The sequence below is a fragment of the Gossypium hirsutum genome, chromosome D05 (assembly GCF_007990345.1).
Source record: "Gossypium hirsutum isolate 1008001.06 chromosome D05, Gossypium_hirsutum_v2.1, whole genome shotgun sequence".
Classification (NCBI taxonomy): Eukaryota; Viridiplantae; Streptophyta; class Magnoliopsida; order Malvales; family Malvaceae; genus Gossypium; species Gossypium hirsutum.
Genome location: NC_053441.1, coordinates 4,346,834 through 4,485,827, shown reverse-complemented (window position 1 = coordinate 4,485,827; position 138,994 = coordinate 4,346,834). Strand labels below are relative to the sequence as shown.

The 138,994-nt window shown below is 33.9% G+C and overlaps 16 protein-coding genes, 1 non-coding gene and 2 pseudogenes across 25 annotated transcripts in view; 9 read left to right on the top strand and 10 right to left on the bottom strand.

Annotated features, from left to right (window-relative positions):
- Positions 1-2,511, bottom strand: part of LOC107906900 (probable LRR receptor-like serine/threonine-protein kinase At2g24230) — a 3,855-nt gene extending 1,344 nt beyond the window's left edge. Inside the window, exons 1-3 of one of the 2 annotated variants that reach the window (XM_041093209.1) lie at positions 2,373-2,511; positions 1,901-2,009; positions 1-1,790 (exon numbers count right to left, since the gene is read on the bottom strand). The exon at positions 1-1,790 is cut by the window's left edge and continues 1,344 nt beyond it. In XM_041093209.1, the coding sequence (XP_040949143.1) occupies positions 1-1,480 (1,480 nt within the window). In that variant the 5' untranslated portion in view covers positions 1,481-1,790; positions 1,901-2,009; positions 2,373-2,511. Of the gene's footprint in view, positions 1,791-1,900; positions 2,343-2,372 lie in introns of those variants that run through there. The other variant, XM_041093210.1, reaches the window with a different exon arrangement.
- Positions 2,512-4,132: 1,621 nt separating this feature from the next.
- On the bottom strand, positions 4,133-9,653 carry LOC107906901 (ubiquitin carboxyl-terminal hydrolase 23). 2 transcript variants are annotated; one of them, XM_016834050.2, is made up of 11 exons: positions 9,132-9,653; positions 8,595-8,709; positions 8,316-8,426; positions 7,966-8,138; positions 7,445-7,771; positions 6,999-7,124; positions 5,922-6,539; positions 5,681-5,827; positions 4,954-5,563; positions 4,717-4,813; positions 4,133-4,527 (listed from the first exon to the last, which is right to left on the bottom strand). In XM_016834050.2, the coding sequence occupies exons 1-11, from the start codon at positions 9,471-9,473 to the stop codon at positions 4,368-4,370; spliced, it is 2,826 nt and encodes a 941-aa protein (XP_016689539.2). In that variant the 5' UTR covers positions 9,474-9,653; the 3' UTR covers positions 4,133-4,367. The 2 variants fall into 2 exon arrangements, with proteins under 2 accessions (XP_016689539.2, XP_016689540.2); XM_016834051.2 differs by having other exon boundaries at positions 5,005-5,563.
- A 7,499-nt stretch (positions 9,654-17,152) lies between these two features.
- On the top strand, positions 17,153-19,294 carry LOC107906904 (BTB/POZ domain-containing protein At2g24240). Its single transcript, XM_016834053.2, has one exon. The coding sequence runs from the start codon at positions 17,766-17,768 to the stop codon at positions 19,095-19,097; it is 1,332 nt and encodes a 443-aa protein (XP_016689542.1). The 5' UTR covers positions 17,153-17,765; the 3' UTR covers positions 19,098-19,294.
- A 6,304-nt stretch (positions 19,295-25,598) lies between these two features.
- On the top strand, positions 25,599-29,605 carry LOC107906905 (reticulon-like protein B21). 3 transcript variants are annotated; one of them, XM_016834054.2, is made up of 8 exons: positions 25,603-27,588; positions 27,673-27,775; positions 27,866-27,940; positions 28,016-28,160; positions 28,242-28,311; positions 28,527-28,592; positions 28,995-29,117; positions 29,215-29,605. In XM_016834054.2, the coding sequence occupies exons 1-8, from the start codon at positions 26,397-26,399 to the stop codon at positions 29,352-29,354; spliced, it is 1,914 nt and encodes a 637-aa protein (XP_016689543.2). In that variant the 5' UTR covers positions 25,603-26,396; the 3' UTR covers positions 29,355-29,605. The 3 variants fall into 3 exon arrangements, with proteins under 3 accessions (XP_040949142.1, XP_040949141.1, XP_016689543.2); XM_041093208.1 differs by lacking the exon at positions 29,215-29,605 and having other exon boundaries at positions 25,599-27,588; positions 28,704-29,003; XM_041093207.1 differs by lacking the exons at positions 28,995-29,117; positions 29,215-29,605 and adding an exon at positions 28,686-28,988 and having other exon boundaries at positions 25,599-27,588.
- An 8,429-nt stretch (positions 29,606-38,034) lies between these two features.
- On the top strand, positions 38,035-39,914 carry LOC107906906 (CBL-interacting serine/threonine-protein kinase 6). Its single transcript, XM_016834055.2, has one exon. The coding sequence runs from the start codon at positions 38,451-38,453 to the stop codon at positions 39,744-39,746; it is 1,296 nt and encodes a 431-aa protein (XP_016689544.1). The 5' UTR covers positions 38,035-38,450; the 3' UTR covers positions 39,747-39,914.
- A 5,247-nt stretch (positions 39,915-45,161) lies between these two features.
- LOC107906908 (cytochrome c oxidase assembly factor 6) lies at positions 45,162-46,468 on the top strand. Of its 2 annotated transcripts, XM_016834059.2 has the most exons (4): positions 45,180-45,428; positions 45,550-45,687; positions 45,769-45,844; positions 46,180-46,468. In XM_016834059.2, exons 1-4 carry the CDS (start codon positions 45,345-45,347, stop codon positions 46,185-46,187), a joined length of 306 nt encoding a protein of 101 aa, XP_016689548.2. In that variant the 5' UTR covers positions 45,180-45,344; the 3' UTR covers positions 46,188-46,468. The 2 variants fall into 2 exon arrangements, with proteins under 2 accessions (XP_016689547.2, XP_016689548.2); XM_016834058.2 differs by having other exon boundaries at positions 45,162-45,428; positions 45,769-46,468.
- Positions 46,469-48,405: 1,937 nt separating this feature from the next.
- On the bottom strand, positions 48,406-51,712 carry LOC107906907 (bHLH transcription factor RHL1). The gene is made up of 7 exons (XM_016834057.2): positions 50,959-51,712; positions 50,728-50,835; positions 50,460-50,621; positions 50,251-50,316; positions 49,862-49,927; positions 49,600-49,668; positions 48,406-49,153 (listed from the first exon to the last, which is right to left on the bottom strand). The coding sequence occupies exons 1-7, from the start codon at positions 51,439-51,441 to the stop codon at positions 48,755-48,757; spliced, it is 1,353 nt and encodes a 450-aa protein (XP_016689546.1). The 5' UTR covers positions 51,442-51,712; the 3' UTR covers positions 48,406-48,754.
- Positions 51,713-67,583: 15,871 nt separating this feature from the next.
- On the bottom strand, positions 67,584-70,386 carry LOC107906909 (NADP-dependent glyceraldehyde-3-phosphate dehydrogenase). The gene is made up of 8 exons (XM_016834060.2): positions 70,013-70,386; positions 69,517-69,710; positions 69,285-69,413; positions 69,062-69,181; positions 68,826-68,962; positions 68,595-68,750; positions 68,009-68,504; positions 67,584-67,915 (listed from the first exon to the last, which is right to left on the bottom strand). The coding sequence occupies exons 1-8, from the start codon at positions 70,155-70,157 to the stop codon at positions 67,802-67,804; spliced, it is 1,491 nt and encodes a 496-aa protein (XP_016689549.1). The 5' UTR covers positions 70,158-70,386; the 3' UTR covers positions 67,584-67,801.
- A 1,639-nt stretch (positions 70,387-72,025) lies between these two features.
- LOC107906911 (40S ribosomal protein S12) lies at positions 72,026-73,932 on the bottom strand. 2 transcript variants are annotated; one of them, XM_016834063.2, is made up of 5 exons: positions 73,772-73,932; positions 73,575-73,611; positions 72,778-73,066; positions 72,383-72,448; positions 72,026-72,255 (listed from the first exon to the last, which is right to left on the bottom strand). In XM_016834063.2, exons 2-5 carry the CDS (start codon positions 73,580-73,582, stop codon positions 72,202-72,204), a joined length of 417 nt encoding a protein of 138 aa, XP_016689552.2. In that variant the 5' UTR covers positions 73,583-73,611; positions 73,772-73,932; the 3' UTR covers positions 72,026-72,201. The 2 variants fall into 2 exon arrangements, with proteins under 2 accessions (XP_016689552.2, XP_040949140.1); XM_041093206.1 differs by having other exon boundaries at positions 73,575-73,614; positions 73,772-73,909.
- A 51-nt stretch (positions 73,933-73,983) lies between these two features.
- On the bottom strand, positions 73,984-74,057 carry TRNAT-AGU (transfer RNA threonine (anticodon AGU)). The gene has a single exon. It is a non-coding gene; the product is annotated as a tRNA-Thr (tRNA).
- A 129-nt stretch (positions 74,058-74,186) lies between these two features.
- Positions 74,187-78,697, bottom strand: LOC107906910 (trafficking protein particle complex subunit 5). Of its 2 annotated transcripts, none has more exons than XM_016834061.2 (9): positions 78,552-78,697; positions 77,132-77,206; positions 76,575-76,663; positions 76,345-76,408; positions 75,933-76,010; positions 75,684-75,760; positions 75,517-75,583; positions 75,327-75,434; positions 74,187-74,475 (listed from the first exon to the last, which is right to left on the bottom strand). In XM_016834061.2, the coding sequence occupies exons 2-9, from the start codon at positions 77,201-77,203 to the stop codon at positions 74,446-74,448; spliced, it is 585 nt and encodes a 194-aa protein (XP_016689550.1). In that variant the 5' UTR covers positions 77,204-77,206; positions 78,552-78,697; the 3' UTR covers positions 74,187-74,445. The 2 variants fall into 2 exon arrangements, with proteins under 2 accessions (XP_016689550.1, XP_016689551.1); XM_016834062.2 differs by having other exon boundaries at positions 77,132-77,250; positions 78,552-78,688.
- Positions 78,698-92,217: 13,520 nt separating this feature from the next.
- Positions 92,218-99,121, top strand: LOC107906912 (FIP1[V]-like protein). Its single transcript, XM_041093205.1, has 8 exons — positions 92,218-93,077; positions 94,411-94,652; positions 94,925-95,051; positions 95,128-95,196; positions 95,312-95,449; positions 95,738-95,839; positions 95,934-96,277; positions 96,849-99,121. Exons 1-8 carry the CDS (start codon positions 92,367-92,369, stop codon positions 98,515-98,517), a joined length of 3,402 nt encoding a protein of 1,133 aa, XP_040949139.1. The 5' UTR covers positions 92,218-92,366; the 3' UTR covers positions 98,518-99,121.
- LOC107902812 (FIP1[V]-like protein) lies at positions 98,545-100,195 on the top strand (annotated as a pseudogene).
- Positions 100,196-106,856: 6,661 nt separating this feature from the next.
- LOC107906914 (glycerophosphodiester phosphodiesterase GDPDL7) lies at positions 106,857-110,391 on the bottom strand. The gene is made up of 10 exons (XM_016834064.2): positions 110,229-110,391; positions 109,830-110,002; positions 109,451-109,747; positions 109,250-109,359; positions 108,671-109,169; positions 108,545-108,577; positions 108,180-108,461; positions 107,947-108,086; positions 107,395-107,866; positions 106,857-107,322 (listed from the first exon to the last, which is right to left on the bottom strand). Exons 2-10 carry the CDS (start codon positions 109,999-110,001, stop codon positions 107,015-107,017), a joined length of 2,313 nt encoding a protein of 770 aa, XP_016689553.1. The 5' UTR covers position 110,002; positions 110,229-110,391; the 3' UTR covers positions 106,857-107,014.
- Positions 110,392-116,926: 6,535 nt separating this feature from the next.
- Positions 116,927-121,486, top strand: LOC107906915 (VAMP-like protein YKT61). Its single transcript, XM_016834066.2, has 6 exons — positions 116,927-117,321; positions 118,868-118,965; positions 119,499-119,603; positions 119,731-119,796; positions 120,743-120,829; positions 121,215-121,486. Exons 1-6 carry the CDS (start codon positions 117,129-117,131, stop codon positions 121,263-121,265), a joined length of 600 nt encoding a protein of 199 aa, XP_016689555.1. The 5' UTR covers positions 116,927-117,128; the 3' UTR covers positions 121,266-121,486.
- Positions 121,487-121,874: 388 nt separating this feature from the next.
- Positions 121,875-122,866, bottom strand: LOC107906916 (temperature-induced lipocalin-1). The gene is made up of 3 exons (XM_041093204.1): positions 122,390-122,866; positions 122,267-122,305; positions 121,875-122,145 (listed from the first exon to the last, which is right to left on the bottom strand). Exons 1-3 carry the CDS (start codon positions 122,636-122,638, stop codon positions 121,969-121,971), a joined length of 465 nt encoding a protein of 154 aa, XP_040949138.1. The 5' UTR covers positions 122,639-122,866; the 3' UTR covers positions 121,875-121,968.
- Positions 122,867-129,336: 6,470 nt separating this feature from the next.
- On the top strand, positions 129,337-132,610 carry LOC107906917 (lysosomal Pro-X carboxypeptidase). Its single transcript, XM_016834067.2, has 10 exons — positions 129,337-129,788; positions 130,047-130,227; positions 130,455-130,588; positions 130,687-130,799; positions 131,136-131,259; positions 131,370-131,525; positions 131,699-131,851; positions 131,976-132,055; positions 132,171-132,220; positions 132,297-132,610. The coding sequence occupies exons 1-10, from the start codon at positions 129,405-129,407 to the stop codon at positions 132,425-132,427; spliced, it is 1,506 nt and encodes a 501-aa protein (XP_016689556.2). The 5' UTR covers positions 129,337-129,404; the 3' UTR covers positions 132,428-132,610.
- Positions 132,611-132,761: 151 nt separating this feature from the next.
- Positions 132,762-134,356, top strand: LOC107906919 (uncharacterized; annotated as a pseudogene).
- Positions 134,357-134,402: 46 nt separating this feature from the next.
- On the bottom strand, positions 134,403-138,437 carry LOC107906918 (two-component response regulator ORR24). 2 transcript variants are annotated; one of them, XM_016834068.2, is made up of 7 exons: positions 137,780-138,437; positions 137,313-137,465; positions 136,720-137,103; positions 136,537-136,613; positions 135,052-136,311; positions 134,857-134,963; positions 134,403-134,660 (listed from the first exon to the last, which is right to left on the bottom strand). In XM_016834068.2, the coding sequence occupies exons 1-6, from the start codon at positions 137,925-137,927 to the stop codon at positions 134,889-134,891; spliced, it is 2,097 nt and encodes a 698-aa protein (XP_016689557.1). In that variant the 5' UTR covers positions 137,928-138,437; the 3' UTR covers positions 134,403-134,660; positions 134,857-134,888. The 2 variants fall into 2 exon arrangements, with proteins under 2 accessions (XP_016689557.1, XP_040949137.1); XM_041093203.1 differs by having other exon boundaries at positions 134,403-134,963; positions 137,780-138,436.
- Between the last annotated feature and the right edge of the window lie 557 nt (positions 138,438-138,994).

The window sequence follows — 138,994 nt, the reverse complement described above, 5'->3', positions numbered from 1 at the left end:
TATATGAGGGTTGCTTAACTACCCATGTCCTGGACTTCCTTTTGCAACCGAAGGCTAGGAACAGCAAGCCAGCGAGCAAGAACACCATGGAGAAGGTTAAAGCTAAGGCAAGTGTATACCCCCTATGTCTATTGGCTTTTCTTTTGAAAAAGATTGGATTTGCAGCTATGGGACAGCTGTTTAATGAGCCATAAAATGCTGTTTCCAAGGTCTCAGGAGAAAGCCCTGAATCACAAAGGGTCAAGTTGTTGTAAGAGAAGTTGTACCTTTCAATCCCTGTGAGTTTTTCTAAGAGAGAAATGGGAATTTCTCCACTCAAATTGTTGTGTGAAACATCAATTATTTTGAGGCTTTTGTGAGACAATGATGGAATATGGCCAGTGAGATGGTTTGATGAAACATCAAGTGCTTGTAAATTACTCAGTCGTAAAATTTCATCAGGAATATGACCAATGAGGCTGGTTTTAGACAAATTGAGATGCTCTAATCCCAAAAGCATTTTAATTCCGGGAAATTTCTGTCTAGCAAATCTATTGCATGCAAGACTAAGATGTTTAAGGTTTCTAGCTTGACTCAGATTTAGGAAAATTTCTCCACTAAGCTGGTTTTCAGACAAGTCCAGATAAACCAAATGAGACCACTTGCAAGTAGAAGTGAATTGTACCTGAGAAATGTGACCTTGAAACTGGTTCTTGCTAAGGTCAATCACCTCCAGTTGCCCTTGAAAGACACCCATAACTGAACCCTTAAACAAGTTCCCTGAAATGTTAAGGCTAGTAAGAGACTTCATTTCTGCAAAATCCATGACATGGCCGTTAATTTCATTTCTGGCAAGGTTTAAAGTTCTGAGCATAGGAAAAGCTGCACCAAAACCATCTGGCAAGGAACCATTTAGACGATTTAACGAGAGGTCGAGCGAAACCAAAGACCGGCAACTTAGAATCCCTGTTGGAATTCTCCATTCAAATCCATTTCCAGCAAGCTTAAGCACTCGTAAACTAGCTAGGGAGCTTATAGCAGTGGGAATTTCCCCAGTGAAGTTATTGCCAGAAAGATCAATGACTTCAAGCTGACCAAAGTTGCCAATATTGTTAGGCAGAAACCCAGAAATCTGATTAGAGGAGAGATTAAGACTCTTAAGTGAGCCTAAACTCCATAAGTCTGAAGGCAAAGCAGTGATTTTGTTATTGCTAAGATCCAAAGACTGAAGCTGGATCAGCTTACCGATGGTGGTATCAGGAATTAAACCAGAAAGGCCTAAACCTGAAGCCTTTAAACCAAGAACACTCTCCTTCTTGGTATCACAGTGCACCCCTTTCCATGAACAACCAGAATCAGAGAAGTAGGATAAAGAAGAGTTTGAGCTCATCTTCTTCAAGAAATCAGAGACATAATACTCATCTGTATTGGGCAGTTGGCAGGTAAAATGCTTGAAGAAGAGTGATAGGATTAGTATAGAACCCAAGAAACCAAAACCCATTTGAGCCAAAATCTTCAAAAACAATTTTAAGAAACAATAAGAAAGAAACGCACCAACTTCAAGCTTCAACCAACTCAAGCCTCTATTGTTGAACTTCAACTCACTAGCTCCATACAATAACGAGTTCTGAGTCAACCCAAAGACAACACTTTCCAACTTCTGTGAATGTCCAGTGAAGCCAATACCGCCAATAAGAACCAAGTTGTGAGCAGTGTTATGGGGTTTCAAATACGAGGTGATTATTTGGCTAGAAATGGTGCAGACTTGCAAGGGGTTCTCGTGATGACCAAAAAATCCCAAAAAAAAGTGCCTATAAGAAACCAACAAAGTTAATAGTGGTCTTGAAAGAATAAATGATAATTTTCATAAATAAATTACATTATGAAGATTTGGGTGTCTCAAGAGAGAATGTAAGCTTACCTTGTCTGGTTTTGCAAGTCTACCAAACCCAACAAAACAACCAAAGTGAAGCAGTTTGGTCTCAGTTATTACAAAGTTTGGTCTCAGTTATTACGAACTTCCTTTTTCCCTGAAAATAATATTAATACTAATAAGTGTAAATACGACAAACTCAGGAGGAAACCAATAACAGGGTTTTGAATTTTGAAAGGAGAGAGAAGGATTTGAGAAAGGGAGAGATGGCGGTTTAGAACTGTCAAAAGCTCAAAACTTGAGCTTCATAAATGAAAAAAGAAGAATTTAATGCAAATATATTTACAGAAAAATATAGGTGGTTGAATTTATCAAAGGATTATTGTTGGTGGGTATTCAATAATTCCTCATTGAGTGTTAAATCATCTTTTCTCTTTTTTTCTTGCTACCATTTATAAAAAGACCAATGGACTTTTTTTCTGGGACATGTTTTCTTTTCATAAGAAAAAAAAAATCAAACCTCTTTACAAATTTGCTTTCTTTTTTTCTTTCTGATATGGATTTGGATAGATGATACGTTTACTGCCGATACAGTAATATTAAATATTATAGGGATGACTACACCACCCATTTAAAGAAGCAATTGGTCAGGTTCTCCAGTAGTTTGATGGTGAGTTGTGAAAATCAATGATCAGCCATGCGTTATGCCATACTCATGGGAGGGAAATTAACAGTAAAACGACAGTCTTCAAAATCTTCTTTTTATCTTCAAAAGTTAGGTAACTGTAGACTTTATTCAAACATGTATTCAAAAGAAAAGGCTAAACTAATAAAAAAGTAAAACTTTTGTTATTTTGTATGGTCTTATATTTGTAGTATCTAATTTGATTTAAATATGCATTTAATTTTTTTATTTGTGTCCCTATAATTATGTTTAACAAAATCGATATTTCATTTTAAAATAAAGATTAATATAAAATATTGTTTTTCTTTTTATAATTGAGTCCACCAAAAGTTGTTCTTATGATTTCAATTTAGGGGCTCCTCCAATATGGGTTTTCATCAATTTTGACCCCACTTTCACTCTCCTAATTTTTTTCCAACTTGCTCTGTGTACTTTTTGAGTGCTTGTGGATGGATCATTATGGTTACTACCATTATAATCACAATCATTATCCCCTATTACTAGTTGATAGTAAAATAAAAAAAAATTATCTCCAACCTAGATTTTATAGATAAAAATTGCAATTAAATTGATATTTATATGTGATTTACAAAAATAGTATTTTTTTTAATGAGCTCTCGGTTCGATTTATTCTTAAACTTAAGATATTAAATTATTTTAGGATTTACAAATTGATGGATGGTAATAAAGGAAAATAATCAAGTTGCAAAGAGTTAGTAATAGTTGATGCACATGCCCAACTTTTAAACGAAATTGAAAATGAGGGGAAATGGAGAAAAAAAAGGCTAAAGGGGAAACAAAGGAAGCTGCTGCAATCTTGATGAGTTGCATTGATTGAGGAAGTTGAGTAATAAAACATCAACCGACATGTTTTTAATAATTTTATGGGAAATAATAATAATAACAACATTAGTGGTGGAAACACATGATACCAAACTTATTCTTCAAACTATGTTCATCCAAAATAAATATTATAATTTTTCTAGTTTAAATTTTTGTTTATGTTGCCATATTTTAGTTCAATTAGGAAAATTTAGGAGTCAAGACCATCAAATATCCTATACAAAGGCAATGCTTTTTAGAAATAAGTATTTTAAGAACACTTTTTAAGGTTAATGAAAAGTAACCTTCCCTCTACATTCATATAGGATTTTGTTTTCTTATATTTTCTTACAAGGATGAAACAATTTCCCTTTTTATGTTATACGAAAATAAATACCAAAAGTGAAATAACGGGTTGAAGAGGCATGATGGATTGTCACCAAAAATTTATGTAGGAAAGAAGCAAAGTGAAGCTTTTGGGGGCACTGTCACTGCCACCGCCACTGCTAACAATGATGGCAACAAGAATGAGAAACAACTCGTGATAATTTATACTACATAATAATCATCACCGCCACGCATCAAAAAGTAAAGTTGTTGATGACCCTCTTCTCTTCCGTATGGACTATATTGAAGATCAAACTCAAAACCCCGCGGTTATAGAAAAACAGTTGGTCCACCTTGCTCACTTACCACTTACCAGGTACATGTACATTAAAGAGATGCCCTAATCTTTTGTTAACTGGAGATTAACCTCCCCGATTGCAATACCCTTCAATAAAAATGGCATGTTTCTTTATCCCTACTGAAGAAATTCCAAGAAAGGAAAACATAAAAGCTTAATTGTTTGAATGTTCTTTCTTTGTTCTCCACTCTCAACACTCTCCAGATTTACATGATACAATTTAGCTCCTGCTAACAAGACAGCAACAATTACAATATATAATATTAAATAACAGCATACAGACAGGTCAAAAATTGTTCCAATTTCGATATGGTTTTAGTCCTTCATATCCTGAATGGTCGGTTTCCAGAGCTAGAACGGTCCCATTTGTCCTTCTTTAACTGTGTTTTCTTGGTGGCAATTTGTTGGAAAGGATTTGGACCACCAAACTGATGCTTATTTTGTCTTATCTTCTTCCTCTTACCACGGTCATACTCCTCATCCCTGTTAAAATATTAAACCAAGCATTATCAGAGATTTAAAATCTTCAAAACCAGTCAAAGCTATATCTTCATTCACAAGCATCCTATGAGGAAAATCATAAGCAAATATTTTTTCCAGGTATTACAAAAGCAGCAGCTAAAGATGTGGCAACCCAAGGACAAGAAAGAATGCATCTATCTTTTGACTCACCATTCATCCGGTACATATCCAATTTCAAGACCATCCATACCATTTGATTCTGCAGTCTGCATGGGTGAGGTTAAGCCTATATCATCCCATCTAGGAACTGCACCAAGCAAAACAGGCCAAAGAAATACACGGCAAGTCAAAGGAAAATTCATCAGTTAATGTACATATAAATGAGAAATAATTCATAAACAAGATGCAAACTAGGAAATGAAATAGATATTTAAGATAAATACGCACCAACTGCCTCCCCTAGACATTGGGTAAGCACATGCCTATGAGGAGATGCACCTGTTTTGTGATGTTTCAAAGAATCAGTTTCTCTTGAGTTATGCCGGTTTGCTTCTGAGACTGAGCCAGAACTGCTGCCTACATGTTGATTAGTAGCAAGAACAGTACCATTCTCACAAATCCTCTCTTTAGATGCTACATCTACGGTATTCATCAAGGAACTGGCACTATTGTCACCATTTTTCTGAGTAGTATCATCAGCTGTCCTTTTCCTCCCATGAACCGAACCTAATGTGATTGTGCTGAATTTCTCACATGTAGATGGCCCCAGGTCTAATGAACAACAATCCTTATCCTTGCTCCTTTTACGTTTCTTCTTGCCATGCATGAGTAGAGAAGCCATGAAAAATTTTGATTTTAAGCCAAGAGGCATATTTTTAGGCTTACGCTTCAGATGCTTCTTCTTTGATTTTCTACAGGGTGCATATTCAGGATCTTCAGTCTCCAGTGATCCATTTGGCATGCTCGAAGGTGATCTGGAAATGGTTTTTTGGCTGTTATCATCACCTTTCTCATTCAATGACTTATCCCTACTACTTTGGTAGGAAACATCTCCAATCTGGAAATGCAATGATAAAGAAATCATTTTTTTTTGGCCAAAGAAATCATAATTCATTGTACACATACTAAAATAGCATTACTGGTGTTAGATATGGAAGATGATATATATAATCACCTTATTACTGTCACAATGTGGCTTATTTGGAGACCTAATCGCATGAACATTCTTAGATGCTTCACCAGGAGCTGTCTTTACTGCTTTATCGATTGAATCATCCAATGTGACAGTGTTTGAAACCTCAATGTTTGAAGCAAGATTAATCTGGAGGCATAGACAGATTTAAAATTAGAAATAGGAGTAAATAAAGCCCATGAAGGGAGACAAAGCTTCAGTAGGGAAAGAAACATGCATATACCTTCTGCAATGTCTCTTTAGTTACAATCTTATCAGTGCACGACTTCAGAAGACCACCACAATTCAGTGGTACCATCTCTGGGACTCCAAATTCCCTTTTGCAGTTTCCACTCTCATTGCAGTAACTATCTTTGGCACCAGTACTAACAGTAGGATTTTCAATCTTAGAACTTGCAACATTGCCAACCACAGAACCTGCTGATGGTTGCAAGTTTTCACCATGAATCAGGTTTGAAGCAGATGCTTTTGATGGGTCCTTCAATAATGGCACATCAAAAGAGGGCAAAATGGCCTCCTTTTTCAGCACTAACCCTTCTTCCATTAGTTGCACATTGTTTTGCTGAGATGGCACTTCCTTCATGATTGTCCCCTTTGATAAGCCACCATTAATGATATCCTTCTGAGGCACAGCAGCAGATAACTTGTTCTGAATTGGAACAGTTTGCACATGTTCCCCAGGATTCTGATTAAAAATAGACTTCCCATCCACACTTGCTTTTACATTATCTCTCTGAAGAATATCAACAGAATTTTTTGTAGCAGTATTTCTTCTGTCACGGACGTAAAACAACATGTAAGCCTTCTGCTCCAAAACAGTCTTCTCACTGACCTGGAAAACCTGTTGCATGCAAACAGAAGGAAGGTTCATTTCCAGGATCCATAACGAAGCATCAAATAAGAAACTTCTAAATAATAGGATAAGAAACAAAAACAGTTTCACATCCCCCACCCTTGATTTCTCTTCATTCCTTAAAATGTGATGGAATGAATATATCATAGGAGCCATGTTTGCATAAATTATATGTGGTCCTCAAGTTCCAATAATGAACATCTCTTGCGGCTTGCAAACAGCATAGTAAGCCACAAGTTTCAATGATAACAATGTGCTTCTAAATCTTGCAAAAACAACAGGGTTAAAATAGGTTCAGCATCTTGATCCTTTCCCCAGTTTTAGTGGATATTGAAGAAAGAGAAGGATGCCCTTCCAAATAAGTGGGGAATAATGTCCTCTCGCTGATGATCCCTACCAAAATTCAAATAGATAAGAAAAATCTAAGGACAAAGTTGTTTCAAGTACCCTGTTGTCATCAAGGGTGTACCACATGCCACTTGATGTGCGGACAAAACAGTAATAGTGGCCAGAATGTGTGCTCCATCCGCGATGAACCAGAACGCCATAAAGAGTGTACTTCAAATATCCTTCCTGCAAAGCCAACAAACTTAACTTTTCAACTAGTCATAATATCAAGCATGATGTAAAAGTTTTTAACAAGATGATTACAAGTATAGTTTCTCACAGCAGAATGCTGGACATATTCATGATTATAAATAAATAAATAACCGAACAAAAAGTAAATGAAAAATATACTTCTTCCTAGTACCACTGCCCCTTAAAAGTCATATGAGAAAAGATACTTCAATGATATTGCCTTATTTTTGTGCGAACATATTTTGTGTTACTACGTGAATGGCTTAATAAACTCACTTCAGAAAAGTTACATCATGTAAAAGAAGTGTACTCACATTGGAACCACTGACAAAAGGCTTCATGTCTATGGTCGGACCAAATTCAACTTTCCTGTCAATCTTTTGCCCCAAATTATGTGCTTGAAATCTCTTTAGATGGATTGTAAGTACATGCGGTGCATTGTAAACTGTGAGCTGTTTGATAGCCCTAACTTTCTGCTTGCAGCGCAGGCATTGATATTGCCTCTCCCCTCCATCTAAGAGCTCCGCAGTAGTGAAGTTTTTAAGTGCTTTAAGCAAGGAATCTGCCTTAACTATTTCAAGACTTAAATCAAGGAAGGGATCAAACGTGTTGGAGCAGTAAGAACATTGCAAGCATTTCACCTGATGATGTAACAAGAAACCACTGAATACCATAGAGGATCGCCATTTATAAGAAGTTTAAACAACAACTTGAATGAGTACATGCATATTCAATGATTAGTTGCAACACATTCAGAAATCGTTAACTGTCGAAATCTAGCAAAGCTGTTTAACATTCAGTTGGTCATATCATAATCCAGAAAGAAAAACTATACCTGACTGCGAAGGCGACCACCAAAGATCTTGTGCACCAAACTCTTCTCATAAGCCCTAGGAGATTCACTTGGTACTCCTGAAGGTAAGCAGCACTTGTGCATGGATTCCAGCAGGTTTACCATGTACTCATGTGCATCTTCCTGTCTAGAATTTCGGAAGTTTCTAGATATGCCTAAGCATGAAGTCAAGAATCACAAGTCCAGGAAACTAAAGAAAGAAATAATTCCCTCAGATGATCTTTAGAAATATATAGCTAACAGCATTGCACTGACTAACATCAATTTGCTTAAGACTAATACAGAAATATGTAACCCGCATCAAACAAATAACAAGTTATTTAAAAGGATACATCGCAGGTTTGAGACAAGATCATTTGGCGCCAATATCCTCCCAGTTGATTTTAGAGCACGGCTAACATGTTTCTGAATAGCACATAAGGCACAAAATCCAGCAATGTGGCCTTCACAAACCAATTCAAATAAGGCCATCAGAGATGAAACATAAGAAGATAACATGTGAAGCTGAGCTTGTACTTATAGCAAAACATCATAGGTAACTTAATGCACACAATAGAATAAAATATCTATCAAATGTAGTACTAGACAGAAAAGAGGACAGTTTCACTCACAAGAATTTTGATGTTTGCCACTTTGTAGGTAAGCTACTAAAGGCTCTGTGTACGTCAGGCATTGCAATACTGAATTAAGAAAACAAGTGTTCCCAAGATTCTCCAAACCAGCACCCTGTATATATTTCATGCCATGATAGTTTCTGGTTAATTGTAGAATCCACTTTAATTACCATTGCCAGTGATAACAAATAAAACAATTGCGACATTAGGACAAATTCCAATAGAAACAACCAGGAAACTTTGATTCAAGACACTTCATATTATTGTGGAAAGAAACCAACAAAGCTCAAACTTAGGAAATACCATATCAATTTCCACGTAAGTGAAAAAAGTATAAAAGCAAGCTCAATGAAGTGACGCAATTTAACCATTCATGGAGACATCCAACAGAAATTTGACCTTAGATCCTAAAGATTAAGCGAACAATAAACAAAACTAACCTAAAACTAAACAGAACACAAAGTTTGAGAAAGTTTAAATATAAGGGAGAAATCCCATAAAAAAATACCGAGATACATTAAAGGAAATGCTTACAATTTTGCGAAAAGTAGTCCTCAAACTGAGAACTGGATCCAACCCGTTCTCCCAAATATCAGATGCGTCAACCTTCCATCCTGTAGCACCCACTTGAGCCGACCGCACCCCATTTACCCGCATCGGATCCCGCCCAGGGTTTAGAGTCTCGATTTTAAAATCCTCATCCGCACAATCATTAAACCCATTAAGGGGCTTCCTCGCTGGATGGAATACGATCCTTCTCTTAGACAGGCCAACACTAGTAGAACCTGAAGCCGATGAAAAGTTCCCAAGATCCGAACACTCCTCAGTCTCAGCTTCGATTCTCAATTCCGAGCAACTAATCACCGTTGCTTCCATAATTATAAAAGAAAATCGAGTCAGTCTATAATTCAGTGCCGGTTCTAATATGTCGAGAGGTTCTTCGCTTAAAACAAATTATAAAGCAGAGAGCTTTTTCCGGCGGCTGTAAAAGAGGAAGAGAAACAAAAAAAGGAGAGACGAAGCTCACCATTAAACCCTATTACAGACCCCCAAGAAATGATAATTATATAGTAGTATTTCATTTTCATATTAAGTGTACGTTGATTTGACTATCGTGGGGTGTGATGCACCTGATTATTTCTTAATTTAAGTAAAGCGTTGCAAATTACCAATTGGGAAGCTCCACGATGTGGGAAATATCCTTCCTTACAAAATTTTTGCCATACTGTTGGAGTTTGTAATCCGCTACTCTTACCCTTAAAATAAACGTTACACGTGGTCTATAAAACTCCAGAGTGATATATATTATTAATTACCCGAATTTAATTAATAAGAATATTAAATGATATTAAAATCATTTTTTATTTTTTATTTTAATAAAATTAATAATAAAGAAACATATCCATCTTTTGAAAAACTTTTGAATTAACGATAATATCTTTTAAAAGTTGTGGTAATATTTCATTTATGTTGAATAATAATTATAATATTTAATTTAAAAATATTAATTAAGAAAAATTGAACTGAAATAGAAGTTATGATAATTATAATATATTTAAAATATATACAATTTAATAGAAATTGTGATAATTATATATTTAAATACTTATGATTTAATTTATAATTATTAATTTAAAATTTGTATTAATTTTAAAATAGAATTATCATTTAAATAGAATTTTAACTATTACTTAATTAACATCATTAAATTTTGTTTTGAATAATGTCAATTTGTATCAATTACATAAAATAAAGCTATATTATACGTTGAATATGGTAAAAATATTTTAATTATATGTTAAAAATTATTATAATATTTAAATTAATAAATTAATAAATTTTAATTGCAGTCAATAATTAAAAAATATTATTTTATGTTAATTATTACAATTAATGATTTAAAAATAATTAAATACAAAACACATAAATTACATACAAATAATTTACAGTAGAAACTAGTACTTATTATGCAGTAAAGATAAATTTTATTTATACAAATCCTATCATTAACAATATCCGAAACTCTTAAATAATAAATTGTTGGTATAAACGGAAATTTTTGAATTCTGTTATTTTATTAAATAATAAATTGTAAATCCGACCGAATAGTGCAGGGGAATCGGTCAACGCGGCGCCGCGGCCACGGAGAACCGACTCACACAATCCCACGGGTTTCGCACGTTTCTTTCATTTTAGAGGTTTCGAACGTTTCATTACTACGGTTCAGCGCAGACATTTAAGAATGGACCAAACTGTAAAAACAAAACTTGTTTTGGGGCCCAAAATCATAAAACTGGGAATATTTAGGCCCATATCCCGTGCCGTGTTTGGGCTTTTTATAAGGAGAAATGAAACTATATTAGCCTAAATAAAACATTAGGCCGATATCCCATGCTATTGCTGTTGGCAAATCAACTGATTTCCATTCTACTTCCAAAACTTTTTATTTTTTTCGTACAATAACAGAGACCTCTTCATTTAAGGAAATATGAACATCTTTCTCTAGTAGCCTTAAATTACATTGTGGTGATTCCATGAGAATAACTAGTTGATTTATCTTCTTTATTGATGTTTTTGTCAAACAATCAACTATTTTATTACTTTCTCTCTTGAAACTTCAGTTTTCAATTCTAAATACTACATTCATAAATTAATCAAACTTTTGCAACATTACTAATTGATGTGAAACCATTACGAATAGTGTCGATAAGCATATTTTTTATATTAATACTTTATAACCAAAGTCAACTACAATTATTAATTCTGTTATTAAAAATTTAATTGTCCCCATGGATTTGATTCACATAATGTAATATTTATTTCTGGTAATATGATTTTATAAATGTAAGATTATTTAGCTTCTTTTTTTTTCTAACGAATATGCTAAAAAGAAATTGAAAAAAGGATTCCGGAAAAATAAAAGCCACATTGTTTTTATTTTTAATTCCTCCGTGTAAAATTCACGTCATTTGTGGGTTTTTTATTAAACCGGATACGTGTCCTTACACTATTGCTTACCCTCACCATGCCATCATTTTGTAAGGGAATGGGGAGACAGCGAGATAGTAGAGGTGTCATTACACTATTGATAAAAAAGAATTGAGGTATAATTTAAGGGATAAATTGGTATTTAACCCTTCATTTTTAATAACTTTTATCAAATTTTCCTTAAACCATAACAAGTAGTAACATGTTTTAATAAAGGGTAAATTACACCCATGGTCACTTTTGTTTACTTTAGGTTACGTTTTAGTCACTTATGTTTGAAATGTTACGTTTTAGTCACTTATGTTATCGTGTTGTAACATTTTAGTCATTGAGCCATTAATTATCGTTAACGGTATAACGGTAAGCTAATGTGGCGCATTAAATCATCATTTCAAACAAAAAAAATAGGTTAAATTATACAATTGGTCCCTATATTTTTTTCATTTTGAGCAATTTAATTTTTTCTTTTATGTTCTTTTAACTTTCTTTTTTTTCATTATTTTCCATTCTCTTTTGCTTCTCCCTCTGTTTTCCTACCTTCTCCGTTTCTTTCAACATATCAGGAAGTCGAATTGGCAGTGAAGAAAAAAGTATGGTATGGGTTTATGGGTTTTGGTTATAGGCAATGATAGTTTTCGACTTCCTACTTATTTCTTCACTGCCAATTCGACTTCTTGATATGTTAAAAGAAATGGAGAAGGTAAGAAAATAGAGGGAGAAACATAAGATAATGGAAAATAAAGAAAAAAAATTAAAGAACATAAAAAAAATTAAATTGCTCAAAATGAAAAAATATGGGGATCGATTGTATAATTTACCCTAAAATTTTTGTTTGAAATGATGATTTAACGTGCCACGTCAACTTACCGTTACACCGTTAGCGACAATTAATAGCTCAGTGACTAAAATGTTAGAACACGATAACATAAGTGACAAAAACGTAATATTTCAAACATAAGTGACTAAAATATAACCTAAAGTAAACAAAAGTGACCATGGGTGTAGTTTACCCTTTAATAAAATAGAATCCCTAGCTAGTTTATTTATTGGAAAAATAATACATGAAATTATTTTATTAGTAAAATAAAATACTATAAGAAGAAAACAAAATGAAAGCAAAATTTAGATGGACAATTTAATAAAAATGTATTTTTAAGTAATTTTATTTTCTGTTAATCAAATAATAAAAGCTTATGTTCCAATCAAACGAACCTACATGATAATGTACTAAATAATCTTTTAATCCATTAACCACAAACCCCTAAATTGTTTTTTTTATAGATTTCTTTAAATCAAGCAATAATTTTGGAACAAGTGTAAACATCATTAGCATATAAATTGTTTTTCCACCACTGATTAATTTTTAAAGTTAATGATAAAATTAGCAAAAATAGTTATAACTCACAAAATATTTTTAAAGTTTAAATTATTTGTACTTATGAAATTAAAATATTATGATAAGTATGCGTACTCTTAATTCAAATATTAAAAGTAAAATTCGAGTAAAGATTCGTAATTGAAATGAAACCAATCCAAATACATAAATAATAACTAAATTAACATAAGGATCTTGGTTTTGTTCAAAGTTGCAAGAAATAAACAAAGAAAAAGAGTTTATTTTTCATTGTATAATTATTTTTTATATATTTCATTTGGTTTAAATTTATCAAAATTATAAAATACGATAAAAGTTTTTTCGCAAGAAAAAATGGTATCACTATTACTTTTATATTGGAAAATCTTGACTCAATTAAAAATATAATATTATTGGCTCAAGATGATGTTCGAAATCAAAATGAAAAATCTTACATTGCTCTTGAAATTACGAGTTTATTCAAACCAAGCATTTTTTAAATCGTTTCAAATTAACATTTTGATTTAAATCTAATGTTACCTAAAAAAGAAAAAAAGAAAATTTCAAAATCGAATGTAAAATTACTCTAATCCAGCATGTTCAAAACTTTAAATTATTATTGGAGATGTGAGATTACTCGAATGGGATGAAGAAGAAATTTTGAGTTATGAAGTGATGGTGGTGGTTGAGACATAGTAGTTAGATTGATGCTGTAAATGTTGTATCCAAATCCAGGGCAGGGTGACCCTTCTCCAACACAGGCCACAGTTTTGAGAGCTGCACTTCACTGAATGGGTTACTGACTTTGCATGTGAACAAATGCTTTTCTTTACCCACCAAATTCGACCCTACACCATTATTATTCACCACAAAATCTGAAGTCAGAAACATTCATGCAGCTCACTTATTCAAGAATAATGGATCAGTCCATTTGATTTACATAAATACATGTGATCATATTCATTTTTAGGTCTGATTGGAATTTTTCTTTTATTCGTAAAATCTAATTAGATTATCAAACGGATTTAAACTCAAATTTCAGAAGAAAAAAACGCATCTCTTCTATTATTTGGATGAATTATGGATGGTTCGGTACAAGATCCGTCCGAAAAGTGAAAGGATTTGAGTAAAAATATAAGTTTAAAAAATGAGTTTAGGTAATAAAAAAAAAGCTTGTGCAAAAAATAGGCCGAGTCTTGGGTAAGACTTTTTTGCTTGAACCCGACCCGACTTGACTCGAATTTACAAAAATGTTATTCTTTTTTTACTGTTTTTTATTATTTTCTCACTATTTTGTTACCATTTTACTATAATGTTGCTACTATTTTGTTGTTATTGTTTGAATATTGTATAAATTATGTTTTATTATTAAATTTATTACTATTCTAGAGGTATTTGCTTGTTAAGTTACACCTATCTTAATGTTATTTAATTATACTTTTTTAAAAATTATTTAAATATTATATAAATTATGTTTTGATGTATCATATTTTAAAAATATATAAAAAATTAATATGGGGACTGAAATTTGGCAAAATTTTAAACTCATTTTTTTAATAAACCAACCTAAAATTTTAATTCCAGATAATAATTATTGCAAGTAAATGAAAAAGCAAGTTGATTAGTTAAGGACAGTGTAACAGAAATCCGGGAACATAGCTTGACAAATAAACAATGATGGAATCTTTTCCTTCATATTTGTCAAGGATTTCCCATTTAACTGTCTATATTTGTAACTAACCATCTTCCATTATTCAACGACGTGTCAATTGTCTTCTTTTTCTTTTAAATACGTTAGTTTGGATTTTTTTATAAAATGTTTAATATCATTTATTTTTATAGACGGATAAGATAATAAATGTTAATTTTATTTAATTTTTTTAATAGCCATGAATTAAATTGACCCATTTAATAATAGAGAGACTAATTTAATACAATCCTTATAATATAAAAAAATTTTAAACACTCTCACCAATGTTTTTATATAGGAGTGGAATGTTTTATCTTCAGATTCGAGTTTGAAAATTTTAATTATATTATAATTATTTATTACATATTTATTAAAATTTTAGTATATATTTACAAACATCATTATAATGATTGAAATTATTTTTTTTGCCAAAATAATTAAATTATTTATTTTATAATTAAAAAATTCAATTAAAAATAAATTCAAAAAATCATTATTTATTAAATCAAATGATTATTGATAGTATTATGTATAGATTATTGTAGGTTAAATTGTGGTTAATGGTTCCTCTACTTTAAAATTTAGTATTTATACTTTAATTTAACATAATTTAATTTCTCTATTTTTATAATATCATTCCAATTTATCATATCGTGATAGATTTTATATGTGTGTGTTAAAGAGGTATTTTAAAGAAAAATTCACTTCAACAATTTAAAGAAATAATTAAGAATATTATTCTTTTTTTACTTACTGATGTTATTGTAAAAATAGAGATCAAATTATATCAAATTAAAATATAAAAATAAAAATTCAAATGTAAGCATAACAAATGGATGAAAACTAAAATTTCACCATTTTCTGAGAGTTGGTGTTAGAGTAACATAAATATACCTTGTGGGCTTGGCATCAATGAAATTGGAACCAAATGGGGACCAGCCAGCTGAGTGAAGCTGCCACCTGTAAGTAATTTTAGTGTCGTGTTTTTGGGCAATCCACGACAGTACAACACTATCAAAAACTAATTTCCAGATTGTACTTTGCGATTCAAAGTTCCTGAAACAAAGGAAGATACAGAATTGAAGTAAGTTTCAGAGCAGGAAAAATGGCACAAACATTTGTACTTTTGCGTATTTTCAACGTAAAATAATGGTATAACATGATTTTTTCACAGTGCTGGTTGTAGTTTCCAGCAATTAAAAGAAGAGAAAAACCAGAAACATGAATGAGACAGTGAAACTATTGAACACAAGTTAGAAAAGACAAAAGTAAAACTGATGAACCCAAGTCTCTTTGAGTTAAAGATAAAGATAGCTTCTTCTAGTACTGTAATAGTGATTATGTAATGTCAATAAAGCTTGAAGTAAAGTTTGATTATCTTTTGACAGAAGCTCCAACAATCTTCCTAAGCAATTACTTTACTTTAAGTGTTTGTTATGGTGTCATTCCCCCCAACCCCCCCCATAATTATACTTAACAATCAAAACCCAGAAAGAAACAAGAAAAATCATTAGCCATTAAAGGTTGCTTAATATGGACTTATGGGTTAATAAAGTTTATTTCATTCAACAATTCAAATCTTTTTAACTTGTTCTTTCTCATTTGCATAAAATGACAAGGAAAAAATCCAGGTTTTTGGTGTATCTATCTGTATTTATTTCATCCATCCATCAATCAAAAGCTATGTGCTATAAATGTTTAACAGTGACTAGTAATGAGTTGGGGAGACTTAAAGAATAAGGGATTCAACTGATAAAGATAATCCTAATCCCTAACCAAATTGAATTGAGAGAATCTTCTAAATCTTATCAAATACTGCACAAATTTTTGGCCCACATTGTTTGATGGATTAAACAAATACAAAACTTGAGGGCTTTTAGACAATGCTTACAACTTTCAAGAGAGTGCCTTGAAAGCATGAAAAAAAATGAAGCAGTAATTTATGGAATGCGACCTATTAGATTTCTAGTAAGTGCAGCAAACCCTATCTGTCATGATGTGCCGTCCATGAACCGCACACAAAGCAATCTCACACAAAAACAGAGTGAATAAAGCAGGGGAACATAAAAAAAAAAAGAAAAAGAAAAAAAGAAGAGTTTTAAATTGGAGATATGTTAAATATTTTTTATTATTTTTTTGTGTAAAAGATTTAAATACTTATCCCATTAACAAGACCATAAGCTTATCTTTACCTACTGAGTTGATGTTACAAATGCTAAACGACAAGAGGCCTTACTAATATTGTATGATTTGGAGGGTTGAATTAAGCTCCAAAGTCTCAATTTGCGTGTCTAATTGGATTGTTAGTTCATATTCCAATATGAGGCTCAAAATAAAGAGGGAATTTAAGAAAAATAAAGTTACAACCCAAAAGAGTTTTAAGCACCCCCACAAGACACGGCCTCTTTTGGCTAAAGACTTCAATATAGCTGACTTCATTGACCAAAGAGGCCTTTTTTAAATAAACCCCAAAACTGAATTTAACTATGAAGATCTTTATCGTCATGTATCCACCGTTTGATTAACAAAAATTCCATATGATTTTTATATTTTTAGCCATCAACGGTGAAAACATGAGGAGAAACTGGACCCCATTAGGGACTACTTCATCTGCATAAAGTTCAACCATTGTCCGGACCAAAGAAGAGAGAAAAAAACATGTAGAGATCAATGTCAGAGAGGGAACTCAAAGAAAAAAAAAAGGAGAGAGAGAGAGAGGAAGAGTCAGTTTATTTGAAATTTAGACGCTCCAATTCTTTAATTCTGCTTCACCAAATTCCACGAAATTCAAAACCCAGCTTTAAAAACCTAGCCTTTCCAATACCCAGATCTCAATTTCCTTCAGTTTGATTAAATTTGCCTCGTTTAATTCATTTCCCCTGTTTCTCGTTCAACCAGAGCATCTTCTCTTATAGTTCAAAAAAACTGAGCTTTTCATTCATCTTTCTTTGTTATTAGTTTCGCAGCTAGCTATCTTTGATTCCTCTTTTGTTCTTAAATTATCTCTAAATTCTCTAGAATTTATATATCCTCTGCCTTGTATTTTTTTCCCAAACGCTCAATTCCCAGACCAAAACCAAATTTTACCTCTGTGTTTCGATCCAGGATTCTTGAAACTTTGACAAAGAGTCGAGCCATGGGAGTCCAAAAAGATGTAGTGAAATTCAACGTAGGGGGCAGAATCTTTCAAACGACGGCGACAACACTCGCAAACGCAGGCAGGGATTCTTTTTTCGGTGCATTGTTTGACGACAATTGGGACTTACAACAACCACCAAACAACCGCCAAGAATTCTTTATCGACAGAAACCCCGACTGTTTCGCTGTCCTCCTCGATCTCCTCCGAACAGGCGATCTCTACATTCCTTCCAATGTCCCAGAAAGGCTTCTTTACAGAGAAGCCATGTTTTACGGCTTAATTGACCATGTCCGTTCGGCCAAATGGGGTCCATTTGATGGTAACAGGTTAAAGCTATCCAGGTCAGTAACGGGACGAGCTCCAGGGGATGGAACCGCCATCCGAGCTGGTCCAGATGGCGGCTGCTGCGTAGCTCATGGTAGCATGGTTCATATCTTTGATTGGATGTTAGAGGAACACCCGCCAATCAATCTTGACTACCAGAGAGTCAACGACATAGGTTGGGTCAACTCGGAGCATGTTTTGATAAGTGCTTGCGAAAGGTTAGGGAAAGGAGATGGTGGGATGGGCTTGTTCAGTTCATCAACTGGAGATTTGAGATACAAGTTCAACGTTGTTCATGATAATCAAATTAAGAGTTACACCGCTGGGGCTTTGAGTTTCAGTCCAGATTATAAGATTTTTGCAAGTTGTAAAGGAAGAAGCAATGAATATGGGATTGGGGTTTGGGACCAAGTTACTGGTAAACAAATGGATTTCTTTTATGAGAGTCCTGGCTGGTCCCTTGGTGATGCTGATAAGCTCCAATGGTTGAATGAGAGCAACTGTTTATTAGTTGCCACGTTGTTTCCCAGGAAAGATAACTGTTACATCAGTTTACTTGATTTTAGGGAGAAGAGAATGGTTTGGTCTTGGTCTGATATTGGTGCTCCATTTACTGTTGATGAGAAGAGAGTGAGAGATGCTATTGCAATGGAGGAATGTAATTCTGTCTGTGTAGTGAATGAGTATGATGATTTGGGGTTCATAGATTTAAGAATCAATGGAGGAAGTGTGAGATGGAGTTCCAGAAGTAGGTTGCTCAAGGGGAAAATGCCTGATGAGCCTTGCTACCCCAAATTGGCATTGCATAATGGGCAGTTGTTTTCATCAATGAATGACTCCATCTCAGTGTTCTGTGGTCCTGATTGGGTCCTAACATCAAGGCTTCGAAGAAGTTACGGAGGTTCCATCTGCGATTTCTCCATCGGGGGTGATCGTCTCTTCGCGCTTCAGAGCGAGGAAAATGTGTTTGATGTATGGGAAACTCCACCGCCACCGGTTATATGATTCAACTCACGGTTGTAGCAGTCTTTTCTTTTTCGTTTTTTGTTAGTAAAAGAACATAGTGGATGAACTTACAATTAAGACAAAAAATCATATAGGTTAGGCAAAGATTACAGCCTTAAAAGGCTCATATTTGAAGTCTTGTACTGTACAGAGTTTGCTTGCATGCTGTTTCAAAGAAATGAAAATTGATTGCTCAACGATTATACTTCACAAATTTTCACTTGCATATACGGTACTCTGCAGCAAAAATTGGGTATATTGTTGTTTACTTTTTCCTCTTTTTCAACAGACATGTCACAAAGGCAAGGTCACTAAGATTTTTCTTGCCCTTCTTTTTTTTTTCTCTTTAGGACAGACCACTTTATCTTTTCCACTTTTGACCTAGTCTTCATCAATGTTCCATTGCAATTGAGTTCCAGTTTGAATAAAAAAAATGCTGATTACACGTGAGCAGTTGCAACTGCTTTACCATCTTATTCTGAATCAGAAGAACATATGACAGAATGATGAAGTGGTTCTTTGCATAAAGTTGGGCAAAGTGGGTAACAGCTTTAGGTGCAGATACGTTATGGATTGGATAGAATCCTAAAATCTACTTTGAATCTATTCTCAAGGGATTTTTTTTTCTGATGCACCAAATCTACTAAAGGTAACCCTCCTACCACAACAAACTCAGCCTGCATTTAGTAGGTTTGTTCACCATTGATGAATGTTTGATCACCAATTCAAAGAGGCCCAAAGGGGGGGGGATATAGTATCTCTTCTCTCTCTCTCTCTCTTACATGAATGAATAAAAATGTGGGTAACTAAGATTAGGTTTGCAATTAGTTAACAGTTAAAAGCTCATATGTTACCCATAACAACTATCTGGTGCCAACCAATGTCACCACCCTGTAGATCATTGATGTTTTTAATCAAAGTACTGACAGATTTGGTCAATCTAACAAAAAAAAAAAAGAGTTGCGAGAGGAGGATTTACAGAATCATTGCTTGTAATCCTTGAAGAAATATGATGGGGAATGTCAACATCTATATTGTTGGAAGTTAAGCTTTCATGGTATCTGAGTTTGAATCACATTGTACTGTTCCATTCAGCTGAGCCTGAGCTGCAATCCAATTTATGAAGATTTGGAAAAGGGCACACGAGGGTAGCAGAGTGATGCACCAGTATGAAAGCACTCATTTGCCAAAACTTGTACACTGATAAATTGCCTGATAAGTGATAACTATATGAGACTAGGAAAGTAGCATTACAGAAAAGGGATAGCTCAACCATGGTATTAGCCAAAAACTTAATCCATCCCAGGGTTCATGTCTTCTAGGTTGATCAATCGCCATCCGGTTGCCATAAACTCGAAAATGCAGGCCAAACTGATGTTCACCCTTGTGACTTTGTTTGATCTGAATTAAATAGGGGAAGTGAGACGTGTTAACTTACTAATGATAACTGTGGACACAGCTGTAGGACACAGCTGTTCTAAAATAAATATGGCATACCTGCGAGGTATGAACATCGAAGGACACCATTGGAAATAAAATATATATTTTCTGTCTTTCTATTTTTCTCTCCCTCAAATTTTCTTTGTTCAATTCCAAGTATCACAATAAAGGCATAAGTTAACCCATCCTTAAACACCCTGATCCACTTTCCTATGAATGCAAATGAAAAAATTAGATTACTAAACAGTCTTGTTCATATAGGCAACCATATGGCCCAAACATTAACCCAGAAGCGGGTCCAAGAATGGCAAAATACTATACTTCGGACCAAAATCAAGGAAAATGAAAGGAACAAGTTGGATGCATGATGAGGCAAAGGCAACCATTAAAAACAACCTGTTTTAGAAGGGTGTCTATATAACATATCCTTTGATGTAACAATATCTGGAACTGGTTCTCCAATTTGCCTGAAGCCATATGTTTCTGCTAACTGTTTTCTGTATTCAGCAGTCATCAACTGTCTGCCGAAGATGGTGTCACCGGAACCACCATAGCTTCTATGACTTTAGTCCTTTTCATGGGATTTAGACCCTTTTTTTTTTTTGATTAATTCCCTTGGGGTGTAAGGCAAGGCTGTGCCAGTCCCTCTTCAAATGACAGATACTTGCTATTAAAAAAAAGGCTAACACCTTTGAGGCTGTTTTGGGCATAAAAACTGAAAAGACACATCGACTATGAAAGCAGTGAGCTTAATGGGAATTAACTGCAGAAGCATATGCCATATCTGGGATAAATAATAACAATTCTGATAGTATGCTTTTGTTAGCAGGATACTTCAAATGGTGGGATATGATGAACTACTCTCTCCACTCCAAGTTCTTTAAAATGAGCATTGCAATCCAGTGTTTCAAGTATTTGGTGAGTTCTAAGCAATTAGAGAAAAAAATGGTTTTTGCTTGCAATTGAGAGCACTCACGTGGTGGTTTAATACCTTAATTATTGGTAATTTGCTTCAAAATATGCGTACCGTCTCTTGAGACTTGTTCTAAGCCATAGGTAGCTTGAAACCCAAAAACACACATTTTAATGTCACTACAATTTTATACTAAAGTTATTCCATATACCTACATTAAATGTTGAATTAGACATTTTGAGATATCTCTTCTTCCCACCTAATACATACCTGCTATAATTTTGGGTATTTGTTTTTAATGAATAATAAATCGATATCAAACCACTTCAGTAGTATATAAGAGGCAGTATATAATAGACAAGTTACGGCGATGCTTAAGGCAAAATTTTAAATCTGTCATTAAATGAAGTAGAATTTAAAAAAAAGAAAATGGATGCATGGTGAGATGAGTAGATTTCTTTTAAACATAAGGTAACAAGTAGTCGCAGTAATTACTTGTCTCGTCTAATCTCGAAATTACTCTTTTATTCATTTATATTATAAAATGTAAAAATGTGTTCTATAAAAATTCATATGTTTTATGTTTAATATTTACTTGCTTTTAAAAAAAATAAAAATATTAAAAATAATAACTAGTAAAAATTAAATTAAAACACGGTGTGGAGCGGGAATAAATATATCCAAAATGGAGTGAGATGATGGGGGAGAGCATGCCATTTGTGGAGTGGTAATGGATTTTGTCCATCACCATCCCTACACATAACTATTCTTAATTTTTAAATTGTAAGAAAAAATACGCTTAAACACGTTCAAATTCAAATATTTTTAATTGCTACAATCGTAAAAATGTCAATTGAGATAGTAATTAGGGGATTAACAAAATTAATAATGAACAAAAATATATTAATAAAATTAGGGGATTAATTTTAAAAATAAATTATTTGTTAATATATTTCTCCTTTTACTTGTAATTTATTGTTTCATTGATCATATTAATTTAATTTTTTTAAAAATAAAGTGTTCATGATAAAAATTTTAAAATTTCAGATAAATTCTTTCATGTTTTTTTGAGAGTATAATTTTTTTCATCATTAATATTTTCTTTCAAGTGATATTTAATTTTATTTTTTCAAAATCACTTCTTTTCATTCATAGCAATAAGCATAAAGTATGAAATATATTCTTTGTAAAATTAGTTCTCTATAACAATATCTTATCTTAAGTTTTAGTGTAACACCCCTTACCCGATACCGTTTCTGAAATCGAGCACGAGGCATTACTTAGTTTATCTTACAAATTCGGAGCATAAAAACTTGGTTTGAAAATTTATTTCACTATTTACAGCAAATCTGTCCAATCGCGCAGCAGTTACTAAATTAAGTATAACTCGAGCTACGGAACTAGAAATTTAATTCCGTAAATTTTCCCTAAAACTAGACTCATATTTATACTTACCATGAAATTTTTGGAATTTTTGGTTCAGCCAATTAGTACATTTTATTAGTTAAAGTCTCCCCTGTTTCACCACCTGACTGTTCTGACCTCTTGCCACTAAAAATAATTTTTCTCACTGTAGGATTTTCATATAAAGTTCTTACTTGATTCTACAGAAAATAGACTCAATAATGAATCTAGACATATAAACTAGAACTCTTAACCATTTTTGTACAATTTTTAATGATTTTCTAAACTCAGAACAGGGGAGTCAAAAAAATAGATCTGACCCTTTCTCACTAAAATACACATATCTCAAAATATAAAATTCATTTTGTTAAACCGTTGTTTTTCTATGAAAATAGACTCAACAAGATTTAATTCCACATATCATTCACCCTCTAATTCATTTTATACTATACTATACTATGTGATTTTTCAAATTCTCGTCACTATTGCTGCCTGAATTCTGTTTCTTTGCAAAATTTTACCCTTTCATGATTTCCATACATAATTTATCACCTAGACTTTTATAACAACAAACATCTTCATCCTTGGCCATTTAAACAACCATTCATCATCAAATACTTACACATCATTCTATAGCAAAATCATAATTACAAACATACAAAATAACTAAATCCCTATACATGCCATAACTCAAACGTGTTTCATCATAAAATACCGAGCAGTTGTGGTTGATAGTGTAGACGATCTCCGACTTCTTTAGGATCCTTGAAGTAGCTTGGCAATACTATAAGAGAAAGAGAAATAAAAGAAGTAAGCATAAAGCTTAGTAAGCTTACTAGCAAATAAATAACAACATTAAACACAAATAATTAAACTCAAGTGTTTATATCTCTAGTTTACTCTTTAGTTAATCTTATTCTAGTTCTCTTGCTTATTTACTTAGAATACTTGTGTGCATAACTTACTCTTCTCTTGTTGCATCGTTGAATATCAATTGATAATATAATAAGTTCTTAACTCTTATAACTTATCTGAGCTTGTCATTCATGCTTTTAACTGAATTTTCATGAACATGATTCGTTTACTAGCCCGTTGAGCTACATTGGAATAATAAGGATACTCGGGTCTCCTCTGATAATAACATGCCAAAGCCATGTCCCAGACATGGTCTTACATGGAATGTTCTCATGTTGGTGCCCATGCCATGTCCCAGACATGGTCTTACGGGAGACCTCTCATCTCGCCCATGCCATGTCCCAGACATGGTCTTACGGGAGACCTCTCATCTCGGTGCCAACGCCATGTCCCAGACATGGTCTTACATGGGACCTCTCATCTCGGTGCCAACGCCATGTCCCAGACATGGTCTTACATGGGACCTTATGGAGCTTGAAAGCTTGAAAACCCTAACTATGGCTTCCCCCTTTGCTGATTTTGTCCACATGAAGAAGATGATGATTTTGTCATCTTTTTCCCTTTTTATTCTTTTTATTAATCTTTTACTAAAACACCATTCATTAAAAACTTCAATTATTTCTATCTATGCATGCCTATTTTTGTCCATGGAAATTTTATGGTTTAATTACTATATAAGAACCTCTTATTTAAAGTTTCATAACAATTTGACACCTCTAACATGTAGAACTCAACTTTTGCACTTTTTATAATTTAGTTCTTTTGACTAAATTGAGTGTCCAAGCGTCGAAATTTTCGAACGAAATTTTCACGAAATCATTTTGTAAAATAGTAGGCCATAAAAATATAAGAAAAAAAAATTTTTCTCATCAGATTTGTGGTCTCGAAACCACTATTCCGATAACCTAGAATTTAGGCCATTACATTTAGCTTCCTTCGGATCATTGGTGAGATTACTTTCGGTGAAATTAAAAACAATGATGAGCGTGAAATTAATTATTGTAGTGGTGATATTGAATATGGTAGCAGTGAGATTAGAATCAGTGATGAGGTATGTTTTTGGATTCAATTGCAGCGATGGTATTGAGATGAAAGTATAAAATGACCATCGGAGATCTTATACTAGAAATGTGTATATTTAAATAAAAATTAAGAAATATTGAAATTATATATAAATAAAAACAAAAATTATAACTATATTGTATATTAATTAATAAAATATATTAAAAATATATTAATGTAGATTTGTAAAACATGTTAAAAGATGGTATAGTATAATTGGTTAGAGAAAAATGGAGTAGAGTTGTTTCTCAAATATTATTTGTAATTGAGTTCCACTAATTATTTGTTCATATAAATATTATTATAATAAGCCTGTAATAATGACATTAAAATAGGATAGGCATAGAAAGAATAATTTAGTATTTAAAGCAACGATTAAGAAATGGCATTGACGACACTAATTGCAATCCCAATATCAGAAATTGATGAAATTCAGAGTCGTTTTTTGTGTTGCAATACCAAGAAGGTGGAGGATTGTGGGTCAACCCTAAAACTACTACTTAATTTAGACGTATAATAAACTAAGCTCAGCTGAATACAGTAGGCCATTGCTGTGCTACTCTCAAAATTCTTAACTTTGTCTCAGAGTCACGTGCCTTCAACGCCATACCCACACAAAGATTGGGTTAGGTATCCCATTAAACTAGACTCAATACAAGGAATCACACTTTATTGCTGCTTAAATTATTATTGTTAATAATAATGGTGGACAATGCCAAAACCCACATATTGGAATCCCAAGAAATTGACTCTATATTTTAGTTAGCTTTGGATCTTCTCAGTGTGACTCCGTCACTTGCTTTGATTTCAATAATTACTATGTTTACATTTTCTTTTACTCTCTAAGACTCCTCCACATGTTGATTAAACTCTTTGGATTACTTTTTTTTCAGTGATTAAGTGCTTTAATTAGGTGGCCTTTATGACGACTCATCATTGCAATTCATCATCTTGTCAAATCCTGCTTTACATGAAATAATATCACCTTCCGATATTACTGTTAGTGACCGGGCATGATGTCCTAAAAAGCCAGTTGTTACGGAACGTGCCACCAACACTAATCAAACTCAACGGTCCAAACCAAAACATGGCCTAACAGTGACAATCCTCACCGACCGAACCGTAAGGGATTTTCCGTTGAATTTGCTTTACAATTTGAACATGAACATTAAGTTTTATTGGTGGTTGCATACAGTGAATTCTGAGTCTCATATATTATATTTTTTTTTTTTGAAAAGGAAAGATCCTTAACAACAACAACAACAGCCCCTAATCATATAATCCCACTATCTCAGACTTCCCATGAGTAGCCACACTCAACATTAAATAAAAAGGGAAGAAATTAGAACAAAGAGAGGGAGAGAGAGAGAGAGAAAGGAAAAGGATAAAGAAACCCCAATCCCCCTTTTGTTTACAAAGGGGAAGATTTTAATGTTCCAAGCCACCAACCTCCATTTCTTCATCTTAAAGTCTCCTGTTGTCCAATTATTTACATCCATCTCGCATTAGCACTCGATTACCGTGAGAAAGGGTAAAACGGGGCAACATAAATAGGAGAGAAAGAGATGGATTTGAGTTTCAGAAGAGGTGAAGCTAAGGGCAGTGTTGTTGCAGGCTCTGTCTGGGAAACTAGAATGAAGAGTGATGAAGTTAAAGGTGGAATTAAGGTTTTCAATGCTGGCAGCATTACTGAAGAAAACAGTAATGGTGTTGGTGGTACTAAAAGATTGAGCTTGAAGAAAGGCCAACCTGTTGTCGGCGGTGTCGGGATGAGAAAAACTTGGAAAAATGAGAGTTTTGAAGGGTTAGAGAAGAACCCAATTCAGATTGCTAAAGGCAAAGCCGAGGAACAATGCAAGGAGTTGAGTGTGTCTGTTGGTGGAATTAGTAAGAGAAACCACCAAATTCGGGTGGCTAAAGGAAGATCCTTGGAGCATTGCAAAGACTTGAGCTTGTCTGTTGATGGAATCAAGAGTCCAGTACAGGTTAAGAAAGGAAGATCTGAAGGAATGAGGGAGCTTAGTAAGTCAGTTGATGGAATTGAGAGAAGCCCAATTCATATGAAGAAGCCAAGATCTGAAGTTCCCAAAAGGAGTAAAGATGTTAATGAAGGTGGTGAGAGAATGGAGGGGAATTCAGTTCAATTAATGAAGTCCAAATCAGATCAGTCTGCAGGTAATGGAAATGGAAATGAAGGGAATCAAAAAGTTTTGGTTTTGGATGATCAAAACAAGGGAAATAATGTTCCCATTGATGAAGATGAGGAGAAGAATGGATCTGAGTCTGAGGAGAAGTGTAAAGAGTTTGGTGTGTGCCAAGAAACGTCCATTTCAAGCAATGGAGATATAGTTGATGATGGTGATGGTGTTGGAGATGATGAAGAAATTTCTGAAGAAGAAGAAGAGGAGGAGGAAATTGAGGAGGTTGAGAATGAAAAGAAGAGTTTTGACATCAAGGAAATGACTATACCAGAAAAGAAGCTTGCTGATGAAAGGAAGAAATTACCAGAAGAAAAACCTGGCAAAGCTGAAGTGAACAAGTTACAAGAAGATAAGCCTAACAAAGTTGTTAATGAAGTGAAGAAAATTAGCCAATTCCATAATAAAACCTCACCATTTTCTTCAACCCTGAATAAACAGGTTCCACCAGTTGTAAAACGTGCTGCTTCAGTTTACACAACTCCTACAAAACCTACAATCTCAGATGATTATCATTACCAGAGTTTCCCACAATCTCAGAACAAATTGCAGAATCTAGGTAGGAAGATCAATGAGTTTTGATGTAGAATATAATTGCAACTTACATAATTCTTTCTTATTTTGTGTTTGTTTGTGTTTCCAGTTGATTTAGTAATGTGGAGAGATGTATCAAAATCAGCACTGGTGTTTGGGATGGGAACATTCATCATTATCTCATCCTCTTACACCCAAGACCTCAACATCAGGTCTCTAAATCGTCACTCGGACACTAGTCTCCTTTTTTTCAATGTTGTCTAAAATTACTGAAACTGTGTTCGATCAATGCCTTTCTGCAGCTTTATTTCTGCAACGTCCTATGTGTGTCTTGTCTACCTTGCTGCCATATTCCTCTACAGATCAATAATCTGCAGGTAGACCCTTGCACCAGATGCTATTAATTATGAAATTTGATCTATTTATTGTGATACGTTTGGGTAACATTCCAGGGGAGTTGTGGACGTGGATGAATTAAGCTCTGTGGTTGGAGAAGAAGAAGCATTTTGGTTACTTAAATTGGTTCTTCCTTACTTGAATGAGTTCCTAATAAAACTCAGGGCACTTTTTTCTGGTGATCCTGCAACAACAATGAAGGTGGAGTAATAATTAAATTCCCAAATTTCAACCATTTGTTTTCATTTTCATTTTTTTTAATAAAGTTGATGCATTGTGCAGCTGGCAGTACTACTGTTTGTTTTGGCCAGGTGTGGCAGCTCTATAACCATCTGGAAAATGACTAAATTGGGTAAGTTATATTGAGTTAAAACCATATAACAAAGGGTTTTCCTGGTTATTACTTTTTACCCAAACAACACTGCTTGGCTTTACAGTAAAAGTCCCCACTTTTTTCACAAATTACAGAGAAACAGAAACTGCAAAATTCTCACAGTGAAATGAAATCTAAAAGCCAGTTTTGTTTTTTCACTTTTTACTGACGCTTGGTTGTGCTCGCTGTCTCAGGTTTTTTTGGCGTTTTCATTGTCCCAAAAGTCTGCTCTGCTTATTCCCACCAGTTAACTGCGTACGGTAAAATCCCATCCCTCCCTTGCGATAATAATAATTATATTTTGTCTCTATGCTATATTCATTTCATTTTTTATTTACAATTAATTTCTACAGTAGTTTCTACCGTTGCAGAATAGATGAATTCGGCTGCGCCCACGTTGCCCCTCACATCTGACATTATCATTTAATCTTTGTTCGTCTGATTGATTTTAACGGCTCTTTCTGTTTCCTTGATTCATCTGATAAATGTTCCCCCTATGGGTTAGATTTCATGGGTCCTAAAGTAGGCCTCCATCATTACATCATTATCTTCGCTATAGGATTCTTATTCGACCCACCACCTTTATCCTCCCCTTTTAATAAAGTTTTAAAATCATTTATTTATTTTGTACATGATTATTTTAAATATAAATGAAAATGAAGGAAAATTTTGGATTCGACGGTTTCGAGATGCATGGGAATCGTGCACCCATAAAAATGCCGTGGCAATGGCCATCTTCACTCTGGTTTGGAACCTATGTTCCTTTGTAGGACGAGTTTGGGCAGGTAATAAAAAAAAAAGCTGCTTGAGTTCTTTTTTTTTTTCTTTCTTTGATTTTAACATTTTTGGTTGTTCCTTTTTCAATGATGTAAAATGGTGTAGCGTTCATGCTATTTGTGGCACTGCGATATTATCAGCAAAAAATGGTGACAAATGATTGGGTGGAGGATGAAGACGGGCCTAGTTGTCAACAAACATGGGAAGGACCCATTGGAAAACAAACACATGGGCTTGCTCCATGATCCATCTACAGTTGAACCAAGTAAAGGATCCTAAGATTATGCTTTGCCCCATACCTACAATACATATGTTTTTTCAAGATATAGTTTTATAGTAGTATATATATATGGACTGTAAATATGCATGTTGGGTTTATGTGACTTTACTAGATAACAACGTTAAGCAGAGCAGCATGAAAATAAACAATTGATAAGCCATGTTGATTACAATATATGGAAATGGAAGATGGTGGGCTAGCCTATTGTTGTTATTATATTCTTCTTCTTCTAAAAATGTTATATCATCCATTCTCTGAGTAAAGTTTAGATATCCCTAGTGAAATTAGGTAAGATACCACCTATATTTTTAAAGTATATTAAAGATTAAATTTAAAAAACACCATATTCATAACCATTCTAAACTTAGACTCCGTTTGTTTCACTAAAAATGGTTTTCAGAAAATAACTTAATTTTTTAGAAAAGTTAATATATTATAGTGTTTTGATGTATATGTGTAAAATGTTTTTTGTTATGTTTGACAAATTTACTAAAAATATTTTATAAAGTTGTTTTCAATGAAACAAACATACAGTTTAGATTTACGATAAAGAGTTGAAATGAAGAAGTGAATTGATTACAAAGTGATGTTAAGGTGAAATTATAGTAAATAATGAATCTTCATGATATTAATGCGTGAAATTTGTTATTTGAAATAAGATATTATAATGAATTATTTGATTAAGCTTATATGGTGAAAAATAAATTACATGGCAATATGGCCTAAATTTAAAAAATGTACAAAAGTTTAAGTGTGAAACAATATTTAATATGTGAATAAGGAAATTATGATAAAATTTTAATGAATGTGTTATGAGATAATGAGATATGCATAAAGTATTGTAAAACTGAAATTGTTGAAAAATATAGAATTTTTATGATGACAAGGACTAAATTGTTAAACTTAAAAAATATGTGGGTGAAATAATATAAGTGAAATACATAGAAATTTGATATGTGGAACAAGATATTGAGATAAGTTATGTGATTAAAGTGTAACAAGAAATAAAATTGATTTAATATGATTAATTAGTGAATATTGAACTTTTATGACAGAAAGGGACTAAACTGAAAAATTATGAAGTTTATAAGAAAATATTTGATGAGTGAAGAATTTAGCAGTGAATGTAACAAACATCCCGGTGCTTTGACCCAATGTTCGGGTCGGGTACAGGGGTTTTACAGTGAATAGAGTTTCATCAGTTTGGAAAATGTCTTACGGAAAAACATTTGGTAAGACATTTTATAGGAATAATGGGGTAATTTTACGTTGACCATCTTATTATTTTACATGAAATAAACATCGGAAAAGGTTGAAAATATTTTCCGTAAAAACTTTCACGTCTTTGTTAGAAGAAATAAGATGATGAGCAAAAACAAGGAGTTTGAATTTGTGATTAATTAAAAGCATTTTCAAACTAGTGTTGAAAACATTCTCACACTTGAAATGAATGGATTGTGTGGATCCATGTCCTTCCAACATATATCAGTACAGAGTAGAGACAATGTTATGACCCAAATCTTTGGTTGATTGCGTGCTTGGCACAAAAATTAGAAGCCATGGATAAAAACGTTTTAGTGGGTTCTACGCACCCTAATCAGTGTGATCAACCCAAGACGATGGACTAGACCTGCATTAGCATCTGCATTATTCATAGCTTATGTTTGCAGGAAACAGCGTTGTGATGAAAGATTCCTTCAACTTTCTTCCATTTCAAAGATGGAAGATGAGCAATGGCGTTTTCCAGTTTTCAGAACAAGTACTCATGATTTGATTTGTCTTTAACAAAAAGATAAGGTAACTATGAAAATGAGTCGTCATGAAAATCCAACCTATCATTTTCCTCTTGTGATTCAAAGATCAGAAGACTAATATTTTTTTAATGTAGTTTTGTCACATTTCACATAATTATTTTTTTAATATATTTATCTTTAATTATTCCTTTTCTTAGTAAATTAATATATCTAATTTGTTTTCTGAAACATTGGGAAACACCAGGCTGCCAAAACAACTGGAATTCATTTCTTTACAAAAATTTAAACTTATCTTTGTGGAATAGTAGGGAATCTCTCCTCTTATTTATTTTCCCTGTTCAAAGGAATCTCCCATTCTAACTAACGGGTTGATTCTTGTCCCCCAATCAAAACATCTTATATATCCTGTCTCTACAAACTCTCATGTAATTTCTCTGCGATTTTATCTTATACCCTTGAAAAGGATGCAGTAGCTCCGCTTGAATTTCTCAGCACACTAAATCAAGGTATAACCAAAAGGTGATTCTCAAACCGAAATCTTACGACGCAATTCTATAATTCATTCCAATATTAAAACTTCAATCCATTCGTACAAGTTTTAGTCATAATTTTAAAAAATGACTTTTAAGTTTTACAAATCATCTTAATTTAATCCTCAAATTTTACTGCCACCATTATTACGATCGTTGCCTCCACCTCCTCCTCCACTTTATATCTTTGACTCAAAATTTTACGACGATTAAAAGATTTAATTGAATCAAAAATTAAAAGTTCAATTTATATCATTTAATCGAAAATAATAACAACAATTTTAAATCAATAAAAACCAAAAATTAAGAATCAAATTTCAAATAGGTAAAAGATGAAAGTTGATTTTTTTTAAGCAAAAAATTAAGATTTCTTTTATTATAACTATAGAGTGTAGTAAAAAATAAAAAATATATATAAATAAATGTAATGTTTGTCACACTCTTAACTTATTTGTGGAGTCTAAAAAATTCCACTGATTGTATATCAAATAATTACTCATAGTTTTTAAATATAATTTTTAATATATTTTTAAGTATTACTTTTTAAATTTTTTGAATTATTATTAGTTTTTCTTCTTTAAAATGATTAAACCATGGGATTGAATAAAAAAATTTAACTTAGATTTTATACAACAACACATGATCACAGTTCGGGTTATCTGCTCAAACCCACCTGAAAAGTGGGAGGATTTGAACAAAAATATAAGTATGAGAAATGGGCTTAGACAAAAAAATCCTCGTTTAGAAAACGGGCCAAGTATTGGGCAAAACTTTTTTGCCTGGCCCGAATTTGACAAAAAAATTTCTGCTAGCTATTATATTATTATTTTGTTGTTATTGTTTGGATATTATATAATTATTATTTTATTTTTAATTTTACTACTATTTTAGAGTCAATCACTTGTTAAGTTGCAATTATATTACTGTTTTTTAAGTACAAAGACTTTTTTTTATATGTATTTTCAACTTGTTAGGAAACATTTATTTTAATGCTTTTAGTCTATTTCATGTATTATATTTTTTAAATTTATCTTTATATAAAAAATAATTTTAAAAAATTAATATGAAACGGACTTGAGTTTTATATTTTTATCCGAACTGAACTTTGACATAATTTTAGACTCATTTTTCAGGCTACATCAAGACACAAAAAACAAGGTTGATTTTTTGCATGGAACTCTATATACAACTTGTGGTAATATATTTGGAGTTGGCGAGATATATTATCCATCGTATCTTTGATTCCGTTACGACAATTAATTGATTGCACTTCCCCCATTTCACCATCATCTTTTTCCTCTTCGCAAAATGCTCAAGACTCTGAACTTCAACCCATGTTGATGCAATTGGATTTGATATGGATGAAACTGAAATTTAGTTATAATTAATATTATCTCAATAATCATGTATATCCTGTGAATTTAGTTTGTAAGATATAGATGAAATTGAAATTTGCAAGCCTTTTTTATTATTTTTCGTCAAAGCTTATCCACATGCGTAAGGGAGAGTACTATTTCTTGACGTGGGGCTGCATGTGGAAGGAGGTCTGTTTTACCGCTCTTATTGGATCTTTTGATAAAGTTAGCGGAAAAACAAAATTTGTATCCAACTCCATTCAATGTATGTGTTTATCCTGCTTTGCATCTTCTCTAAACTTTTGACTTATATTATATTACATTATTCAAAGAAGTAAGAAAAGTTTGTTCATGTTTATCCCAATGTTATTTGAATTAGATCAATTGGTAAGGGTATCGGTAATTTTAAATAGATTAAGTTTAGAATCGGTTGAATCAATTAAAAATTAATTAAATTTTAAAAAATTAATAATTTTTAATTGGAATGATTAGACCGGTTCGACCACCTAATTTAAAAAATATTAATTTATTTTATTGTGTTTATCTTAGAGGTGTTCATGGGTCGGGCGGCCCGGCCTAATGGCCTGCTCGAAATATGGGAAGGTTCAGGTAAAAATATAGGCCCGAAATATGGGTTTGGGCAAAAAAAGAGGCCGTTTAGAAAACGGGCCGGGCCTCGGGCACCACTTTTTTGGCCCGGGCCCGGCTCGAATATATAATAACTATTTATTTTTTAATTTTTTAAATTTTAAAATATTTTTAAAATACTTTTTTATTTTTAAAATAATTTTTTGGTGTTTATTAAAAAATAGGCCGGGCCAGGCTCAGACTTAAAAACTTTTTCCCGAGCCGGGCCTGGACAAAATTTTAGGCCCATATTTTAGGCCAGGCTGAGCTCGGGCCTAGTATGCAGGCTGAAATTTTTTCTGGGCCCAGCCCAGCCCGACCCATGAACACCTCTAATTTATCCTAAGTTTTCTTTTATATAAATAAATGAATAGGAAAATTTTGAGTTCAATATCGACTTATCTTTTAACAAGTAAGATTATTATCCATTTTCCTAAATTTTTTATAGTACACACCTCTGTTTAGAGAGAAATATTAAGAATAAAATAATTATATATAGACTAGCTAAATTTTAGATTATGCGAGAAACTCCTTTTTCGAAAATGACAAAATTACGATGATTTTCTTTTATCTTTTTATGCTAACCAAATACTTAATTATTGATATGTTATTTTTTAATGATAAATTCATTAATTCACTTTATTAATGAGAATATTTATTGCAAAGTGATCAAGGATAATCTCTATAATAATAAAAGCATTAGTTTATTACATTATCACAACTTGAATATAATAATTTAAAACGATAAAAGAATCGAGCATCCACTAAATTGAAGAAGACAACAGCAAAACCATCTCTAAAACTACTTGTAAAAGCAAAACATGTATAAGTAAGACTAAAAAATATGCTACAAGAGTTAATAACTTTTAAAAGTGAAGACTTATTAAACAATAAAAAGAACATGCAAAATTTTTGAAGACAATACGAATTTAAATTAACTCCTAAAATTAATATGTAATCAAACATTATCAAGTTTGGCTTTTACTCCTAATTGTATTTCCTTTCCAACGACCAACTTTTATTTATTGGCTTTAATGTTGGAAAATTTCAACTATACTGCTTGAAGAATGACGCTATTTCCTGTAATGATTAAACAAAATTGAAGAATCTAAAACGGTTTTTTTTAATATATGTTTTGGCTTGTTGGTAGATTTGCAAGAGAAACAAGAAAACAAACTTTTTCTTAAAAAATTTAATGCTTTTAATAACAGACAAAACAAAAGCATGGTGGCAATTAATAAAATGTGTTTAAATACTAATTGAGATTAGTTTTAGCGACATTAATGAATGAGGAATATTAAAGAGTAGGAAGTCATTCCAAGTTTGAGGCGAGCGTGGCGGCCATTCACCAAAATTAGCCGCTAAATTTGACTAATCTCACGCACGATGCACCCATCTTCCAACCTTCACGTTCCTCAAACAACAACTACACTTGAGTTTGAATGGGCGGTGTGTTTACTTGCAGTTAGTATAAAAACAGCGGTAACGGTAAGATTAGATACTGTAGCAATACTGTAACGTGACATAAAATGTAAACTAAACGCACCACACCGCAACTAATCACCTATTCAAACCAACCCTAACACAAGAAAAAAATATATTCATTTTAAAGAAAGAAAAAGAAGATATAATTAAATAATTAAATAATTTATTTAAAAACAAAGGATAATTATTCTGTTATAGATACAAAAAAAAAAGGTCCTGAAATACATCATTGTACATTGGAAAAATAAGAGATGACGTAGTTTTTGTAATACAATTCCCAAAGGTTATGACTGAAAACGAGATCCACCAATTCCACCGGTCATTAGCCATCTAAAATTTGTTGGTTCTATACTCTTACATGGACTTCAAATGCAGTTATCAAGTCGTAATACTCATCTTCTTATGTCGTAATACTATATATTTGGTTTATTATCCACATGCTAAACTGACAAAAAAAAAAGGATTGGATTCAAAGCATGAACAATACATTAAATTAAAAAAAATAATATCAATGCCTGCTAAGAAATCCGTTTCTCTTTCTTCTTCTTCTTTTTTTTCATCATAAAAATATGCCAATTTTGCATGTGGAAAATTTTTGATGAGTGATTAATTTTTTTGTTATAAAACTAAAGAATAATACAATGATTATGAGAGAAAGAAAGACAAAAATAAAAATAAAAATAAAAATAAAAAGAATAATTCAACTTTCACTTAAAATACAATAAGTTTATACGTGCCCTCTATTTATAGAATTTCGAGTACTCATAAGTTACAAAGCATTAAGAATCACCATTACAGTACCTTATAAATAATTATAAACATTCATTTATCAATGGATTTACAACAGTTTTTTAATTAGAACGTTGTTATAATTCAATTTTTTTTAGTATTTTGTTAATCATTACATTTGAATATACGGGTAAGTCAAAAAAAATTTGGAAGTATTTGATTAAGAAATGCAAAGTCCTATTAGTATTCTATGACAAATTGAATTTATGTGAGATTTAGATCTACATATGCCTCAAACAAAACCAATTTTATATCTACTTATACGTCGTTGAAGAAAATTAAATGAAAGAGAATTGGATAATTACAATATACAACAGTATTGTACATTTGTTATAATAACATTTCATTATAATAGCCAAGTTTTAGTAACAACAATATTTATAGTTCTAATTCTTTATTAAACTAACTATCTATAACAACATGTTTAATATTTTAAATAAAATTATAGCTGTTTCATATAAATAAGCGGATTAACTATAATCTATTAAATAAAAATGATCTTAGTTAAAATATTATATTAATAAAATATTTAATTTTCACAATAATATTCAATAAATGGAATTATATATATAAATATATTAATAATATTTTAATAAATAAAATAACATTTGTAAAATTTATGAAAGATATAGTCTAAATCTCACCAATTAATAATATTATTGACATATAAATGTTTTTTAATTTGAAATTAAAAAACATCAAATATAATATTAATCTCAAATGTTGTTATAGGTATCTCAGATGCTATTATATGTGTATAAGTATAACAACCACCTGTTTATATGTCCAAATATTGGTGGACAATTTGTGTGGTTAATTATATAGAAAGTTGATTGTAATATGTATTCATGTAGTCATTTGACATCGTTATTATAATAACAACTAGGAAGATGATTAATATGAAGGGGAAGAAACTTTTTTAGTTTTTTATCGAATGAAAGGAATCTCACTGTTTGGTGAACTAAAAGAACAAAATAATGATTGGGCAGTTAATTAGTTCAAGTTTATTTTAGAAAAAAAAAATAGTAATTTTCTAAGTATACGTTGAAACCACATGCCACATTATTATTATATTTATCTATGTGATATGTTGCATATCACTTATTATGACATTCATTAATTATATCAGTATTTGTTAATGATCAAATCGGTCAATGAAATAATTTAATTAGTTTTTTAATCTTTAAACACATTTGTCTATATTTTTTAGGTTACTAAATATATTTTTTAAGCAAGGAAACGTTGAGAGCGGTGATATAAATATTAAACCCACTTTTTGTGTGTTAGGTTGATTTTTATTTTACACATATAATGAATTATTTTTATCATTCTAGAACTTTTTAACTGCAAATAGATTTTTTTTAAAAATATTTTGTTTATAAATTTAATAAAAAAAGAATAGCAGAAGAAACTTACCACTTAATCTCGCTTATAATTAAAATGATTTCACCATATTTATTTTGTTTTAGAAAAACAAAACAACTTTTACAGTCGCCGTATCAGTAATCGAACGGCGTAATAAGTTATCATATGATTCATCATCCTTAATAATCACACTTTTCTACCATGCGTGGACCCTACAGAATGATTGGGACACGGATTATGAATATTTATCGTAATTTTTTCTAATTTTTCTATCTATTTACTTAACCGAGTTTAATCATCAATTATTGGCATGGTCTTGGTTTGTTACGGATAAATACTGATTTACGAATTTTAAAACTGTTTCATAATTAAAATAAAAATAAATGTTTGTGGTTAAAGTTTTTCTCATCACATTTAGCCTCAATTTAAAAAATAAATAAATTTATATATTGGCATACATTTTTTTTAAAGTTGGTATGGGGTAATCATGAGACAGGCACGAACCAAGAAGCAAGTTGGAAGGAACAAACGAGGAGGAAACTATATTATTATTTCATAAGCTGACGTCGGCGCTCTCCACGTGTAACTATCCAATTATTTCACTAACCCAGCTCTTCGTATAGATCATGCCACGTAGGTTTCACTCACTGGATTTAAATCGGAACCGTCGGATGAACTAAAGGATAAAATGGGAATTCTCTGGTTAGATAAACTTGTATAAAATGGAACCTTAATGAATTAAACCCAGAAAAAAAGAAAAAGGGTGAAGCCAAAGCATCTGTTTACTCATACCTCCGAGCAAAGCTTTCGCGTTCAAAAAGCCCCCCCCCCCCAAAAAAAAAACCCCACTAAAAAGGGCAAAAATATCCCTGCGGGGAATGCAGAGAGATGAGGAGGACATCGCTGACAAGGCCTGAGCTGTTTGGACACGGTAAGCGGTCCATCGGCGGCAGGAATTGCCACCGTAAACACGTTGAAGACGGGTGATTCATTCGTATCCTGTACACTCTTACAAAGAAAAAGAAAAAAAATCTCTGTTCTTAATGTTCTACTTCTTTATGTTATCTCTTGCGTTGTATATGCTAGAATTCTGATCGAAAAAAAAAAGATTCAAAGCTTTTCTTGTAGTGTATTTTTCTCGAGATTGTAACGAAAAATGGCAGAGAAAACTAGAAGTGAAAACCCAGCTTTGCTACATGGAAAATACGAGCTTGGTCGTATGTTGGGCCATGGAACTTTCGCTAAAGTCTACCATGCTCGGAATCTTCAGACAGGGAAAAGTGTTGCCATGAAAGTTGTTGGCAAGGAGAAAGTGATTAGAGTTGGGATGATGGAGCAGATCAAGCGAGAGATTTCCGTCATGAAGATGGTGAAACACCCCAATATTGTTGAGTTGCATGAAGTCATGGCGAGTAAGTCCAAGATTTACTTTGCCATGGAACTTGTTCGAGGCGGTGAACTCTTCTCGAAAATCGCCAAGGGTCGGCTCAAGGAAGACTTGGCAAGAGTCTATTTCCAACAGTTGGTTTCCGTTATCGATTTCTGTCATAGCCGTGGGGTTTACCACCGTGATTTGAAGCCGGAGAATTTGCTCTTGGATGAAGATGGCTGCTTGAAGGTTACAGATTTTGGTCTCAGCGCTTTCTCTGAGCACTTGAAACAAGACGGGTTATTGCACACAACATGTGGAACACCGGCTTATGTGGCTCCTGAAGTTATTGGTAAAAACGGATACGACGGAGCTAAAGCAGATCTTTGGTCTTGTGGGGTAATCCTTTACGTGCTTCTCGCTGGGTTCTTACCATTTCAAGATGATAATATGGTAGCCATGTACAGGAAGATTTACAGAGGAGATTTCAAGTGCCCACCTTGGTTTTCCCCTGAAGCTCGTAGATTAATTACTAAGCTTTTAGATCCCAACCCAAATACCCGAATCACCACTTCAAAGGTGATGGACTCGTCTTGGTTCAAGAAATCAATACCCAAGACTATTAGAACCAAGGAGGAGCTAGAATTTGAAGCCTTCAATGGCGAGAAATCATCCAAGCCTGAGACTCTGAACGCTTTCCATATCATTTCCTTATCCGAGGGCTTCGATTTGTCACCGTTGTTTGAAGAGAAGAAGAGAGAAGAGAAAGAGGAGCTAAGATTCGCTACAACAAGGCCAGCGAGCAGTGTAATATCGAGACTGGAAGAGGTGGCCAAGTCGATGAAGTTCAGCGTCAAGAAGAGCGAGTCAAGTGTAAGACTGCAGGGTCAAGAATGTGGAAGGAAAGGGAAATTAGCCATTGCTGCTGACATTTTCGCATTAACACCGTCGTTTCTGGTGGTGGAAGTTAAAAAAGACCATGGTGATACCCTTGAATACAACCAGTTTTGCAGTAAAGAGCTCCGACCGGCGCTTAAGGACATCGTCTGGACGTCGCCCTCCGATAACTCGACTGTCGCTTGACTTTTATTTTGTTCTAGACCATTGTTTCATAATGTTGTTATTATTGTTTAGAAAGAAAACCAGAAACAGAGGATGTTCTGGGTTTGGTCGTTTGTGATTATGTTAAAGATGGAATCATATGCGCATCATTCGATTAAATTTATTGATGATGTTCCATTTTTACGCCAATATTTTCATGTTTGTGTTGTTTTTCTGCAAGTGGACGGCTTCAGTTTATGATTTAACTCGTCTGCAACCTTTTTTCCTTTTTCTTCCCGTCTTTTCAATTAAAGTTATCTTACCATATTACCATTCTTTTAAGCACTAATTCTTGTTTTTTTCCCCAGATTTAGCATGATTTTCCATTTAAGCACTCATTAAGCAAGCAGACCTTGTCCATTATTTGAAGCTAATCAAATCAATGTGACCATCGACTGCTGGAGTTGATAAGGGGTTTGACACATATTTAGATGCGAATTTCATTATAGTGGACAATTATTGTCCCGCTACCGAGCCAGTTGCCCGTATTGTTGTCACTGCATCTCTATAATAGTCTGGTTTTTCTTTGGATTCAGTGTCCAATTTGTAATGGTCTGGATTTCCGTATCTATTACAGGTAATAAAATATGGGTCCCCTCTCCTCCCCTGAAATCGAATGGTGTTCAAAGATAGATCATCACCTCGAAAAAAGATAAAGTTATCAATACCCCCGTTGCTGATGTGTTTTCAGTCTGGGTACGTACTCATGGGTCTTTTTCGCTGTCTTAAAGACGCTTAACCTTCAGCAGCAGCCAATAGATACCCTAAAATTTGCACCATTCATTGTTTTAATGCTTCCCTGCAGCCCTGCCCGTGACTGAACTTGCCATGAGAACCGCTGGCAGACCAAAAACCCAGTGTTCTGCTTGACTTTTAGGTTTTGTTTAGCAATGTGCTTTGAGAGCAATATCTAATTTATCTATCTCCCATGATTTTATTCAGAAAAGGAAAAGAACCCAAATCTGGATTTGACAATGCAGAAACTGTATTATTTTAATGGGAAAAAGGGAATGGTATTCAGGGGTGGTTTTGTATGGGGGTGGTGAATAAGTGCAAATGAAAAGATCTGCACCATCGTATTTGTTGCAAGTGGACGTAAAACTGTGACAGCAGCAACTAGGGTAGACAAGAGGCGCTGTCAGGTTGGAATAAGACAGTGGAGGCTATATAACCAAGTTTGGATTCATGTGATGGGAGAGCACGCATCAGCCACAATTTGGTTGGTGACTACAACCTGCTCCTAATCCACCTTCAGGGCACATGGGTTTTGCAAATTGGCATTCCCCCTTTGATGCTTTTTTCACCACTTCACGCTGCCAATCTGGATTTAAGACACAGGGATTTCATACTTTTATGCAACAAGATCGAAAACTCATTAACCCAAAGCCAGTTGTAACTTTTTTTGCTTCTTCATAACCAAGATTGCCTTCATTCCCTTACTTCTCTAGTACAACATAACATTTTGATTCTCCATGATTTAACTATATATTATCCTCTCTTCTTTTTAAGAAAAAAAGCTCAACATCAAAGCATATTGTAACAACAAGCATTTCCTCGTACTAACACGTTTATATTATATATAACCTAATCTCTAATAATATAGTTCAAGTTTTTGCCAATAAGTGTGTTAATTGTATTATTTGAAAACTATTATTATTTTTTACTACATATTCACATAACCAGTGGTATCTCTTGAAGGTTTGCTAGAAATTTGATAGGGCCGGAATTTTATTAAAAATAGGATTATATGGATTAGTTCGGATCAATATGAATTTATTACCCCATGTGCATTCTATATTTTTTCCCTTGTTGATAATAGTGGGTACAATACAAATGATTTATGCAACTTCAACATCTCTTGGTCAATGGAATTAAAAAAACAAACAAACTATTCCTCCGTATCTCATATGGGTTTCATAATTATAGGAATTGGTTCGATAATTGATACGGAACTCAGTGGAGCTATTTTACAAATAATATCTCATGGCTTTATCGGTGCTGCACTTTTTTTCTTGGTAGGAACGAGTTATGATAGAATGCGTCTTGTTTATCTTGACGAAATGGGCGGAATGACCGTTTCGATTTCAAAAATATTTACAATGTTCAGCATCTTATCCATGGCTTCTCTTGCATACTGGGCATGAGTGGTTTTGTTGCAGAGTTGATAGTCTTTTTTGGAATAATTACCAGCCAAAAATATTTTTTTAATGCCAAAAATACTAATTACTTTCATAATGGCAATTCGAATGATATTAACTCCTATTTATTCATTATCTATGTCACGTCAAATGTTCTATGGATTCAAGCTATTTAATGCTCCAAGTTCTTTTTTTTTTTTAATTCTAGACCACGAGAGTTCAAACAAAAACATTAAACTCAAAAAATAGGTTTAAACAAAAAAAATTAGGTTCGCTTAAAATATGGATTAGGTTCGGGCGGACTTGAACATCTAAGGCCCAACTAGCCTAGCCCAACCCGCTTTTAAGTTAGTAATGTTACATTATTTTTATATATATTGTGTAATTTATAACACATAAAAACTAAACCTATAGTAGTATATAATACTACCACTATGTTGTAAACATTAAATATTAGCGGCGGTTAGTCATATGCAAATATGGACTAGATAGGGAAAAAATTTAGACCCATATTTCGGACCGGACTGGATTTAAACAAACATAAAATGTGTTAATATCATAAATAGGCACCACTCGAACCTAACCCGACTTGACTCATAAAAACCTATATCACCAACTCATCAAGTGACCATTTGAAAGTTATTATACATATAGTAGTATTTTTTTTCCTAAAAACATTAAAAATTAATGAATAAAATTTGAACTTAATCAAATCTTAACTATTTATAAAAGCACTAAATATTTTTAAATTGACAAAAGTACATTTTATTACTATTATATTATTAATCGGTAATAAAAAATTATTTTAGTATATTGAAAAAGTAATATTAATTAAAATTTTTAATTAGAACAAAAATATTAATATAGACTTTATATTCACATTTATTTACACTTATTGTTTAAAATAAATTATCATTTTATTAATTAATGATATTATCATATACCAATTAAAAATATGATTTAGCACTATAAATAGAAAAAAAAAGCATCAAATGCTTACACATATATTATTATATATCAAGTTTTATACTTATTAAATGAATTAAATAATTTTTATTTTATTTTATATATATTTTTAATTTTTAATTTTTAAAAAATAACTAAATACTAATGTGTCATCCTCAATGGTCATTCACGTCCATGCCATGTCAATAATGTTAAAAACCACTAACTTGTCCAACTATTTTGAGATCATTTAACAAAAAAACACAAGTTTAAAGATTAAAAAAAGGCGAAAAACTAAATGAAAGACTAAAATGAATTTTTTTATAAAATTGGAGGGTCAAATAAAACATTTTACCTTTAATTTACTATTAAGACTTTGGATTATCAGCATGGGCCATGTATTTGACTGAATTCACAAACAAAGCATTTTCGAAAGGTGTTATCATAATTGAAATAGTTAATATATCATTTGGTACTTGAATTTAGCTTTTATGTTTAATTTGGTGTCTAATTAATTTGTCTCAATTTGATACATGAGTGGGGCTTTAATATTCAATTTGGCACCCAAACGAAATAACATTAGGTGGCCTAATGAAAGTTTGGCACGTAAAACAGAAGCATGAACACTTAGTTGAGATACAAAAATAATTCAAGTATCAAATTGAACATCGAAGTCAAACTCAAATACTTAAACGAGACAGAAAACTCAAGCATCAAATTGAAGAAAAAAATAAGTTTCAAAGTGAACATTAAAGCTAAAGTTAAGTTGTAGATGAAGAAAAAAAAAACTTATGTACCAAATTAAATATTAACACCAAATTAAAGTAGTAAATAATATATTAACCCTGATTAAAACTAAAAACCAATTGAGAATCTTAATTATTAAACATGATATGATGATGAGAAAGGACCTAAATGTTCCCAAGTGTGTGTTACAGTCATGGTTATGACGACAAAAGATTTTCCTTATTCCTTTTAAAGAAAATGGTTTACTCAACAACAAAGTCGGTGGGCGCCGATGTTTTGTTTTTATTTACTTAGTGGATGACGAAATAATTGAACTTCTTTTTAGAAATGGGGCCTGTTGTGCGGATTTGGGCCCATATTAAATAATAATTTCATTAATCACCCCACCGTTTAGGTACACTTTGATGGCCCCTTACACTTGGGTTTGAGATAATGAGTTAAATGGTTTTTTTTTAAGGTTGATAAATAGATAATATATATTTTATTCTGCGAACGGTACTAATTTTAGTTCAATTGACGTGTTTGTAGATAAATTATGGGTGGTTCTAGACATGGCGTTAAAAAGAGTGAATATAATCAAAACTTATAATGAAATTATTTAAAAAATTATATATTAGCGGCTTCTGAATTCTAGCATGATCGTCGAGTCGACGTATGTTTTCCCTCTTTTAAAGTTTATAATACCTATCCATGTTTTAATGATTTAAAATCTCTAGCTGAACATGTTAACAATTGACAAGTAGTAATAAATCCGACACCTTATCTAAGCTTCATTCAAGACTAAGATATTACATCGATTTGGGTTAATGATGACTTCAGCCTCCTACACCATCAAGTCTACAAGCCTTTTATCCCTTTTTGCTTTTGATAGCAAGCTTTCCCCTCCTGCTTTTAAATCACCTTTATATGCCACTCGCTTATTGTCTTTCTTTGCGCTTATATGCAATTCCATAACCTGGAATTTCAGAAACCATATTTGAACACAAACTCAACAGTTACTACTATGGTAGAACAAAGTAAACAAAGAACGGAAAAACATCAATTAAAGACAGGTACAGAAATATAAATCAAGAAACAAAAACATACCCATCGTGTTTTAAGTTACGAGCCCCCACTACTGATTGGTTGTAAAGACAATAAGTTCTCGTGAAGTGAAGTGTGTTATAAATGGATTAGGGTTAGGCGGACCTTTGATTTTATTTGATTAGATGAGTCATTTTAAGTGTACATAATCGCTTCATTAGTGTTGGTAAATTTTTTTGTTCAAGGGATTCGGATTTTTTTTTTAATTTCATTAGTGGCTAGTGATATTAAGTAGTCATATTTTTTATTTGTTTATTTTTTATATATGATTTAGGAATACGGTAATTTTTTTTAAAATTTCATATTAAAATTAAAAACAATAAAACTGATTCAAACCATGGCCATGAAATGAGCTCAAGCTCGAGCAAATTCAGTGAAAAATTGGATCATCGTTGGCAATGAGTTCCATGCAAGTAATGTTTTTTATTCAATTAAATAAAAAATAAATTATAATAATGTCTATAATTATAAGAAGAATCACAAAATGTTAAAGCTGCATGATGGGCCCTTCAAATAAACAAAATTACCAGATTGAAGCCAAAATGGAGGAATGGAGCCCTCTTGCATTTGCCTCCACAACAAGTAACGAAACCAGAAAAAGCTCGGTAAAGGAAACAGGCGCTTTCTACCTTTTTTTCTTGTTTTCTTGGGTAAAAGCCAGTAAGCCATGTCGCTGGAAGCTTATGCTTCTGCTAAACGAGACGAAATCCACACTGACGTGCTTTTGCAAGCCAGGCAAGCTTGCTACAAGGTCCTACTCCTTCTTCTTCATTTCCATTTTTTTAATCTCTGTAATTTATTGCAAAATAAACCCTTAACAATCTAATCTAAATGTTGTTTTTTTCAATTGATTTGGGGTTGGGTTAAAAAAGGCTCGTGATGCATTTTACTCTTGCTTGGAAAAACATTCGGACAAGAAACCCACTGAAATCGGATCAGTGGGGCTCTTATATCCCACTGAATGCAAACCCTCCAGGGAGGATTACGTTAAGAATTGTCGAGTTTCTTGGGTAACTGATTACTCTCTAATCTTAGCTATTTAACCATAAATTTTGTTCCATCTTTCACTTTTTTTCTTTTTTTTTTTGTAGGTGAAGCATTTTGATAGGCAGTACTGTAAGACCAAGCGAACGCAGAGGCTGCTTGATGATAAGGAAACGAGGAGAGGTCCGTTGTCACTTCCACAACCTTACACTTTCAGGCCCCCAACCTCTGCTTAAATGCCTATTGAAGCTTTTAGACTTTTAGGGGCTTCCTTAGTTACATGACATTGCTATCTCTGTAGTCTTTAGGATATACAATCACATTAATGATTACACATTTAGATGGGAAACTGGATATTCGGTAAAGAATTGACATTGGTTTTTGAATTTGGCAATCATGTTTCTTGTATGAATCAGCGCTTCCTAAATATGCTCATAACTTTGGGTGCTAAGAGTGGTATTGTTGTTGAATTTGAAGTGAATAGTACTCATTAGGTTAAGTCTATTTATTTTTGGCAGGGGTGTAAGGCTTGTGTTCGGCCTCTGCTGAAGATTGGACCATCCTGGTCTATCATTGGCTGAATCTTGCATCCTTTAATCAAATTGCTGAGGTGTCTCCAATGACCTGGAGTTAAGATTTTGCTGAGCCATTGTGGGGTTTTGTTGGTTACTTATATTCTATCTGTTGTTGATTCAGGCATACCTATGAAGATATGTCTGAGTAAGGTTTTAATTATGAATGAACATCTTATGCCAGCTGTTGACTTTCCATATTATCCCAATTAAACTTGCACTTGTACCGAGTAAATGTTAAGCTAACTTCTTCCTCTTACTGCATATGTGTGTATGTCGAGATGTGTTTCTTACTTCTTTTTCATTCCTTTTAACTTCCTGTTCTAAATCTAGACTATCTATGGTTCTATGCATAAGAGTTGCATTGCTTTGTTCGTCTCATTGTCATGACTTGGTACTCTTAAATATGTGTCTCTGCTTGCTCTATGCGCATCTATCCTTTGTTTCTCCTAAAACGTTGACTGGAACTACAACCTACCAAGTTTATTTCACGCATGGAGGAAGAACTCTTTTATTCTTATCTTCTGCTTGTGTATTCATACAATCTTATTGGTTCTCCGTTTCTTATATGGAACTACAATCTGCCAAGCTTGTGGTCTGTTTTTCACTATGCAACTAGTGAAGCTGTAATTTGGATTCAACAGGGATTTGATTCAATGCTCAAATATAGTTTTTATATAGGTTTAATACGAGTTTGAACACATGGCATCTGTCTGTCATGTAATACTCTCTGTAGACATGCACAGATAGCATTAAATTCATGGTAAGAGGTGTTCTTAGAAAAGGAATGAGAGTGTGAACTGTGAATACAGCTAATAAATATTTTAAGCTATTGAATGTACCTGTAGAAGAATACATATGATTTTGAAATTTTAACTACCAGCTTGTTTAATGGTGTTTAATTTAATTTAATTTTCCTTTTCCTGTTTAGACTGAAATAGTATCTGACTTGTTGGAGCAGATGGGCTAAAATATTCTTTTACTTGCTTTTATATCATTTGATACTTGATATAATATGTCATTGACACAAAGTAGTGGACTTCATGTCTCTTAATACTCCCATGTGCCTGTAGTGGATGTATAAATTTATTAGATGTGAACAAGATCTGTTGAAATTGAGCTTCAAGATTAGTCGCAGCATCTCTCTCTTCTGTCTCTATCTCATGCAGGCAAGAAGTATTATGAAGGGATATTTGCAGGTGTTGTTGGGTGTCAAGTCAATGTGAAGAAGATGCTGTAGGTAACCAGTGTACTCTCAACTCTACCTACCATTAATCCTACCAGTTGAGAATGGTGAAGGAAACATTGGGTGACCTACCATCTTGTTTAATGTTTAAAAGATGCGCTCCCAGTGCTGTTCTAATTGGTTGCGAACCTATGATGCTTGAAATTTGCTGGCAATGTTGTGTTGCCAAGGTCGTCTTTCTTGGTTAAGTGGGTTATATATTTCTTGGTATGCTGTTTTGAGATCCGGATTGTTACGTTGAGCATAGGTTAAAGAACTGATATGGTGTTCCTCTGCTAGGATGGTGAAATCTACGCGTTTTGACTCGGCTACAGAACTCATATATGCAGCCTGTTGTTCGCCTTAGTTGCTACCCACTTTCGTTTTCCTTTTTATATATATATTTTTTTTGTTGTTGGTCAGACTTTAACTTAATTACTAGCTTGTGGTCCCGATGTTTCTTGACCTAACAACCCCTTATTTTTATTGATATAATAAATGATCTTGTTACTACTACTATATACTAAGAACAACACAGTAAGCATACGATATCACCTAAATTAATTTATAAATAACGAGTGACGAGGCTAAATTTCCATGCATGATCTTATAAGATGACAAGCTTAAGTACAATGCCAAATAGAGTCAACGCTCCTTGACTCTATCGATGACACCAATGCCATTGACTTAAGTTACCAGTTTTTAGGGGGGTTTTCTCTATTTGTATAAAATCACCTACGAGATTTAAAAATAAAGGCATTATTGGTGTAAAGATTGTACAACCAAAATTAATCATCTCTATTCTGTCAAATAATAAACTGAAGAGGAGGAAAAGCTGCTCGCCCGTTGACTTGTAAGCTAATTTCTCACAAAATACACCCCACTGGCTTAGAAAGTAATCAAAGCTGGCTGCTCCTTTTCAGATAAAACTAGCAAAGTCATCCACATATAATAATTGCGTAATTATTTAATCCATACTTTGTTCTAAAAACACCCTTCATTTTGATTTTACATTTAAATCCATGCAAATAACATATATAATAACAAGAACAAACCAAAAACAATTCAAAATATTAATAATAAGTTGTTCCAAGGATTGGATTGGGTTAATCCTCTTCTTTTATATTTGTTATTGTTTTAGTTGGGGTTTGGTCAGATTAGCAGCAAGGCTTTGCCAAAAGTCCAAGTAAATACGGTTTCCTTTCTTCACCACCTTATTCTCCTAGACTTAAAGCTGGCCTTTGAATTCCCTCCACAAATCCTTTTTTTTGAGCTTTGAGTCAGTCAACGCCGTCATCACGGCTTGGAAACGGAAGCAGCATCTTTAGCGGAACCATCAAGACCGCCGTTACCCATTGTAGCTGACTGGACAGTCAAGACGGACATGCTAGGCGAGGAAGGCCCATCGCCATTGGATTGAAGCAAAGGGTGGTTGCTGCTGCTGCCCTTGTTCATCATGGGATTCCTGGAATGACACGTTGCGGTTGAGATAGCGGTGGCCAGGGAAATGGGCATGAGGCAAAGTCCCTTCCCTTGCAGGTACTGCATGGCGGACCCCATGTCTTCCTCCATTAGCTTAGCCACTTGGTGCTCCGTCACCGTTAAGCTGTCGTTATTCGCAGACGGTTGGTTACCGTTAGAATTTCTCTGAAGGGACCCACCACCGCCAGCGGTCGTTTGAACACAATCACCTCCCTGCAATGACAAAAAAAAAAACGTAGTATTCTTTTATCATTTTCTCTTTTCTCGCCCTCCAAAAGAGATGCTTGGACAAAAAAATAAACGACTAAAAACTCAAAAAAAAAGAAAAGAAAAATAAATAAATAAATAAAGTTCTAGAGAGGGAAAGGAGGAATCTATGACAGTGGGGGCAAGCGTGCTACTTTTGTTTCGTCGTTTAGTGGTGTGATTTGAGAGAAACAGAATGATTTAAACAAGACAAGAAAGAAGCCTATTTTTTTTTTTGTTTACATTTCCATTTGCTTTTCCTTAAAAAAGGAAAATACACAACATATTTATGGCGGTCTTTTTCTCTTCTTTTTGAGAGGGGGATAGAAAATTACCATGAATGTAAATTTTTACAAGACTAGAAAACTGTAGTGAAAAATGAAAAAGGGGATGATTTTGGAATTAGGGTTTACCTCAGGTGGCATATCAGCAACAAGGGGAGCAACAGCAGCGGCACCGCCCAACCTACTCATACTCAGAACCTGTATAATTTCCAGGAAACAGCAAAAAAAGAAAAAAAAGCAAAAGAATTTTAGTGTCAGAAAGGCCCATACATATAATTACAACTGGATTAAGTATAAAATAAATAATTAAATGTCAACCAGGTCGGGGAATCCTTCATAATTTATTCAGAATAAAAAATAAAAAAAAAATTAAGAGACAAAGTGTGGACACCTTGACTTGGAGCTGGAGGAATTTGACATAGTCGATTATCTCATCAAGCATTGAAGCTTTATCTGTCTGTCATTCCACACCCACACAATCAAAAACAAATATAATTATCTGCTAACATGCATTAATTAACTTCCCTAATTAATGTATATAACAGTTTGTTTTAATTGTTAAAGATGATATGATATGATTGAAAAAAAAATTCAGTTACTATCTCAACTCTTTTTCTAGGCGTAAGGTTCGGGATAGGGACCAAATAACATCAAAGTTACATGACTGTGACGATTAATTAATCCTACTAACTGACACCTGCCCTTATCTTCTGATACCTAACGTTTGACCGTCGAGACTTGTCAAAGAATTTGAAGCCGGAGGGCCGGCGCGAAGTGTACCTTATTGGCATTGGGAACCAGTTCTTGAAGAGCTTTCATTCTCTCTGCAATTCTCTCTCTGCGTAACTGCCAACACATGTCATTTCAGAATACGGATCGAATCAAATCATCTTTTCAGCTTCCTAATGTATTTTACGATAAAAACAAACAAATCTTCATGAACAAGAAGGGAAAAACCAAGTACTGATTAAAAGAAAGGGATTGCTTACTCTTTCAGCGATGCTGTGGGGATCAGTAGCTTGACCCCTTCTAGCCCTAACTCTTTGTTTGGGTTGAGCCGGTGTACCTCCCGTTGTCGATCCGCTTGCCTGACTTTGGTTCATAACTGTTCCTGCTGTTGCTCCAAAGCTTTGTGTCTGCATATTGCCTCCCTGAACAATAAATAAAATACTTGTGAATAACTGGATATGTATCATTAGCCCATTTAGGGTCTTCGTGATTCTTTGGGGAAAATGTAAAAGAGAAAAGAAGGTATGCCTGAGGATGGTGAAAATGCTGAGGCTGGTTCGGTGACTGATTATTAGTCCCATGCAAAGGTCCAGCACCGAAACCGTTATACAAAGCTTGCACGGAACCCTCCCCACCCTGCACAAAAGCAACTCAGAAACATCCTCACTCATTCATTGATGTTATGTCTATATTTCTGTTATAGTGGATACTGTATAGTCACATAGGAAACAAATTAAGATGGTGAGTAGTGACGTCAACCTGTTGATTGGGGGACTTAAACGAAGACCCATCAACGATATCGTTATGCAACGGCATAGTCAACCCTCCTCCACCTGCGGCGGCGATGGGTCTTCCCGGTAACAACATCTGCTGTTGCATCATCATCTTCATAGCTGCAGTAGTCCCTCCGCCGCCGCCGTTGATTTGATGTTGTCTAAGCTTGGAGGCTAGAATCTCATCGTAGTGAAACCCAGCATTATTGTCAGGATTAGAAGGCGGCGTTTCATCAGATTTAGGCGGGTCCCAAGGTGACTTGAGGTCGGACCAGGAGCAAGAAGGGAGAGTGGAGAGCATCTGGTCTAAGAAGTCATCGTGGGAGGAGGTGGGATCGAACTGTGGGTTGTGGATCTGCGCCTGGTGAGTGCCGCTGTTTCCGTTGGGTTGAAGGTCTTGGAGAGGGATTGGTTGCGTTGGGCTTAAGAGAGAGTCCATTGCTTGCATTTCACGACTACAAGGCTGCATAATTCAACTGTTGCAAATAAAAAGGGGATTTTAGGATCAGGAATGATTTTTGGTTTTGTGTCAATGGGTTGGCGAAGAGTGAAGATGAAGGGAGGAGGAGCCTTCTTTCACTTGGGTATTCTAAGGGCTGGGATTATTAAATATAGAAAGAGGAGAGAGAGGGAGGGGCGTTGTTAAGAGTTTAATTACTTAAATGCTTCTTCATCATATCATCATCATCATCCCTGAGCAATGGTAATTAGCAAAATCTCCACTCCTATTGTTCAACGACCCATTGAATGCCAGCGCCTCATCTTACTTATTATATAACTTGCATTAGTTTTTCTAGGGTTTGGTTTAACATTATTTAATTTCTATTCAGGATTTTTCCCTTTTAACATTTAACACATTATTAGATTTTTATTTAATAATTTCTCAAACATATTTTTTAAACATTATATGAATTTTTATACTGGCGGTGGCAAAATCTGAATTGTTAGAAGGATTTTGAATAGTTATATTCTGAATAGAGTGAATTTGCTTTGAAAAATGGAATTGAGTGATTATGATAATTGCTTATTTAAAAAAATTATATGTTTTACATTTAAATATTTTCTTAAAAAATTATATTTAAATATTTATTTGAGTTTAAAAAGTTTTAAAATATTGAAAATAATAGATAAAAATTAAATTAAAATTGAACGGTATAGAGAAAAATGAATATATCCAGATATGATAATAATTTTTAATATCGCATATTTGTAACAAAACCGAATAGATAAAAGGGTAAATTATAAAAATAGTAATAAATTTGACAATATTTGTCGGTCCTCCCTACTCCATTGCAGAAATAATTTTTAAAGTGTGTTTTCTAAGTGATGTCGAGATTAGTTTGAAATTTAAAGCACAAACACAAAATGAGGTCAATTAACTGAGTTTTCACACCCTGAAAAAATTTTGGACTTTCCAACTACTTTAATTAACGTCTTTGACTCACATCGACATCCCATTTATTTTTCAAGTCAAATCCTAAGTTGTTCCTTGTTTGATAAATTTAACTTTCTTAAAATTATAAAGTTAACCAAAAAAGAAAATAAAAGGCCAACTAAAATAAAACTATATGCTTTGAAAACCATTAAAATCGATAGTATTCTAGGGACCCCAAAATTAACCTTTTGATTTGACCCTAAAAAACCTCATCTCTTCATCTCTATCATTTCCATTTCAATTTCTCGAAGAATTGATTGTCGTTGTCCCTAAGGTACCCTTTAAACCGTATCTTTGCCCCAATGCTTCACCGACTGATTAAGATTCTCTCCTGCTCCATTTTCCTCCTTGCAAACGACAACACTTCTCTTAACAAATAGATTTGCTCTTTCCTCTCCAAACCCTCCGTTGCTAGGATGTGAGCCAACCCATTTCTTTCTCTTGCAGTGTATGAGAAACAATAGGTATGGAAAGCTTCCTTCAATTTGTTGATATCTTCAATGCAGTTACTAATCACTGATTCATCTCTCTTGTTCATATTTGTCTTTTTTATTATTGTGAGAGCATCTCCCTCAATCTCAACCCTTTGGAGTCCCAAATCTACTCCCATCTGTGTCACCTGGAGACATGCATGCAACCGCCTTTGTCGCAAACGCCGATGAAATATGTTTGTTGATTATTATATTCAAGCCTACCACTGTCCCATCAGGCCTTCGCACTACCAGTCTCGTACACAACTCTTTTGTGCTCCTTTAGAGAGCTCCGTCAAAGTTTATTTTGATCAGATTTGACACTCGTGGTCTCCATCCTTCTAGTACAGAAATTCTAACAGATAAGCGTTGTCTAACCTCTCCCCATTCTTTTGTATGTTTTTTCACCATTTCAACTGTTTCTTAAGTTGATTATGTTTTTCATCCAGGACTCGATTCCTAGATGTCCAGATTGCCCAAATAGCCGCGATTATTAAGCTCCTCTACCCACCTGTTTGATTCTCTAGTAGGTATGTCATTCATTCCTTATATTCGACTACTGAAAGATTTTGCAGTCACCCAATCTGTAACTTACCCCATACTTTCTTCGTAGTTACACAATCCCGGAACACATGTTCAAAAGTTTCGCAACCATTTTCACATTTAGGGTATGTCGTTTCATTCCCTAGTCTCTTGAAGGCTAGGTTATTGAGGATTGGGATAAAATTATTAAACACCCTTCAAATTGTAATTTTAAAAACTTCACTAGATGCTTCTATATGCCATAATTTCTGTAAAGATATGACTCGTTGCTTGTATTAGTCCCTTGTATTGCCTTCACTTCTCACTATATATTCCCTGTCGCTTTCCCTCTCCACATTACGCACGTTAATTATGCAGCACGCAAAAAGAGATCGATTAATATATAATAACGCATAGTTCCGTTGATTTAAAAGTTGATGGCCACTCTAATTGAACAAATGCTCTTACTTTTTGCGAATGTAAAATTAAGTTGGAAGACGAATGTGAACAGTTATACCTTCTGGAATATGCTTTTCACTCCTTTGTTATTACTCGAAATTAATCTAAAAATATTGAAATTGTTCAGAATTAAACCTTATAATATACGTGAGCTGAATGCAAGGTGAATGTGATGTCACGGCAAAATAAGCTCCGAGGTCTCGCGTAGTCGGCTAGCGTCCGTGTCCCACTACCCGAGTTTCGCTATCTTCTCACTTTACGAATTGTCGAAACCACCCTTACTTTTTGTAATCTCACGCGGCTAATTATCTCCCAAACCGACATTAGTGGGGACAAAAACAAGCTCTTAAATGTAAAATCACCAACTCCTCTCTAATCCTACCAACAACTTATTGCATGTTGCCCATTAAGTTTTTTAAAAATTAAAATTTTTAAATTGTTGAATTTAAAAGTATTCCTTCAGATGTAGTTTTACTTTTTTTTAATATATAAATTAAATAAATTTAGCATAATATTTTAAAAAATTATATATTTAATACATTTTTGTTAAATCAAAGCTGATTTTTTTTCTTAATTATCACATTAATCAGCATATTAGTTAACGCTTATAAAATATTCTATATATATTTGCTTCTTCGCTGAATCCTAAATGCTGGGAATGATAACATGCAATATTGTATATCATCATTAAATTTTGTCTATACATATTAATGGTATCAAACTAAGCTAGAAGATATATATATATCTCTCTTAGTCCTAACTTAAAAGTATTGCTTTCCCAATGATGAAAATCCGATTACAGTAAATAAACAAACACAAAAATAAATAAATAAAAACAACTCGTGAAGGTTCTCTCTGCACAGCTTTCCCCTCTTTCATGAATCATGACACTCACACACTTATGCATATGAATAATGCCTGAATTCGTTTCTGATACAATTCGATCAATGATGATCGTCAGTTTCATTGTATGATCAATGGTATTTTTATTTTGTCTCATTTCCTATAAATATATATGTATAGTCTCAAACCTTGTCTGTTGAACCACAAGCAACATCAAAGAACATGATTACATTGTTGTTTTTGTTGTTGTTGGTTAGTGTACTATATATATATATTAGAATATATTCTGGTGTTTTTTATTTATATATAACATACTATCTAATTAGTTTGAAATTTTCAGCTGAAGATGAAGATATGGGGCTATTAATAGAAAGATCATGATAGGGTACTTCTGCAATCTTTCATCGTAAATACGTACCCCTTGAACTTTCTTGGAAGGCCCTTGCTTCATTTTCCAGCTAACTATATATATTTATGGGCAAATATGTGAATAAATCTAGCCATGCATGCACATGAACACCTTTCATATATATAGTCTAAAGATAATTAATTTTCTTCCATTTCTTATTGGGATTTGTTCTTTTCTTTTTCAAAAAAGAAATTAAATTGGTTTGATGAATATATGTTAAGAAATGGCTTAAAATTAGTAGTGGATTGTTGTTGTTGGTAGTGGGTTGTTGGTGGTAGTGGATTAGTGGATGGTTGTTGGTGTCCATTTTCAACCACAAATCTTTGCCAAAGTTTTGGACAATTATGTCCTTGAACTCTCTTATAAATAGAGAGGTTCATTAGCCATATTCATCATCCCAAACCAAGAGAGAGCAAAGCTTGTTCTTTGAAAGCTAGGATTTTAGCTTTCGGGTTTTCTATAGGGGTTGAGAGTTGTGAGGTTCTCGGGTTGTGTCTTGAGTGTAAAACACTTGTAATCTTCATCTTGTTATAGTGAAATTTCTTTTCGCCTCTGCCCGTGGACGTAGGCATTAAAGCCGAACCACGTAAATCCTTGTGTTCACTTTATTTTTCGTTCCGGTCAATTTACTTGTAGTCATATCGGAGTTCTCGAATCGATCCTTTCCGCAACAAATTGGTACCAGAGCGTAGTTGAAGGAGTGATAATATTTTCTGAATTGCCCTCTGACTGCAGCTTTGTCTGATCTTTCACATCAGGAAGAAAATATTATCATTCATTCAAAGGTTCCAAATTATGGCTACAAGTGTTTCATCGACTAAGTATGATGTCGAGAAATTTACCGGGAAAAATAGTTTCAGTTTATGGCGCATCAAGATGCGGGCAGTGCTGGTTCAACAAGGATTGCTAAAAGCATTGTCTGGTAAAGATAAATTACCAAGCACGCTTTCGGAAGAGCAAAAGGATGACATGCTAGAAAGAGCACATAGTGCTATTCTGCTATGTCTAGGAGATGAAGTGCTACGAGAAGTAGCGGATGAGAAAACCGCGTCCGGTTTGTGGCTCCGGTTAGAGAGCAAGTACATGACGAAGTCATTGACGAACCGGCTCTACCTCAAGCAAAGACTCTATGCCCTGAAGATGGAGGAAGGTACACCTGTTTCCCAGCACCTGGATAAATTCAATTCCATTATCATGGATTTGAATAATATCGATAACAAAATCGATGATGAGGACCAAGCAATAATTGTTTTGTGTTCTTTGCCTCCCTCGTATGAGAATTTTGTTGATACAATGATGTACGGTCGTGATGACCTGACTCTAGAGGAGGTGAAAAATGCCTTAAGTTCCAGTGAGTTGAGGAAGAAAATCACTGGTAAGGTGGTCGAAAACAATGAAGGCGAAGGCTTGGTTGCTCGAGGAAGATCCAAGGCAAAGGGTGGAAGTTCAAGTAAAAGCCATCCTAGATCGCAGTCCAAGAAGAGAATACAGTGCTACTACTGTAAGAAGTACGGGCACATGAAGGTAGATTGTCCGAAAAGGAAGGAGAAATCAGAATCACAGGAGCAACAAAATGATCGTGCGAATGTAGCTGATGCAGATTCTTCAAGTGATGCCGAGATCGTTCTTGCAGTATCCGACTCTTACGCTGGTGGGAGATGGATTCTTGATACGGGAGCTACATTTCATATAAGTACTTCGAAAGATGCATTCTCAACATACGAGAAGCATTCTGGTTCAGTACTAATGGGAAATGACCACGCATGTCAAGTCATGGGGATTGGCACAGTTCGTATAAAGATGTTTGACGGTATTGTTAGAACTCTAACTGATGTTCGGCACATTCCAGAAATGAAGAAAAATTTGATCTCTTTGAGTACGTTGGACAAGAAAGGCTTTCGGTACTCTGCTGAAGGTGGAGTTCTCAAGGTATTCTCGGGTGCTTTGACTGTGATACGTGGTAATTTGGAGCGGGGCCTTTACTTCCTCGATGGTTCCTCGGTTACAGGTGTTGCGGGAGTGTCATCATCAGATGATCTAGATTCTGACACCACGAAGTTATGGCATATGCGGCTCGGGCATATGAGCGAGAGAGGCTTATCGGTGCTAAGCAAACGAGGATTATTGTCTGGGCAGTGTACAGGAAAGTTGAATTTCTGTGAGCACTGCGTCTTCGGTAAGCAGACTCGGGTAAAGTTCAGCACTGGGATTCACAAGACAAAAGGCACAGTGGATTACTTCCATTCTGACCTTTGGGGGCCTTCTCCGACAATTTCTAAAGGTGGTTACAGATATCTGCTTACCTTTATCGATGATTACTCGAGAAAGGTTTGGGTGTATTTTCTGAAGAGCAAGTATGAGGTTCTCATCAACTTCAAGCAATTTAAAGCTTTGATCGAAAATCAAACAGGAAAGAAGATCAAGCGATTCCGGACGGATAATGGCTTGGAGTTTTGCTCAGGTGAATTCAATGAGTTCTGCAAAAATGAAGGAATAGTGAGACACCGCACTGTTCGTCGAACACCACAACAAAATGGAGTTGCAGAACGCATGAATAGAACTCTCTTGGAGCGAGCTCGTTGCATGCGATCAAATGCTGGGCTCGGTGAAGAATTTTGGGCTGAAGCTGTTAATACTGCTTGTTATTTGGTTAACAGATCTCCGTCAACAGCTATTGAGCTGAAGACTCCTGAGGAAGTATGGTCTGGTTCTCCTGCTGATTACTCTGGTTTAAGAGTGTTTGGCTGCCCTGCGTATGCTCATGTAAATGAGGGAAAACTCAAACCGAGGGCGAAGAAATGCATATTTCTTGGATACGGCCAAGGGGTGAAAGGATACAGGTTGTGGTGTCCTGATCCGGTTTCGTCCAAGTTCATCATCAGCAGAGATGTGACTTTTGATGAGTCATCCATGCTTCGATCCACCACAAATTCCCGGGAAAAGGAGGAGTCAGATAGAATGGGAGATCACGGTGTTGAGAAGCAGGTGGAGTGTCAGGTGGACGCTCCAATTCCTACGGAAGGTACTTCAGTCCAGGATGATCAAGTTGAGGTGCAAGATTCCGATGAAGATGAGTCACCTCAAGAAAAACCATATAGCATTGCCACTGGAAGAACGAAGAGACAAATCAAACCAAATCCGCGTTACGCTAATCTGGTGTCTTTCGCGCTCAGTGTGGCGGAGTCCATTGGTATAGAACCTTCCAGTTATAATGAGGCTGTCACGTGTGATGAGTCGGCACAGTGGGCAATTGCTATGAGTGAGGAGATAGAATCTCTTCACAAGAACCATACTTGGGAGTTGGTTAAGCCGCCAAGTAACCAGAAGATAGTTGGTTGCAAATGGGTCTTCAAGAAAAAGGAAGGCATCCTAGGGGTTGAAGCAACTAGATTCAAGGCACGATTGGTTGCTAAAGGCTTCACTCAGAAAGAGGGGATTGACTACAATGAAGTTTTCTCCCCAGTCGTAAAGCATTATTCCATTCGTGTATTACTTGCCATGGTGGCCAAGTCTGATCTAGAACTTGAGCAGCTTGACGTAAAAACGGCGTTCTTGCATGGTGAGCTCGAGGAAACAATCTACATGCGTCAACCAGAGGGTTTTACAGTTCCTGGTAAAGAAGACCATGTCTGTCTATTAAAGAAGTCTTTATATGGATTGAAACAATCCCCAAGGCAGTGGTACAAGCGGTTTGATAGCTTCATGATTCAGCATGGTTACACAAGATGTGACTATGATGCTTGTGTCTATCATCGGAAGCTCTCAGATGGTTCGCACATTTATTTGTTGCTGTATGTTGATGACATGTTAATTGCTTCCAAAAACATGTCGGAAATCAACAAGTTAAAGTCGCAGTTGAGTGGTGAGTTCGAGATGAAGGATCTGGGTGCTGCCAAGAAAATTTTGGGCATGGATATTCACAGAGATCGCAAGGCGGGCAAGCTTCGTGTGTCGCAGAAGAACTACATTGAAAAGGTTCTTCAACGCTTCGGCATGGATAAAGCGAAAACTGTGAGTACTCCGTTGGCACCACATTTCAAACTCTCTGCAGAGTTGTCACCACAATCTGATGAAGAAAAGCAGCAAATGTCTCACATTCCATACTCGAGTGCAGTTGGAAGCGTGATGTATGCAATGGTTTGCACTCGTCCAGACATTTCACATGCAGTTAGTGTGGTCAGCAGATACATGAGTTGTCCTGGCAAGGAACACTGGCAGGCCGTGAAATGGATTCTCAGGTACTTGAGAGGTTCTGCAGATTTATGCTTGGTATATGATCAGAGTGACTGCACTAGCAGTGTCACGGGCTATGTGGACTCTGATTATGCTGGAGATCTGGACAAAAGAAGATCTCTGACGGGTTATGTTTTCACTTATTCTGGAGGAGCCATTAGTTGGAAAGCTGTGTTACAGTCTACCGTAGCCTTATCTACGACTGAGGCGGAATATATGGCGTTAGCAGAAGCAGTGAAAGAAGCATTGTGGATGAAAGGTCTAGTAAGCAGTTTGGGTTTACAACAGGATTTCACTGTTGTATTTTGCGATAGCCAGAGTGCCATACATCTGACTAAAAATCAGATGTTTCATGAACGGACCAAACACATTGATGTCAGATATCATTTTGTTCGGGAACATGTTACGCAAGGTGACATTGTTATCAGCAAGGTTGCTACCGAGAAGAATCCTGCAGATATGTTAACTAAGGTGATCCCTGCATATAAGTTCAAGCATTGCTTGGACTTGATAGGTATTCGGGATTGATTAGCGCCAGAGAGGCGTTTGGAAGAGGTGATCCAGTTCGAGGAATTCACTATGATGTTCAGCTTGGTAAATTTCAAGCCAAGGTGGAGATTTGTTAAGAAATGGCTTAAAATTGGTAGTGGATTGTTGTTGTTGGTAGTGGGTTGTTGGTGGTAGTGGATTAGTGGATGGTTGTTGGTGTCCATTTTCAACCACAAATCTTTGCCAAAGTTTTGGACAATTATGTCCTTGAACTCTCTTATAAATAGAGAGGTTCATTAGCCATATTCATCATCCCAAACCAAGAGAGAGCAAAGCTTGTTCTTTGAAAGCTAGGATTTTAGCTTTCGGGTTTTCTATAGGGGTTGAGAGTTGTGAGGTTCTCGGGTTGTGTCTTGAGTGTAAAACACTTGTAATCTTCATCTTGTTATAGTGAAATTTCTTTTCGCCTCTGCCCGTGGACGTAGGCATTAAAGCCGAACCACGTAAATCCTTGTGTTCACTTTATTTTTCGTTCCGGTCAATTTACTTGTAGTCATATCGGAGTTCTCGAATCGATCCTTTACGCAACAATATACGTAGCACAATGAGTGTTTTTTCTCCAATTATTTGTTAAAAAGAAAAGCCCCAACATATCAAAAACTTAATGTGCCTTGAATTATTTTGTTTAAGGACATGAACTGGAAGGAAACATGACAAAGGAACAAGTTCAACCAACATTTTGTCTCGAAGTTGGTAATGGGTTAAGACTCGAGACTTATTCCGCCATAGAACCATGTTTAGATATTTCCCTTTTTTTTTTTCTTTTTCTTTTAGTATAAAGGTGACAGTAGTTTTACGATTGAGAAGAAGATTTCAAATATTAAATTAAAAATAAATTGATGTAGTCCTTGAAAATTCAGTTTAATTATAAGTAAACATATTAATTTAAAAACTGGTTTTTATCAGTTTGATACATATAAATTCTTGAATTATCTATTTTTAAAAATTAATTGTTTGCATAGAAATTATTGAAGTATTGAAGCGTTGGTTTTTAGGTTAATGATTTAACAGAAGGTTTAATAGCATTACATAATTTTGATAAAATATGAGAATTAAATTTTGATGAATTAAAATGGAGAGACTAATTTCTTAATATTTGTAAAGTAAATGGATGAAATTTGTAATCAGATCCATTAATAAATGGATCAAATCAAGATTAAACTATTTATATTAAAAGTTGAATAAAGCTTTGGATGATGTATAGATAAAAATTAAAAAATTAATAACCAGGTGCTTTAGGTTCAAATCTTATCGTGGCTTATTTTTATTAATTTTATATGATTTTTACAAATTTTTAACTGGATTATGTCAGTAATTTACAACATCAACTCAATTAAAAAATTTAAATATAATATAAATAAATATTCCATAGGTTGTTTAAATGAGATTATGGAAACCTCATCAATCAAAGGGTTTTAGGCATTAATGTAAGACTACCCATGTACTAATTAAACTCAAGTCCCTAACTAAAATTCAGAAATGCCTTCAGTATTTGCATCATACACGTGGCATCCATTAAAAAGGATCTCCCTTAATTCAGTCTTTCCGGAAATAATAAGCATAAAACGTTGTCTTCTTGTAGATTGCTGGTTGGCTTTTAACAAAACAAATCAATTATTTCTACTGATAGTATCTCTCCCTTGAAACCCCCATTTTGGCTTTCATTAATTGCATCAATTTAATATAATTAATTTTCCCTCTCATATATCACTAATTAATTATTATTAATTTTTAGCTTAATTATTAAAATGTTTATCATTTTAAATGTGATCTGAGTTCGAGTCGTATTAATCGCATTAAACTATTGTTGTAATTCACCAAAGTTATTGTTAATTTTCAATCTTTAATATATTATTCTTTTAGAATTTTGGGTTTGTAGGTAAATGTCTTTGTCTTTTGTACCCATCATACCCCACTTTTCCTCGGTTACTTGGGCTCACTTTTACACTTCCAATTTACCCACCAGAAATCTACACATTTTATCTACCCTACCCAATTTAATTTTATATATATAACATTTTCCAATTTGAATTACTGGATTAATCATTTTAAATATATTTAACAGTGCTTTTTTTTTTATTCATTTACCAAGAAAGTTAGCAGTTAAGCATTTAATTTGGTTTTGTTACCATGAATAGAATAAAGATGAGGTGCAAAGGTAACAAATTGAATATAATACAAATGATACTGTTTTAAAAAGCATATCGTCATGGAATATTATGAGTGTTTATTGTAATGAAAAAGAAGAAAAACCCATCAATCTACATTGCTGATGTCACACGTTGATGGGTGCCTTGAATTTTTCTAATAATGTTTATGATAAAGTTGCTTATTTTAGTATATGAATATGAGATTAATTCATATTTTAGTTAAAAATAGCTAAGAATTAATGTCTACAAGTTTGAGGTGGCTTGTGAGTTTTATTAAATTGTTTTAAATGATATGGTGAATATATTCTACTTTTATAGTTAATCAACTGATAATAATTTATACTTTTACTCGTAAATGAAAGAAAATTGAGCCCATAATTAACGAGGTATATAGGCATATGAGGTGAGGGATGAAACATCAAAACTTTCATACTTGGAAAAAGAAAATTCCAATTCCATTTACGTTCAATCAATCATTCAAAACCACAACTTTATGCCAAATTCAACTGAGCTGCGTAATTTATTTGATGTTAACAAACTGACTTTATTCTTCAGTTTTTGTGATTTATAGTAAACATTATTTGGGGAAACCTTTAAAGGAAAGAACAAAGAGGAGTATGTGATTTTTGAATCCATGTAGTCACTCATAGGGATTTTCACCATATCAGCTTTGGGCTGCACAATCTTAAATGTTTTTGTGTTGCTATTAAAAACAGTAAGAAGTTGAGTCTTTTTCAACAATAAGTAGTGGGATTGTGCTTTCTCTTAATTTCTGTACATCTTCAACTAATTAGTAATTAGGTCTAGGTTGGGGTTTTAATCTGTAGCTAACTTTCCTACTTGGCCTGCTGTTGTTACTTCTTTCCTGTTCTGCTCAGTGCTGCCTGATGAAGTCTCGTTGGTCCCGAAAAGTGGATTGCAAAATACAGATAGTTGTGTGCTTTAAGGACTCGGTTACATTATCTGAATTTCACATATACTATTGGATAAAGGCTTGCTTGACTGTGTAGGGTTTTATAATTTGAAAACCACCCATGTTTTAAGCACATAAGCAATCAGCTTCCCTTTAGGTCCCCTTCTTCTAGTGATGGTTTATCGGCAAATTCATTTGAGTGGAAAATTTGTAGGAGTTCGAAATTAAATTATATAGTAAAAATATGATTTCACTATTTTAATAGTTTGTATCTTTATAATTTTTAAATGACTAAATTAAATTTTTATCATTTTTAGGAGGGGCCAAAGTAAAATTTTATCTTTACTAATATAAAAAATTTAAAAATTTTAAGGGGTCTAAATGAAAAATCTTTCATTTAAAGGGGTCGGGGCTGGATCTTTTCTTCTCTTTGTCTAATTAATTTTTAACCCAAAAAAAGTAATTATTTTGATTCTTGCTTATAAGATAACTCAATCTTATATATAAATAATTACATCACATCAAGTCTCAAACATTTTAAATATGGAAACTGGAAATGTGAATATTCCACCAATTCCTCCTTTTTATTACTTTTTTCTAAATTTGCTACTTCGGTCTTCAAGTTAATTGTTATTGCCTACTAGTTTGGGTCTGATTTGAGGTTTTTTTTTATTGGTTTTAGTGCATGGGTTCTCTTTTATATTGTTAAAGATTGAAATTGGGGATTTTCACCACTCATCTTTGGGTTTTCTTTTTGTTTTATGCTTCTGCTTAGATGTGTAAAGATGGATGGTTTGGGGATAAGTAAAAATGATTTTGTATTTGACTCGCTTGGAAAGACTTCATTAAATTTAAAGTTTTAGTGGCTTTTTGTAACGCAAGACTTTTGTGCAAAATATTTTCTTGTATGTGGTAGTGTGTTTGATGCAGAGGAATGAGTTAAGTGGCGCCACTTGATAAGGAAAGGAAATGTCGTCAAGTTTGGTAACCTTGGATTTGTGCTCCATCTATTGCATTTGTCTTAGTAATGGACAAATTTATTATGCTTCAACTTTTTACGATTCATAACATATTTTATGTCCGGTATTATGTATATATTTTTTTAATAAAATAGATCACATTCAATTTTGATGATTCGTAACTTCATTAATTATATAAAACAAGTTTTTTCGCTTATGTTTCACATTTACTAAATTTTTAATAACCACTATTATGATAAAATTAAATTGAATTCTGAAAATGTGGTAATTTTAATTTGATATTACTATCACCAACATTGGCCGACATGTTTTAGTTTTGTATTTACAGATTTAATTATTGGGTGATTTACATCTACTTACGGTGTAACACCCCTAATTCATACCCATCGCCAGAATAGGGTTATAGAACTACCGGAGTTTACAAATTAATTTACAAAAATTTCATTATTTTATCAAGCATTCATATTTATAACCAATCAAAATCAAAACATTAATGAACTAACGTTGACTAATTTAATTTATTCATGCCATTATAACCAGAATCAAATCATCCATAATTACTGATAGAACCAATGGATAGTATGATATATCTCCGACAAGCTTCCAATCCAATCGAGCTTCCGATAATCATTTTAATGCATCTAATAATTATACATATTACCAATAATAATTCAATTCCAATAATAAAACACATATTTATATAATATTCATCACCAAATAACATTCACTTTAACTAAATTTATACAAAATATAGTTCATACAAACTTACAATGCTAAATTGCAGAAATACCAAAATTCAGGGACATTTTGGTAATTTTCTATTTTTCTCGAATTTTCACCCAAGCTTTATCTAAATTAATATTTCATTTAGTTTATTAATTTAAATAATAAAACAATTCATTTCATGCAATTTGGTCACTTTTTGACATTTTTACAAATTTACCCTTAAAATTTTACTTTTATTCAATTTAATCCCTAAACCTAAAACATGCAAATTAATCATTTTTAATGAAAACTCATGCTAGTTGAATAATTATATATTTTCCTCCTCCTCCTCTCCATTCCACATCCTTAATGTATATAACATGCTAATATATAACATTATCTATAATTTCACTATTTATTTATATGTTCATTCAAAGCTGTCCACTTGAGTCATAGTCACTAAATTATTTATATCTTGAGCTACGGAACCCCGAATTAAGATCCGCTAAACTTATATGAAACTAGACTCACATATCTTCTTACCATAAAATTTTCAGAATTTATGGTTTAGCCAATAAGTGCAGTTTATTCTTTAAAGTTATCCATGTTCTGCTGTCTAACAGTTTCGACCCATCTTCACTAAAAATTAATTATCTCCTCGTACGAGATTTGGATGATGTTACCGTTTGTTTATATTGAAAATAGACTCATTAATGATTTAAAAATATAAATTTAATCCCCTAATTATTTTTCTCAAATTTTTAATGATTTTACAAAGTCAGAACAGGGGAACCCGAATTCATTCTGATATTGTCTCACAAAATTTATTATATCTCATTATTTACAATTCCATACTTACACCATTTCTTCTATGAGAAACTAGGCTCAATAAGATTTAATTTCATATTTTTTTCATCTTCTAATTCGATCTCCACAATTTATGGTGATTTTTCAAAGTTAACCTACTGTTGCTGTCCAAAACTGTTTTAGTGCAAGATGTTGATTACTAAGTTTGTAACTCCATTTCTCTATAATATTTCTCATCACTTTCACTTATTTCCCTTCACTAATATATCAAGAACATAATACATTATATAAGAATACTATAACATCATTTCTATGTTTTTCAATAATATCAAACTTAAAAATATATTGAAATCTTGATGTTCTTACCTTGTCCTGTTAGTTTCAACCTTTAACTTGATTTTCTCTCTTCTCCAGCTTCTCTTTCTTGAATCTAACTTGATATTCTAGCTCCCCGTAATCTCCTTATTATCTTTCTCTCTTGATGGATATGGAAATTCTTTTGATTTCTAGGTGAAAATGGTAAATTTTTTGTGGAAGGACCAAATTGTAAAGAAAGCAAAACTTTCTTTCTTTCTGTCTTATTCTCACGTTGGATGCATGGGAAGATGATGATTTCTTTTCATCTTTCCTCCATTTTATATTAATCATTTAATAATAAAATAATACTAAAAATCTTAATAAAATATTAATTAAATAACATTTATCTAATTAATTAATTAATTAATTAAAATTATCACCAACATCATCATTACCTTCTAGAGTTCTCTCTCTCTAATTGACCATTTTGCCTTTCATAATCTTTTAAAATTCCATCATTGAGTCATCATTTAATTTGGTAAAATTACAATTTAGTCCCTCAAAATTCTTTACATTTTCAATTTGATCCTAATTCATCCATTTTCCTTAGTTTCTAGACTATTCCACCCTTAAAATATTTGCACTATTGGTCCTTCAACTTTTTCATATTTACACTTTATCCCCTCAAATTTTGAGTATTTACTCTTGGTCAACAAAACTTTTATCACTTTTACGATTTAATCCTTTCTTGAATTAATATATCATAATATACTTCCCAATGTTGCCATAACTCAAAATTTCCCTTTTTGTCATTTTATTTCCTTATTTTACTATATCAATGATACCTAATTTATTACTGTAGTAGTTTTCGGGGTATTTCAATAGTAATTTTTGAGATATTACATACGGAAGTCATTTTAAATCCGTCATGTACCCCATAAAATGTACCGACAGAAAGAACCGTAGTAAAAGTCTAGTTGAAAAGTTATCATCCAACAGAAGTGTACCAACGAACCAACTGATATTTACCGCCGCCCATAGGGTTCTAAGACATACCCCTATAGCAACGGTTATCCCTATCTTTAGTACTAATAGTGACGGACTTTGATGCTTTGATAAACAGATTTCGTCCATCAATAAATGGCAGTACGTTATGATAGTGATCATTGCATGTAATTTCCATCTTTTAGCTTTGCATCCTTTAATATATATATATTCAAGTTTGTATATTTTTTTATAATTGTGATTTTGTTTTTGGAGAAGGAAAATATCTGATCAATAAGTTACAATATGAGGATTAAGGTTGTAATTTATTGTAATTAAAGATGTGTATAAATTTACTTCAATTTTATACACTGTACAAGTAGAACCCTCTCCATAATAAAATAGTTATTTTAATTCGATAAAAAATGAGAAATTTTGGTATAAACAAAATGATTATATTTACATTTTCAATACTAATATTATATATAAATTTATTCATGAAACAATATAATATAATTCTTAATACTATTCTAAGAAAGTGAGATGGTCCCTTTTCATACATGGAGATTCAGGTGTTTATATATATATAATCTAACAAAATTTATCATTTTAGGAAACATAAATTTTCCTTAATTCTATCATGTGTGTGTGCTAATTGTATATTATACCATACACATGGAACAAAAAAGAGAGTAAATTATACCATAAAAAATAGGCCTGGGTTTTATTTTAAGAAATCCTTCAACATTGAACCCAAACCCATTAGTGGCACTTGTCTGGTTTTAGCCCCAATTCTGTCAGTTTTGATGATTATTTTCGGGCTTAAACTGGATAGGCTAAACCCAGAAACCAATGTTCATTAAAAGCTCTGCTAAGTCTTCAAACATCACTCGAAGAAACTTTGGTACATTCGATAACAGAGACTATATTATGCATATGTAACTGTCTTTCTTAATTGCTTGTCTCCATTTTTTATCCTTTTTCACTAAACATCATATGGAAATAAGCTCTAAAACACAAATACTATCTTAACTAAGATAACCCTGGCTGTTATTCTGATATTTATGAAATGCCTAACCCATGGTGTAAGACGGGGTTGGTAAGTTGATAACTGTGCTCTTGATCTTTGTCATCATGTTAATGCTGTTGGTAACCCCCTGTGATCCTATTCCACTGTCTTTCAAACCCTGTTTGCAACCCAGTTCTCAATAATTTTACAATGCTGCTGATATAACAAGAAAGTAATCCAATTTGGGACATGCAATATAGATTTTGTTTACCTGAAATGGGAAATGATCTGGTCCACGAGCTGGTGCAGAATTTATCTGAACCGTACCCGTCTCCATCGCATCACTGATCAATATTGCTTTATTGACATCCTTTGTGAAGACACATCCTTGGAGTCCAAAGTTGCTAGCATTGCAGTGGTGGATACCTTCCTCAATGGAGTTAATCCTTATAACCGGTAAAACCGGACCAAACGGTTCCTCCCATGCGATCCTCATATCGGGTCGAACATTGTCTAACAACAATGGCCATATAAGATTGCCATCTCTCTTGTACTCTTGACAAAATGTAGCTCCTTTCTCTTTGGCATCTTTCACCAGTCCTTCGATGAAATTAGCCGACGACTCCGACACCACGGGAGTGATATCGCAGTCATCCTCCGGTGCCCCGACCCTTAATTTCGCCACTTTTGCCTTCACCTTCTCCACCAGAACATCAGCAACAGATTCCATCACTAACACAACCTTGACAGCCGTGCATCTTTGACCACTGTGGTAGTAGTTGTACAAGCGAAAAAGAGTTAAAACACCATGTTAAATGTCTAGTAGAAGTGAGAACAAGCAAGTCTTGTTTTTTTACCTGTAAGAAAATCCTCCTTTTATTATGTTTGCAGCAACTAAATCCAAGTCGGCATCCTCGAGTACGATACATGCATCTTTTCCTCCCAATTCCATCTGCAGAGGGATCATTCCTGCCTTCTTTGAGATCGCAATGCCGGTGTCTCCACCAGTGAAGCTGAGGAAAAAGGTAATGCAAGTTATACACTATATTGTCATAGCAAATGAAGTGTCCACTATGGCATGGAACTACCTTATACAGTTAACTCCAGGATGCATGGTGAGGAAGTCCCCGATCTCGGAGCCTTTCCCCGTCACACAGCTAATGAGCCCTTTGGGAAAACCAGCCAAATGAAAGCAGTGTACCATATGAAGAGCAGAAACAGCACCCTGTAAGAAGATTACCAATTTTAGGACACACTATCAAATTCGACCACATTATATGTTTCGACAAAATGTGTTATCAGCATGTATGCTTGTAAAAAGTACCTGTGTCGGTGGCTTGAGTACAAGGGAGTTTCCAGCAATTAAAGCCGGTGCGATTTTTGAAACAGCCAGGTTAACTGGATAATTGAATGGTGGAATGGCCAGAATCACTCCAAGCGGAATCTGTATACATTGAATTGCAACTATAACTCATGAACAACAGGTTGTTTTCACAGGATTCTGTATATAATTTTTCATATGCTGAAGCAAATGAATGAAACATTACCTTGGAGGTGAGGCAATATTTGGTTCTCTGATTTCCAGGAAAACTATCAGATACCAAGAATTTCCCTTCACCAAGAATCCTTACCCCTTCTTCAGCAGTGTAAGAAATAAGATCCCCGGACCTCACAACCTTCATGGAATTATATCAAAAACCAGTTTTCCTTGAGATGAGTTGTTTTTCAGTTCTGAATTAAACAATTGCACAAAAAAAGTTGGAGCAGATTATTATATACCTCGGTAATGGCATCTTTGGCTGGTTTTGCAATTTCTTTAACCAGGCATTCAGCAATTGGTGCTTTATGCTCCTTTAGGATAGCAGCAGCTTTATGAAGGAGCTCAGCTCTCTTCCAAAGTGGAGTCTTAGCCCATGATTTTTGTGCAGTTTTTGCTGATTCCATAACCTTGTTCACCTCTTCTTGTGTACAAGCTGTTTGCAGCACCACAATAAAATCACCTCAGGCATCATTTTACCAAGACGCACAAACTAGCCATTAATATGATTTCAGCCCCTAATTCAACTATTTGGGCTATAGTTAAGTATGGTCTCAAAGGCACCTTGATTAATCTAGATCACCACGAAAACAAACACAGTTTCATAAGGAATCAAGAACAACACCTCAATATTTCCACAAAAAAAAGACAAGATTTGATGGGAAAAACAAAAGCATGCATATATGGTTTACATGATTAGCAAAATAAACTGTGGTTTTACAAGTTTAGCAGGCCAACCTTGAACCTTATACTGAGTTTTTCTGGTGGTGGGGTTGATAATTGCAACAGTTTTTCCAGAAGAAGACTTCTTCCATTCACCATCAGCATAGTACTTGTAAACATCTCCATCCAATATGTCTGAAAACACTCCAGTCCCAGCCATTATGAAAATTAAAAAGAGACGAAACGTACTTGTTTCCTATGGATTTCCTCACTCCAAGAGCAAAAAACAAAGAAACTAAGTGACCCAGAGTGAAGTGGAAGATGAGGCAACGAGTGTCTGGTATGGATTATGATGCCATACGGTTACATATATAGGGAAAAGGTGAGCCACAGCCATTGCCTTTGGTTGCAGTTGGAAAAAAATGAGTTTGGTTTAGGTGGTTCAGATTTTGCCAAGTTTGAGTAAATGGTTCTAACAATTTTCTTATCGGAATTTCACTCTTGCTGACCAGTCAATAGCTTGTACAAGTTAAAAATTGTAACTTGTTTTGGTTTTTTGCTACTCTTTTACCCTGCATAAAAAATAGCAGACACGATTGAAGATATTACTACTTTCATTTAATTTATTGTTCTTTAACTGTTTTACATTGACTTTGACTTCACGAAATCATTAATTCAGAGAAAGAAATGAAGTTAATGTAAGAAGTGGAAAGAAATGTAGACTTGGAAATTAATTGGTACTGAATCAGATATGGTATAATGACTTGATGATGAAGCTATAAAATAATACCCAATGGTACAAAATAGAGTTAGAAACACTCAAAACATGATATCATCATAAAAGAGTTGGTCCAAATTGGATTGCTGAAAAGACATTGGATTGCTGAAAAGATTTCCTTGCTTATGTATAAAATGATGGACAGGTTATGTGGATTTGCTGATACTTTTAAATCTCTCTCCTTCAGGATTCGTTACCAAAAGATTCAGTTGAATCATAAGCATAAACTATACTGTGTTCAACCAAGTTGCCCCAACCCTCAGTTTGGTGTTCAACAGTACTTAAAACACAGTATTTGCAGCGGATGAATGTTCTTTTTAAAACACATTTGGTTCTTGTTAAAGAAACCCCACGAGTATTTGCCATTTGTTTTTACAGTTGGTGGTGAAATTTCCTAAATTGTTGAATCAAGATAAGTAAAAAGAAGGAAAGAGACAACCCCAAATAACAAACTGAAAAGACGAGTAGCTTTAGCCTTCAATCATGGGGAAAGGTAGCTGGAACAAGAAGCACAGATGCTTGAAAATTTAAATCAGGTAATAGTGGTTGAAAAACCATGTTGGGTGTCTGGTGTAGGATCAACTTACTATACAAACCACAAAAACAGAGTAGGTAGCAGATGGACCACAAGACCTGACCATTCTAATAAAAGCCAATTCACCCACTTTCACTAATCCAATCATACTCATGGAGATGGCCTCTTTCTTTTACAGCGTCTAAAAAAGCCCACAATTTGGTGACTGCACCAAGCTTTTTCTTATGGCAATAACTTCAAGCAGCATAAAAGAATTTAGAGATTATATGATGTGAATGAATAAAATTGACTACGGAATTTTTTGGGTTTAAATATGGTATTTGTTCTCCTCACATGCCCGAAATTCAATTTTTTTTATTGAAATTTTCATGTTAAAATTTTTCAATGATTTATTAAATAGACCTAAAATTTAGTTAATTATCAAATTGACCCCTTACAACTTAAGCTGTCAAATCAGACTTTCCTTTTTTATCTGTAACGAAACTTCATTATGAATTCAAAGTTGTAAACAAAATTATCTAGCTCAAAACATGAATATCAATTTCATTTTTTACTAAATAAATAATGAATTTACTCAAACCTAATTAAGCCAGCGAAAACAAGACAATTTATATCCATAATTAGTCCACCCTGATTGTATTGGCGAACAACATGAGACATCTTGCATCGAACAAGACAATTTCATATACGTTTGAGAGAATTGAACCCCCAAATAGATAAATAAATAAATGTTAAAGAGAAAGGTGAAAAAAAAGAAGACAAACAAACAGAAACATGAGATAAAAATTGTTGGATTTCCAAATGTTTTGCCAGTAATTTAAAATGAGAAAGGTAGCATACATAAGAAACACCAAGCAGTTCAGCCTTTGAAAAAAACAAAATTACTCAAGCAAATATCAAGAATAACCAAAATTAAACTCTGATTCTACCAAAGAAACCATCCTCTTTTACTTAATCCTTGTGCTGCTGAACAACTTCGACACCCTCGTGTTGTTCACCGTAATCCTGCAGGAAAAAGAATAATAAAATCATCCCAAGAATCATAAATCCTTTCTAAATTTTCTAGATATTGGGTTGATGAAACAATTAAAATAGAAATTTGCAAATATGTATTTCATGTATATGCTCATACCTTCACAACTACGCAAGAGCAACCAACTACTTTCCGTGCTTTCCCTTCAGAATCTATCTTACACAACTGCATGCAGAGGCGATGCGCAATTAGTCTCTTTCTATAGGACAGAGTCAGAGTAATATGTAGTAACATTCACTCAGGATACATGGTCAAAGGGATTTGTAGGAGAGAAATAACTCAATGTTCCATGCCATACAAACACACAAGTTCATAGGTTAAGAATAAAGTCTTAACAAAAAACATATTGATACTAATTTCACAAGATACACCTAAACTAAGAACAAGTCATAATGGGAACATGCATGATATTAGAACATCATTTGGTGCTCTCAGCATGTCCAGAAATGCAAGGAAATAATTAAAACACGAATGAGCAATGAAATGTGACTTACACCAGCCCACTCGCCAAGAGCTTTTGCACTAGGTGCACGTAGCACCTTAACATTATGGTCAGCGCAGAGTGCCTTGACCAGCTTAACATAATCAGGTTGGTCACAGTCATCGGCTAAAACACAAAGATGTGCATTGTGCTTTTCAATTGCCTTGGCAGCTTCATGTAAGCCACGAGCAAGCCCACCATGAGCTTGGGACTTCCTCACCACAAGAGGCAAGGCTGTGTTGATGTCTATTGGCTCACCAAGAGTAGCGGGTGCCTCTGGTTGGGCAACGGCAACTTCTTCTCTGCAAAAGCCATAGGCAAGAGCACAGAATAACTACATGCAGACATTATAAAGAGAGATATGAGAGTGATAAAGACATAAAGTCTTTCAAAGAAATAAAAGCTAGGGTATAAACTGACGAGTTAGGAATGTAATCTCAAAAGGGGACAAAATTGAAATACTATCTACAACTCCTAGCAATGCAGAAACATATAGTTAATACGATCTTAAGATACTAAGTATTTCTAACAGATACTGAAAAAAAAGAAGCAAACAACAACTCAAGCAAGTATACAATATAAAAACACACACTGTGCAATCTATACTAGCATTCATAGATATCATAGCAATTCATCCCGCACAAAAGCGAACGAAGCCCAAAGTCTATGTAGGGAAAACTTAAGCGATTTGAAGCCATACGTAGGAAATTAAACAAATCCAATAAGTACAACCCGAACAAATTTCATGGGGAAAAAAATACCGACATTCTACTAAACATGGTCTTGAATCTTTATAGAGTTGTCACTTACCCCGACATTTTTGGATTTGAAGATGGGATCGGAGCTTCTGCTTTCAGGTAAAAAAAGAAAAAAAAAATCAAACAAGCAGATATTTCAGCTAATACAAAAAAAAAAATCGTTCAGTAATTTTGGGTGAAGAAATCAAAGGAAACGTTAGATGACAATGTAAGAAAACAGCAGGAGAAAACGAAGATTAAGGCGCTGACCTGAGAGTACAGAAAATGAAGAGCGGGGAGCCCTCAACGAATTGATCTGCTGGGTGGCGGAGGAATGTTTAGGGTTTTTGGTTTTTAGGGTTAAAATAAAAACAGAAGGTGAGAAAGAAACTAAAAGTCAACGAACCAATTGCTGCCGTGATCCAACCCAAGACCAATGACTTGGCCCATATTAAAGCCCACGGATGTAAAATAAAACCCAATGCTTTCATTGAGAGTCGAACTCAAGACCTCCCGCTTACTAAACGGGTGCTCTAACCAACTGAGCTATGAAAGCTAAATTGACGGTACGCCTTTCTAATTATAAATTATTCTTTTATATCAAACGTACGATAGGTAATTTTATATCAAAAAAATGTTACCTGGGAAAAAAAAAAGAAAATTCAATAGATAATTCATTATCAAATTTCGAAGCAACAAAATTCATTTAAAAAGAAAATACACAATCTCGGTAATAATCCATTTGAGGTCATATCAACACAAAACTAACAGTAATGATGACATTTTTACTTTTACATGTAATAATCTTTTTCTACCATTGTTGCCATAATACACAAACCATCACTAATCCATGTTATTAGATTAAGGAAGCAGCCGAAGTGTTCAGTGTTTCATTCACGATGTTGCAGTACATGGACAACTCAAGAGAACCCCAGGCATAATAATCAACCTAATCTCGCTTCTCTTTGCAATACCTGGTCAGAGCAGCAATAATGGAGCAGGATCAATCTTAAATCCAGTATATACATATACACGTCAACTCAGAACTAATTTGAAAAAACGTCTTCAGTAATATGGATGTAGTAAGTTGATATGCTATGACACAGAATGTTAAGCAAAACAAACAGTAATAACAGCATATTCTAAGAGAAGCTAGTAGTTACATGTTGCATTTTGGGCCTCAATGCCTTTTTCCTAAGTCACTCCAACTCTTCTTACTCTAACTTATTCGTGTCCAACATGATACAGAGTATGGTTCTTCAAGGATATTAAAAATATATATATATATCCATTTCAGTCATATACCAGTATCAGACTGACAACATAACCTTCTTCAAATATAACAGAGGAAGAACAGGAAACATATTTGGACCTTCATCCTTTAGCAAGTTAAGATGATGATAGGAATTGAAATATGTTACTTTTGAAATGGACAGCAGCAGTGTCGCAACTTTTTTTTTTCTAAAAGTACATGAAAAAGAGAGTTGCATTACCAGCTGACTATTGTTTAGCAAATGGGAACATAAAAATATTGTATTTATACTAAAATAAATGGTGAAAACTGAACTCTATATACTGATTGTTTAGCATAACCAACTCTTCTTTCACATCAGAAGCAACACTCTCAATAGTATTTTGATAGTCTTAACGGTATATCATTTTATTTTTGGGTAAGACAGATTTTGATCCCATAGAGATTTAAACATATGAATAGACGCGTTTATACATTTTGTAAATCCTAAACAAAAAAGTAAATATTTAATGAATCATAAACATCAGACCAAGCATCAAATACATTTTACAATAGCAAACGAGTGGTGCCTACCTCTTCAGCAAACTTTATCAAAATAGTTGTCCGAAGTCTTTGCAGTCCCTCCATTGGTACAAAATGAGCTGTTACTACTGCTGGAAATCCTGCACCATCAAGAACACCCTTCCAACCAACAAAGAGAGCCTATAAGAGCTTCTTTCCACCACATCATTCATTTAATACACAAAATGAAGGCAACACTTACCCTCACTATTCCAGCAACAAATGCCCCACAATTAAAGGTCCCCATGTCTTTTGGAATTGAAATATACCTACAATGCAAACAGACCAGTTGGTTACTTACCTAGGACAAGAGATCAAGTTAGTTGAAACAATAGCATTATAAGCTATGAGTGATGAGCAATGCATAACTTGTTCACAAGGAGGTCCTTCTCACTGATCATGTATTCGTCTTCATGTTCAGTGCCCTTCTCAAGAGAGTCAGCCACCTAACATAGTACCAAAAAAAGCTGGTAAGAGAAGCATTAAGACTACATTGATTTTAAGCAAATGCCAGCAAAACTTCTCATGCCTATAGGCTTCTAGGAAACTAGCCAAATTCCATATGACAGTATCATCAAACTTTCAATTGTTTCACCAGCAGACAAGATTGCAACTTACCTTTCCAAATAACACCTTCCAGACAGTGCTGTGCACAAAGGATAAAATACCCAACAATCGTGTCTCCCTTCTATTCCCCTGAGGCATAAAAAAGCATAGGTTCATAGTACCGGCACTGACACCATATAAGAGCATACGTATACACACAAATGAGCACGCATTTATCCAAACACATTGCTAAACCCAGACAAAAAATATGAATGCAAACATAATTGAGATAACAACTACCAAGCATAAAAGGTGTGTTAGGCCAGCATTCTTGTATTACATCAAAACTTTCTCACCTCATTACCAAAACTAGGAGTGGTAGATGTCCAACTTGCAAGTAGCACATAAAGAATGCTAGTGAAGAATAAAAAAGAGAACCTTGTTGCGATAGCAATCTGGGGTATAGTCTATGAATGTGTTGTACCTTATCCCTATGGCATAAAAGTTCAAGAACTCGAGCCCCAACAGCATACCCTGCATCCTCCAGCCTGATCCATTTTCCATGAAAGATATTAGATTCATTGACAATAGAAGAGCCATTTACTGAACTAAGCATCATCCCAAATCCCAATATTAGCTTTAATGTGAAATAATCAGATCTCAAGATCAGTCAGCAATGATGAGATTCAACTATAAAACATTAAGAAAAAGTACCTTCTTTCTAATTCAGCAATGTTGTCAACCCGAGTTTGATTGTACTGAACAAGCTCAGAGAACAAAAATGCAAAGGCACTCAAGCTAACCTGAAATGGAAGCACAACATTCAACAGTTCAAATTTTGACTCCAAATTGATTTAAAACAAATCCCCAATAAAAGCTACTATTGATTTGGTTAGTTTTGGTCTATGTAAACACCTTTTCTATTTTCTAAAGTAATAAGATCTCAACGGATTTATTTTATTCTTATTTTGAGACTAATTTGCCTCATTTGATCATAATTTCTCGACTAATTTAATGGATAAATCAAATAATTCAATGAGAAAATAAAAGTTAAAGGAAACAAACTCAATAGATGTCAAATATTGCAACAAGAAGAAAAAGGTGAATTATTGAAACAATCTGAAACTCAGGTTGCTTGCTAAGAATACGAATTTACAGTTTAAATAAAATAAGGGAAAAGAAAAAGCAAGTCTCCAGTTTAAACTTTATCATTTTCTGATGCATTTCAGCATAACATAAGAGGAAGAGATATCAAGAGAGAGTGGAGGAACCTCTTGTTTGCCCTTGCTGAGGGGCTTCTCAAGGATGTTTGAGTATTGCTTTATCTTCCCAACTCCAATCATTGTCTACAGGAAAAGAAAATATTATTTTCTGTTTGGCTGCTAGAAAACTGCGGGACAAAAATGTTAGCTATCAGGTATGTGAAACACCGAGCAAGTAAGCATGCACTTCACTGTGAAGTCCATTTTGAACAATTGAAGAATTTAATTGTGATATACAAGATGATTAGATTTATTTACTAGCAATAAAGATCTGAGACCCTAGAGCATTTGTTTATAAAAGCCCTTTTTCCAAAGCAGTTGGTCCAAGTTCGGATCTCTCCCTTCGAATTGAAGAATTTAATCGTGATAAATTAGCTGATTGGGTAAAAAGCAGATTTAAAACTCCAAGATTTCCAACTTCTGACACTAAATGTAATGGTGGGATGAGAACAGTGAGGTTATTGACAATCAACACTCAGGAGTTAGGACCAAGGCCAAATAGCTAAGACCACAAGAATCAAAACAAAAGCTGAATTCTTTGTAAAGAATAATCTCTAGATGAGCATTTCTCTGTTGATTGGACTATACCACGGGAGGCAGTAAGTCAGAGAAATCAGCTTTGAATCTCAAATGGTTATCTTTAGAAGCTGGAAACTTATTTGCCTTGAGGACTAGGGTATCAGATCTTATTTTGCTGCTGAGGACAATAAATTTGGGGGAAAATGGTTTATGAGGGACAGTGACCGAATGTATTGGATGCTTGCTCCAGTGTCTGGTAAAGGATATGTTACCTGCATTCGGCATGAATGTCCGAGTATATGTTTGACATATGTACTTAGTGAAAATTAAGCATTCCTTGTTAAATAAGTATATAAGTTGGCTGGATGGAAAAGCCACAAAGGATACTACCTCATTTTCATGGCCTTAGTATTACTTATTTAGTTTTGGGCTACCGGTAGCTGAAATGGAAACATAAAACAGAAGGGAGACAGACACTGGAGGAATCACCAGACTCTTTATGTGAAACGGCTGCGATCACAGTGATGAAACACTACAATTCCAGCTCCACAGTTATCATTTCAAACCAGTAAAATTAACCAAATAAAAACACATAACTTGATTCTACAATTCAGATATTTAGTAATTACTCATCAGTGATCGAAAGCAAGATCAACCCAATTATTCTTTCCCAATCAAATGGTCACTAATGTAACCAAAGATGACCCACAAAAATAATATCATCACGATCTAGCAAAGAAATGTATTCTTTTTCTGGGATTCCCAAAGGAACCCATAAATTCGTACGAGATAAAAACTTCATATAGAGAATTTCGACAATACTGCAAAGAACAGTAACTTCATCTCGAAAAATATATAAGCACATTTACAAATTGATAAACAGGAACGATTTGTTTCGTAGAATGAGTACCTGTTATAGCATATGGGTCTTCGGATTTCTTAACGATCTGAGGAGCAGGAATCGATCGATTTGTATGTACTACGAGTACGAAAAAACTAAAGGAAAAAGGGTTTTATTATAATAAAAAAGTATTGGAAATTAAATTGGGCTCATTTAAAGAAATCATCATGCCTTCTCTATTTATTGTCAATTGGGCCTCGTCATTTTGCTTAGGGCTTAAGAAATAGTTCTTTTATTTTTTAAATATTATTAAAAAATATTTTAGTAATGTCGTAATATTGAATTGATGAAGGTAAACAAAACATATGCATGGATTAATATAAGAATGCATTTTAATTTTCTTTGTTACTCGGAGAAGTGGTACTACTAGACCTGTTCAAGGGACGATAGCCCGCTTGATTTAGCGGGCCCGATTCAATTAGGATCAAGTTTAGATAAAAAATTTCGCATGTCAATTGGATTGACCTGAATTCAATTTAAACAATATTTTTTAAAAATTTAATTATAAAAGCATATAAAATATCAATTAAAAAATATCATTTTATTATTTTATTATTTTTTGAATAGTGAAATAAAATTTTGGGTAGGCTAAGTTGACCTAAAAACGGGCTTGGGCTTGAATTTTTTTACGAATCGAGCCATGGCCCGACCCGGCCCTTGCATCAGCCATTTAGCTCCTCACTTGAAGATAACCTAGATAATATTATGTCTTCAATCAGCTAGTTGGTCACCCTTATGTCTCGCTCACCAAGCTACCTGATTTTAGTGGGAACACACTTACTACCAATAAGGGACCACCAAAGACCACTGAGACATAAGAACCTCATACTATCCCAACTAATGGAATATCAGAGCAGTACAACACTTGAGGACAATCGACTTGTCACCTAGTTTACCACACGAGCAGGCCACCATCGATATTGTCGGGGAGGTGGCATCACCAGGGATGAAACTGAGTACATGACCTTCCCCTATAAATACCTAGAAGAATAATGAGGAAGGGATCTTCACCTTCTCAGCAACCCTAAGCACTTGCTTGCTGCACTCAATCTCTATCACCTTTACTCCTTCTCTACTCTCATCATTTTCTAACTCTCTACTTGTTTAAGTGAACTAACCTATTTATTACCACCACTTTCTTTCTATTGCCTCCTCTCTTGTTGTACATTTATATAAACAATGGTGATGAAAGCAATGCATAGTTAAAAAAGTGGAAGTTATGAAAGAATTTAAAAAATACTTTACTTTTCCAAAATATCTCAAAAAAAAACCTCGATATGAAACATTTGGTCATTTATCTATAACCTCAAATGAAGTAATCAAAGGAAAATTAGTAAGGAAATAAGGTGAATGAGTGACAAAAAATGGATAGTGGAAGAGAAAGAAGTTATTTGAATGCAAATAGTGAAAGAAAAGTATACAATAAGGAAATATAATGACAAATTACATGAGAGTTATGAATACTGTAACACCTTAACCCATATTTGTCGCTGGAACAGGGTTATGGGGTATTACCAAAGTTTACAGAACAAATACAATTAATTCATATAATTTACTACTCATATCCGAAATCAATCATATTGTCCCTTAAATGGGCCCTCGAGGCCCAAAATATGTATTTAAAACAAGTCAGGACTAAACCGAGAACTTACAGAATTTTTCGCAAAATCTCAAAAATCTTCCAATGTGCAAAGGACACACTCCCATGTGGCCAAGTCGTATGTCTCACACGGTTGAGAGGTACGCCCGTGTCTCAGGCCGTATGGACATTCGAAATAGGGACACACGACTGTGTCCTAGTTCGTGTCCAATTTAGGGTAGTTACTAACTTGGGTTACACGACCAAGCCACACGTCCATGTGCTAGGCCGTGTGAACATTTTAATTTACATTAATTAGGTGCAGGAGCCACACAGACAAGTCACACGCTCGTGTGCCAACATTAGCTAATGAACCTATACATGCCATTATAACCAAAAATTAGTTTTCTATATGTACCGAAATGGGCCGAAGGATAGTGTGATGATGCTCTGACCAACCTCCAACCTTTAAAAACTTCCGAGTACGATAAAAACAAGGAAAATAAAACAGAGTAAGCATATAATGTAACAGCCCTTACCCGTATTTGACACCGAAATAGGGTACGAGGCATTACCAGAACACATACACTTGTAAATGTATTTAACCGAGTTATAAAATTTTATCTAAATTAAAACTTTCAAAATTATTAACATGCTTTTATAACTCATCACAATATATCCTCAAAATATTTTAATCATAATAAATAGGGTCTACGAGACTCGATACATACTAATACAATCCAATGCTTTATTTCCATTTCATTAACGTACAATTCAATGTCATTAATTTCAATACTAATACGTATTTACCATTTAACTCAACGTATATCGATTATATCGTTCATTAACATATTTATGAAATTCTCAATTTTGCAATTAAAATATCACTCTAGCTTGAATAACAACATCAATTCAACTCATCATCCCCTTTTTCGTCATTTTACCCTTCAAGTATGAACTTACTATTTCATTACCTTTCCACACCCGTTCCTATGCATATTACACAAAACATAAACATATCATTACAATGCATAACTTATAAGTTTAACGTGACATAATTCAGCAACAACTTGGCCAAAGCCTAAGCATGTACACCAAACATGTTAGCCAAATAAACATATATCATAAGCATTATAAGCATGGATGAGCACATCATTTATTCACGTTTCAAACTTACCAACATGTATTAATTCATAAACCATTCATGACATTACTTCATGCCAAATCATAAACCAAATATACCATACATACATACTATGAAACTTTATTTTCCCACATGAGCTTAAACCATGACCAATAATGCACAAATATAAGCATCATTTCTATTTCATCATTCGACCAATTATACACAATTCATTCACATATTTTTCCTCCTCCTCCTCCTCTTCATTCCACATCCTTAATATATAACACACTCAATTATCATTATCCAAAATTTCACTATTTACTTATACGTAAATTCAAAGCTGTATGTCTGTATCAGAGTCACTAAATTATTTATATCTCGAGCTACGGAACTCTAAATTAAGATCTGTTAATTTTCCCCAAAATTAGACTCATATATCTTATTACCATAAAATTTTCAGAATTTTTGGTTCAGCCAAATAGTACATTTTTTTTCATTAAAGTCTCCTTTGTTTCACTGTTCAACAATTCCGACCACTCTTCACTAAAAATTAATTATCTCATTGTACAGAATTCATATAATGTTTCCATTTGTTTATTTTGAAAATAGACTCATTCAGGATTCTAAACACATAAAGTTTAGCCCATAATTACTGTTTTAAAATTTTTGATGATTTTCCAAAGTCAGGACAGGAGATTCTGAAATCATTCTGACCCTGTCTCACTTAAATTCAAATATCTCATAATATAAAACTCTTTTGCCTCAATCTCTTCTATGTGAAAATAGAATTAGTAAGATTTAATTTCATATTTTGTTCATCCTCTAATTCAATTTCTACGATTTTTGTTAAATTTTCAAAGTCAGACTGCTGCTGCTGCTGTCTCAAAACTGTTTTAGTGTAAAATGTTGATAACTAAATTTATAACACCTTCCTTTCCTTTCTCTTCAATATTTTCCATCACTTCCTCTTATTTCCCTTTACTAACATAACAAGAATATAAAACCTTATATAATGAAACTCTACATTAACATTAATTTCCTCATTTTTCAATAATATCAAACTCAGAAATATATTGAAATCTTGATGTTCTTACCTTATGCTATTGATTTCAATCTTTAACTTGATTTTCTCCCTCCTCCAGTTTCTATTTCTTGAATCTAACTTGATATTCTAGCTCCCCATAGTCTCCTTGTTATCTTTCTATCTTGATGGCTATGAAAATTCTTTTGATTTCTAGGTGGAAATGATAAATTTTTGGTGAAAGGACCAATTTGTAAAGAAAGTAAAACTTTATTTCTTTCTCTCTTCTTCTCACATTGGATGCATGGGAAGATGATGATTTCTTTTCATCTTTCCTCCCTTTTATATTAATCATTTAATAATAAAATAATGCTAAAAATCTTAATAAAATATTAATTAAATAACATTTATCTAATTACTTAATTAAAAATATCACCAACATCATCATTACCTTCTAGAGTTCTCTATCTCTCTAACTGACCATTTTACCCTTCATAATCTTTTAAAATTTCAACCTCGAGTCATCACTTAATTTGGTAAAATTTGATTTAGTCCCTCAAAATTCTTCACCTTTTTCAATTTGGTCCTAATTCATCAATTTTCCTTAGTTTCTAGATTATTCTACCCTTAAAATATTTGCACTATTTGCAATGGCCCAAATTCAAGGTTATCGGAATAGTGGTTTCGTAACCACAAATCCTATTTAAAGAGAAATTTATTTTAATATTTTTGCATGAATATTGATATGATAGGAAAATCGTATGAAAATATCGATAGAAAAATTTTACCGATTTAGTGGTTAGTTAGAAAAAGAAATTGTTGAAGAAATTGTTGAAGAAATTGGGTAAAAATAAGGTATCGAGACCTCGATCTCGTAAAATTAAGTCAAAAATATTTTTATAAATATTTATGAAGTGTTAGTAATATGGTATTAAAATTTCGTTAGAAAATTTTAATGTTTGGGTAGTCAATTAAGCGAAAAGGACTAAATTGAAAAAGATGTAAAAGTTACTAGAAGGGTTAAATAGCTCAATTGTTAAATGAAGAGGGACATAATAGAAAATAACCCCAAAAGGAGATATTTTGGCGGCATACGCTGAGAAAAATTAGGAGAATTGAAGAATTAAGGGTAAAATTGGAATATTGCAAAATTTGCTTTAAAAGTTAGGACTAAAGTGGAATTATCTAGATTCCTCTTTATTTTTCTGCATTCCCATCAGCAAAAAATGTCCTAAGGGTTTCTTCAAGCTGGTTTTTCATAATTTTTGCACCAAGTGAGTTAATAATTTCCTTTTTCTTGTAATTTTTGTGTTTCTAAGACTTTTACAACTAGGTCCTATTACTAAATTCATTAGTTTTTGATTTTATGAATGAATTTGAAAGTTTCTATGAATATGTGCCAGAATTTTATGATGAAATAGGATGCAATTGAAGCTTTAATTTGCTTATGAGATGATTTTATTAGGTAATTTCAATAGAAATTGATTTGTAGGACTTAATTGTGAAAAAGTTTGGAATTAAAGTCTAGTGCTAAAATTCTGATTTCCAAAGCTTATAAAGTAATTTAAAGTGATGGGATAAAGTGTTAATTGAGAAAAATCAGGTCAATTGAGAGGTTAATTGAGCAGGGATGAAATTATCATTTATTGAAAGTTTAGGGAAAACTGGTAATTAACATCATACACTAAAACAGTTTTAAAAATCACCAAAAATTGTAGAGATTGAATTAGAGGATTAATAAAATATAAAATTAAAGCTTATTGAGTCTAGTTTCTTATAAAAGAAACGGTGTAAGCAATGAGATTGTAAATCATGAGATATAATAGATTTTGTGAGACAAAGTCAGAATGAATTTGGGTTCCCCTGTTCTGACTTTGGAAAATCATTAAAAATTGTAAAAAAATTATTATGAGTTATAATTTATATGGTTAGAATTCTTAATTAGTCTGTTTTCAGAATAAATAAATGGAAACATCATCCAAATTCTGTATAATGAGATAATTAATTTTTAGTGAAGAGAGGTCGGAACTGTCGAATAGTGAAACAGGGGAAACTTTAAAGAATAAATTGTACTTATTGGCTAAACCAAAAATTCTGAAAATTTTATGGTAAGAAGATATGTGAGTCTAGTTTTGGGGAAAATTAGAGGATCTTAATTTGGAGTTCCGTAGCTCAAGATATAAATAATTTAGTGACTGTGACTCAGTGAGACAGCTTTGAATGCACTATAAATAATAGTGGAATTATAGAGAATGTTACATATGAACATGAAAAGTTTTAGATTAATGATTAAATTTATTTATTTAGATCTGGAAAATTCAAATACGAAGCAAGATCGAGGAAAAGAAAAAGTTCGGGATTAGTAGATTTTTGGTTACGAACAAGTGTCGAGATAAGTTCGTGTAACTTGAATTATATTCTTAAATGCTTGAAATATATTTTTCTTGACGTGAATATGATTTAGATGTTGATTGTATGATAATTGATGAAGTATTGATATTCTTGATGAAAAGAGAAAATAAATCTCAGTTGAATGAAAGGAAAATTCGATGGATCTCTGAAAAGGAATTGACGGTAAAAAGGATCTAGCCCGGACGGGTGATCCTATCCTGATATAGCCTTCCCGAAGAATATGTGGAAAATGGATTTAGCCCGGACGGGTACTCCGAATTAGGGTCTGAATTTAGCCTGGACTGGTAATTCAGATCCAAACTCATTAGAGTAATTGTCGTTGCAGGGGATTTAGCCTGGATTGGTAATCCCGTTGTAAGGATAAGGTTCGCGGGAGTGTGCTATCTGAAATGGAAATGTGCGCACATGAATATGAATTGACGGACCCGGATTTGTACACTAAAGTGTACCTCTGAAAATCCATCGAAATTTCGAGAAATTCAACGGGATAAATATGGAAAAATAACAAGGAAATGGAAATCATGGAATTGATGAGCTCATCAATCATTTGTCTTTGTAATTAATTTATATGATGTTTACTTAACTAATGCAAAAGTTGAGTTTGTATGTAATAGGTATATGTTTATGTGGATTGCATGTGTTCTTGTGTTATTAAATGATAGGTGTATAATATGGTAAGTATAATTCTTGTTGCATGAACTTACTAAGCACAATGTGCTTACCCCGTTCTTTTTCTCTATTTTGTAGTGCTCGGGAGCTCGAAGGTTGGAGATTTAGTCAGAGCTTTATCACACTATCAACCCATATCTTTTGGTATTTGAAAATGACTTATTTTGAAAGAATGACATGTATAGACTAAATACCAATATTACATAGAAATGAATGTTTGTAACTTAGCTGTTGGTATGGCTAGAGTAAGTATAACTTTGAGATTTTGCGAAAAATTTCTTATGGCTTCGATTTAATATCAGTTTAGTCCCGATGTATGTTTTGGGCTTCGGAGGCCCATTCAAGGGACGTCATGACATGATTCGATAAATGAATAGTAATTAAACTCGTAATAACAGAAAAATTAATTCAGTAAAATCTGGTAATGCCTCGTATCCTATTCCGGCGACGGAAACCTACTTCCCAATCTATCATAATATACTTCCCAATCTTGTCATAACTCAAAATTAATATATCATTTATTGCGATTTAATCATTTCTTGAATTAAAAAATCATAATATACTTCCCAATTTTGCCATAACTCAAAATTTCCCCTTTTTGTCACTTTATTTTCTTATTTTACTATATCAAGGATACTTACTTTTTTACTGTAGTATTTTTTGGGGTATTACATATAATGCTTAGTAAGTTCGTATAACGTGAAATTTAACTTACCATTTAATCAAAGTTAAGGTAAGCATAAAAAGTATACTCAAGCAAGATGGCCAAAAGCCCTAGCACATATCCTCATCAACCATGTTAGACACATATTTCATATAACTGTCAAGGAACATGTATGAGCTCAACAATAGCAAGTTTCCATGTTTTAACCTTCCACTTCTTATATTCATATATCAATTCCATATACTTCATGTATATACGGGTAATAATTCACTTTGAATTCATTTATTTTCTCATATCAGGATTTTATCCGTTGAATTATTTAAAATATTGATGGATACTAGGGTAGTACACTTGAAGTGTACAAATCTGTAATCCATCAATTCATTTTCGGGAATGTTCATGTGAGCACATAAACGAGAAGCTCTCTCTCGAACAATATAACGGGAAGCTCATGTGAGCCATGTATTGGGAAGTTTATCCAAGCTGTATAACGGGAAGCTCATGCGAGCCAATAACGGGTAGCTTCGAAGAGTTATTAACAGGAAGCTCCGGATAGCTTATTATCAAGAAGTTCAAGCGAGCCATATCGGGAAGCTCCGATGAGCCATTAATCAGGAAGCTCACAAAGTGCCTTTAATTGGGAAGCTCACGAAGAGCCATATAACGGGACACTCATAAGAGCTGCGGTGTGTCTACAACACATGCAGGATTACAACTGATCGGGATGCTCCGAAGAGCTATTAACAGGAAGCTCGCAAGAACTGTATAACGGGAAGCTCGAGAGGGCCAAATATTAGGATGCTCATAAGAGCTAATAACGAAATGCTCTTTTGAGTTATGGTGTGTCTGCAACATATACAGGACCACAACCAATTCGGGAACCCTATATCCATCGAATCTCATTTATCCAAACAAGACTTATTATTTATCAGGTATTATTGGATATGTGATCAATTTCATACACACGACATTTATACAATTCACATATTCAACATCCAATTCAAACATATAAATATACACAATTTAGTTACACGAACTTACCTCGACAATATTCGTGTTCGTAGACTATTATTCTTGTAATACCCCCTACCCATATTCGTCGCCGAAATAGGGTATGAGGCATTACCAAATTTTACCGAATTAATTTTCCATTATTACAAGTTAAATACTATTCATTTATTGAAACATGTCATGACGTCCCTTGATTGGGCCTCCGAAGCCCAAAACATACATCTAGACCAAATCGGGATTAAATCGAAACCATAAGAAATTTTTCGTAAAATCTCAAAGTTTTTTTTTTGAACTCAATATAACCCCTTTATAAATTTCTAACATTCCCTGCAATTTTAAACCGAGACTAATCCAACACAACCAATCCATTTCAACATATTTTCAAGATAGATTTAACATATTCATAAGATAACCTCATCACATACCCAAACCAAAAATTGTTAGCCATACCAATGGCTAACCATACATTCATTTCACATTAACATTTACTTTACTAGCTTATACATGCCATTGATTTCCAAAATAAAGTTTTCTTATATACTGAGATTTTGAGGTTGATAGTGTGATGCGTCTCCGACCAAATCCAACCTCCGAGCTCTTAACACTACAAAACAGGGGAAAAGGAAACAGGGTAAGCACTTTGTGCTTAGTAAGTTCATGTAATAAGAATTATACTTACCTAATATTTTCAATACAATGCAATACACATTCATACACTCATTCCATACATTATTCCCCTATCATGCACAAACTCAACATTCAAATTAGTCCAATAATTTCCATGTATCAATAATTTATACCATGATTGATGAGCTCATCAATTCCATGATTTCCATTCCCTTGTTATTTTTCCATATTTATCTCGTTGAACTACTTGGAATTTCGATGGATTTTCAGGGGTACACCTAAGTGTACAAATCTGGGTCCGTCAATTCGTATTCATGTGCGCACATTTCCATTTCAGAGAGCACACTCCCGCGAACCTCATCCTTACAGCGGGATTACTAGTCCAGGCTAAATCTCCTGGATATAAACTCATAGAGTATTGTCGGGATTACCAGTCCAGGCTAAATCCCCTACAATGACAATTACTCTAATGAGCTTGGATCTGAATTATCAGTCTAGCCTAAATTCAGACCCTAATTCGGATTACCCGTCCGGGCTAAATCCATTTTCCACATATTCTTCGGGAGGGCTATATCAGGATAGGATCACTCGTCCGGGCTAGATCCTTTTTACCGTCAATTTCTTTTCAGAGATACATCGAATTTTTTTTTCATTCAACTGGAATTTATTTTCTCTTTTCATCAAGAATATCAATACTTCATCAATTATCATACAATAAACATCCAAATCATATTCACATCAAGAAAAATATATTTCAAGCATTTAAGAATATAATTCAAGTTACACAAACTTACCTCGATACTTGTTCGTAAACAAAAATCTACTAATCCCGAACTTTTTCTTTTCCTCGATCTAGCTTCATATTTGAATTTTTTTGATCTAAATAAATAAATTTAATCATTAATCTAATACATTTCATGTTCATATGTAACATTCTCTATAATTTTATTATTATTTATAGTGCATTCAAAGTTGTCTCACTGAGTCATAGTCACTAAATTATTTATATCTTGAGCTACAGAACTCAAAATTAAGATCCTCTAATTTTCCCCAAAACTAGACTTACATATCTTCTTACAATAAAAATTTCAGAAATTTTTGTTTAGCCAATAAGTACAGTTTATTCTTTAAAGTTTCCCCTATTTCACTGTTTGATAGTTCCGACTCCTCTTTACTAAAAATTAATTATCTCATTGTACAGAGTTCGGATGATGTTTCTGTTTGTTTCTTATGAAAATAGACTCATTAAGGATTATAACCATATAAATTATAACTCATAATCTTTTTGTACAATTTTTAATGATTTTCCAAAGTAAGAACAGGGGAACCCGAATTCATTCTAACATTGTCTCACAAAATCTATTATATCTCACGATTTACAATTCCATTGCTTACACCGTTTCTTTTATAATAAACTAGACTCAATAAGATTTAATTTCATATTTTATTAATTCTATAACTCGATCTCTACAATTTTTGGTGATTTTTCAAAGTTAGACTACTGCTGCTGTCCAAAACTGTTTTAGTGCATAATGTTAATTACCATTTTTCCCCTAAGCTTTCAATAAATGATAATTTCATCCCTGCTCAATTAACCTCTCAATTGAGCTGATTTTTCTCAACCAACACTTTATTCTATCACTTTAAACTACTTTATAACCTTTGGAAATAAGAATTTTAGCACTAGACTTTAATTCCAAACTTTTTCACAATTAAGTCCTACAAATCAATTTCTATTGAAATTACCTAATAAAATCATCTCATAAACAAATTAAAGCTTCAATTTCATGCTATTTTATCATAAACTTCCAGCACATATTCATAGCAACTTTCAATTGCATTCATAAAATAAAAAACTAATGAATTTAGTAATAGAACCTAGTTGTAAAAGTCTTAGAAATACAAAAATTACAAGAAAAAGACAAGGATTAACTCACTTGGTGCAAAAATTATGAAAAACCAGCTTGAATAAACCCTTAGGACATTTTTTTCTGATGAGGATGCAGAAAAATAAAGAGAAATCTAAATAATTCCACTTTAGTCCTAACTTTTAAAGTAAATTTTACAATATTCCAATTTTACCCTTAATTCTCCAATTCTCCTGATTTTTCTCGGCTTATGCCGCCCAAAATATCTCCTTTTGGGATTATTTACAATTTATGTCCCTTATCATTTAACAATTGAGCTATTTAATCCTTCTAGTAACTTTTACATATTTTTCAATTTAGTCCTTTTCACTTAATTGACTACTCAAACATTAAAATTTTCTAACGAAATTTTAATACCATATTACTAACATTTCATAAATATTTATAAAAATATATCCAACTTGTTTTACAAGATCGAGGTCTCGATACCTTATTTTTACCCAATTTCTTCAATAATTTATTTTTCTAATTAACCACTAAATCGGTAAAATTTTTCTATCGATATTTTCATACGATTTTCCTATCATATCAATATTCATGCAAAAATATTAAAATAAAATTCTCTTTAAATTGGATTTGTGGTTACGAAACCACTATTCCGATAACCTTGAATTTCGGCCATTACAATTCCGATACTTTTTGTTTTTCCCGATCCAATTCCGAACTAGATCTATCCGGATCTATACGAGTAAATTTAACTCAATTTAATAAAATTCACATTCAATTCACATATTAGAAAAATTATCATTTTGCCCCTATACTTTTGATTAATTACGATTTCATCCCTAGACTCAAAAAATGAAATTCATGCAATTTAATCCTTATTCCAAGCCTAATAAACTTTTACATATAACATCTAAAACCCATATATTTCACAAAAATAAATTTTTTTTCATGAATTTTACATCTTTTCAATTTAGTCCCTAAATCACAATTTCATGAAAAATTCCTTTACAATAGTTCTTTATCTATCAACAACATTTCCATTTCTACCATAAAAATTCATAATTCATACATATTCATCCATGACAAAACTTTACTACTTTGATAAATTTACAAAATAGTTAGATTAAGTTATCACGATATCGGAAATATGAAAATTACTAAGAACGGAACAAGATTACTTACCTAATTAAGCTAAGTAAGCTTGCTTGAGCTCTTTTCTCTTAGCTAGGGTTTCCATGTTTTTCTATTTAGGAATGATGATGAAAATGATGATATTTTCTTATTTTATTCATTTATCATCTTTTACTTCCCAATTTAATCCTTTTCTTTATTTAAAATTTCATAGATGAATCATCATACTTATCTACTAACTCCACTTAATGGTCTAATTCCATATAAGGACCTCAAATTTTAAATTCCATAGCTATTTGATACTGATAGCTACTAGAACTCAACTTTTGCATTTTATACAATTTGGTCCTTTATTAAATTAGACATGTAATCGGTAAAATTTTCTTAATGAAATTTTCATACGTTATTCTTATTATAATGCAAAGTATGCACTAATATTAAAATAATTTTCTTTCTAACTTGGATTTGTGGTCCCGAAATCACTGTTCCGATTTCAATGAAAATAGGCTGTTACAAATACGTAATACATTTTGACAAGAAAAGTGTTACTTTGCACACTTAAATGCAAATCCGTTGTTTGTTTATGAGAAGATGGAGAGGAAACATATGTTTTCTAGAGAAAAGTTAAGAAACGACCTCTTAACAATACACATATTTAAGCCTCCAAACTTTACTTTCTAAGACATCTTAAAAGTGGGGCAAATCCAAGAATCCTACTAATCTTCCTAGGTTTAACCCCACAACTTTACTAATATGGAAGTTATCCCAAATTGTGGTTGTTATTGTCTAAAAACGATGCGCTCAAGAAGTCTTTCTGCAGGGAGTGCTTCTATTTTGCAATACTGTTGTTAGTACTATTAGTGACAAAAAACAAATACAAATAAACAAATACAATTTTCTTAATTTATTCAAAGGGAAAACAATAAGAATTCATGAAAATAACTAAAAAAAATGAAAAATAAAATTAAAAATCTCAAACCAAAACCAATAAACTTAAAAAAAAAATCACACAATACTCAAATATGCATGTATTAATCACACAATACTCAAGTAAGCATGTATTAAGCATACAATTTTTTAAACATCTTTTTACCATGTTAAGGAGGAAGAGAGAAATGATAGGAAAAATATAGCATAATGACTTTTTTAGCCTTTCAATTTTATTAATTTTTTTATAGTTATTTATATAAATTTTCGTCTTTTTTAGTCCATTGAACTTATATTTTTTTGTCAAAAACATTTTACTAACTTTTGTTGACCATCCACGTGATATTCTAACATTTAATTAAAATATTAAATTATTAAAAATATTAAGAAAATACTTTTTATATTTTTAACTTTTAAAATTTAATTAAATATTTATATATCAATCCATACGCATGCCACACTGTAAAATTAAATAACATTAACCTTTTCATTTATTTTATGTTAATTTAATAAAAAACACAAACTAAAAAATAATATTTTTTTTATAAAATTGAAGGGTAAATGCATTACCCATTGAATCAAATTGGTAGGGTATATTAAATTAAAACATCAAACATATGGGATTAAAAAGCAGAAGAAAGAAGGGAAAAACAGAAGAGAAGTCGTGCGTGTAAAATCGTAATAACAAAAGCGAAATAGAATCAAAGCCCTTTCCCTAACACTCTCCTCCCTTTTATTTGTCTCTGTCTCAGCCTCTCTTCTTTACTTTCCTTTCATCTTCCAATGGAAGATGACGATGAGTTCGGAGATCTCTACTCGGACGTTCTTCACCCTTTCTCATCAACTACCACGATGTCATCCGCTGCTCCCCAACCTCACCACCCTTTCCCTCCACCCCCACATCTCCACCGTCCCATCGATCTCAACCGCGGTTCAGCTCCTGCACCAATGTTTCTCGATTCTAAACACGAACCTGCGGATGGCCAAGACGTTAATTTCGATATCGAAGAAGGGGGTAGTAATGGAATTGAAGCTGCCCGCTATGATGACCCGATATTCCCGGGTTTAACCGAACCGGTTCCTCATGAAGAGTTTGGATGGAATGCTAACGAAAGTGGTAATGGAATTCAAGGCGGTGAAGCGGAAGCCGATGAAGGCGATGGCTGTGATAGTGACAGTGAAGATGATCTACAGATAGTGTTGAACGACAACCACCACAGCTTGATGGATATGGAAAGAGGAGGAATGATTGGCGAAGATGACGATGACGACGAAGACGAGGACCCACTTGTGATAGTGGCTGACGCAGATGCAAACCAAGGGACGGAGGAGCATGAATGGGGTGAAGAAGGATGCCAGGCGGCGGATGGGGAGAAGAAAGAAGGGGGAGAAGCAACGAAGGTTAGCTCCGCCGGCGGTGGAGGAGGAAGCGTGGTTGCGCCGAAAATTGGTTACAGCAATTATGGGTACCATCCGTTCCATTCTCAGTTTAAGGTCAGTGTGTTAACATGTTGATGTTGTTGTTGAATCAAACAATTTGGAGAATTTTGGATAAAAATGGGGTTTTTGTTTGTCATATGCCCCAATTATTTGATGAATGATTAGGATGTAGTACAGTTATTGGTCTGTAACCTTTGTACTGAATTAAATGATATATACAGCATTTGTATCTTCTTCCATTTTTTTGGCCAAGTGGCAAATATTCGAATGGAGATTATATTTTGATGTTATATTTGAATATCGAAGATCATAACGTTGCACTCAGAAGTCACCATGATTATCCGTAAAACAATCCTTCGGTCTGTTTGGCCAGCCTATGATGGTGCTTGTAGTGTGCTCAGAAGTCTATGAATATCAAGACCAGAGTGGTATTGCTTCGCTCGAAAATTCACGTACAAAAGGGGTAAAAAGTTTTCCACATATTGTTGGCTGATGCAATAAAAAAACAAGGGTTTGGTCATAAATTTTGATTTTCAAACGTTATGGGGTACATTAGCTAATTGTTTCAATAGTAATCCCTTTGAAGACGAGGTACACATTAGTTAATGTGTTTTTTTTATGCAATATGTGAAGATATGTCTGTTGATCTTTCACGTGTCTCCTACACCAATAATTCATTGTAGGAGCTGTTGAATACGAACAATTATGTTTTAAACTATTTGCTTATATGTCCGTCAAGAAATCCGTGCTCAAACAGAAATCCAGATGCTACTGCAAAGAGAAGTGCAATCAATATATTGTTAAAAGAGATGGAACTTTGCATAATAACATTATAGTTATACTCTGCAAATTGAACACACGATGTTTTCTGTTTCTTGAAATGCGACATCTACCACATAACATTCGCTGGAAATACACTTCTCTTATACTTGTTCTAACTCATTTTCGCACTTGATCCGATTTTCTTAACCCAAGTAATTGGTTATATCACAGAGTTCTAGTTATTTGCAGCTTGAGATTTGTTCTTGTAATTGATATTTTGGTTGCACGTGCATGTACTGCAACCTTATCAATTGTCTTATGATCAGTGCATCATTTGATATCCTTGTTTCTTGATTAGTTTATTGCCTTGGTGCATACTATGAAGTGGATTTCTTATTTTCATTTAGCTTAAGTTCGTGATTTATCAGTCTCTTATTAATATTTGGTGATATGATGCAAAATTTTACCTTATGATTGTGTTATCCAATGGAAAGTTCACTGCATATATGTCACTGGTCCCATACTCTGTTGTAAACTGCAATTTTTATAGTAGAAGATTAAAATTGCAATGCTTGTTCACTTTGATTTCTGATTAATGCTGTAATCTCTTTTCTGGCACATGCAGTATGTAAGACCTGGTGCAGCACCAATGCCTGGAACCATTGCTAGTGGTCCTGGATCAGCCCCAGCTCAGGTTCGTCCAATCATGAGTGGTACGGCTGGTCGTGGTAGAGGTGATTGGAGACCACATGGAATGAAAACTGGTACTCCTACGCAAAAAGGTTTCCATCCTAGTTTTGGAATGCCTGGAGGGGTTAACAATATGGCAGGGCGTGGAGGGCTGGAATTTACACTTCCTTCTCACAAGTAATTGATCAATTTCTATAATTTTCTTATACTAAATCCAATTTATTATGGCTTGTGGAAGCTGAAAATGGAGACAAATTGCTTGTTGCAGGATGCTGTTTGGCTTCAGTCATACTTTCTTATGTTTCATTCTTCTAGTATCATGTGCAGACTGTTTTAACTAGTATCATGTGCAGACTGTTTTAACATAATTTTTGGTTTTGCATGACTAATTAATTATTTATTTTTTGTTCTAGCATGACTAATTTTTTATTAACCCTTGTGGATTCCAGAACCATATTCAATGTTGACATTGATAGTTTTGAGGACAAGCCATGGAAGCATCCTGGTGTTGATCTCTCTGACTTCTTCAACTTTGGTCTAAATGAGGAGGGCTGGAAAGACTATTACAAACAACTGGTAATTGTTTCAATGATAACTTATTCATGCTTATAGGAACTAATGTCTAAGAAGGTTGGGTTTTAAAATCTTGTAGGAACAACACCGCTTGGAGACGACCATGCAAAGCGAAATTCGCGTTTATGAAAGTGGGCGAACAGAGCAGGTAAGTAGGTGCTTATGAATATCTGAAAAAATGTTCCCATTTAAGATTTAAATACTTGGATAATGGTATGGTATGACTTCTGCGGTTCTGTTATAATTTTCTTGCTTTCTTTTAGGGTTATGATCCAGATTTGCCTCCAGAATTGGCAGCAGCAACTGGGCAAGAGGTTCGAGCTGGTGCTGCTAATCTTGGAAAGTTGGATGGGGGACAAAATGACGTTACCAAAGGAACTGCTCGAATTCGACAACCACTTGTAAGCTTCAGTTGCTAATTTTATAGTACATGCATTATAATTGTAAAAGCATCCTGTTAGATGTTGATTCTTCAACAATACTTATTATGGGTATCATCTCTACCCTTGTTGATATCTTAGCTTTAAGATATCTGCTAGATCTCTGTGTCTGTATCTTCTCTACCCTTGTTCTCCAATATTAACTAACTTTTTTCTTATGAGTGTACTGAACAATTCCTTGTATTCTAGACCGGTTGTGTTATTTCTTTCTGTTCAATAACGACTTTTTTTCTCAATTTACTGTACCAGCCAACTGGGAGAGCAATACAAGTGGAGGGAGGTTGCGGGGAACGCCTTCCCTCCATTGATACACGGCCACCTCGTCTCCGTGATTCAGATGCAATTATTGAGGTTAGCTGTCAACCTTGTTTCATTTGCACTTAGTCCAAGTCTTATTTAGTATTGATAGGCTGGAAAATTGTTTAACTCTTAGTTGTGTAAACAGATTGTCTGTCAGGATACTCTAGACAATGATTCCTCCACACAGAATGGTGTTGAAGACCAAACAGAAAATGAACTGTCAAGGGAGTATCTTATAGGAGATCTTGCATCTGAAGCTGAAGTTGCACATGAAGATAATGAATGTTTTGATGGTTTTCCAGATTCTTATAATAGTCGAAAGAGAAAATTAATTGGAAAGAGGGCTATTAATTCTGCCCAGAGTAATGTGCCTGAAGATGATAAGATTTTGCCCTTCCCTGCAGAAGCATTGCATCCAGATGGTCCTGGATCTAGGGGTCAGAGTCCTATGCATCCTAGTGGAAACTTTGAGGTTCCTCCCGAAGAGAGGTATGAACCTTGAATTAATTTATTGTCGTTTCTTTTGGATAAAGTTAATATTCTTATGAGTGTTACAACGCTACTTCAAGTGGAGTAGTGAAGTATTGTCCACCTTGAAGACCCTAACATTTGCTTAGTTTTGTTTGTGTTCTGATTTATAAGCTTTCTGCTTGCATTTTCCAAGTAGGAAAAAAGAAGCTTTTACATAGATATGCTTTTACTGTCTTTGACTTATATTTAGCTGTAGTTGTTTTCGGCATAGTTTGTTTCCTTTAAGCAGATGGATTATTTCCTAGATGTTTGGTTGTGAAGAGAAATGAATTCATGCTGCTTCCATCATTAACACATTTTTGTTTTTAATGAGCCCATTACATTGATGAATCCCATGCCTTTATGATATTTCATAGTTAGTAAGTGAGAAATACAAGTTGGTGTGAAAGGCTTGTTGTGACATTGAGCATGAATGTTACTCTTTTTATGGTTGTCATTACCTTGATGTTTTAGTTTATTTTTGAGGTGTTAATTTATACTACACAGTACACTGTCATGAATAATGCCATTAACCCTCTCTTTCACACAGGCAACGACGGGGAAGAGTGGGCGAAATATCCCCTCATGAAACACTTATTCAAGGTAAACAGGATAAGTTCAGTGTTGGACATGAGGAAGAATCTGTCAAAAGCATGGATGGTAAATCTCCTTTCTTAGTTAGAGATGCCAGGGAGATAAGTGTGGAGCGTATGGATGGTGTTGATGATGAGCTTGAGCCAACTGATGGAAGCCCTGTTGAAAAGGAGCTGTTAAATGGCACCTATAAAGATGGGAGTTCACTCAATCCCTTGAAAAATGGAAAAAATCGTTTTCAAGTGGAGCAAAGGAAGCTTCACAATGCTGATGATGGTGAGGATACTAGGGCTGCAAGAAGTAGTGAACACAGCAAAACAAGATCTGGCAGCAGCAGGGATTATCAGAAACGACAAGAGAGTGCTGAGGAGGAGGTCGTTCAGGGTGGACATTCATCTCGTGTTGGGAATGTCAGGAAGAGTCTTGATGAACATGATCATAGTTCCCAGAGAAAATATTGTGATGTGAGACGTGAGATCGAGAGAAATCGCATGACAGGTAAACCAGGAGAGGATTCTTATCCTCTTAGAGACTTTGATGCTAGCTTGTCACATGATTTTCCCATTAAAACAGAGGGTTTTGATAGGCGAAGGGAGTGTGACAACACTGATGGTACTTGCCAATGGGGAGAAGATGATCTTTACAGCAGAAAAAATAGATCTGAGGACTTTAAGAGAGGACATGATGATGAAATGGGTTCTAGGAACAGGACTAAGGTTCGAGGAAATGAGAGGACTGAAAGAGATGGTTATCCACCTTCTAGAAAACAGTTTGTTAAAGGCAGTTATAAAGTTCATCGTGATAAGGATGTTAGTACGAGACTTAGGGAAAGAGATGATAATTTGAAGAGTAGGTATGATGCAGCCGATGACTACCACAACAAAAGAAGGAAAGATGAGGATTATCTGAGGAGGGTCAATGCTGACAAAGAGGAGATCTTGCAGGGACAGAGAGAATCTAGCAGCAGGTGCAAAAAGCAAGAAAGGGATGAAATTTTAGACCAGCGTAAGAGAGATGAGCAACAAAGAATTAGAGACAATTTTGACGAACACCATTCAATTAGGCAGAAAGGTGACGTCTGGTTGAACAGAGAGAGAGTTGAGAAGCGGATGGAGAGGGAAGAATGGCACAGGCTAAAGCAATCACATGACAAAAGTTTATCAAAACGGGAGAAAGAAGTACGGGGTACTGTGAGGAGTGGCCGTGGTTTGGAAGACAAAGCATGGGTTGGCCATACTAGGGAAAAGGATGAACATAGAGTTTCTGAAAAAGAATACCAACTTAAAGAGGCAGTACGCAACAGTGAACAGGTAAAAAGAAGGGATCGGAATGATGATGAATGTTACTCGCACCACAGAGGGCGCGAAGATTCATATTCACAGGGACATCAATTCAGTAATGATGAGAGAAAGTCCAGGCAGGAAAGGTCAAGCACTCGAAGTGACCATGCTGTCAATGGTTCTGATAGCCAAAGGGGGCATGAGAAGAAACGTAAAGAAAACATTAGGAAGAATAGAGAATCAGAAGGTGGAGGTCCAATCACTTTGGGTTCTGCCAAGAGAAGTAATGAAGATTTAAGTGGTCTGAACAATGAAACGGTATGTTTCATAGACTCAAGGACATAATATTTCTTTAGCAATAAGGAGAAAAATATGCAGCAAATTTCTGGAAATGAGCCTATACATGTGCATGCTTATATAAAGATAAATCGTCTACTGAAAGTTGATGCAGTTTCTTCAAAAACAGAGATCCTGGTTTCAATTACTCCATCCTTGATACATGTGCTGAGGATTTAACAAGTAGCATTAGTCTCACTATGAGACCAATCTTATCGTCCTCGTCATTAGCTCTACTGTCTTTTCAAATTTTTCACAATGCTGCAAGAAGAACACACCATGCCATCCCTGTTTCCATGGTCATTCAATCAGTTTGGGCAATAGTTTCAGCTAGCAATATTTTTAATTTACTGTAGACCTGGTTGTCATCATCTCTGTTATTTTTTAGGCTTGCAAAGTGAATTCTGTTGTTCTCCTGTTTCGGAAGGGGGAGGGGGAAGACCTTTCAACTTTTCATTTTTTTGAACCTTCCAAATCAGGGGGATTTGGTGGGGAAGGATTCTTAGAAGTTCTTTTTTTAGCTCTATTGAAAAATTACTCTCTTTTTGGCATTCCATTTTAATGTGTAAAAGTTGTACTTTTGAAAGAAAATAATAAGTTATATTGACGGTAAGCTGGATTTCAGATTACTAGATCTAATTTGAACAGGGAAGAAAGTTGCCATTTGGAGAATCATACCTCATATCCATGTTTGGATATGGGCATTGTATCCAATATGGGTATATTAAATTTTGTATACGATTTTCTTATATTTGGAGAATCATATGTTAGATGTTGGTTTCATGCAAGCGTGAAAATGAAAAGTCCGAGAACATGGCTTTCCCTTTGCCATCATAAACATAAAGATGGTGTATCTCGCAGCATCCCTTCTCAATTAAATGATGGAATGACCTTGCTGCAGATCAAATCTATTAACATTGTTATTATAGTTATAACAATTATATTTTGTTATTATCATTATTATTACCTTTTCCCTTGGTTAGGGCTTGAAAAGTGATGAGAAGAGTGAGAACCCAGTGTATAACTCTTCCCGGAAACATAGAGAAGATGCATCTTCAGATGATGAACAGCAAGAGTCGAAACGAGGGCGCTCCAAATTGGAACGTTGGACAAGCCATGAGGAGAGGGATTACAATATCAACAGCAAGTCATCAACTTCCTCGAGGTTAAAGGAGATTGAAAATATTTATAATGTGGGATCTTCAAAATCGTACAAAATCCCGGATGAATCCAGTAAGTCTATTGAACCTGCTGAGAATCATCATTCTGTGTCCGACGATAATGGTGTTTGAGAGCCAGAGATTAGGGATGCTGATACTAGACCATCTGACACTGTTGAGAAGCTGAAGAAACGAAGTGAGAGGTTCAAACTTCCAATGCCCATGAAAAAGATACGGTTGCAATAAAAAAAGATGGAGAGCTAGGCGTTGTCTTCGGCCAAGACTGAAAGAACTCCCTCCGATTCAGATATTAAACAGGAGAGGCCAGCCCGAAAACGAAGGTGGGTCAGCAACTAATACTGGAATAAGTAGCTTACATTGTTGCTGTCTGTGTTGCAAGGTGTAGCAGCCCAGATTCTTCAACTATCGAAACCTCAAAGGTTCGGCTACACCATATATTTTGAAATGGTTAGTGGTTACCATAAGGGATCCAGGAATAGGCATGTACCATGGTTTTAGTCGTATCACGAATGATCCTAACAATGTTGCCACCGTATGCTTTTTTCCCCCAATACCATGAGAATGTAACACTGAACCAATCACAAATGGTGGCACCTATTCCATTTAGTGTAAAATTTATATAATATAAAATCTGGGTGTGATGAGGAGGTCCCTTTTCTTCTGGCCCCGTCATCTGTGTAGAAGCTGAAGTCTTCAGGGGGTAATTGAGGAACTTGTTGTCTATGCTTAATGCAGCTTTGAAGAAAAAATTGGTGCTACCCAGCAATGAGCATATGAGATGCTTTTCATTTGCAACAGTGGCTTGTGAAGACACTTGGAGAAGAAGGATGAATGGTTGGTACTGTTAGCTTCAGTAGATCCTAATCACTTGCCCCTTTTTGTTTTTTCATTCTTAAGACCTCCTTTTGTATTTGAGAAACAGTTTACAGAAAAAGTGATGAAAGAGGAATAATTTTGTTTTGAGTGATGTAAACCATATTCATAAACACTTCCATTTGTGAGAAATTGAAAATAAATAGAGAGGCTAATTCTTTAATTCAGTGAATTTGGATTTAAACTAAATTTGAAATTTGGAATTTTTTAAAGTTTATAATTCAATTAAAAATTTGCCAATTGGGGCCTTCTAATTTGATTGTAACCTTTGCACCATAAAATATTTCATTGACGACGTAATTATATTTTGATTGGTTAATTTAATCCTAATTTAAAAAAAAAATTTACTCACAATATTTACAAAATTTGTAAATCTGATCTTGAATCTAAATTTAAAAAAAAAATTAAAGAACATTATAAAATTACATACAATTTAAATTAAAAACACAAGATGTTCTCAAATACGAGATCTCCTTTTCCCTTTTCAATTCTTGGTTTGAGAAGGTGAATTTTGTTAGGTAGAATTTAAGAATAGTGAAGTTGTCGCCTGTTTTAACGAAGAGTGTTGCTTCCTACTCATTTCTTGTTCTTAGATTAAAAAGCGTTTTTGGTTTTGGAGTGGATTAAAGGTGAAAACTTTGTATTTTGATTTTCTGTTTTGTTTAGTTGATGGGAAAGTTGCCGGGAAACTTCACCTTCTTACACTAAAGACATGGTAGCCTGATGCTCATTTATAATAATTTTAATTTTTAGAATCAGCATGCGCACGTTGTGGTCAATTTTATTAAAATTTTAAAATCACAATTAAATTGAAAGAATATTTATTATTTCGCATAATTGCAAAAAGTACTCTTAATGTTTAAAGGTTTTTAGTTTTGTGCCCTTCACCTTCTTTTTTCTTTTTTATTGAGTGCAACAATCCGTTTTTCAGTGGTATCGAAAACAGTAGTTTCGGGATCACAAACCCAACGAGTAAGTCTGTAATAATTATTATTTAATTCATATGAGTCAACTAAAGTTTTATATTGAATTTTGACTTGATAAATTTTAGTTTATTGAACAAATAGTAAAGGTAAGTGGTATGTCTCAAAATCAAGAGGTTTTGAAAAATAAGATATCGGGACCTCGTTTCTATAAACGGAGCTCAAATTTATTATATTAATAAAAAGGACTTATATGGAAATTTTATTATTTGGTTAGTTGATTAAATAAAAAGGACTAAATCATAAAAGATACAAAATCTAATCTTTATTGGATTTTAATGATTAAATGGGTTAATTAGTGAAAGGGGGAGGACTTATATGGTAATTAGACCATAATAAGTCAACATGGACTGCTGATGCTTTATTTTATCTAAATTATATGCTATAATTAAATTAATTAAAGTTTAAAAGTGATAAGAAACCCACACTATCATCATTTCATATTTCTTCTTGCTTGTGATCGAAACCCCATTGATGAATACTTAAAACATTCGGCCAAGAAAAATTTTGCATATCAAGAATTGGATGAGTTGATTGATAAATGAGAGAAAGGAAAAAAAGATAATCGATTAGACGTTGGAGTTGTTTTTGCTGTAGATTCGGTTTAGGTAAATTCATACAGTTTTTTTTTTGTTATAATTCATTATTAAATGCTATTAATGATATTTATATATTTTGAAACTGTAAAAATGAAACTGGTCTATGTGAAATACACTGAATTTCTAAAATGATTTCGATGGATCGAGTAAAAGTTTCATACATGAGATTTTTGACTAAATTTCTGTTATGGACTGAGCTCTTGCATGTGTTGCGGACTCGGATATACATGCGACTCGAATTTAGCTTAGACTGATAATCTGTTGTCATTTTAAAGGTTTAGCTCGGAGGGATAACCTAACACACTTGCTCTGTATTTGATTAGCTCATAGAAGCATCATCTGTTTCCGAACTTTTGTATTGAATACTTTTATAAAGATCCATCGGAAGAATAAAGGTTATTTGATATGGAACTGTTTGTTTGAAGTAAACAAATTATGAACTCTGAGTATGCATATATTTAAATGGTTACTTACTGGGAATTGTTAAATCATGTTGTGTTCAGGTCAACACTTTGAAATGACTATATGAAATGGAAATAATTATATGATATGTAAAAAGGGTCATTTGAATTGAAAACTTAAAATGGAAACGTGAATTGTTAAATGAATAAATGTTGAGTGAATGGTATATCAAATGTGTTTACATGTATTTGTTTCATTATTGAGCTTATTAACTTGTGGGACTTGTGATGTATATAGGATTCGAATGCATTTATGAGCCTTTAATGAAATTAAGCATCAATTGTATGACTTGTGCCTATTTGGTAAGTTCATGTTTATGATTTATACGAACTTACTAAGCACTAGTTGCTTACTATATTTGTTTTTTTTTATAGATCATCGGAAAGTTTGATCGATTGGAATCAAGTCGGAGCACGTGCACATTATCCATCCTTTATTTCGGTAGAAGTTTTAATCATTTTGATGTTGGTTATAAATGACATGTATTAAGAACCTTTATGTTAATTTGCTAAAATGACCTTGTTTAAGTTTGATTCTAGCTTATTTGTGTATATATCTTTAGTTTTGACTTCTATATATCCATTTACAAATGTTTTGGTCATTTGGTATATGCTTCTTGAAACTGCGTAAGTTATAATAGGCAATGTATAATAATGGACATGTATGATATGTTTTTGGCATGTGTTTTGGTATATAGTATCTGAGAACATTGTTGTTGATTGAATAACATGTATACGGAGGTGATATCTTAAGTGAATTGTTGTTGTTGTTTATGCATAACATTGGTTATACACATAAGTTGTATGAAATTGGTATGTTCTAGGTGTGTTATATGTGTTTTTGAATGGGTGATATTGGTGGAAGATGGGATGGCTTGATGTTAAGTAAGAGTGGTTGTTTTAGGTTGAAAATGAAGTCATTTAGCTGCACACAACCTGGGACACGAGCTGTCACACGGTTGTGTGCCACACACGACCTCCTCACACGGTCGTGTGTCTATTTTAAATTTTAGGTGTAGGATTGTTCACACGGTCTCAGAGAGTTACACAACCATGTGACCTTATTTCAAATATCCACACGGACAAGCACACGAGCTGCGACACAACCGTGTGACCTATATTTCGAATTGTACACGGTTTGTGCTCTATCACACGGCATGACCACATGGCCTTATGACCTCTGTTTTCAAATTTTTTTACAATTTCTGATTTGATTCAGATTGGTTCTGTAACAACCCGTTCTTCAGTTGTGTCAGAAACAGTGGTTTCAGGGCCACCAAATTCGACGAGTAATTTCGCAATTATTATTATTTAATATTTACGAGACAGGTGTGATTTTTAAAAAGGTTTTTGATTTGATAATTTATGTTATATAAGTGATTTATTAAGTTTAAGTGGTTTTAGAAAATAAGGTACCGGAGACTTGTTTTTATAAACTGAGCCGTAAATATTTTTATAAATATTTAAGGAGTGTCATTAAGGTGGTATTAAAGTTCATTAAGAAATTTTAACGTTTCGATAGTTAATTAATTAAAAATGACCAAATTAAAAGAAAATACATTCCCGAGACTCCGTTCCCGTAAATTGGGCTCGTAAATATTTTTAATAAGCTAGTTGTGTAGTTAATTAGGTTTCGGTTAAGTGAATTTTCTTGAATTAAAAGTAATATAGGTTTAAGGAATAAATTGCATATAGGGTAAAAATTGAATTATAGATTAAAGAAAAAATTAAAGGGACTAAAGAAATAATTATACTATTGAAATTAATTGAGGTGGCATAAGTAAGATATTTGTGAATTTATTATATATATTATAAAATAAAAACCTTAAGTATTAAGTATATATATTATATATAATAATAAATTAATGTATAAGAAAACAAAATAAAAGAAAAAGAAATAGAAAAAGAAACAAAGTGAACGAAACAGAAAGAAAAAAGAAAGAAAGAAGGAGAAAGGAGAAAGTTAGGGTTTCAATTGTTTAAAGCTCAATTGGTTAGTCAATTTAGTCTCTTTTCTTATAATTTTTATGTTTTTGAAACTCTAGTGTTAAGTACTACCCGACCTATGTCAAAATTTTAGAAATCATTAAGTTTTTAAGTGTTGTTAATGTTGAATAATTTTAGTATTAGGGACTAAATTGATAGATTTTCAAGTTAGAAATGAAAAAGGATTGAATTGTAGAATAAATTGTAAATTTTGAGTAATAGGGGCTAAATTATGAAAATTTCAAAATTTAGGTATTTAAGTGAAATTAGAGAGATAAATCTAGTTTAAAGTGGAAATGAATAAAAATGTAGAATTCATTTTGAAGAAATAAAATTAGTCTAAGTTTAGGGACTAAATTGGAATTTAGACAAATGTTGAGTAAAAAGTTAAAATATTCAATATGAAATTTAAATTGTATTGTATTGATAAATTTTAATTGTTTTAATTCCGTTGCTAACGTCGTACCGGAACCCTTGACTAAAAAGGGGAAAGATAAAGTCAACGAAGAATAGCTCGAAATTTTTGATTTGTATTTCTATAATCCGAATTTAGTTGTTAATTGTTATAATTTAATTTAATGTACATGGTAAGTGCTGAGGTGAAAATTATTGTGTTTTGCAATTGAAATGGATTGATTTAGTATGTGATGAATTTATTGAATTTATATTGATTGAATTGATATATATATGTTGAATATATTGATTATTTAAATCGAAATAAAAATTGGTTGTATTTGAAAAGTGAAATTAAACCCTATTAACTATATCGGGCTGAGTCGGATATAGATGACATGCCATAGGATTGGAAGAGTTCAGGGATTTTTTCGACTTCGAGTCGATGAGACACTAGGTGCCAATTTACTACTTCAGATTAATTCGATGAGGCACTGTGTGCCAATTTAATTCGGTTTAGCTAATGAGACACTGAATGTCAAATTATTACTTCGAATTATTCGATGAGGCACTAGGTGACAAATTGGTGTGTTTTGGTTGGATTCGTGTATCTGTCCGAGTCCGAGTCGTGTTAATAGGGGTAAATGAATAATGAAATTTTATAATTGATATTGAAATGGCATGGTATGAGAAATAGAAGTGAAATAGTGAATTGAAAATAGAATGTGAAATATGTTGCAAATATATGGAATATATGAATTATATACTCATGAAATGAATATGGAATGGATAATGCAATTGTATAATGAATTGTGAAATAAACTGTGAAAACCTATTTATATAGAAAGTATGAGAATTGAGATATTTGTGAAACAAATGAAATATGATATGGTTGTTGAAATAATTAAATATTAATATGTGTTTATATTTCAATAGCATATTTGAAATTTCTTATCTTTAAATATTCGGATTATAGAAATACGACGGAGTTTTCACTCAGCGTACGGTTTTGTTTTCCGTGCTCAGGTTAGGTACTTAACTTTTGATCGCCTATTCAGCATCCAACAATGATCCCGAACTCAAATGTGGTGATGTTTATCCTTTATGTTAGCATGTACCTAGGGTGTCTAAATAATAGTTATTTTGTTGTTTGATTGTAAATGAGGTTATAAGTTTAATTTTGGTTGGTTTTATACATATAAATATGTGTTTATTTTTGAAGCCATATTATGACATGGTAAACTGAACTAAATCTAGATAGGTGCATGTGAATTTTATTTTATTTTTAAGTGCTCATGAACTAGGCAAATTGATCTGGATTTGGTATGTTTATAATTTGGATTAAAATGATGCTTTGATGACTTGTTTTGATAATATGAAATGTTTAAAATTTCTGTCTGTTTGATCTGTAAACTCCTGTATTGCTCTGTAACCCGGTTGCAGCAAGAGATACGGTAAATATAAAACTCGTATACTTGATACGTATTTTATGAATGATGTTAGATATGGATATTTTTATTTAAAATTCAATATTTGTATGATTAAATGATGTTAAATGTTCATAACCTTTTTTCGTAATACTTCGTAACCTTAATCCGGTAACGGAGACATGTTAAGGGTGTTACATTGAGGCCCTCAACGTAACGGTATTTCCACAAATCAGTCCATTTTTAATGGGAAACGTCAGTTGAATGTTAGTCAAATATCGGTCAATAGAACTGTCTATGTGGCGTGTCAGGTTGAAGATGACGTGTCATAAAAGAATTATTCCTTATTATTTCTCTAATCAAAGATGATCAAGTCAGTATTTTGTTTGATTACTAATGGTATTTAACTGTACAGCTTACAACTTATCTAACTAAGTTATTTACCTACATTTGTAATATCCGATAAGATTTTATTTATTTTAAAATTATTTTTATCAACATTTTGGTGTACATGTACATATATTCAAGGTGAATTCAGCTGTTAGGTGCAGAATAGTACAAACCAGGGGATATAAATCGATCACGAAATTAGAGTTATAAAGTTCAGTGCCCCATAGATAGCAAGCCGAGTGCCATAAATGCAGCCAGACTAAAACCAAAGTTGGCCGCAACCGCCATGCCACTTGAAGGAGCTGGCGCTTGCGCACCATGGGGACCCTGCGGCGGAGGTTTGGAATCAAGAACCGGGACAGCGCCTACCGGGGGTAGTGGAGGGTCAACAATATCTTTAATCTCAAGTGGGGGAGGTGGGAAATCTTTTGACGGTAAACGCTTAGGAAGTATCTTTAGGAGTTCACCTGGTGGAGATGCTAAGATGGTATACACTGCATGAATGTTCGCACATGGGCTCCCTGCAACCACCAAAAACCGAGTTAGATAAATAGCATAGCATGGAAACAATTGTATTTTCTTTTTGCACTCACTCAAATATCTGCTAGCAGTTTTAGGGAACTCGGTTATAATCCCATCAACTTCTACGTCTATAACATAAGTGGCAATCTCTATTGTGGGATCTGCATAGTAATCTAAAGGGATATGAACAAATTCATTCCTCATAACATAGACGTAAACCGAGACGTTGCAGTCGTGCAGTGCCTTGACAGCATTGGTTTGTTTCGTGGTGCAGTCAAAGTCGATGTCTATCAAGGAACGTCTGGATAACACAGCTCCATCAGCGTATTTCTTGACCTCTTCCGCTGCCTGTTTAGATACCCCGCTGATCTCCTCGAACCGGAGCAATCTTTTGTAACCAGACTCACCTTTAAACTTCGATAGCACCGCACTGTCGTCTGATTGAATCATGACTTGCTTCTTTTCTAAGCTTGCATTTTTCAAGGTTTTGGTCACTGCATCTACAACGTCAAGATGCATCTTCGATGCCAAGTAACGAGCATTCTGGAGAGGAAGAGATCAGTGTCAGGATTTTGCAGATATATTTTTTTGCGTATTGGTCAATTGATTATAATATATCTTACTTCTATGTTGATCAAAACTCCAACTGGTTTTGTTTTAGCAAACCCTAAAAAGTCACCAAGTGAGATGAGTTTTCCTTTGTTTTTGGCCTCAGGGTTTCTCTCTAACCCAGAGTTTTGTTCAAAAGGGCTATACATTTTAGCTGAAGAATAAAAACCAACAGATACATTAGTCACACTGCTAACAGATTGTAAGACGTTTAACTTATGTGTTTGTGTTAAAAAATGAGTTTTACGTTTCAAGCTCTGGATCTCGGTCCATGTAAGATCAAACGAAAAAATTCCCTTCTCCTTTTGAATTTCAGGAATGGAGACAGCACGAGTGAGGAAGGTAGACATTGCTGTAGTGTCCCTTGCCAAATCAGGCGAATCTAAACAGAAGGCAACTCCATCTTTCGACATCTGGACTGAGCAGTCTATTATGTCGGCTCCATCCTTCACAGCTTGTTCATAAGCCAGATCAGTGCAACCGGGATATGTCCCACTTGCTCCATTGTGTGTTATAATCAAAGCATTCACTGTAAAGCCGCAAAATCATTAGTGTGTGGATATATAATGGTATGGTGCTTATTTGAAGGATTCAAACTTAGCACGCATTTACCTTTCTTGTCGGTGTCATTACCTGCAAGGCATGCTGCATCAAAAAGACGATTTATTATATAAATGTTAATCACAAGCGAGCATATAACAACTAGCTTGGATTCAAACAGCAGTTAAATAAGCTCACCAATGGCGTTTGCAGCTGTCTGGCTGAAATCCGTAACGAACCCATCGACCATGTTGTTTGGATCATTAATGAACTGCAAGTACTCAGCTACGGGATCATAAGAGTAATTGTAACTTCCTGGAATATCATTTGCAAAAGCAGCAGCAAACACTTCTAGGTCAAACTTGTGAGCATCAGCCACAAGGGTAGTGCGCTGTGCCAAGTAGCCATTTGCATTAAGGGGCCATATATATTCCTTTGGAACAAGAATTCCAGATGCGAAGGCTCTGACGGCCTTGAGATCCTTTAATATGTCGCTATATTTTTTTTTCTCCGTGGGCTCGATTGCATCGGGACCGAGGAACGTAAAGATCAGTCTTGTGTCATTGGTTACCTTCTTCGCCATTTTCTTCAAGAAACCAATCTCGGTACATGAAAGGTATTGTATGCTCTGAAATCCAATAGTATTTTCAATATAGTCCGACATATTGAGTTTGTGTTCATTATAGAAACTGTCGTACTGCAATACAGAAACAGGTGGTGAGACCATATTATTAGCTGTTGACAGGAAAACAGGTCGGTCGGGGAGAAATTTGAAACCTGAACATTCAACCAAAACAACGGCGGCCTAGAGTGCAAAACCTCCTCAACACTACCCAGCGGACATGTATTGTCGAACACATCTGGTCGAGACAATATATTTTGGACAACTGTCGAGGAAAAAAAGAAGAACCTGTTTAGATGGGTAATCCTTAGCAAAATAAATATTCTTGGGGGACAAGAGGAATTTGAAACACTTACTTGTGACCTTATCCCTTAGTGCTTTAAATGAGTAATCCATAGCAAAATAGCCCTTAACATCTTCTCCATTGATTTTGTAAGTCTTGGAAGCATTTGGAAAGGAGTCTTCGATGTTTGTAGTGTTTTCAAGGTTGAGACTCGTCACGCATAAGCCAACGCTGTCTTTTGTTAACTGCAGATTGCAGAGCACAGCCAAATCTGAAGCTGCTGAACTCAAGGCCATGTCGATTGCAGTTACGGACGATTCTGGGAAAAGCCCTGTAAATCCTCCTCGAGCAATTACAAGGGGCGGGTAACCTGGAAACCCACCATTTTTATTATTTGCTTAGAAAAGGAAGGCAAGTTTCTACTGCTAAAACTAGAGCAACTGTTACGTTACCGCTTAATGTTGGCCATTTCTTCATAAGAGCCAGAGGCCTAGGAGGAGGCGCATTTTGTTGCCCTCCACCACCACCGCCTCCGACTGCAGGTTGGCCACCCTTTTGAGCCCAAGTGACTTGGACCAAAAGGGAAAATAAAACCAAAAACCTGATCATTTTGCCACCAAACATCCTGCAATTTTGCTTTCAAGATTATACCTAAATTCACTAGCCAAAATATAACAGCCCCATACGTTATTTTTCTTTCCTTTAAAATATTTATTTCGTTTCATCTAAAAACATCTCTCAAAACGCATAAATCTAAGATCACGCATAACAACAAAACCATTAAAAAGAAAAAAAAAAACATCATCATCATCATTCAACGTTAATATACATATGAAGAGAAATCAACTTACCTGAACTTACAATTCACTAATTATATAAACATCCCCCCGTCAAGTTTCTAATAAACTATGAAAGAAACTCTCCTAGGGAATGCAATGCAATAAAAAGGAACAAAAAAGGATACGGCAGAGAGAGATTAACTGGTTTAAAATTTTGTTTTTGACAACTCCCTTACAAGTTTTTCGCATTGATAGCTGGTCACAATTTATTTTAGTGAACCACCCTTTGGAATTGGCCTTTTGTTTATTTGCTATTCTTGTTCCTCATTTTTAGACAACAATATGACTTAATAACCGGCAAATCACGGCTTAACACCATTTGTTGTACCCTACAGCTACTGCCTTTATTTGTATTGCTACATCATTTCTGCTCTTTATTCTTTAATATAAAATATTTTTCAATAACCTTAACAAATATAATCTATGCTAGTCAATTTCGTTCTGATGCTACCCGTCATTCCGGTAGTAAAACAAAATAACAAACTTTAAATTTTGTTTCAGTGCAAATTCTAATCAATATCGACCGCATACCATTCGATTTCACTCATACCACCCTGTACAAAAAAAAAATTCATTTGCACCCAAGCCCTTACAGATGAAATTAAAAATATGAATTTTTTTTGGAATTTTATTTTTAAATATTTGCTAACATAGTATTTTGCCACTTCAGCATAATGTACACATTGCTACCGTGTGTCGTCGCTCAATTGATTTGTTAGCCATATCAGTAAAACTTTGATTTTGTACAATTTTATACATGGAAATTTTAATTTAATTAGTTTATTTTTATATATTACATACATGAATAATTATATTTATCCAATATAAAAATAAATTGATGTATTTATTTCTTTAAATGTGCATGATTAAATTAAAATTAAAGTTTCAACTATATATTTGAATCACTATTAGAGTTTCACATGTATAATTACACCAAATTAAAATTTATGTATAGTACATTAAATCTTTTGAAATTTATTCCTTTAAAGTATATCATTCTTTGGACTAATTGTGGTAATGTTTTACTCTTTTCTTTTTTTTTTAAGTTACAGATTTTTTAAACCAATACCTTCAAATTTTCCCAGCAGATATAAATTTTGTAATTATAATTAATTTAAATGGTAATAGTTAAAACATAAGAGGGCAATGTTTAAAATGCGAGTAAATTATTCTCAACATGCTAGATCGAAGAGTAAACAAATCCTTCTATTCAAAATCCTTTTAATTTGAACCACGCGTGCCTTATGTTGACATGATAATATTTCAAAAATAAAAAAATAAAAAAATAAATAAACTTTTATAATTATTTAAAAAACACTTTCAATATGAACCTAAACAAATAGTTATCCTGATTCATTTCATCCTAGACAAGGTTTTTCAAAAATTATAAAACATGGAGAATTAATTAAAACTTATTAAGAATTATAAAATATTTTAAAATTATTAAAAACAACGTCTAGAAATGAGCTTGGACAAATGGTTGTTCAACCTCGAATGAACTTGGACAATCATTTATCTAGGTTCATTCTAGATTGGTTTCTTAGATAATTATTAAATATTATTAAAAACTATTTGAAAAATATTAAGAAATATAAGACACTATAAATAATATTTTTTAAAATTATAAAAAAAATTATATACACACAAATAACATGTTTAAAGAATTGAAATATACCTATATATATGGTTAGAGTTGTGTGACCCGAATTTCATCACTTATTAGAGAAATAAAATAGATATAGGTCATACTGCACAAAGTTGAATCAATATAATACTATACTTCTTCTATTAGACATTGATTATAACAAGGTTGTTTAACCATTAAAATAGGTGTAGTCGAACTCCTTTTATATTTGTGGTTTTTCAACATTAGTAAATTTCTCCTCTTCTGCCCATGATTTTTCGCGATAAGAGTTTTCCACATAAAATCTGTGTATTCTTATTTTTCTTTCTTATTGCTTTGCAAATCATTCCTATTGCTGTTATCGACGGATAATATAGCATATACACATACACACACATAAATCTTCTTAATCGAATAGATATTTTTAGTTAATCAAGTTGATAAATTAGCTCTTTGATCTAACAAACATGAACTAATTCACCTATATTTTTAGTAGCAGAGAACAAAATGCAATTCCATGTAACACCCCTTACCCGAGACCGTTTCCGGAGTCGAGCACGAGGCATTACTTAGCTTATCTTACCAATTCGGAGCATAAAAACTAGGTTTGAAAATTTATTTCATTATAAGCAGCAAATCTGTCTAATCGCGCAGCAGTTACTAAATTAATTATAACTTGAGCTACAGAACTCGAAATTTAATCCCGTAAATTTTCCCTGAAACTAGACTCATATATCTACTCACCATAAAATTTTTAGAATTTTTGGTTCAGCAAATTAGTACAGTTTATTAGTTAAAGTCTCCCCTGTGTCACCACCAGACTGCCCTGACCTCTAGTCACTAAAAATAAGTTTTCTCACTATAGGATTTTCATATGAAGTTCTTACTTGTTTCTATAGAAAATAGACTCATTAAGGAATCTAAGCATGTAAATTTCAACTCATAACCATTTTTGTACAATTTGTAATTATTTTCTAAACTCAGAACAGGGGACTCCAAAAACAGTTCTGACCCTATCTTACTTAAATTCACATATCTTAAAATATAAATTTCTTTTTTTCTACACCGTTACTTTTCCATGAAAATAGACTCAGCAAGCTTTAATTCCATATATCATTCACCCTCTAATTCATTTTATACTATCTTGGGTGATTTTTCAAATTCACGTCACTGTGCTGCCTGAATTCTGTTTCTTTGCAAAATTTTATCCTTTCATGATTTCCATGCATAATTTATCACCTAATCTTTCATAACAACAAACACCTTCATCCTTAATCATTTTAATAACCATACATCATCAAATACTTACACATCACTCATTAGCAAAATCATCACTACAAACATACAAAATAACTAAATCCCTATACATGCCATAACTTAAACGTGTTTCGATATAAAATACCGAGCAGTTGTAGTTGATAGTGTGGACGATCTCCGACTTCTTTAGGATCCTTGAAGTAGCTTTGCAATACTATAAGAGAAAGAGAAATAAAAGAAGTCAGCATAAAGCTTAGTAAGTTTACTAGCAAATAAATAACAATATTTAACTTAAATAACTAAACTCAATGTCTATATCTCTAGTTTACTCTTTAGTTAATCTCATACTAGTTCTCTTACTTGTTTACTTAGAATATTTGTGTGCATAACTTACTCAATCCTTGCTGCATCGTTGAACATCAATTGATAGTATAATAAGTTCTTAAGTCTTACAACTTACCTGAGCTTGCCATTTATGCTTTAAACTGAACTTTCATGAACATGATTCGTTTACAAGCCCGTTGAACTACATTGGAATAATAAGGATACTCGGGTCTCTTCTGATAATAACATGCCAAAGCCATGTCCCAGACATGGTCTTACATGGGATGTTCTCGTGATGGTGCCCATGCCATGTCCCAGACATGGTCTTATAGGGGACCTCTCATCTCGGTGCCAACGCCATGTCCCAGACATGGTCTTACATGGGACCTCTCGTCTCGGTGCCCATGCCATGTCCCAGACATGGTCTTACAGGGGACCTCTCATGATCTTAAGGATGCCAATGTCATGTCCCAGACATGGTCTTACATGGGATCTCTTTACCCAAATGTCATGACATTCGTATCCAGTACCATCCTTATGTATCAACGGGACTTTTAAATTTTAATTCTCTATCATTTCATGCTTGGATCATCATCAAATAAATTCATAAAATAAATTCATAATTGCTGGAAATTAACAGCATTAATAATAAATATTGAAATATTGCATTTATTTACCGTAAACTTACCTCGGTACCAATTATAGCCAAATTCACCAACTTAGTCTTCAACTTTATTCTTCCATTTGTCTAACCTCGAGTTTCGTACTTCTTGATCTAAAATAGTAAATTTAACTTATTTAATAATCACATTCATCAAAATAGCCCTCGACTCTAACTTTTTCAAAATTATAATTTTGCCCCTAAACTTTTACATAATTATATTTTTGCCCCAAGGCTCGGAAATTAAACTTCATCTCTTATTCTTATGTTTTATAACATTCTGAACATTTTTCCCTTCTATAGCAACATCAAATTCTAATTTAATCCCTTATCAATACTAATTTTATTTTTGCATTCTAACTCTATATTCTCTCTTAATTCTTACTATAAACTCAGTTTAATTCTTCAATTTCCCCATAAATCCCTAATTTCGGGATTCTTTCAATTTAATTCCTATCAATTCAAAACTTATGTTTTATTTTACAAATCAACCTTTTACTAACTTTTAACTTAAAATTCAATCATTTTAACATCTAATTCATCAATTAATTCAACATGAACAACATCTAATAACCTACTAACTTCCAAAATTTCCACTTAAATCAAGTAGTATTTTGCTCTAGGATTCCAAAAATATCAAAACCATAAGAAAAATGGACTAAATTAACTTACCAATTGAATTTAGAAGTTTTAAAACCCCTGAACCGTCGCTCTTTCTTTTTCTTCTTTCTCCCTTCTCTGTTTCGTTTTGCTGTTCCTTTCTTTCTCATTTCTATTCTTTCTTTTGTTATATATATATAATATAATATAATATAAAATATTAATAATAATCATTACTTACATATATATAATATATATATTAACTAGAATATCTCAGATATTTCTTTCATTATGCCGCCTCAACTTTAGAAAAAGGCATAATTGCCTATTTGGTCCTTTTAACTTTTCTTTAATCTATAATTAAACTTTTATCCCTATTGCAATTTAATCCTTTTTCATAATTAACTATCGAAACATTAAAATTTCTTAACGAAACTTTAATATTATCCTATTGACACTCCGTAAATATTTATAAAAATATTTACGGCTCAGTTTATAATATCGAGGTCTCGATACCTCGTTTTCGACCCAATTTACCTAATAATTTCTTTTAAATCACAAAATTCACTAATTCAAAAATATTTCTAACTTCTTCATCGAATTTAGTGATCTCAAATCACTGTTCTGACACTACTGAAAATTGGGCTGTTACATTCCTTCTGCATTTTCAAAGATATAAATCCCTTCTGCATTGCTCACTGTACATTGGTGTTAATATTTTTTTAAAAGAGGATAAAGTACTGACACTAAACTTAAGTCAAATTTGTGGCGGCGAATACTCTAGCTTAGCTATCAGGTCAAAATACGAGATTTTCTTTATATTAATTTTAATCTGTATAAATTGTACCAATTTATTTCAGACAATTCTGATTGAATTGGTCGAAATATTAGGCACGATCAATGATAAATAATATTAAAAATAGATAATTTTTTTTTAATTTTTAATCAATTTTTAAATGTTTTTTATTAATTAAATTTATGCTTAGTTTACCATTGCTTTTCAAAAATATATATTTTTAAAAGTGTTTTTGGGTCAAAAAGCACTTTTGAGCTAAAACTAAAATTTTTTATTTTTGCTCTTGGTTTAAAAAGTGCTATTGCAAAGATATTTTTGTCCCAAAAACACTTTTAAAAAGCTTAAAAGCATATTGTTTAATAAAATATTTTTTTTATCTAAATAGTGCTTTTTACCTCAAAAGTGTTTTTTTTATCAACTTTATGTGTATGTTTTAATTAGATTTTCATTTTATATATTTAGTATAGGGTGATCATATTGTAGATTTTTTAAAATAATGTTGAGATGTTTTTTGTTTTTATTTTAAATTTGCTAAATGGTGAAATTTTATTTGTGAAGTTTATTGATAAATATTTATTATAATCAAATAATATTTTAATTGTAGACCAATAATAAATATAAATTCTAGTAGAAAAGTGATGTGTCCACCAATGCGATAACAACTACCTTAATTAACTATACACCATTAAATATAATTAATGAATTAATATATATTCTATAAAAATGATAGAACACTTGATTTTAACCCTACATGTGAATTAACTATACACCATCGGTACAACAAAACAACAGTCGTAAAACCATCGGTTTAAATAATTTGTGAAAATCAAAAATAAAACCTTACTTCTTAAATTGGGCTATGCCGGTTAGCTTCCAACTTCCAAGTGGGCTAATCAAGCCCAAGCTTTTTAAGTTTGTGGGGACCGGACGGGTCTACCTCGAAAAGTACTTACACTGATGAAAAAAATCAAACGGCCAATAACACTAGATTCTAATAGGGACCATACAGATCAACGGCCCAAATGTATTCAACTTCGGAAAATCGCATTTTCTTTTGGTGAAATTGTGGTACTAGGCCCTATATTTTATATAAATTGTGAATTTAGTACTTATACTTTAATTTGGTCAAATTTTAATCCTGACCTAATGGTACGTATTAAATTCTTTAAATTAAGTTCTGTTATTAAAAAAAATAATGGATTTAGTGATTGTCATTTGTATTAAGATTAAAATTTAAAAAATATAGTAATTAAAAATGACTCAATAAAAAAATATGGGCTAAATTTATAACTTTAGGCATAATACATAACTAATAACATAATTTAACTAAACAAATTTAATTACTACTGAATTAAATTTTAAAATTAAAAAATTACTAGAATTTATCAGGTGCAAGTAGAATTTGACCTTTTCTTTTTGTCGGCATATTATTAGATGCGAGCTAGCCAAAGCGATTGCAAAGAGTTGAGGAAAAGCTCGACTTCACCAGATACTTATTCCCTACTCTCCCTTACCTCGAATCTCAAGAGGCAAAAAACGGTTGAACAAAGAACAAGAATTTATAGCAGATAGAGAAGAAGAAAAGAAAGAAATTTTATTATTAATATTATCATTTCTTTTTGTGTGGAAAATTAAGGGAGAAAGGGGAAGATGAAGATCACGTCGTTATTGGTGTTGAAGTGCAACCCAGAAGGATCGGATCCGATCATATTAGCGAACGCAACTGATGTGAGCCATTTCGGTTACTTCCAAAGGTCAAGCGTGAGGGAGTTTATTGTCTTTGTTGCTCGAACCGTCGCCAAACGTACACCTCCCGGCCAGCGTCAGTCCGTCCAGCACGAAGGTCCGTTTAACTTTCTTAATTTTGTATTTGTTTTGATGATTATCAATTTTTGTGGCGATTAGATTAAATTACACCGCGTTTGGATTTCTTTTTAATAAGTACTTGATTATATTTATCCAAGAAGCAATTAATACGCTTTAAAATCTCAACTTTCATAGAGATATGCAGTTAGGTTATAGGCACAAGTTTAAAGGATCATTTAATTACTAATTTAAGGGTTTTTTTTTGGCATTTACTGCCTTACTTTATTGAATTCAAGAAAGAAAAAAAACACTTTGCTAGTATATGTTTCTTCTCATAAATATCGGTTTCATCAGTGCCACTAGATACTTCCAATATTTCCTTGTCTCCATAGTCCTTCCAATAACCTAGGAACATCGGCAAAAGAACCTTCACATAGCAAAGATGATGCTTCTAAAGATTTCTTCTATCAGTTCCATCATTACTCCCATAGTTCGATGAAATGCACAATTTTTGAAAATTAAACAAAGCAAGTGATAGGCCCACCTAGTCAACCTGCAAATTATCCGTCTACAAGAGCCATATTCTTCGATTTTAAGCATCTAAATAGTTGTGATGTATTTTTCATCCCTAAAATAGCCTCTTTACGGTTGCAAAGTTGTTCAAATTTTAAACATCTTATTCTATATGTTCTTCTTTTCTGCTTTGGAGGGTAACTAAGTCCTCTGACTTTCGAGAAAATATAATTCATGTAGGAGGAGAAGGAACAATCCCTAAGGCAGGTTAAACTGCCTTACCTGCTTTTCCCCCCTTCCAGACTGCCTACTCTCTTTGTTCTTTAAGGATTTCTTTCAATCTGTAATTCCTGTTGCTGCTGTCCTATGTTTTATTGGTGATTTGAAGATCACTTCTTCCCCCCCCCCAAACTAACATGATCCGGATCATCCAGCCATTGATTATTGATGCTGCTCTGTCCAGGATTAGAGCTGGTCTGTGTCATTAAAGGAAAATGTGTTGTTCAGAATAGCAAATCTCTTCAATGATCCAGGATTTTCTATTTTCATGCCTTATTGCAACCACCATCCTTCCTACAAGCTTAGTCTACCTTATCAAGTATAGAATTTCTGATAGAGTCATCCTTATTGATACCTGAATGAACTCTATTACTTCCATCACAGACTCATCTGTTAATTCCTCTGCATTCTTAGATACAGGGACCCTTTCCTTAGGAAGCAAAATCTTAGCTGCATCTGCTGTCTTACTCGTGGAGTTCCTGGAGATGTGACCAAATATTCTTTTCAGCATCTGCATCTGGAGTTATTGTGTTCTCTCTTCTGCTAGATTATGAATTTTTCGATATGTTCTAAAATTGCAATTTTGGTAGTAAAAAATTGTCATTCCAATGTGTTTTCTCACAATTAACAAAGATTTTAGTATTTGACTTTATATGGATGAGCCTCTCTTTTATTTTTGTGGACTTCATTTCTGTTTTGGATTTGAAAAGATGATCTGGTTGAGTATGAGTAAATATTATGGTGTATTTTTTTCTTAATTCCAATTTTTTTGTTTCGCGTTGTTAATTTAGAGTACAAGGTACACGCTTACAACAGAAATGGACTTGTTGCCTTGGGATTTATGGATGACCACTATCCTGTTCGAAGTGCTTTTTCGCTTCTCAACCAGGTAAACGAGCTGCAGCTTTATTTTTTCTTTGTCTTAATGATTTTCTTTAAGCTTCAATATCATCTAATCTTATTAATTGCAGTATTGGTGTTTTGCTTTTAGTTGTATTGAGAACTAAGTTCAAATTTACTGGGTTCTTACTACTTTTTCATATGAACTGTCTTGTTTCAAGATTATATAACTAGTATCAGTAACAATTACAAAATTTCTTTTAAATACTAGTTTTTGATTGATGTTCACTAGTGACTCGCGTATGTTTATGCTTGATACTTGGCTCATATGTTGGATATGGTTAGGCTCTTTGTATTGTGGATAGATAGATGAAGGTTGTTGCCCCTTCTCTTTGCATCTGATAGTGATAACTAGATAATGGGTGGAGGAAGATATTGGATTAAGAGTTTAAGATGATGTTAAGAGTCTTTGGATCACATATTATCACATTTGTTATGCATCTAATTTTGTTGTGAAGTTTATCTGCGAGTTTGTAGCTCCTGTGGTTTCTTTAATAAATTTCAAATGATAATGTTTTGCAGGTGCTAGATGAATACCTGAAAAATTTTGGGGAATCATGGAGAACTGTGCACGCTGATAGTGCTCAATCTTGGCCCTACCTGGAAGAAGCTCTGGTAAAATTTCAGGTATCTGTTTTCCTCCTCAATTTCTCATTCTTGAGTTTTAACTTGGGATGTGGAATTATACTTTTCAAATTCATATCAGAAACCAGTTGATGATAACTTTTTTTTTTAACCGTCTTTCCATCTTCAGGATCCTGCAGAGGCAGATAAATTATTGAAAATTCAGAGGGAGTTGGATGAAACTAAAATCATCCTTGTAAGAATTTCAAGTTGTTCTTGCATGGATTTGATGATTGTTTGTGCTATCCCTTTAGCTTTCAGCTATCATAACATGCAATCTTCAGCTTCTAATTATCATTTTGTTGGCAGTTCATATTCATTGTGAATGTTTACTTCGTACTGTAACATGCAAAACACATGCTTTATATTGAATGCTTTTTCTCTTTTTCACATTGGAACTATTTGATGAAATGATAAGGTGTCACAAAAGGATTTGTTTATAAATAGCTAACTAGTTAAGGTTATCATTGATTTTGTTTAAGTGGAGTGATATTAAGAACGGTGTGCTTTTTCAGTTGGATTATAAGAATGCAATTTGCAAGTCTATTGGTTTCAAGCTATTCCCCCCCCCCCTTCCATATTATTGTCAGGGAAATGACTGGAAAAGTGCCTAAATGAGTTTGCTAAAATAATTCTTCTAGCCTATTGTCATTTGGTGGAAAGAGAGGTGTTGTAAGTTTAGGTCATATGAACTGCCAAGTGGCTTTTTAGAATAGAAGAAAAAGTCTATGCTTACTGCCAACTGAAGTGAACCTAGGTTCCATTCTTTACTTATGGTTTGTGAAAATTAGTTCTTGCAATTATTTTCTAATACCTGGCTGTAACTCCTTGTAAAATTGATTATATATCCATCAATAAATTATATCACAGTTTCGATTGTTTGGCACACCAAGCAGTTAATGAGTGCTGTCTGTTTTCTCAACTTGAGGATTGTTAAGGAATATTTGCTAGCTAATGGCTTGTTTGAAACTTCAAGCAGTTTAATATATTCTTTCCTTGTATTTTCTTCAAGTCCTGTGTGATTTTCTGTTATCTTCTGCTGCTTAATATGTACCTTGAAGATGAAATGTTGAAAGAAGTTTAATGTTGTGTGAGCATATGATTGATTATTTATTCCTCTCTCATTGATTGAAATGATGCAGCATAAAACTATTGATAGTGTACTTGAACGAGGTGAGAAGCTGGACAGTTTAGTTGAGAAGAGTTCAGATCTGAGTGCGGCATCTCAGGTACATGTGCAAGACTTAATTCCACCATGCAGTCACCAATTTGCAATTTTGCATATGCATCTAACTGCTTGGGAGGCCTTTCTTTCTATCCCGTTCATCAATATATATATAGTTGCCTGGGATTGAAACTTGTCCTTGAAACCAAGGGTTCAGGAATCTTTTCTAAAGATATCATATTTATTAGTAGTCGCCCTTCTAGTATTAGTTTTTATTTTGTCCCCTCCTGCTTCTTTCTTGTCCTTTTGGAAATTTTTGTTATGTATACTGTATGGCAAGTCAGTATACCCATATTTTGTCTTCAAATGCTCCTGAACATGGTAGGCATGTGACATTTCGATTTTCTTAAGAGTTTATCATCTTAATCTACTTATGCTTGTTGAAACAGATGTTCTACAAGCAGGCCAAGAGAACCAATCAATGCTGTACCTTACTGTAACCTTCCAGAGAAAGCAGATGTGCTATAATGACTTTCATCTGTTCTGGTGACTGAAAGCTCTAATGGTACCGTAAGAAAAGGGAAATGAAACCAAAACATTCAAAAGGATGATTTTCATATACATACATACATACATACATACATACATACATACATACATTATATAACACTTGCAACGTGCCTTCTAAGTACTAGTAAATTTTATTTCTTATTTGCTTAAATCTCTTTCTTTCTTTTTTGGGTGTGTTATATCAATCTTCATGGTTGTATTTGGAAAATGCTAACAGAATACTCTTCCAAGATTCAAAGGATGTCTAGATGTTTGTTTGATCGGGTCTTGGGCTCACTGACTGCAGATGTTAGCCTTACTAGGATGGCTTGCAAGATCCCAAATGATGGATGTCAACTCAGTATCACTAACAAAGACTGAAATGGCAATCAATTCATTTTCTACCCAGCCCAGGGCCAGGCAATCGCAAAGTAAATATGTTCATGCTAAGCGCTTGTCTGAACCATTATATGATCCATGCCAGAAGAAAGTGTTCTGCTTGAATAAGATATGGAAGTAGGTGACCTTTGAAATGGATAAAGCATGAAAACCGACCTATATCTTTCCAAAGCAAAGACAAGATATGGAATATATATTTTCATGTGTCCCACGAAACGATGAAATACATCAACATTTTCTTAATTTCCTACATGCCTAAAAGGGATTTGATCCACCAAATGCCTTTGGCGTCCTTGGGAGCGTCATCTCCTTCAGGTGGAGGATCGCTTTGTGGGTCTTGTGCAATTTACTGACATCATAGCCCTCATCTTTAGCCTTCTGCACCAGCTGATTGTAGATTTCATCATCCATATGCGTTTGCCTGCACAATACCTACAAAAAAGAAAGAACAAAAAAACCAAACACTTTGTCTTAGCAAATTTAGTGTAAATTCATTTGAAGAATCAAGGGCTTCAATGGCTACAAATGAGATACGAGAGGATAAAAGACATACCCAAAGATAATTCCTGCTAGGCTGACCAATGAGAGCATACTGATAATCATCATCAAGTTACAAAACCCAGTAATCTCCAACGATAGGAAAGATGGGCAAGAAAGGAGGAACATAGAATTTCACCTTCAGCTTTGCCTCATCACTCTGGGGATCCGCCTCGTAAGCAGTACCTTCTATAAACCCTCTTTTGCCATCAGTGAAAGTCTCGTTAAGCACATGCACTGTTCCGTCTTCATTCAAAGTATAGGTAGCCCTTGTATTCACCCCATTCCTTGGCTGAAACCTTGATGGGAATGAAGCTATCTCGTACCACCTTCCCATGTATCTTTTGATGTCCAAATTCTTCACCACTTCCATTGTTTTCTGGGACATTTGTTTTGGGTTTTTCGCTTTTAGATCGTTAAGAAGAAGATTTTGGATGGCGTTTTAGGATAGCCTGTAATCTGCTTTTTGCCGATTCCTGATAATATTGGCAAAACTTTAAAAAGAAAATGGGGCGATGCAAAGAAAGTTCTAAAGTGAGACGTGGAGGACTAAGGGCCTTTCATGTGTATGTATGTATGTGAATGGTTGAAACTACCAGATGCACATGAAAGCTTCTGGGCCGTCTATGGAGATAGAAATGGTTTTGGATCATATTAGAAGCAAACTTAAGGAAGAAGTAAAGCAAAATAATGGTAAGAACAGTCCAATAATTAGTCCATTTCAGCTGAATTTTCAGTTAACTTACAATCAAACAATTTTTGAAATTTTAAAGACACAGTTAACAGCAGCAGCTTTGGGCTTTTTCCCGAGTTCAATTCCGAAACTATACTACCGTTAATTCAGTTGAGCACAGAATTAAATTATCTATGGCAAGGCTTGCGATGGGCCTGCTTATTATAAGCCCAAACTAAAACTTGGGTGTAACCATTTTAGTAGAAAATCGAAAATACTATGAATAAGAATTATGTTTAGATTTTCATGATGGTTTTGCTGTTTAAATTTGCTAACATCATAGCCCTCAACTTTAATCATGTGAAGTCTGTACCAATTGCTTGCTCTTTGCATAAAATCTGTAAAAGCAACACAACAGTAACAAAAGTGAGACAGAATCAAATCAAAGTGAAATCCAGATCAATTGGCCAAATAAGCAGCTACCCATTTAAAAAAAACCTCCTCCTACTCCACAAATCATCTTTTTATACGCGAAGTATATACAATGAAAGACTACTATCATAAACTTTAGTCATGGTTTTTATGGTGTTGCAGATAATATTTTGCAAAACGAGGTTGATATTCTGGCATATTATTAGCCTATCTCTTCCTTGGTGTTGTCATAATATACTCCAAAAAGGTTGAATATCTTTTTTATGACGATGACTGCCAAGAGGTGGTGATTAAGATAAATGAATTTGTGGTTAGAGAAAAAAATAGAGCAAAAAAGGAGGCCCTGCGATCAGCTTCTTTCTCGATTAATACTCGAGCTCGACCTGTGTGCTTTGAGTTGGATGCATTTGATCTGGAGGTACTTGAAGATACTAGCAGGTAAACTAATCTAGTTTAATTACAAACTTCATGTTATTTCTGTTTCTTGTAGTTATGCTCAAGATTGTAGTTCTTCTTCCAGAGACAATGTGGTGCCTCGTGAAGAAATGACTATGAAAGATTGTTATTATGGAACATGTGTGACCTATACATGCAACATAAATACTTGAATGGTTCTTACAAATTGTCAGATTATTAACAGTGGCTTTCCTGCTAATGTTTCAATGTTGGGGGTTGTGGTTCTTTATACAAGATCCAATTGTCAGATACAGGTGTTGCACAAAGATTTTCAAATAACGGGACGTGAAAAGATCCATCCAAATGGGAGTGGGAGTGAATGCATATGGTTTCGGTTACCGGCACACTTACAAATATAAATCTTTCAACATCTTCCCACATTAGCCGCTCAAATCAATTATCGAGCAGCATCCAAAATTTGAAGAAGTTTGATCCATCCCCTGGAGTGGTGGGTGAATAAAGAAGGTGTTCCGTACACATATCCATGGCTTTTGTTTCGGCAAGGAGGAGATTTTATGATCCCGTTACCAACTTGACGTATAGCATTACTATTCCGGAATTTGAAGGATGTGAAGTTAGGTTCTCTAATAAAGGCTGGCTTCTCGTCACAAAGTCACCAACTTCAATCTTATTTTTCCAACCTTTCACGAGAACAAGGATTCAAGTTCCTGATTTGAGGCAAATGGAAGCGTTTGCTTTCCGGGTACACCCACTTCCCCAAACTGGAAAATATTTGGTATCCGACATTTACAGCTAAGGGTAATAAATGTAGGTATTTGGGTCAAGGTGACAACAACTGCATTGAGATCACAGTTCATTCTGCCACATTCCCCGAATCCTTCTTTTACCAACCCAGTATCTGACGGTGACTCCTTATATTATTTGGGGGAAAATGGATCCGCATATGTTTCAAAATTTTCACAGACGATGAAGGCGATACACATTGGTTGGCATATTGAACGTTCAGCATCTCGCTACTTGGGGAAATCGCGACGAAGGTTCTTGATTTGGTACAAAGAGGAGCTGATATCGGTGTTTGTGGATCAGGGAAGGGGCACACATGTGGTTAAGCTTGATAAAAGGGTTCCACTCAAAAGATTGGAGAAAGAGATTACGTATTTGAGCCAAACCACATGTCTGGCAGTACAAGGAAAGAAACAGAAGATAAAAAACACAGTTGAGATGTCCATGTTTCTTGACAACGAGAAATACCAAGTGTATAAAAGGGAAGGAACAAGGGAGTTTCTATCTGCAACTTGGGTTCAACCATTGCTGCTGCCTCACATGTAACCCACTTTCTGATAGATTTTCATTTGTTTTCTCTGGTCAGTGCTTTTGCTCATTTGGTAACTTCTTTTATTAACAAACAGCAAATTGGTGGTGGATAATTCAAAAAATAATAATAATAATTGTTGGCGGAAATAAATAAAACGAAAATAAGCCAATTATTTCTTAAAAAAGAGTTCATTAAAATATGTTAGAACTGCACGTTGCATAGAAATAATGATATCCATCAATTTATTTGAATACATCGATATCAAATAATAACCAAATTAATTTTTTTGAAAGATATAAAATAATTTTCCTCCTTCACTGCTCAACATGCAAGTCAACGTAAAAATTGGTGATATTTATATACATAGAGATCTCGTACCACCCATGTCCAAATTCTTCCATTGTTGTTTTGGCTTTTTTGGATTTAGATTGTTAAGAAGAGAGAGATTTTGGTTTTGTTATAGGCAAAAGTTTTAAAAAATGTATTATAAATACATTACGATTGGTGTTAGATTTTCATGATGATTTTGCTCTCTATCTTTAATTATTGAAAATTTATTAAGCCTCAAAATTCACAAAATCTCTTAAATTATATTCGTTTCAACTTAGGTGTCGTAGACATTTTTTCATTTTCATCCTAGAGCATTTTGAATTTCCCATTTCTCAAAAGAATTCCATTTTTCATTGAATCATACGAATTGAATTTCTATTCACAAATTTTTTTTATGTAACTCTATATACCATATAATATATGTGAAATGTATGAAATATGAAATGCGTATTAACAGAAAAATTATACTCAAATTTTAATTTATATTTATAACAAATAAATACAAAAAAATTGATAAATGCCATTTAATCGCATTGAATTTTATATAGAATATAAAAAAATTAATTTTTACCATTATTAAGATATTACATATTGCAATCGTATTGAATATTAGAAAAATAAAAGGAATTCCTAATTTGATGTGTTGGTAACATCATAACCCTCAACTTCAGTGATCATGCGTATAGAAAATCATCATCGATACATAATATCTATAAAAGCAACACAACAGTAAGAAAAGAAAGACGAATAATCAAATCCAGTTCATTTCAAAAAAACCCCTCCTACTACTCCATAAACCATCTATTTATACAATGAAAGACTACTATCATAAACCCAAAGATAAAGCCTGCTAGGCTGGCCAAGAAATTCAAAAGACTACTGTCATAAAAGCATTGCTTTTGGCTCTCATTAGCCTTGTCAAGAAAATTATGTTATACAGTTGGATTGATTTTCAAAATCATTATATAGCTAATGACGTCTTAATCAATCGGTAAACATGATCTATCATGCACAACCACAAATCATCATACGTGGATTTTAGTAATATTTTGCTAACTATTTAACTCTCACCCAACTAAAGGGAAACCATTAATGGAGGGTTAGGGGCAAACTAGAATTCAATTATGTTGGTGCATCAATCCAGAAAATAAATGCCAGTTATTATGATTTTTTAACTTTAAATGCTATATTTCTTCTTTTGGTTTTGATAATATTTCATCAACATCTAACCTTGAAATGTATGGTTGAAGCTCTTAATATCAAAGAAACTTAAATTGGTATCTGCATCCAATTAATGGTGTAAGGTACTAAGGTTTACTGTCCTTGCCAAACTTCAATCTCTTATTGAATTGAAATTTTAAGAAATTTGTTTTAAAAAAATTACTATATGACCAAACTAATGAATATAATGTTATTATCATTAAATGTTCCCGATTGGTTGTGGTCCTGCATGTATTGCGCACACACCACAACTTGCAAGAGCATCCCGTTATTTGCTCTCTTGAGCATCCCGATATTGGCTCTCTGGAGCTTCCCGTTATTTAGCTCTTATGAGCATCCCAACATATGGCTCTTACGAGCTTCTCAATTAAAGGCTCTCTCATGAGCTTCCTAATTAATGGCTCTCCGGAGCTTCCTGATTACGACTCTCATGAGCTTCCTGTTACATGGCTCACATGAGCTTCCTATTATATGGCTTGAAAGAGCTACCCGTTTATATGCTCACATGAGCATTCCTGAATATGAATTGACGGATTACAGTTTTGTACACTTAGAGTGTAGTACCCGTGTATCCATCGATATTTTAAATGTTTCAACGGGCAAAATTCTGATATGGAACAATATGAGTATGAAATGAATTATTACCCGTATATGCATGAAATACATGAAAATGATGTTACTTGACATGTTGAAAAACGAGATGAAAGATATATGTGTATGAAACTTGTTTGATGACTATGTACATATGTGATTATGAGTTATTATATGAATTACATGACTAACATGGTTGATGAGGATATGTGTTTGGGCATTTGGCCAAATTGGATTGAGCATGTTTAGTTTACTTACCTTAAATGTGAATTAAATGGTAAGTTAAATTCCTTGTTATACAAACTTACTAAACTTTAAAGCTTACTCTGTTTTATCTTCTCTATTTTATAGTAATTTGGAAGCTCATTGGGTTGGAAGCTTGGCAGAGATATCTCACACTATCCATCGGTTCATTTCAGTATATATAGTAAAACCATTTTGGTTATAATAGCATGTATAGGTGATTTTGGCCAATGATGGCATATAAATATTTGGTTGAAACTAGTCATTTGAATGGCTTGTGTTTGACATGTTTTGATGTGTATATAAGTGGATTTATCATGTTTGAAGTATGAGTTTGATTATGCATATATGCATTTGGTACATAGGTAAGTATGAATATTAGGTTGACATGATAATAAATTGTCATTTGATGTGCCTAAGGGCATGTGGTAATATATCATGTTTAAGACATGATTTTGGCTTGTTTTGAATGCTTTGATATGGTTTGTGAATGTATAAATTGTTATGTTTAGGTTGATGCCAAATTTGGATGAGAAATGTGGCTTGAAAATGACCTATTTTCGTCCACACAAGCGTGTGGCTTAGCCGTATGTGACACACAGCCTAACACATGTGCGTGTGGTTTGACCGTGTATCCCCTACATCATTTAAATTTCAAAATAGAATACTCAAAATTGTTCACACGGCTTAGTACACGGGCGTGAGACTTGGCCGTGTGACCCCTGCACCTTATTTATGCAAGTCAATATGCTCACACGGCCTAGCACACGGGCGTGTGGCTTGGCCATGTGAACCAAGTCAGTGAGCTCTCAAGTTTGGACACGGGCTGAGACACGGTCATGTGTCTCTATTTCGAATGCTCACACAGCTTGGCCACACAGGCGTGTGTCCCCTACACCTTGGAAAGTTTTTGATGTGTTTAGAAAAGTTTTTTGAGTACCCAAATAAGTCCCGACTTGTTTCTAATGTATATTTTGGGACTCGAGAGCTCGTATAAGGGACATTATGATTGATTTATGATATAAATGTTAGATAATATGAAATGTTTGTTATTTGATCTGTAAATTCTAGTAATATTCTGTAACCCTATTCTGGCGACAGATTTGAATTAAGAGTGTTACAGTACAAATGAGGGACTTAGTTTTAGGGTATCATAAATTAAAAGCAAATGACCTAACATAATTAATTTTTTTCTGTTTATCACTTAAACCTGATATTGAATGCCACCTAGTTATCCTTTAAGAAAATCAGTAATTACCAAAAATAAAGAACAATGTTGATGCCAGAGAATTTCATTGAAGATTCTAATATTAATCCAAGGTGCTAGTGGGATGCAGAGAGGGCATGTCGTATCTTTGCCTCTTGAAGCTCTGATAAGTAAACAAATACTTTATGTCTTGGACCCTAGTTTCTCTAGGGTCATTGACTCAAATTCTAGGCCTAGTCCTCTGAAGCCAACCCTGAAACTACCTCCTTTTTTTTTCTTAATATATAGTTTTTGATGATTAAGATGCCAATTTCTCTAAAGTCTAAACAGTGTCTCCAATACGTTGATTTACTCTGATACTGTAATGGGTATAGAGATAACACTACCAGTTTGATTGTTGGAAGCTTGGAATCAATGATATCAGTTTATCTTATTGATGCTTATTTATGACAGTTTTTCATCCAAAGACCTGCTGCTAATCTGTATTGTTTGTTTGCCTTATCTGGCAGTTGGCAGGTAGCCGACAAATTATTGTTCAACTCAAAAATAAAAATGTTTAGCCTACTTCATGGATCATCATGCTCCATGTCAATGATGCCATAACCATCATCCATGTACATATAGAATCATCAACTTTTCCTTTTAGTTTTCCCCCACTGTTCTAACTTATAAAAAGAGTGAAGCTGCTGACTTCTAGGAAAGCAGCAATCGCAGTAGAACCACCAATGGCTCCTTGCCTATCTATTTTCTTTCTATTCATCGTCACATTTTGTGTAACACTAACAGCAGCAGCAGCAGGTCATTATTCATTGCAAACATTTTTCCCTCGACCTGCCTATCAGTCTTTAATCAAACATGCCAAGACTCCAAAACCAAAGCTTCCATTTAAGACTCGTTATTTCCCTCAGACTTTAGACCATTTCAGTTTCCACCCCAAGAGCTCTAAAATATTCTACCAAAAGTACCTAATTAACACTCAGTACTGGCACAAAGGCGCTCCTATCTTTGTCTACACTGGGAATGAAGGAGATATTGAGTGGTTTGCAGCTAACACAGGGTTCATGCTTGACATTGCTCCCAAGTTCAGAGCTCTCCTTCTCTTCATTGAGGTAATGTTCACTTTCTCAGGATTCTTTTATCTGAGTTGTAACAAAAAGTAGTTTTACTTGAGGAATAGCTCACATTACTCAAAAATAGTTTCTTGGTTTTTGTAATAACACAGAAAATACATTGCTTTGTTTTAACTCTGTGCGTGTTTTCTAAGACTGAAAGCACATCCTAAAACCCAAATCTTTTTCCAAAACATGATTTTTTTTTTCTTTTTGTAATCAATGTTAATGGGTTTGTTTCTATTGGGAACTTTTCAGCATAGATTTTATGGGGAATCAATGCCATTTGGGAAAGACTCATACCAGTCAGCAAAGACCCTGGGGTACTTAAATTCACAGCAAGCCTTGGCTGATTTCGCAGTTCTGATAAGAAGCTTGAAGCAGAACCTGTCATCTGAAGCATCCCCAGTGGTGGTCTTCGGTGGATCTTATGGAGGAAGTAAGTTCAAACCATATGGCCCTCCATTTTCTTAATGTTTTTTCATGAAGTTAATGATCTGATTTATGGATTAATATGACAATACTGGTACTAATAATTAGCTAGAACATCCTTTTCGGCTAGTTGAATGGAACTTTCTGATGATATTAAAGAATTTTGAGGGAAATCTTTCATTAAAGAAAACAGCCATTTTGTTATGATTATGAAAAACATTCTCTCTTTCTCAGTGTTGGCGGCTTGGTTTAGACTAAAATACCCTCATATAGCAATTGGTGCATTGGCTTCTTCAGCCCCTATATTACAGTTCGATAAGATAATCCCATGGTCAAGCTTCTATGATGCTGTCTCCCTGGATTTCAAGGTTCCATTTTTAAGTTCTCACATATGGACGAATTTATGCTTAAACTGTATATATCTCTGAGTTCTCCTTTATAACTAAAACTAAAATGGGGGATTCAGGATGTAAGCCAGAATTGCTATGAAGTGATAAAGGGGAGCTGGGCAGAACTGATGGCAATTTCAAATCAGAAACAAGCCTTGGCTGAACTAAGCAAAGCTTTCAGGACCTGCAAGTGAGTCATGGAAACGGAAGTATATTAAGTAAACTTGTCTGCTGAGTTAGATTGTTGTGCAAGCTGCTTATTTATGCATGAGGCACTATTTTCGTGTTGTAAACATTCTCAAAGTCTTTTCCTAGAATTCTGGGAATCTTGTTACATCAACTTTCATTTAAGCAATTGTTTATTTAGTTTTTCCATAAAAATCTTTCTACCTTCATCCAAGCTGATAACCAGCAATCACAAGAAATTTAGCATTTCTAATGTTATGAACCGATTTTTACCATGCATGTTTTACTTTTTTTTTTTCTTTTCCTTATAATTAATCATATTTATTTGTTCAAAGTTCAGGAGCCTTCATTCAACAGCTTCTGTTCTAGAGTGGCTATGGACTGCTTTTGTTTATACAGCCATGGTTAACTATCCAACTGAGGCAAATTTCCTAAAGCCATTACCTGCTTATCCTGTGCAGCAGGTAAGACGTGTAAATAAAGCTGTTTTGCATCAAGCTCTAAATTTTAACATTTTCGAAGATCCTCTTATTGATTTCTTTTTTCGACACTTAAACCATCCTTTTACACGTAGATGTGCAAGATAATTGATAAATCTCCATCGGGGGCAACGAGGCTTACTCGTGCTTTTGCAGCAGCGAGCTTATATTACAACTATTCTCAGACGGAAAATTGCTTCGAGGTAGAACATGAAGTTGATCCTCATGGTCTTCATGGTTGGCACTGGCAGGTAAACTTGCTATATATCAGTTTATATACATGCTGGAGCCAACTGATGATCGATAATCGGTGTCATTTGATCGAATGTTGACTGGAATAATATAAAAAGCTAGAAGTAGAGTTTGATTACTCCCCCTAATGCATCGTAGTGTTCGGAAAGTAATTCTCTAAATGATTATGCAGACATGCACGGAGATGGTTATGCCAATGACTTGTTCTAATGAGAGCATGTTTCCTCCATCTGGCTTTGATTATAAAAAGTTTGCAGAACAATGCCGAATGAAATACGGGGTTTTGCCTCGGCCACACTGGATCACAACTGAATTCGGTGGCGAAGTGAGTTAATTTTTGTTTCTTCATCGCTTCTCCTTGTTGGTTCTTTCTATGTAGATGTACCGTTTTCGAGAAATATGTCGGTCCCATACTCGATTTGAACTATTAATGTCTCTTTCGTATGCAGAGAATCGAGAAAGTATTGAAGAGATTCGGTAGCAACATCATATTTTCCAATGGAATGCAGGATCCATGGAGCAGAGGAGGGTAAGTTGTTAGAAACAGTATGCTGGTTAGCTTCTTAGATTAGAATTTACATGAGCCAAAATTATAATCAATTTCAATCACAATGAAACTGATTTATGGTATGAAATATATACAGGGTGCTGAGAAATATATCCGCCACAATCATTGCTCTTGTCACAGAAAAAGGTATGTAAATTTATGATTAAGCATTTTTGTTTAGTTGTCATCAACTTAAACAAGTTCTCTCATTGGTATGTATTAGGAGCTCACCATATTGATTTCCGAGCCGCCACAAAAGACGATCCGGACTGGCTTATCCAACAGAGGCGGCAAGAAGTTGAAAACATCCAAAGATGGTTAGATGAGTACTATGTGGATCTCAGACATGCTTAAATTAAGGACTGACAGAAGCCGTGTTGGCAAAACTAGATTATTTGGATTGAATGAATGTTTTTGAAACTCAAATTTGCAGAAATCCTCTCATCTAATTGTTTAGGCTGATATAGGAATCTACCATTTTCATTACTTGTATGACAAACTATGTCCACTGTCTTAAAATACTATTACATTTTATAAGTGTGCAGGCATGTATGAATATTTATCGTCCGAGGCTAACATGAAGCTTTAACATGTTTACCAACAAGATTAATGGTCCAGATTAATCCAGGGTTTTGCTGCTCCTATTTGTAACACAAAAATGGGATAAAGCATCACTTAGTCCCAGAACTTGGAAACTTTTCTCAACTTAGTCCTTGAACTCTTTTTTTCTCCACGCTAGTCATGAAACTTGACAATTTCTCTCACATTAGTCTTGGAATTTGGCAAGTGTTCCAAAATTTGGTCTATGTAATAATGTTGCATTTTGATATTGTGCCACATCATCACATAAAAATATAATTCTTTTCTAAAAAAATTTAGGTGATGGTGTGGGATGATCTCAAAGTTCCAAATCACCATAGGGATCAAATTTGAGAAAGATTGTCAAGTTCAGGGAATAATGTGGACCAAAAAAAAATCAGTGACCAAATTAGGAAACATTACCAAGTTCAGGGACTAAATGTTGAGTTATCCCAAATAAAATGAATAAACCAAGCCCAAATCCAACTTGGATTAGGTTGGGCCTGGAGAGCTTTCCTTTGTATCTAATCCAAGCCTTTAAAGATTTTGGGGGGAAAACTGAGATGCAATGAAAGAAGTCAAGAACCAAACATGAGATGCAGCAAACATTGAAAAGATAGTTGAAGCTTGAAGCAGTAGATTCATATATTCGCTGAGCCATCAATCAATGAATCCCTGGTTTCCATAGAACACAGACAGTGAGAGAATCAACAAGTAAAAAGAGAGACAAGAAAGAAACATGTTACGCCGATAAGGGACATGTTTAAGGTCGTGTTTAGTGATTTTTGCACTAGTTTCAGCATTGGGAGTGTGTGGACCTGCTCTTTATTAGAGATTCAAGAAAACTCTCAGATTTGCTGATTCCAAATTCTCTTGCCCTCCTTGCATCTGTGATTGCCCCCCACCTTTTTCCCTTGTCAAGATTGCCCCTTGTACTTACTCCCTCTTTACGCCATTTTATTACTATTATTCAAACTTCATGTTTTTTTTAATTTCCTTTCCAACTCTGAGTTGTTTTCAAATTTTGATTCTGATTGGTTGTTTGTTCATTGGAGTGTAGTTAAGGAATACCCATTTAGGAAATTTGAGATCTTGATCTGTTTTTGCTGCTAATTTTGCATAAAATTCATGTTTGTTAGACATTTGATTCTGGAAATCCATGTTCCTTCAATTTGCTGCTAATTATTGTGGTGCATAATTCCTTGGTCATTATCATGCATACATTTCAATTAAGTTAAAACTAAATTTGAGTTCATATACTTCTGCTGACTGTTATTGTTTTAAGAGGGTTGGCCAATCTCTCGCACAGGTTGGAGATTTTTTTTTCCTTCTTTAGACAAACTCAAATTGGTTATATTTCTTTAAAATTTCATCCAAATACCATGTTAGCGTGATGACATAGATTGTGGACGCAATGACCCTGATCTGAAGCAAGAGATGGAGAAGCAATTTGTAGACCTTCTGACAGAGGAATTGGAGTTGCAAGAGGCTGTTGCTGAAGAGCATGCTCGCCATATGAACATCACCTTTGGTGAAGCAAAATGGGTGGCTTCCCAGTACCAAAGAGAAGCCGAAAAATGTATTGCTGCCACGGAAACCTGTGAGGGGGCTAGAGAAAAGGCTGAGGCTTTGCTGATCAAAGAGAGGAAACTCACTACTACACGGGAACATAGAGCTAGGGAAATGGGTTGGGAAGGAGAATAAGAACAACTCTCTGTTTAATTCAGTCAAATATCACATAGTCTACTACTTGAAGCATATCCACCTTGATCATTTATTTATTCATTGTTAGGACCATGAATTTCCAATACCAGAAAGAAGGCTATTTCAATTAACCTTGAAATTAAGAAAAAAAAACCCATCAACCACACAGCAATGGCGAATTCAGAACTGTATTCAGTCACTGTTGTTATGCACACATGAAGGGCTTTTCATGTTCCATCTAAAAGCTATGCCTTCAGCCGTGGAAATACTGAAACTCCAAGTTCTTGTGTTACCTTGAAAGAAACTAGGAAAAACAAAATACAAATGAAACTAAAACTAGGAGAAACTATAAATTTCTCAAACTACAATTCAATCAATGTGTTCGAAAGGACATGAAAGAAAGAAAGAAATTGGAAAAAGGAGAATGTTGCCATCAATTTCAATATATTAAATGAAGCAACAGAGATTCCCATAAAAAGAGTAGGCTTATGCATTTGTACCGTCTTTTATCTCAGAATCAGCATCAACCGTCTCATATACAAGATCCAAGGGAGTACGCATCGAATCCGAATTCCCCATCCATCAATGGGGTCTCATTATTTTGATCCTGCATAAAAAAGTTTAGAGTCATTTTAAGCCACTATGCTCACAAGGATTCAAAATTAAGAGCAACAATGGAAGTTCTCTTTTCATACCGATTTGATCATGGACATCATTATATTCTCCAAAGGTTCAAAACTATTTTGATTGAAGCCGTTTTGTGGCTTTGTCTCAAATAGGAAGTCGTCATTGGATCTCGATTTTGTGTCGAAAGCTGATTTCTCACCATCAAGGTGTGGAACAACATAAGTACTGTCACCACTAAATTGGCTGAACAAAGAAACATCATTCATTTTATCACTGATGACATTGCTTTGGTCCATCATAGGTCCACTTGCAGGGACCAGGGAGTCTCCTCGGCTGAATGAATTATTCATATTGCCGTTGTAATCATGTCTGCTATCTCCCCATTGTTGCTTTGTTGTGTAATCAATATTCTGAATGACATTATTATTTAGACCGACTTGGGAGATGTTTCCTCTAGAGTCCTCCAAATTTGCTGGATTTGCCATGGAAGAAGAAAGATCAAGAGGGCTGCTACTAAGGTGAGAGCTTGTCCAAGAAATACTTTCTTGCAAATTATTACTCGGCAATTGCTCATGACTGAAAGTTTCACTTGCTGACAATGCATTTGAAGGAAAACTCGATAATTGAACCGCGCTTTGCCAATTTTCGCTGCATCTACCATGATCAAGAAAATTAGAAGAACCGCGAACGTTCATGTCAAATGGTTCCTGATTCAGTGATGTCACACCAAGGGATGATGGTTGATTTCCAAATGCACCACCACTATGTTGTGTCTGTTGTGTGTTTGATTGTAACAACAAAGGGTTGCCCGAGGAAACAGGTAGAGTATTACTCGAGCCACCAACCGTCACTCTCGCATCTTGGAAGTTCGTAGCAACACCAAAAGCATTTGGATCATTACCGCGATTAAATTCTCCAAAGTGGTTGGTGGGCTTGTTCTGCGACAGTTGATTGATTGATGTCGGGATCCCTTGAAACAAAGTTCCATTTTGATTCTGGTTTGCAGGTACCACGGCTGGCTGGATCTTTCCAAAACCATTGATCGGATTGTTCAATGTTTGAGAATGTCCTGACTGAATCACACCAGAAGAAATCCCACGTAGGCTTAAAGCAGCTGAGGAGTTCAGTCTCCCAAACAATCCACCTGGTTGATAAGATGACAGAGAAGCACTTGAAATCCTTCCAGGTCCAGTCAATGTGCGAAAATCTCCAAAGCCGTCCAGTGAACCCATGCGCAAGTAAGACGGATCTTTACTTCCTAATGCAGCAACCATGTTAGCTTGTTGAGTTGCAACACTGCTGAGTCTTTTTAGGTAAAGCCTATATTTCTGCAAGACAGCATAAGATAGTAAGCTTAAATACTGCACACTTTTATAAAAACTCATAATTCAAGTATATGCACTTCTCCCATGCCTACGGCCCAGCCTAACTCTTACAAAGGCTTGAATTGAAGTTGTAAAACTTCATTAACGATGCGCTAATTGTAACATGAAACTAGCAGATCGCTTGTTAAATTTTCCCTTGTGAGCCCTCAACATTCATAAGGAGATTACCTGTAGATGGCTTGCTACATTTTCCCTTGTAAGGCCATCGACATTCATGAGGTCAAGAATTTTCTTCGGAACAGCCTCTGCATTTAAACAAAGAGGAAACAAAATGTTAGAACTAAAATGCAAGTGGCATGAGAATCACTGGACGATAATAAGAGACATTAATCTCAACAGCAAAAAACTCACTCTCAAGACCCAACTGGTTGACAGCGGAAACAAACTTCCTATGCAGCTCTACAGACCAAACAACTCGAGGCTTCTTTTGGGTTGAAGGGTCCTCGTGTCCATTATCGTCACCCTCTTCATCCTCATCTTCACTTTGGTCCTTCCGCTTCTTACTGACCTTTTGGTCAGAACTGCTAGATGTTGGACCAGTTTCTCCGGTTCCTCCCCGAGATTTATCTTGATTTGATGCATTAATTTGATCCTTAGAGTCAGGTTTCTTTTTTCTCACAACGTGTTGCCATATGTTTTTTAGCTCCTCAATGCGAACCGGCTTCAATAAGTAGTCACAAGCACCATGAGTAATCCCCTTCATTACAAGCTTGGTATCACTATGAGCTGACAACACTGAAATTTCATCATGAAAAAAAAAGACAATATCGTCACTTCTGCTCTATTAATCAAATTTAGATCCAGAAAATTATGGGGAACGAACTTCACCCAAAAAAATAGAAATTTTCATTCATTTCACAAAGAATTCAAAAGACAAAAGGGGAAAAGGAAAAAAAGAGAGTAAAATTCAGTGCCATAAAATGGAAAAAAGGGTTAATGCTTACTAATTACAGGTAGGTCCATTTCAAGCCCCACAAGTTCAAGAAGCTTAAAGCCATCCATATCTGGCATATTAACATCACTAATAACCAAGTCATATCTGTTCCTGTTTTCCCTCAACATTTTGAGGGCCGTAATTGCCTGATTGGTTGTGGTAACTGCAGGAAAAAGAAAGCATAAATGATATGTCAAAAAGAGGCCCACTGTCTCAACAATGTTAAAAGTCAAACCTTGCATACTACAATTACAAAGACCTAATTCTAAACGCATGCTAAGCACAACACACAGATCTTCCTGACAGAAACACATTAAGATTACTTATTTAAGATTTTTAGAACAATGAATGAAATTTTGAATTAAGGATTGAGAATAAACAGAACAGCAAACACGTAACTTGTCAGCAGAATCTAGAAGTAAATTTCAAGTTGGAAGAAAATTTTCAGCAGAATTCAAAAGATAAAGTACCACTAACCATGATATTGGCATTTACGAAGGAGATTTTCCAAAACTTTGAGACAAATAGGATCATCATCAACTGCTAAAACACGCATACCAATTGGAAACCTGTCCCTACCACCATCTTCACCATTGGAACCACCCAGTTTCTCCTCCATAGTCATCGATAAAAATAAGCAACCCAAACAACCAGATGAGAAAACAAAGCAACAAGAGAGATCAGAAACCCAAAGTTTCAATCTTTTCAAGTTTATCCACTGCCTTTTTAAAACTTTTAAAATAAATCCCAGATAGTACAAAGACAAGAATTGAAAGTGAGAGTGAATTGGAAGATAAAACTGTGGGAGAAAGAAAAGCTTTGCAAGTAAAAGCTGTACAAAGAGACAATGATATGTTGATGGCCAAAATGCCTCAACTCCCAGAAACAACAGAAATCTTTCTTTTTCTTTTTCTTTTTATTTTCCTCCTTTGAACTTTTGGGTGCAAAGCAATTCTCCGCTCTTTCTCTGTCTCAGGTTTTTTTTTTCTCCCCCTCTTTCTACTCTGTATTTGTCTTTAGCTTTTTCATGTCAACAGAGCAGAGCATCTTTTCTTTATTTTATTTATTCTTTTTTGAGGAATTATTTTGGTAATTGAGCTTGTTTATATTTTTTTCTTCTTCAAAGCCTTCCATTCTTATTTTATTTTTTTGCGACATTTATATATTCTTTATTATTTCTCTACTCTATTTTCACCCGCTAATGATTCTGTAGAAACGTTACTAAGCTACTATAAATGGACCTTACTATATCTGCCGCATTACTCCATCAATTATATAATCTTGACCGTCGGCTTGGGTGTATCCTATACAAGTTTAACGGTTTTATAAATATTTTTCAATTAATATAAACTTCTTTTAAAGGCACGCTTTCCTTATTATATAGTTTTTAAGTGTGTATTAACATCGCTGGCTTTACATTAAATATTTCGAATTTTAAAATTTAAATTACTTAAATGCTTTTATTATAAAAGATTAGCACTAAAAGCTAAACCAATTATGGTAACTAATTTGATGTTTATTGCTAATTACCATTTTTCTGGGAGGCTATAATATTTCTTTTCACTAGTCCTTTGATTTGTTGAGAATTACCTTGTTTAAATTCAAGCTGCTTAATTGATAAATTTATCACCAAGTAATTGCATTTCCGTAATTACAACAAATTTTAGTTTCTTATATTGTTTTCCAATATGA

Coding starts and splice junctions, on each gene's coding strand:
- LOC107906901 (XM_016834050.2), bottom strand. CDS start 9,473: ATGGAAGCAACGGTGATTAGTTGCTCGGAATTGAGAATCGAAGCTGAG. Junction 8,139..8,315: donor TCTTGTCTCAAACCTGCGAT/GTATCCTTTTAA, acceptor CTTCATGCTTAG/GCATATCTAGAAACTTCCGA. Junction 7,772..7,965: donor GTGGTCGCCTTCGCAGTCAG/GTATAGTTTTTC, acceptor TTACATCATCAG/GTGAAATGCTTGCAATGTTC.
- LOC107906904 (XM_016834053.2), top strand. CDS start 17,766: ATGGGAGTCCAAAAAGATGTAGTGAAATTCAACGTAGGGGGCAGAATC.
- LOC107906905 (XM_016834054.2), top strand. CDS start 26,397: ATGGATTTGAGTTTCAGAAGAGGTGAAGCTAAGGGCAGTGTTGTTGCA. Junction 27,776..27,865: donor ACCCAAGACCTCAACATCAG/GTCTCTAAATCG, acceptor GCCTTTCTGCAG/CTTTATTTCTGCAACGTCCT. Junction 28,161..28,241: donor ATCCTGCAACAACAATGAAG/GTGGAGTAATAA, acceptor TGCATTGTGCAG/CTGGCAGTACTACTGTTTGT.
- LOC107906906 (XM_016834055.2), top strand. CDS start 38,451: ATGGCAGAGAAAACTAGAAGTGAAAACCCAGCTTTGCTACATGGAAAA.
- LOC107906908 (XM_016834058.2), top strand. CDS start 45,345: ATGTCGCTGGAAGCTTATGCTTCTGCTAAACGAGACGAAATCCACACT. Junction 45,429..45,549: donor CCAGGCAAGCTTGCTACAAG/GTCCTACTCCTT, acceptor GGGTTAAAAAAG/GCTCGTGATGCATTTTACTC. Junction 45,688..45,768: donor AGAATTGTCGAGTTTCTTGG/GTAACTGATTAC, acceptor TTTTTTTTGTAG/GTGAAGCATTTTGATAGGCA.
- LOC107906907 (XM_016834057.2), bottom strand. CDS start 51,441: ATGCAGCCTTGTAGTCGTGAAATGCAAGCAATGGACTCTCTCTTAAGC. Junction 50,622..50,727: donor AGCATTTTCACCATCCTCAG/GCATACCTTCTT, acceptor TTTATTGTTCAG/GGAGGCAATATGCAGACACA. Junction 49,154..49,599: donor TTGCTGATATGCCACCTGAG/GTAAACCCTAAT, acceptor TTGTCATTGCAG/GGAGGTGATTGTGTTCAAAC.
- LOC107906909 (XM_016834060.2), bottom strand. CDS start 70,157: ATGGCTGGGACTGGAGTGTTTTCAGACATATTGGATGGAGATGTTTAC. Junction 69,711..70,012: donor AACTCAGTATAAGGTTCAAG/GTTGGCCTGCTA, acceptor TGCTGCAAACAG/CTTGTACACAAGAAGAGGTG. Junction 69,182..69,284: donor AATATTGCCTCACCTCCAAG/GTAATGTTTCAT, acceptor CAATGTATACAG/ATTCCGCTTGGAGTGATTCT.
- LOC107906911 (XM_016834063.2), bottom strand. Junction 72,449..72,777: donor CTCTTGGCGAGTGGGCTGGT/GTAAGTCACATT, acceptor CTCTGCATGCAG/TTGTGTAAGATAGATTCTGA. Junction 72,256..72,382: donor GCTCTTGCGTAGTTGTGAAG/GTATGAGCATAT, acceptor TTTTTCCTGCAG/GATTACGGTGAACAACACGA.
- LOC107906910 (XM_016834061.2), bottom strand. CDS start 77,203: ATGATTGGAGTTGGGAAGATAAAGCAATACTCAAACATCCTTGAGAAG. Junction 75,761..75,932: donor GGAAGGTGTTATTTGGAAAG/GTAAGTTGCAAT, acceptor GTACTATGTTAG/GTGGCTGACTCTCTTGAGAA. Junction 74,476..75,326: donor TGATAAAGTTTGCTGAAGAG/GTAGGCACCACT, acceptor TGCTCTGACCAG/GTATTGCAAAGAGAAGCGAG.
- LOC107906912 (XM_041093205.1), top strand. CDS start 92,367: ATGGAAGATGACGATGAGTTCGGAGATCTCTACTCGGACGTTCTTCAC. Junction 95,197..95,311: donor AAAGTGGGCGAACAGAGCAG/GTAAGTAGGTGC, acceptor GCTTTCTTTTAG/GGTTATGATCCAGATTTGCC. Junction 95,450..95,737: donor CTCGAATTCGACAACCACTT/GTAAGCTTCAGT, acceptor TTACTGTACCAG/CCAACTGGGAGAGCAATACA.
- LOC107906914 (XM_016834064.2), bottom strand. CDS start 110,001: ATGTTTGGTGGCAAAATGATCAGGTTTTTGGTTTTATTTTCCCTTTTG. Junction 109,170..109,249: donor TGTTTTGGTTGAATGTTCAG/GTTTCAAATTTC, acceptor TCTGTATTGCAG/TACGACAGTTTCTATAATGA. Junction 108,087..108,179: donor CGAGATCCAGAGCTTGAAAC/GTAAAACTCATT, acceptor TTTATTCTTCAG/CTAAAATGTATAGCCCTTTT.
- LOC107906915 (XM_016834066.2), top strand. CDS start 117,129: ATGAAGATCACGTCGTTATTGGTGTTGAAGTGCAACCCAGAAGGATCG. Junction 119,604..119,730: donor AAGCTCTGGTAAAATTTCAG/GTATCTGTTTTC, acceptor TTCCATCTTCAG/GATCCTGCAGAGGCAGATAA. Junction 119,797..120,742: donor ATGAAACTAAAATCATCCTT/GTAAGAATTTCA, acceptor GAAATGATGCAG/CATAAAACTATTGATAGTGT.
- LOC107906916 (XM_041093204.1), bottom strand. CDS start 122,638: ATGTCCCAGAAAACAATGGAAGTGGTGAAGAATTTGGACATCAAAAGA. Junction 122,306..122,389: donor GTGATGAGGCAAAGCTGAAG/GTGAAATTCTAT, acceptor GATGATTATCAG/TATGCTCTCATTGGTCAGCC. Junction 122,146..122,266: donor CTAGCAGGAATTATCTTTGG/GTATGTCTTTTA, acceptor TCTTTTTTGTAG/GTATTGTGCAGGCAAACGCA.
- LOC107906917 (XM_016834067.2), top strand. CDS start 129,405: ATGGCTCCTTGCCTATCTATTTTCTTTCTATTCATCGTCACATTTTGT. Junction 130,800..131,135: donor AAAGCTTTCAGGACCTGCAA/GTGAGTCATGGA, acceptor TTCAAAGTTCAG/GAGCCTTCATTCAACAGCTT. Junction 131,526..131,698: donor TTCATGGTTGGCACTGGCAG/GTAAACTTGCTA, acceptor ATGATTATGCAG/ACATGCACGGAGATGGTTAT.
- LOC107906918 (XM_016834068.2), bottom strand. CDS start 137,927: ATGACTATGGAGGAGAAACTGGGTGGTTCCAATGGTGAAGATGGTGGT. Junction 137,104..137,312: donor AATGGACCTACCTGTAATTA/GTAAGCATTAAC, acceptor ATGAAATTTCAG/TGTTGTCAGCTCATAGTGAT. Junction 136,614..136,719: donor CAACCAGTTGGGTCTTGAGA/GTGAGTTTTTTG, acceptor GTTTAAATGCAG/AGGCTGTTCCGAAGAAAATT.